The sequence below is a fragment of the Coregonus clupeaformis genome, chromosome 8 (genome assembly GCF_020615455.1).
Source record: "Coregonus clupeaformis isolate EN_2021a chromosome 8, ASM2061545v1, whole genome shotgun sequence".
In the NCBI taxonomy this organism is placed as follows: domain Eukaryota; kingdom Metazoa; phylum Chordata; class Actinopteri; order Salmoniformes; family Salmonidae; genus Coregonus; species Coregonus clupeaformis.
In genome coordinates this window covers 50,843,549-50,977,608 of record NC_059199.1, presented here as the reverse complement: position 1 = coordinate 50,977,608, position 134,060 = coordinate 50,843,549, and the positions used below count along the sequence as shown (strand labels likewise).

Below are 134,060 nucleotides of genomic sequence, written 5' to 3'. Positions count from 1 at the left end.
TCATTCCTTCAATTCTGACCAGTTTCCCAGTCCCTGCTGATGAAAAACATGGTGTTCTTGGGGTGACGAGAGGTGTTGGGTTTGCGCCAGACATAGCGTTTTCCTTGATGGCCAAAAAGCTCAATTTTAGTCTCATCTGACCAGAGTACCTTCTTCTATATGTGTTGGAAGTCTCCCACATGCCTTTTGGCGAACACCAAACGTGTTTGCTTATTTTTTTCTTTAAGCAATGGCTTTTTTCTGGCCACTCTTCCATAAAGCCCAGCTCTGTGGAGTGTACGGCTTAAAGTGGTCCTATGGACATATACTCCAATCTCCGCTATGGAGCTTTGCAGCTCCTTCAGGGTTATCTTTGGTCTCTTTGTTGCCTCTCTGATTAATGCCATCCTTGCCTGGTCTGTGAGTTTTGGTGGGCGGCCCTCTCTTGGCAGGTTTGTTGTGCTGCCATATTCTTTCCATTTTTGAATAATGGATTTAATGGTGCTCCGTGGGATGTTCAAAGTGTCTGATATTTTTTTATAACCCAACCCTGATCTGTACTTCTCCACAACTTTGTCCCTGACCTGTTTGGAGAGCTCCTTGGTCTTCATGGTGCCCCTTGCTTAGTGGTGTTGCAGACTCTGGGGCCTTTCAGAACAGGTGTATATATACTGAGATCATGTGACAGATCATGTGACACTTTGATTGCACACAGGTGGACTTTATTTAACTAATTATGTGACTTCTGAAGGTAATTGGTTGCACCAGATCTTATTTAGGGGCTTCATAGCAAAGGGGGTGAATTCAGATGCACGCACCACTTTTCCGTTATTAATTTTTTCACATTTTTTCAAGCAAGTCCTTTTTTTCATTTAACTTCACCAATTTGGACTACTTTGTGTATGTTCATTACATGAAATCCAAATAAAAATCCATTTAAATTACAGGTTGTAATGCAACAAAATAGGAAAAACGCCAAGGGGGATGAATACTTTTGCAAGGCACTGTACCTCTTAGGCCTATCATAACTACACTTTCAGGTTTAGGCACATAATTCAAGGGATGCATTGAAGGGGAATTTATGTAGGTCTTACAAATTCCAACATTTGAAATTAGAATTTGTGTTTTAAAACCAGTTAAAGGGATTTTGGGTGACATAAAAAAATAAAAGAAAAAGAAAAAGGGACAATCATATGTACTATTTGTGTCCAGTAGGTGGCAATATAGGACCAAAAGAGAGTCAACTATAGATATGTGTTGTTCAGAGCTATCCAGAGCAGTGGTTCCCAATCTTTTTTGGTTACCGTACCACCTACTGAATTTTGCTCTGCCTAGAGTACCCCTGAAGTACCCCCTCATGTGCATTTTACCAGTAACCCTATGGACTCATTAGTCTTTTCAAGTACCCCCTGTGGATAGGCCAAATACCCCCAGGGGTCCTAGTACCCCTGGTTGGGAACCACTGATCTAAAGGACATAATATTAGATCCTATGAGATTTAAATGACATTCAAATGTAGAAGATGGGCTATTTAAAATGCCTCTGAAAATATAATGCAGTCATAATATATAATGGAATGGTACAAATATCATGTTCGTTAAAAAATATAATCTTAATTTTAAGCACGCAATTTACATTATGACAACAAGTCTCAGTCTATCTGCTAATATTCAATGTAATGCATGTCATCTAGGCATTAAAATAACATAAGATCACAAAGTAGAAATGGCATTCATTATGGTATGAATGATTTCTCAGAGTTCTTACTTTTGACTGAACAAACAGCAAGCATCCTTTTTTTAACAGATAGAAAACTCAATTTGGCCCTGTTTCAATTCTGGCTAATCGGCTTTCAGACAAACTCCATTCTCTGAGCTAATCTCCACCTCCCACCAGCCTTACTGGAAAACATGGAACAAAGGTAAGACTCTTTCTTTTAAAATCACATTATGGAGCAAAAAGCCTCTTGTAATCCTCTGTTTTCTGTCTGTCTTAGTAGTGTTGCTGTTCCCATATTATTCAAAGCCAATATTTAATGCATAATAATAATACTAATCTGTCATTCTATTAAAGAACCAATGGAACAAAGCCAAACCAGTGAGTTTCCATCAAATCAATGACTACCAACATTAGTCATACAGTATGTGACAGGCCTATGTGGCATGATCAATTGATATACTCAATCTACTTGCATTACAAAAACACACAAATGCTACAGTCAGAGATTCAACTGGCAACAACACCCTCCTCACATTATTTTACTGAACTGTAACACTTTACTTAAAGCCCACAGGTAAAATGCATTATGATGTTGTTATAATGCATTATAATGCCTTATACTTGATTGTAACAAGTTATAAAGCATTATACCTATACAAAGTGTTGCAGACTAAACTTGTCAGGGATGAGACAGACACACAGGTTAGTTTCCCCTTCACCTTAATTCACACCCAGAGCAATCAGCTCCCCAATTACTGGCTAGTTAGTGAGAGCTGGCCCCAATCAGAGCCCTCTTCACCCAACCAATCAGAACTCAGGACACTGAGTCCAAGCTCAGAGGTTAAACCCACACTTCCTCACTTTAGTTTATTTCTCTTCTCACACTGAGATAGTCCAGTAGATAAGCTCAAACATAGATCATTTTGGTATAGAAGTGCGAAAATTATACAAGATTGCACATTTTCATGCTTCTATACCAAAGTGAACAATATGGTCTTCTTTTGGGCTTATCTACAGGACTTAGAGTAGGAAATACTGAATTACTGACAAAGTACTTCTGTTAGTATGCTGTGCTTTAGTATTTGTATTTATTATAGATCCCCATTAGCTGCTGCCAAGGCAGCATTTACTCTTCCTGGGGTCCAGCAAAATTAAGGCAGTTATATACAATTTTAAAAACAGCATTGCAGCATTGAAGGTCACCAAGAACACAGTGGCCTCCATCATTCTTAAATGGAAGAAGTTTGGAACCACCAAGACTCTTCCAAGAGCTGGCCGCCCTGCCAAACTGAGCAATCGGGGGAGAAGGGACTTGGTCAGGGAGGTGACCAAGAACCCGATGGTCACTCTGACAGAGCTCCAGAGTTCCTCTGTGGAGATGGGAGAATCTTCCAGAAGGACAACCATCTCTGCACCACTCCACTGATCAGGCATTTATGTTAGAGTGGCCAGATGGAAGCCACTCCTCAGTAAAAGGCACATGACAGCACGCTTTGTGCTTGCCAAAAGGCACCTAAAGGACTCTCAGACCATGAGAAACAAGATCCTCTGTTCTGATGAAACCAAGATTGAACTCTTTGGCCTGAATGCCAAACGTCATGTCTGGAGGAAACCACCATGCTTCCCTACGGTGAAGCATGGTGGTGAAAGTATCATGCTGTGGGGATGTTTTTCAGCGGTAGGGACTGGGAGACTAGTCAGGATCGAGGCAAAGATGAACGGAGCAAAGTACAGAGATATCCTTAGTGAAACCCTGCTCCAGAGCGCTCAGGACCTCAGACTGGGGTGACGGTTCACCTTCCAACAGGACAACGACCCTAAGCACATAGCCAAGACAACGCAGGAGTGGCTTCGGGACAAGTGTCTGAATGTCCTTGAGTGGCCCAGCCAGAGCCCGGACTTGAACCTGATCGAACATCTCTGGAGAGACCTGAAAATAGCTGTGCAGCGATGCTCCCCATCCAACCTAACAGAGCTTGAGAGGATCTGCAGAGAAGAATTGGAGAAACTCCCCAAATACAGGTGTGCCAAGCTTGTAGCGTCATACCCAAGAAGACTCAAGGCTGTAATAGCTGCCAAAGGTGCTTCAACAAAGTACTGAGTAAAGGGTCTGAATACTTAAGTAAACTTAATATTTCAATGTTGTTGTTTTTTTAAATTTACAAAAATGTATAAAAACCTGTTTTTGCTTTGTCATTATGGGGTATTGTGTGTAGATTGATGAGGGGAAAAAACTATTCAATACATTTTTGAATAAGGCTGTAACGTAACAAAATGTGGAAAAAGTCAAGGGGTCGGAATACTTTCCGAATGCACTGTATTATCCAGATACTTACTGTTAACACTTGGTGGTCTATAGCAGCTTCCCACAAAAAACATCTTTAGGTGAGGCATGTGAACCTGTAGCCATATTACTTCAACAGCATTTGACATGAGATCCTCTCTAAGCTTTACAGGAATATGACACTCAACATAAACGGCAACACCTCCACCATTGGCATTCCTGTCTCTTCTGAAGAGATTGAAACCATGTATTGCTACCACTGTATCATGAAATGTATTATCTGAGTGAGTTTCAGAGATAGTTAGTAAATTAAGGTCATTCGTTACTAGCAAGTTATAGATTTCATGAACCTTGTTTCTTAGGCTAGTAACATGGATATGCTTTACTTCACTTTATGGATGTTTGGACAAAATGAAGACAGAAGGCTAATACATGTTCAAATTGGTGTAAACATTATTTTTCTGTAAACCAAATTACCACCAACATGTTCTGTAGATTTAATTTGATTGCTTCAAGTCCTAAATACCCCCATCAGAGCCCACTGTTGCATTTATACCCTGGTCACAGACAGCGCTATCAATTCTATCAAGTCTATCAAATATCAAGCCTATTGTGAAATCAGTCAAAATGTATTTTATGAATCAGTGAAAACTCATATATGAGTCAGTCCATGCTCTTATGGGACAGTAGCCATGGCAGTGGATGGACAGGGGATGAACAGGACTGCCAGTCTCAGCTTTATTGTATGTCTGTCACTGTCTCATGGGCCCATTGTGTTCAACTGGTCAGTCAGGCAGGCAGCAGGCAGATCCCAAGGATGTCAGAGCCTAGCCATCCTCCCATCCTCCTAGCCTCCCCTTCTCTCCCCTTCTCTCCCATTCTCTCCCCTTCTCTCCCCTTCTCCCTGTGAGCCTATCCCATTGTTCTTTCTGCCTTTCAAACAGACACCTTGAATGCTACAACGATCAAGCAAAATAATCAACTGGCCTTTTGTTTTTGCAGCAGTTTCAATAGGAGCAAATAAACATATTGTAATGAAGCCTTATCATATTCATTTCAGACGTTCAGGGTGCAGAGTGATGTGATTTGTCTGCCAGTGTCGTCCAAGCCTCTCTCTCTTTCTCTCTCTCTGTCTCTCTCGCTCTCTCTCTCTGCCGCGACAAGGAGGAGGTTTGAAGCAATCTGTCTACTGACCAGCACATTCTAATGCTCAATCGTTTTTTTTCCCTCTCTCATGACATCGCCTAAGGATGTGTGACTATGAGAATCGTATGGCACTGGTTGCTCTGTAACATTGCAGGGACACTGTGGGAATGTTGTAGGAATGTTGGGGGCTTGTAAGCTGGCAGGAAGGAGGGGTAGGGGGATACTGCCATGCCATGGCATCCTCTGTGCCTTTCGTTTTGTTCCAGGCCAAATCATCCCCTGAAAGGCTCTCATCGCTTTCATTGTGTGGCTGAGAGAGAGGAAGCCATACTGGCCAACAGGAGGATGAGCATCTTACCAGCCATGACAGACAGGTGTCAGACTAGCCAATGTAATGACAGCCTTTTCCAAGTCATATGATCGACAGGCAGACTGGCCAATAGGACGTGATGTTACTGAAAGACAGGTGTCAAACTGTATGATGGATTAGCATCCAGGCATCTTTCTGACCTGTCCGTAATATGTATCAGTCTACTGTCAACCAGTCTAAATACAGATGAAGCGGATGTAATGAAATTGTAATGAAATTATGATTGGGATAGATGACACTCAGGCGGAATTCAGTCAACTGCAGATAGTGTTTTTCCGGATAGTGTTTTCAGATCCTGGTTTTTGGTGTCTCACCTACTCAGAATACTGCCCTGTGAGAGTGAAAACCCGGGGTGTAAATTGCTGTATTAGCCAACCTATGGTGGTGTGTGTGTGTGTGAGGTGTGTTTGTGTGAGAGAGAGGTGTCAATGAGAGAGAGGAGGGGTGATGACCCTGTAAAAGGCCTTATTTAAATGAGGCGCTCCGCTAGGGAGATTACACCGTCAGGTGTGTAGGACACGCTCCGCTCACGGAGAGAGAAACCAGAGGAATGGAAGATAAAGAGAGAGAGAGAGAGAGAGAGAGAGAGAGGAAGATGGAGAGAGGGAGAGACAGACCAGACTAGGAAAATAAGATAAAGATGAGAAAACTGAGGGAAATTACCAGCTAGCGTACCTTTAGCCTAGCGCTATCACCACACCACAGAGCTGGAGGTGAGAGATAGAACAGAATGGTAGTAAAAAAACTAATGCTGGGTAAAGAAGAACGACCCTTCACAATATTATACACAGAGAGCAGGGCTAAGCATCCGTATCTGTCGGCAACACCACGGCAACCAGGCTCACCTTAAATAGGTGTTTTTCTTTACTGTCAGCTTTTGTGGAGCTTGGTGTGGGTAAAAAAAAAAAAAACAGCTTTGTGGGATCAAATGAGCTACCCTGGACTATATTACATCATCAACAGAGGGATATCACTTAATGTAGGTTACAGCTCTCTGCAGGTAACAACACAATGTAATATACCTGTGTGTGAAAATGTGCATGGAGAACAATAGTTCAGAGACCTTTAACAACTACACCTTTAACGACTACACTTACAAAATGTTAGGGTAAGCAGACAATTATGATTTTGGTTCGATTAATTATTAAAATAAGTTTACATGGGCCTGCTCTGCTTAGTGTGTGGGATTTATTATGTGCAGAAAATGTACCTCAAATGGAATTAACCAATATCTGTCTTGAAGACTACCCTGGCATGAGTTACCAGTATATGGTCTGTCATCATGAATAAATACAGAACTATATGGTTTTTACAAGCCTTTCCCTCTTACAGTATAGTTTTAGTATTAATAGTTTTAGTATTAGTATAGTATACTATTGTATTAGTAAAGTATAGTATAGTATAGTATAGTATAGTATAGTATAGTATAGTATAGTATTGGTAATGTGTAGTATAGTATTAGTACAGTACAGTATAGTATTAGTATAGTATAGTATAGTATAGTATAGTATTAGTATAGTATAGTATTGGTAAAGTTTAGTATTAAAGTATAGTTTAGTATTAGTATTAGTATTAGTATTAGTATTAGTATTAGTATAGTATAGTAAAGTAAAGTAAAGTAAAGTATTAATATTAGTATAGTATGGTATGGTCGATGCTCCTGGCCACTCCCACTATAGATTCTGGCATGACATGTGGTAACACAGTGCATAACTCAAGCCAGAGTTAGCTGCCTAGGCCAGGGTTGACAGGACAGCCTTCACTAATCAGTTAATATAATAATAGTTTGTGACTGCAGCCCTACCTGGATCACCGATTCTCAGCCTTGCGGCTGGTCTCGGCGGTGGACTCTCATGCTCCCACTAATTCAGTGATGAATCGGAGCAATTGTGTATTTTACGACCAATTGAATGAGCTCTGGTGGTGCAGCCGGGAGCAGCGCGAGGCAGCTGGAACTCTACAGGAGCGGTATGGGGAGCAGGCAGGAGCAGCAGGGGGAACAAATGGCTCATAAACAAGCCCTCCTTGACAGATCAGCCAATTCATGGAAATGTAGGAACAACCATTAACTTCACTTGTAAAATTAGAGATGACCTTTAAGTATGTGCAGAGAGAGCCGAACTGGAGTGCAGATATGGGCTCTGGCTCTGGCTAGAAGGAGATTACTATAGATTTCTTCAGCTTTTTTCAAAGGAGCTCGCTGTTTTATCTGCATCACTGCATGGTGGTGAAAAAGTTCTGTTGCACTTTGGAGGGCACTGAAGTATCAGTCTTTCCAATACTGTAGTCTAAAAGGGTGGGTTAAGGTAGAGTAGACACAGTGACAAACATATTGGAAACTGGAATGATGTTTACTCTCAGTACACATCAAATCACATTCAAGTGTAAGTCTAAAGCTGTTTTGGTTCTTTTAAGTGAAGTTAAAACTCTGAAGATAAAGTCAAGTCTGTTTGTAGTGGCAATGGTGGTGTGTCTGTTGTGCGTGCGTGCATGCGGGCTTGCGTGTGTGTGTGTGCGAGCATGTATTACATCATGTTTTTCAGGAAGAGTAGCTGCTGCTTTTGCAACAGCTAATGGGGATCCTGTGGCCTTCTATAACTATCTCCACCTCAACCACTTAATGTGAATACCTGCCTCTCTAATCAGACTGGAAATATATGCCTCAGGGACCCACTAAACATCTCTACACACACTCCTCATACCTCATACTGCAGCCCACCTCATGAACTTTGGAAAGCACCATCCCCCATTTCAGCACCTGACCAAACAGCAACTGACATATATGCACCTGACCAATCAGCAACTGATGAATCAGCACCTGACCAATCACAGCGTGATGAAGCAAGGCTGTAAAACAAGCAGCCAGGAACCAATTATATAGAATGTGCTCCATGCATCCATCTGACATTGGAGAGATTTATAATGAGAAAGTTGTCAGTTTCCTTCACTCTCTCAATATTTTCTCCGTCTCTCTCTCTCTCGCTCTCTCTCGCGCGCGCACACTCTCGCACGCACAAACACACACACCAGCTTCATCAGATTTGCACCAAATTAGTCAAATGACTTGTGTGGAGTGTTTGGGATGGGAAGGAGGTGAAAACAGCAATAACCCACACCCTGAGCGATTGAATTATGTGCGAGGTTGAAGGGTTTTTATGCCAGGGGTGTGATGTGGACCCCCTTCTCTTCGAGAGTCAATCAGAAAGCCTATTTTTAGAGGTTGTGAGTGGGCGCGGCGCTGTCGGGGCAGCAGATGGTATTTGGGAGGGTGTGTGTGTCTGTGTGTGTGTGAGACGGGGGCAATTTACAGCAAACAGATCCGTTATCACAGACAGGTCATGGAGAGATGCTAGAACACCACGTTGCTGTGGCAATTTAATAACAGCTCTCAGGCAAATGGCTGGCAGGAGGAAGACTAAAGTGAGACAGAGTAACCTCGTCATGACTCTGAGACTCTGCACACACACACCGGCTAGTATATTTTATTTTATTTCATTTCACCTTTATTTAACCAGGTAAGCCAGTTGAGAACAAGTTCTCATTTACAACTGCGACCTGGCCAAGATAAAGCAAAGCAGTGCGATAAAAACAACAACACAGAGTTACATATGGGGTAAAACAAAACATAAAGTCAAAAATACAACAGAAAATATATATACAGTGTGTGCAAATGTAGCAAGTTATGGAGGTAAGGTAATAAATAGGCTATAGTGCAAAATAATTACAATTAGTATTAACACTGGAATGATAGATGTGCAAATAGAGATACTGGGGTGCAAATTAGCAAAATAAATAACAATATGGGGATGAGGTAGTTGGGTGGGCTAATTTCAGATGGGCTGTGTACAGGTGCAGTGATCGGTAAGGTGCTCTGACAACTGATGCTTAAAGTTAGTGAGGGAGATAAGAGTCTCCAGCTTCAGAGAGTTTTGCAATTCGTTCCAGTCATTGGCAGCAGAGAACTGGAAGGAATGGCGGCCAAAGGAGGTGTTGGCTTTGGGGATGACCAGTGAGATATACCTGCTGGAGTGCATACTACGGGTGGGTGTTGCTATGGTGACCAATGAGCTAAGATAAGGTGGGGATTTGCCTAGCAGTGATTTATAGATGGCCTGGAGCCAGTGGGTTTTAGATGGCCTGGAGCCAGTGGGTTTTAGATGGCCTGGAGCCAGTGGGTTTTAGATGGCCTGGAGCCAGTGGGTTTTAGATGGCCTGGAGCCAGTGGGTTTTAGATGGCCTGGAGCCAGTGGGTTTTAGATGGCCTGGAGCCAGTGGGTTTTAGATGGCCTGGAGCCAGTGGGTTTGGCGACTAATATATAGTGAGGACCAGCCAACAAGAGCGTACAGGTCACAGTGGTGGGTAGTATATGGGGCTTTGGTGACAAAACGGATGGCACTGTGATAGACTACATCCAATTTGCTGAGTAGAGTGTTGGAGGCTATTTTGTAAATGACATCGCCAAAGTCAAGGATCGGTAGGATAGTCCGTTTTACGAGGGCATGTTTGGCAGCATGAGTGAAGGAGGCTTTGTTGTGAAATATGAAGCCGATTCTAGATTTAACTTTGGATTGGAGATTCTTAATGTGAGTCTGGAAGGAGAGTTTACAGTCTAACCAGACACCTAGGTATTTGTAGTTGTCCACATACTCTAGGACAGACCCGTTGAGAGTAGTGATTCTAGTCGAGTGGGCGGGTGCCACCAGCGTTCGATTGAAGACCATGCATTTAGTTTTACTAGTGTTTAAGAGCAGTTGGAGGCTACTGAAGGAGTGTTGTATGGCATTGAAGCTCGTTTGGAGGTTTGTTAACACAGACACACATGTATAGCTGCATTATAGCAGCATACTCTAGTTCCCTTAAACTAGTCATATGTCAACTAGGGAACTTGGACAGATAGGGATAGCTATAGGCAATGAGGCATTGTAAGACTCTGAGATGCACAGAAACAAGTATAAGGCTGCATCAAGGCAACACAGGTTCTAGAACTATGTGAACTAATGAATTTGGATAGTTTCGGATAGTTAACTACAGGAACAGACCATGGGCCTTTGCAAGGACATAAGGATGTAACCTTTAAAGTATGTGACCAAAAGTGCTGCATAACCTGAAACAAAGATAAATTATATAAAGAATGATAGTAAAAAGCTTTGGAGCACCTTAAATGAAATTTTGGCCAAAACGGAAAACTCGGCTCCATCATTCGTTGATTCAGATGGCTCATTTATCACAAAACCCACTGATATTGACGACTACTTTAAGGATTTTTTCATTGGTAAGATTAGCAAATTTAGGCATGACATGCCAACAACAAATTCTGAGCCTACACATCCATGCATAACTGACCAAATTATGAAAGACAAACATTGTAATTTTGAATTCCGTAAAGTGAGTGGAAGAGGTAAAAAAAAGTATTGTTGTCTATCAGCAATGACAAGCCACCTGGGTCTGACAACTTGGATGGACAATTACTGAGGATGATAGCGGACAATATTGCCACTCCTATTTGCCATCTCTTCAATCTAAGCCTACAGGAAAGTATGTGCCCTCAGGCCTGGAGGGAAGCAAAAGTAATTCCTCTACTCAAGATTAGCAAAGCACCCTTTGCTGGCTCAAAACAGCCGACCAAGCAGCCTGTTACCAACCCTTAATAAACTTGGTGTTTGACCAGATACAATGCTATTTCACAGTAAACAAATTAACAACAGATTTTCAGCATGCTTAGAGGGAAGGGCATTTAATATGTATGGCACTTACACAAATGACTGATGATTGGCTGAGAGAAATATATAATACAAATATTGTAGGAGCTGTTTTGTTATTCAGTGCAGCTTTTGACATTATTATAATCTGCTGCTGGAAAAACATATGTGTTATGGCTTTACATCCCCTGCTATTTTGTTACCTGTCTAACAGAACACAGAGCGTGTTCTTTAAAGGAAGTCTCTCCATCATAATCCATAGTCAGCCATTCCCCAGGTCAGCTTTCTAGGCCCCTTACTTTTTTCAATCTTTACTATTGACCTGCGACTGGCTCTGAGTAAAGCCTGTGTGTCTATGTATGCTGATGACTCTATACACGTCAGCTACCACAGCAAGTGAAATCACTGCAACACTTAACAAAGAGCTGCAGTCAGTTTCAGACTGGGTGGCAAGAAATAAGTTAGTCCTAAATATTTCAAAAACTAAAAGCATTGTATTTGGGACAAATCATTCACTAAACCCTAAACCTCAACTAAATCTTGTAATGAATAATGTGGAAATTGAGCAAATTGAGGAGACTAAACTGCTTGGAGTAACCCTGGATTGTAAACTGTCATGGTCAAAACATATTGATGCAGCAGTAGCTAAGATGGGGAGAAATCTGTCCATGATAAAGCGCTGCTCTGCCTTCTTAACAGCACTATCAACAAGGCAGGTCCTACAGGCCCTAATTTTGTCGCACCTGGACTACTGTCCAGTCGTGTGGTCAGGTGCTACAAAGAGGGACTTAGGAAAATTACAATTGGCCCAGAAAAGGGCAGCACTTCTGGCCCTTAAATGTACACGGAGAGTAACATTAATAATAGGCTCAAAGTCTAGGAGAGATTGACTTCATCACTACTTGTATTTGTGAGAAGTATTGACATGTTGAGTGCACCAAGCTTTCTGTTTAAACTACTAGCACACAGCTCAGACACCCATGCATACCCCACAAGACATGCCACCAGAAGTCTCTAAACAATCCCCAAGTCAAGAACCGACTATGGGAGGCGCACAGTACTACATAGAGCCATGGCTACATGGAACTCTATTCCACATCATGTAACTCATGCAAGCAGTAAAACCTGATTAAAAAAAACATACAAATACACCTTATGGAACAGCGTGGACTGTGAAGAGACAAATACACAGGCACAGACACACGCATACACACACGATAACCTCACACTGTACACACACGTACACATGGATTTTGTATTGTAGATATGTGGTAGTAGAGTATGGGCCTGAGGGCACACACTTAATGTGTTGTGAAGGTATTGTAATGTTTTTAAGGAAGAGTAGTTGCTGCCTTTAATTTTTTATTTTTTTTAACCTTTATTTAACCAGGTAAGCCAGTTGAGAACAAGTTCTCATTTACAACTGCGACCTGGCCAAGATAAAGCAAAGCAGTGTGATAAAAACAACAACACAGAGTTACATATGGGGTAAACAAAACATACTCAAAAATACAACAGAAAATATATTCAGTGTGTGCGAATGTAGTAAGTTATGGAGGTAAGGCAATAAATAAATAGGCCATAGTGCAAAAATAGTTACAATTTTGTAATTAACACTGGAATGATAGATGTGCAAAAGATGATGTGCAAATAGAGATACTGGGGTGCAAATTAGCTAAATAAATAACAATATGGGGATGAGGTAGTTGGGTGGGCTAATTTCAGAATGGCTGTGTACAGGTGCAGTGATCGGTAAGCTGCTCTGACAACTGATGCTAAAGTTAGTGAGGGAGATAAGAGTCTCCAGCTTCAGAGATTTTTGCAGTTCGTTCCAGTCATTGGCAGCAGAGAACTGGAAGGAATGGCGGCCAAAGTAGGTGTTGGCTTTGGGGATGACCAGTGAGATATACATGCTGGAGCGCAGACTACGGGTGGGTGTTGCTATGGTGACCAGTGAGCTAAGATAAGACGGGGATTTGCCTAGCAGTGATTTATAGATGACCTGGAGCCAGTGGGTTTGGCGACGAATATGTAGTGAGGGCCAGCCAACAAGATCGTACAGGTCACAATGGTGGGTAGTATATGGGGCTTTGGTGACAAAACGGATGACACTGTGATAGACTACATCCAATTTGCTGAGTAGATTGTTGGAGGCTATTTTGTAAATGACATCACCGAAGTCAAGGATCAGTAGGATAGTCAAGTTTTACGAGGGCATGTTTGGCAGCATGAGTGAAGGAGGCTTTGTTGCGAAATATGAAGCTGATTCTAGATCTAACTTTTGATTGGAGATGCTTAATGTGAGTCTGGAAGGAGAGTTTACAGTCTAACCAGACACCTAGGTATTTGTAGTTGTCCACATACTCTAGATCAGACCCGCCGAGAGTAGTGATTCTAGTTGGGTGGGCGGGTGCAAGCAGCGTTCGGTTGAAGAGCATGCATTTAGTTTTACTAGTGATTAAGAGCAGTTGGAGACTACGGAAGGAGTGTTGTATGGCGTTGAAGCTCGTTTGGAGGTTTGTTAACACAGTGTCCAATGAAGGGCCAGATGTATACAAAATGGTGTCGTCCGCATAGAGGTGGATCCGAGCGTCACCAGCAGCAAGAGCGACATCATTGATATACACAGAGAATAGAGTCGGCCCGAGAATTGAACCCTGTGGCACCCCCATAGACACAGCCAGAGGTCCAGACAACAGGCCCTCCGATTTGACACATTGAACTCTATCTGAGAAGTAGTTGGTGAACCAGGCGAGGCAGTCATTAGAGAAACCAAGGCTATTTAGTCTGCCAATAAGAATGCGGTGTTTGATAGAGTCGAAAGCCTTGGCCAGGTCGATGAAGACGGCTGCGCAGTACTGTCCTTTATCGATCGCGGTTATAATATTGTTTAGGACCTTGAGCGTGGCTGAGGTGCACCCATGACCAGCTCGGAAACCGGATTGCATAGCAGAGATGATACGGTGGGATTCGAAATGGTCGGTGATCTGTTTGTTAACTTGGCTTTCAAATACTTTCAAAAGGCAGGGCAGGATGGCTATAGGTCTGTAACAGTTTGGATCTAGAGTGTCACCCCTTTGAAGAGGGGGATGACCGCAGCAGCTTTCCAATCTCTGGGGATCTCAGACGTTACGAAAGAGAGGTTGAACAGTCTAGTAATAGGGGTTGCGACAATTTCGGCGGCTAATTTTAGAAAGAAAGGGTCCAGATTGTCTAGCCCAGCTGATTTGTAGGGGTCCAGAGTTTTCAGCTCTTTCAGAACATCAGCTGTCTGAATTTGTGTAAAGGAGAAGCGGGGCAATTTGCAGCGGAGGGTGCAGAGCTGGTGGCCGGGGTAGTGGTAGCCAGGTGGAAAGCATGGCCAGCAGTAGCAAAATGCTTGTTGAAATTCTCGATTATTGTAGATTTATCGGTGGTGACAGTGTTTCCTAGCCTCAGTGCAGTGGGCAGTTGGGAGGAGGTGCTCTTATTTTCCATGGACTTTACAGTGTCCCAAAACGTTTTGGAGTTAGTGCTACAGGATGCACATTTCTGTTTGAAAAAGCTAGCCTTTGCTTTCCTAACTGATTGTGTATATTGGTTCCTGACTTCTCTGAAAAGTTGCATATCGCGGGTGCTGTTCGATGCTAATGCAGTATGCCACAGGATGTTTTTGTGCTGGTCAAGGGCAGTCAAGTCTGAGGAGAACCAGGGGCTATGTCTGTTCTTAGTTCTGATTTTTTTGAATGGGGCATGCTTATTTAAGATTGAGAGGAAAGCACTTTTAAAGAACAACCAGGCATCCTCTACTGACGGAATGAGGTCAATATCCATCCAGGATACCCGAGCCAGGTCAATTAGAAAGGCCTGCTCGCTAAAGTATTTTAGGGAGCGTTTGACAGTGATGAGGGGTGGTTGTTTGACCGCGGACCCATTACGGACGCAGGCAATAAGGCAGTGATTGCTGAGATCCTGGTTGAAGACAGCGGAGGTGTATTTAGAGGGTACATTTGTCAGGATGATATCTATGAGGGTGCCCACATTTACAGATTTAGGGTTGTACCTGATAAGTTCGTTGATAATTTGTGTGAGATTGAGGGCATCTAGTTTAGATTGTTGGTTGGCCGGGGTGTTAAGCATATCTCAGTTTAGGTCACCAAGCAGTACGAACTCTGAGGATAGATGGGGGGCAATCAGTTCACATATGGTGTCCAGAGCACAGCTCGGGGCTGAGGGGGGTCTGTAGCATGTGGCAACAGTGAGAGACTTGTTTCTGGAAAGGTGGATTTTTAGAAGTAGAAGCTCAAACTGTTTGGGCACAGACCTGGATAGCACGATAGAGCTCTGCAGGCTATCTCTACAGTAGATTGCAACCCCACCCCCTTTGGCAGTTCCATCGAGACGGAAAATGTTGTAGTTGGGGATGGACATTTCTGAATTTTTGGTGGCCTTCCTAAGCCAGGAATTCAGACACTGCTAGAACATCAGGGTTGGCGGAGTGTGCTAACGCAGTGAATAACTCAAACTTAGGGAGGAGGCTTCGGATGTTAACGTGCAAGAAACCAAGGCTTTTACGGTAACAGAAGTCAACAAATGATAACGCCTGGGACTCTTAACCTCTACATCACCAGAGGAACAGAGGAGGAGTAGAATAAGGATACGGCTAAAGGCTTTTAGTACTGGTCTTCTAGTGTGTTGGGTACAGAGAAAAAAAGGGGCAGATTTCCGGGCATTATGTACAGACAAGGATATGGAAGGATATGAGTACAGTGGATGTAAACCTAAGCGTTGGGTAACGATGAAAGAGATAGCAAACTCTGGAGGCACAGATTGAGTCGGTCGCCGCGTGTATGGGGGGTGGGACAAAGGAGCTATCTAAGGCAGGTTGAGCTGGGCTGGGGGATCTACAGTGAAATAGTACAATAAGAAATAACCAAAACAGCAATAAACAAGGCATATTGACATGGGAGAGAGGCGTAAAGCAATCACAGGTGTTATTCGAGAGAGCTAAGACAACAGCTGGTAATGGCGACAAAGTTTGGGCTGAGGCTAAACATAAACAGGATGCGGTACCGTATAAAGTAACAGTCCAGCAGGCATCAGCTGTAGAGCCGAGTTATCATAAGGTCCGGTGAACAGCAATAGGAGAGTTCAGAGGTAGTTTGGGGGCTGCTATAGCACTAGCGAGCAAGAGGCCACGGCTAGCGTGTGCTAGCGGGCCGGGGCTAGCAGATGGATCTTCGTGGTCGACGTCGTAACGGGAAGCTTGTTGAAACCACATCAGACGATTTCGTCAGCAGACCAGTCGTGTTGGATCGGCGTGGCTCCGTGTCAACACTAGGAGGTCCCGTCCGGTTGACAGAGAGGTAGATAGCCGGGAGATGGGCCTGGCTCGAGGCTAGCACAGGGCTGATTGGCCTTGGCAGCAGCTAATGGGGATCCATAATACTGTATATACAATTACAAAACTTAACTGTTGAAAGCAGTTTGGGGAATTGACATGTGTCTGTTATTGAGAGGATATAGAGAAGAAATATTGAGAGTCAGACAGAGGGAAAATAGAGAGAGAGAAATGTAGAGTAAGATAAGGAGAGCAGAGACAGAAAGAGAGGAGTATCAATCTGCTGATAGAAATCATATTTTGCTGCTGTGTAGGCGCAGAGGGCATTGGCACTCACTCACTTTGAGCTCTAGCATGATAACTCAGGAGCTTTCTTTTCTCAGCACAATTTAACAGTACACAAACGAGCAGGTATTTACATACAAATAACATTATGAAACTGTTATTACACACTAATAACAGTGCAGGACAGAATGAAGGCTTGTTTGTTTCTTTGGGATTCATTGCTGCTTTCTTGCTGAGGGAAGCTAAAGCATTGGGGCAGGAGAAGAGAAAAGGAGAGGAAGTGGAGAGGTGTCATAAGTCATGCTGCTGTCCTTGGTGGAGTGAGAAAGATGCCGTTTGGTGGTGTGGCGCGCTGCACAGTGTCATCTCTGAGGTGGCTGTTTTATGTCCCTGCAGGAGATAGTGTTTCCTGAATGACAAAAACCGACACACGGACACAGACACACACACACACACACACACATACACACACACACACACACACACACACACACACACACACACACACACACACACACACACACACACACACACACACTCACACTCCAGCCTGCTGCATTTATCAATCAGCTTCCTGAAGGCCATCTGCTGTGTGTGTGTGTGTCTGTGTGTGCGTGTGTGTGTGTGTGTGTGTGTGTGTGTGTGTGTGTGTGTGTGTGTGTGTGTGTGTGTGTGTGTGTGTGTGTGTGTGTGTGTGTGTGTGTGTGTGTGTGTGTGTCCGGGCGGGCGTGTGTGTGTGTGGGTGCGGACAGTACGTTTTCTACAGTATAGATAGACAACAATAGAAATAGACATAGAACAGATGCTTTGACTCTGGGCCTCCTGTGGTGAAGGAATAATGTCCCTCTTACAGAGGTAGTTCAGATACATTTGAATATTAATTTTACTTACCTTGAAAGTCAGCAAACACAATTTGTGTTTGTACTTAGCTACAACCACCTCTGGATACTCGTTGGCTATGAATTATCAGGATTACAGATCTATTACTTAGGTCAATTTCTTTCCTGCTGCTTTTGTCGTGACAAATATAATTGCCTAAAAGGCTTAAAAGAGTGTACCTGCTACAACAGACCACCATACATATGTATCCTATTATCTGCTTCATCTGGATATACTGTAGGGCCTATCACTGGACAAGGCAGCAAGTCAATGTGGCCCTGGGAGACATACACACGCACACGCACACACACACACAGGTATGTGTGTAGATGGTGCTGTGTGGCCTGTTTGTGTCTGTGTGAATTACACCAGCCATAAAGCTGTAATAGGAAGACTATCAGTAGCCTGTATCTGGACGGCCTTGTACCTCACGGTATTTACCTTTTTATGTGGCCGTAAATTTGAAAGAACCGTTTTCCTGATGCCAAATCAAATCAAATCAAATCTTATTGGTACCATACACATATTTAGCGTATTTAGGTGTCACTCCATTAGTACCTTTACCATTGTAAAAAATATTGATATAAAAATCAGAGCGGACATTGTTCGGCACCACCAAGACTGTGTTAGTATCAAGCTGTAACGATTCCGGCAGTCTGAGTCGGTTCCGTCTGTGTATTAGTTTTTCTGCTCGGGATCTCCAGTTTCCCGAGGGTTCTGGAACGCTCCCTGCCTGGTTGCCGGGCTACGTTGCTAGGCGGGAGCTCTCCTGATTTCCACACCTGCATTCCATCAGCAATCTGCACACCTGGCCCTGATCATCACCTTCATAAGCTCTGACCTGACATCCATTCCCTGCCGGATCGTTAGCCATGAACAGTATGTTTGTCCGTGTATCAGCCTTGGAACTTCTAGCGTTAGTTTTGTTGTTTTGCACCTTTTTGACTTGCTGTATACTTACCTCCGTTTTGTTCTATCTGCAGTCACTCACCCGAACCTTCACCCAACCTCTGCCTGATGGTCGGCGGCTGCCGAGCCATTACTGGACCTACCACTGCACCCTCAACAACCCATCCACGCCACCCGCTCTGTTCCCTGGATTATTCAGCCTCACTCGTGGATCTATTAAATAAACACTCACCTTTGTTTCAACTTACCTTGTCCTGGTCTGCTTCTGGGTTCTGGCTTAGTAAACCGTGACAGAACGATCCGGCCAGTAATGAACCCAGCGGACCTGGACTCTGTTCGCCATGCCATTACCCATCAGGAGAAGATGTTGGGTCATCATAGCACGGTACTACAGGAGATCGCGTTGTCAGTTCGGAACCTTTCTACCGGTCTGACGGAGGTCCAGAACCAGCGCAAGTTTCCGGTGGAGGATCCACTACCGGTTTCACCCATCTCGCCTGCCGCTTCTGGAGCCGTGTCCTTCCGTGAGCCCAAGGTTCCGACGCCGGATAAATATGAGGGGGAGCTGGGAAGATGCCGTTCCTTCCTTATGCAGTGTGGGTTAGTGTTCGATCTACAGCCCTACTCTTATGCCACAGACAAGGCTAGGATAGCCTTTGTGATTGAGTTGCTGCGTGGTCGAGCGCTGGAGTGGGCTTCAGCCGTTTGGGAACGACAGGATCCCTGCATGGCTTCATACCAGGGGTTCACGGCCGAGATGAGGAAGCTCTTCGACCATTCCGTCCGAGGGAGGGACGCAGCTAGGCGCCTGTTTTCGCTTCGCCAAGGAACTCGCAGCGTGGCCGACTTCGTGATCGAGTTCAAGACGTTGGCTGTGGAGAGTGGGTGGAATGAGGAGTCTCTGCAAGCGGCCTTTTACCAGGGTCTGTCGGAGCAGCTCAAGGATGAGTTGATCTCCTATCCGGAGCCTAGTGACCTGGACAGCTTGGTAGCCTTGTCTATTCGGGTGGATAATCGAGTCCGAGAGCGAAGGAGGGAGAAGCAATGGGTCCCGTCCAACCGATCAGCTTCTCAGGTTCCAGTCGGGTCAGGGATTGGACCAGAATACGTCGATCATCGTCCACCACACAGGATTAGTGGAGAGGTCCTGTCTCCCGATTCTGAACCCATGCAAGTGGGGCGGCACGGGTTAACCAAGGAGGAGCGCCAACACAGACGTAGGACTAACTGTTGCCTCTACTGTGGTGGTTCGGGACATTACCTCGCCACTTGTTCCCGGCGGTCGTCAAACTGCGCGGCTCGCTAAAGTTGGGAGGACTTTTAGCGAGCCAGTTTCGACCTCTCAATACCTCTGTCAGACCCCGTTTCCCGGCTACCCTTATGAACAGGAATCAGAGCTTAGCGATTAACGCTTTTATCGATTCAGGTGCCGATGGAAGCTTTCTTGATGCCGAGTTGGTGGAACAGCTGGGGCTTTCCAAGGAGCAATTGCCGGAAGCCATTGAAGCTACCACTCTGGACGGCAGTAGTCTGGCACGTATCACGATGAGGACTGAACCGGTTAAGATGCTGTTGTCGGGGAATCATTCTGAGATGATTTCATTCTTCATTCTGCCGTCTTCCCATGTTCCTCTGGTCCTTGGATACCCCTGGCTGAAGGAACACAATCCCACGTTCGATTGGGTGACGGGCAAGGTAACGAGTTGGAGCCTTGATTGTCATGCTAACTGTCTCAAGACTGCCTGTCCCCATTCGGTTCCCAGTCAGGTGATTGAGGCTAAACCCCCAGATTTGTCCCTGGTTCCCGAGACATATCACGATTTGGAGGAAGTGTTCAGTAAGCAGAAGGCTCTGTCACTCCCTCCCCACCGACCATATGATTGTGCCATCAACCTGTTCCCTGGAGCTGTCTACCCCAAGGGAAGGTTATACAGTATCTCCCGACCTGAACGTGAGGCTTTGGAGACCTACATCAAGGAGTCCCTAGCTGCTGGTCTCGTTCGTCCCTCGTCATCACCCCTGGGGGGCAGGATTCTTCTTTGTGGGTAAGAAGGATGGCTCTCTTCGACCGTGTATTGATTATCGGGGTTGAATGACATCACGGTCAAGAACAAGTATCCCCTGCCCTTGATGAGTTCTGCCTTCGACTCCTTACAGGGTGCTACGGTGTTCACCAAGCTAGACCTACGCAATGCGTATCACATGGTCCGGATCAGAGAGGGGGACGAGTGGTTGACGGGTTTCAATACACCGATGGGTCACTTCGAGTATCAGGTGATGCCGTTTGGACTGACCAATGCTCCAGCGGTATTCCAGAGTATGGTGAACAGCGTCCTGAGAGATATGATCGGTCTCTTTGTGTTTGTTTACCTGGATGACATTCTGATCTTCTCGAAGGAACCTTCCGACCACGTCCAGCATGTCCGGCAGGTTCTGCAGCGATTGTTGGAGAATCGCCTGTTCGTGAAGGCCGAGAAGTGCGAGTTCCACGCCCACACGACATCCTTTCTCGGGTACATCATCTCCAGGGGAGAGATTAGGATGGACCAGGAGAAGGTTAGAGCGGTTCTGGAATGGGCCCAGCCCGGTACGAGATTGCAGCTCCAGAGATTTTTGGGGTTTGCGAATTTCTACCGCAGATTCATCCGGGATTACAGCCGTGTGGCCGCTCCGTTAACTGCCTTGACTTCCAGTATCAGGACCTTCAAGTGGAATCCGGAGGCGGATCGAGCGTTTCTGGATTTGAAGAGGCGATTCACCAACGCACCGATTCTCTCTCAACCGGACACGGCCCGTCAGTTCGTCGTTGAAGTGGACGCGTCTGATGTGGGAGTTGGCGCCATCCTGTCGCAGTGATGCTCCACGGACAGTAAACTCCATCCCTGCGCCTACTACTCTCGTCGCCTTTCGCCTGCGGAGAGGAACTACGATGTGGGTAACCGGGAGCTTCTCGCGGTGAAACTTGCCTTGGAGGAGTGGCGCCACTGGTTGGAGGGGGCGGAGCAACCGTTTATTGTCTGGACTGACCACAAGAATCTTGCTTACGTGCAATCGGCTAGACGTCTCAACTCCCCGTCAGGCCAGGTGGGCGTTGTTTTCGGACGATTCAATTTTTTCCCTGACGTTCCGACCTGGATCTAAGAACGGCAAGGCGGACGCCTTGTCCCGGATGTTCTCCAAGACGGAAGAGAGTGGGTCCAAGACCGAGACAATTCTCCCCCGGAACTGCGTCGTGGGAGCAGTTATGTGGAAGATTGAGGAGGAGGTGATGGCGGCCCTTCGGACGCAGCCCGGTCCCGGTAACGGTCCACCCGGTCGGTTGTTTGTGCCTGAGTCGGTTCGTCCTGCTGTCCTCAAATGGTCCCACGCCAGCAAGATGGCTTGTCACCCTGGCGTGGCTCGGACGATGGCGTTTCTTCGCAGACGTTTTGGTGGCCTGCCATGGCCGAGGATACTCGGGGTTTTGTAGCTGCCTGTCCAGTGTGTGCGCAGAATAAGAGTACCAATCGGCCCAGCTCTGGACTACTTCACCCCCTTCCTATTCCCCGGCGACCATGGTCGCATCTGGCCCTGGACTTTGTCACTGGGTTGCCCGCTTCTGAGGGGAACACGGTCGTTCTGACTATCGTGGACAGATTCAGCAAGTTCGCCCACTTTGTGCCAATTGCCAAGCTTCCCTCTGCCTCGGAGACGTCCGAGATCCTGGTTAGGGGAGGTTTTCAGGGTCCACGGTTTGCCCAGTGATATCGTTTCCGACCGTGGCCCTCAGTTTACCTCTGCTGTCTGGAAGTCCTTCTGTTTGGCCATTGGAGCTACAGTCAGTTTCACATCTGGTTTTCACCCCCAATCTAATGGTCAGGCGGAGAGAGCCAACCAGAAGATGGAATCCACGCTACGCTGCCTTGTCTCTTCCAACCCCACCTCCTGGGTCTCTCAGTTGCCTTGGGTTGAGTATGCCCACAATACTCTCCCTACATCTGCCACTGGGATGTCTCCCTTCCAGTGCCTGTATGGCTACCAACCTCCCTTGTTCCCTTCTCAGGAGAAGGAGCTCTCAGTGCCCTCTGTTCAGGCCCATATTCGTCGTTGCCACCGGACCTGGCATCGGGCCAGAAAGGCACTCCTTAGAGTTTCGGACCGGTATCAGCTCCAGGCGAATCGTCGCCGGATCCCCGCTCCCACCTATACCATCGGAGATAGGGTCTGGTTGGCCACACGGGATCTTCCTTTACGGACTGAGTCTAGGAAGTTGTTACCGAAGTTCATTGGTCCGTTTGTGGTGGAGAAGGTGATCAATCCGGTGGCAGTTCGACTCAAACTACCGAGGACGCTCAGAGTCCATCCCACCTTTCATGTCTCCTGCCTCAAGCCTGTTTTCCTCAGTCCTCTGTTGCCCCTCCGCCTCCTCCTCCTCCTCCTCGGATGATCGGAGGTGGTCCTGCCTACACGGTGCGACGCATCATGGATTCCAGACGGCGGGGCCGGGGTTTCCAGTATCTCGTGGACTGGGAGGGGTATGGTCCTGAAGAGAGGAGTTGGATTCCGCGGCGACAGATCCTAGATGCTGACCTCATTCGTGACTTCTACCGCCTCCATCCTGGCGCTCCGGGGAGTCCGCCCGGTGGCGTTCGCCGGAGGGGGGTACTGTAACGATTCCGGCAGTCTGAGTCGGTTCCGTCTGTGTATTAGTTTTTCTGCTCGGGATCTCCAGTTTCCCGAGGGTTCTGGAACGCTCCCTGCCTGGTTGCCGGGCTACGTTGCTAGGCGGGAGCTCTCCTGATTTCCACACCTGCATTCCATCAGCAATCTGCACACCTGGCCCTGATCATCACCTTCATAAGCTCTGACCTGACATCCATTCCCTGCCGGATCGGTTAGCCATGAACAGTATGTTTGTCCGTGTATCAGCGTTGGAACTTCTAGCGTTAGTTTTGTTGTTTTGCACCTTTTTGACTTGCTGTATACTTACCTCCGTTTTGTTCTATCTGCAGTCACTCACCCGGAACCTTCACCCAACCTCTGCCTGATGGTCGGCGGCTGCCGAGCCATTACTGGACCTACCACTGCACCCTCAACAACCCATCCACGCCACCCGCTCTGTTCCCTGGATTATTCAGCCTCACTCGTGGATCTATTAAATAAACACTCACCTTTGTTTCAACTTACCTTGTCCTGGTCTGCTTCTGGGTTCTGGCTTAGTAAACCGTGACACAAGCACAACTCTAAATACAGGGTAATATAACTAAGATAGATAAAAATGTATTTTGTCGTCCTTTCTTAGGAATTTTGCAGGCATTGTGAAATGTTGAACTAACATTCTTATTAGTCTTTTGTCAACATAAACTGGATCTTACACAACAATTACACAAAAGACAGAAACTATTTTCACAACAGACAGAAACGAACTCTAAATAGATGAGAATTATAACCCTGTCTTCTTCTTCTTCCTCTGTGTTCTAATCTAACAGCTCCTTGTTCTAGCTGTCACAACAACCAGGTATCAGAATGAACAAGTCTGTGTGTGTGTGTGTGTGTGTGCCTGCGTTGAGTGAAAGTTCAGTTCTGCTTTCGTCTGACTTATGTCCCAGGGTACTGTACACTCAGTCTCTCTCATTTCTGATTTACACCGACCTGTGTGTGTGTGAGAGAGCCATTAATGTGGCTGTGTGAAGAGGGAGACTTGATGGTGTCAGGAACCTTTTCAGGAGTTCCTCTCATAATGAGTGTCTTCATCCACACACACACACACACACACACACACACACACACACACACACACACTAAGCAATAAAGTGGGAGAAAGCCTCTGTCATAACATGGTAAGCCTGGAAAAGGTTACCCAAGCACCTCTTCCATACTGAGATGATATCTTAGGAATTATCCTCTGCAATTAAAACTGAGAAAGAGAGGAAAAGAGAGAGAGAGACAGAGAGAAGGAAAGAGAGAGAGAGAGAGAGAGAGAGAGAGAGAGAGAGAGAGAGAGAGCAGAGGAAGATAGAGAGAAATAGATGGAATGAAGGAAGGACGGAAGGAAGTAATAAAGGAAGGAAGGAAGGAGGAAGGAAGGAAGGAAGGAAGGAAGGGAGGAAGGAAGGAAGGAAGGAAGGAAGGAAGGAAGGAAGGAAGGAAGGGAGGGAGGAAGGAAGGAAGGAAGGAAGGAAGGAAGGAAGGAAGGAAGGAAGGAAGGAAGGAAGGAAGGAAGGAAGGAAGGAAGGAAGGAAGGAAGGAAGGAAGGAAGGAAGGAAGGAAGGAAGGAAGGAAGGAAGGAAAGAGACAGAGACAGAGAGCAAGAGCAAGAGCGAGAGCAAGAGCAAGAGCAAGAGCGAGAGAGCAGAGGGAAATATTCAAATCTCCTTGTAAATGTCACAGAGCCACTTAAGTGAATCTTTACTGTAATATCTCCAGAGCAAACTGACTGGATATTACTCATACTGCTGGGGTGGAGTGTGTATGCAGAGGCGTCATGCCCATAGGGGGCACAGGGCTATGTGCCCCTTCAGATTTGTCCTGTTACATATATATATATATATATATATATATATATATATATATATATATATATATATATATATATATATATATATATAACAGTGGGGAGAACAAGTATTTGATACACTGTCGATTTTGCAGGTTTTCCTACTTACAAAGCATGTAGAGGTCTGTAATTTTTATCATAGGTACACTTCAACTGTGAGAGACGGAATCTAAAACAAAAATCCAGAAAATCACATAGTATGATTTTTAAGTAATTAATTTGCATTTTATTGCATGACAGAAGTATTTGATCACCTACCAACCAGTAAGAATACTGGCTCTCACAGACCTGTTAGTTTTTCTTTAAGAAGCCCTCCTGTTCTCCACTCATTACATATATTAACTGCACCTGTTTGAACTCGTTACCTGTATAAAAGACCCCTGTCCACACATTCAATCAAACAGACTCCAACCTCTCAACAATGGCCAAGACCCGAGAGCTGTGTAAGGACATCAGGGATAAAATTGTAGACCTGCACAAGGCTGGGATGGGCTACAGGACAATGGGCAAGCAGCTTGGTGAGAAGGCAACAACTGTTGGCGCAATTATTAGAAAATGGAAGAAGTTCAAGATGACGGTCAATCACCCTCGGTCTGGGGCTCCATGCAAGATCTCACCTCGTGGGGCATCAATGATCATGAGGAAGGTGAGGGATCAGCCCAGAACTACACGGCAGGACCTGGTCAATGACCTGAAGAGAGCTGGGACCACAGTCTCAAAGAAAACCATTAGTAACACACTACGCTGTCATGGATTAAAATCCTGCAGCGCACGCAAGGTCCCCCTGCTCAAGCCAGCGCATGTCCAGGCCCGTCTGAAGTTTGCCAATGACCATCTGGATGATCCAGAGGAGGAATGGAGAAGGTCCTGTGGTCTGATGAGCTACAAATAGAGCTTTTTGGTCAAAACTCCACTCACCGTGTTTGGAGGAAGAAGAAGGATGAGTACAACCCCAAGAACACCATCCCAACCATGAAGCATGGAGGTGGAAGCATAATTATTTGGGGATGCTTTTCTACAAAGGGGACAGGACGACTGCACCGTATTGAGGGGAGGATGGATGGGGCCATGTATTGCGAGATCTTGGCCAACAACCTCCTTCCCTCAGTAAGAGCATTGAAGATGGGTCGTGGCTGGGTCTTCCAGCATGACAACGACCCGAAACACACAGCCAGGGCAACTAAGGAGTGGCTCCGTAAGAAGCATCTCAAGGTCCTGGAGAAGCCTAGTCAGTCTACAGACCTGAACCCAATAGAAAATCTTTGGAGGGAGCTGAAAGTCTGTATTGCCCAGCGACAGCCCCGAAACCTGAAGGATCTGGAGAAGGTCTGTATGGAGGAGTGGGCCAAAATCCCTGCTGCAGTGTGTGCAAACCTGGTCAAGACCTACAGGAAACGTATGATCTCTGTAATTGCAAAGGTTTCTGTACCAAATATTACGTTCTGCTTTTCTGATGTATCAAATACTTATGGCATGCAATAAAATGCAAATTAATTACTTAAAAATCATACTATGTGATTTTCTGGATTTTTGTTTTAGATTCCGTCTCTCACAGTTGAAGTGTACCTATGATAAAAATTACAGACCTCTACATGCTTTGTAAGTAGGAAAACCTGCAAAATCGGCAGTGTATCAAATACTTGTTCTCCCACTGTATATATATATATATATATATATATATATATATATACATATATATATATATATATATACAGTTGAAGTCGGAAGTTTACATACACTTAGGTTGGAGTCATTAAAACTCGTTTTCTTCCACTCCACACATTTCTTGTTAACAAACTATAGTTTTGGCAAGTCAGTTAGGACATCTACTTTGTGCATGACACAAGTAATTTTTCCAACAATTGTTTACAGACAGATTATTTCATTTATAATTCACTGTATCACAATTCCAGTGGGTCAGAAGTTTACATACACTAAGTTGACTGTGCCTTTAAACAGCTTGGAAAATTAAAAAAAAAGTATGTAATGGCTTTAGAAGCTTCTGATAGGCTAATTGATATCATTTGAGTCAATTGGAGGTGTACCTGTGGATGTATTTCAAGGCCTACCTTCAAACTCAGTGTATCTTTGCTTGACATCATGGGAAAGTCAAAAGAAATCAGCCAAGACCTCAGAAAAATAATTGTAGACCTCCACAAGTCTGGTTCATCCTTGGGAGCAATTTCCAAATGCCTGAAGGTACCACGTTCATCTGTACAAACAATAGTACGCAAGTATAAACACCATGGGACCACGCAGCCGTCATACCGCTCAGGAAGGGGACGCGTTCTGTCTCCTAGAGATGAACGTAGTTTGGAGCGAAAAGTGCAAATCAATCACAGAACAACAGCAATGGATCTTGTGAAGATGCTGGAGGAAACAGGTACAAAAGTATCTATATCCACAGTAAAACGAGTCCTATATCGACATAACCTGAAAGGCCGCTCAGCAAGGAAGAGCAAGGAAGCCACAGCAAGGAAGCCACTGCTCCAAAACCGCCATGAAAAAGCCAGACTACGGTTTGCAACTTCACATGGGGACAAAGATCATACTTTTTGGAGAAATGTCCTCTGGTCTGATGAAACAAAAATAGAACTGTTTGGCCATAATGACCATCGTTATGTTTGGAGGAAAAAGGGGGTTTGCTTGCAAGCCGAAGAACACCATCCCAAACGTGAAGCATGGGGGTGGTAGCATCATGCTGTGGGGGTGCTTTGCTGCAGGAGGGACTGGTGCACTTCACAAAATGGATGCTACCAAATACTAATTGAGTGTATGTAAACTTCTGACCGACTGGAATTGTGATGAAATAAATAAAAGCTGAAATAAATAATTCTCTCTACTATTATTTTGACATTTCACATTCTTAAAATAAAGTGTTGACCCTAACTGACCTAAGACTGGGAATTTTTACTAGGATTAAATGTCAGGAATTGTGAAAAACTGAGTTTAAATGTATTTGGCTAAGGTGTATGTAAACTTCTGAATTCAACTGTATATATATATATATATATATATATATATATATATATATATATACAGTGCCTTCGGAAAGAATTCAGACCCCTTGACTTTTTCCACATTTTGTTACGTTACAGCCTTATTCTAAAATTGATTAAATTGTTTTCCCCCCTCATCAATCTACACACAATGCCCCACAATGACAAAGCAAAAACAGATTTTTAGACATTTTTGCTAATTTGTTCGAAATAAAAAACTGAAATATCACATTTACATAAGTATTCAGACCCTTTACTCAGTATTATGTTGAAGCACCTTTGGCAGCGATTACAGCCTCAAGTCTTCTTGGGTATGACACTATAAGCTTGGCTCACTTGTATTTGGGGAGTTTCTGCCATTCTTCTCTGCAGATCCTCTCAAGCTCTGTCAGATTGGATGGGGAGCGTCGCTGCACAGTTATTTTTAGGTCTCTCCAGAGATGTTCGATCGGGTTCAAGTCCGGGCTCTGGCTGGGCCACTCAAGGACATTCAGAGACTTGTCCCGAAGCCACTCCTGCATTGTCTTGGTTGTTGTCCTGTTGGAAGGTGAACCTTCACTCCAGTCTGAGGTCCTGAGCGCTCTGGAGCAGGTTTTCATTAAGGATCTCTCTGTCCTTTGCTCCGTTCACCTTTCCCTCTATCCTGACTAGTCTCCCAGTCCCTGCCACTGAAAATGATCCCCACAGCATGATGCTGCCACCACCATGGTTCACCGTAGGGATGGTGCCAGGTTTCCTCCAGATGTGACGCTTGGCATTCAGGCCAAAGAGTTCAATCTTGGTTTCATCAAACCAGAGAATCTTGTTTCTCATGGTCTGAGAGTCTTTAGGTGCCTCCAAGCGTGCTGTCATGTGCCTTTTACTGAGGAGTGGCTTCCGTCTGGCTACTCTGGCCTGATTGGTGGAGTGCTGCAGAGATGGTTGTCCTTCTGGAAGGTTCTCCCATCTACACAGAGGAACTCTGTCAGAGTGACCATCGGGTTCTTGGTCACTTCCCTGACCAAGGCCCTTCTCCCCCGATTGCTCAGTTTGGCCAGGCGGCCAGCTCTAAGAAGAGTCTTGGTGGTTCCAAACTTCTTCCATTTAAGAATGATGGAGGCCACTGTGTTTTTGGGGACCTTCAATGCTGCAGACATTTTTTGGTAGCCTTTTTTTGCTCATCGGACAATTCCTTCGACCTCATGGCTTGGTTTTTGCTCTGACATGCTCTGTCAACTTTCGGACCTTATGTAGACAGGTGGGTGCCTTTCCAAATCATGTCCAATCAATTGAATTTACCACAGGTGGACTCCAATCAAGTTGTAGAAACATCTCAAGGATGATCAATGGAAACAGGATGCACTTGAGCTCAATTTCGAGTCTCATAGCAAAGGGTCTGAATACTTATTAAAATAAGGTATTTGTGTTTTTATTTTTAATACATTTGCAAACATTTCCAGAAACCTGTTTTCGCTTTGTCATTATGGGGTATTGTGTGTAGATTGCTGATAATTTTTATTTATTTCATCCATTTTAGAATAAGTTTGTAATGTAACAAAATGTGGACAAAGTCAAAGGATCTGAATACTTTCCAAAAGTTTGGACACATCTACTCATTCAAGGGTTTTTCTTTATTTTTACTATTTTCTACATTGTAGAATAATAGTGAAGACATCAAAACTATGAAATAACATATATGGAATCATGTAGTAACCAAAAAAGTGTTAAACAAATCAAAATATATTTATATTTGAGATTCTTCAAAGTAGCCACCCTTTGCCTTGATGACAGCTTTGCACACTCTTGGCATTCTCTCAACCAGCTTCATGAGGTAGTCACCTGGAAAGCATTTCAATTAACTTAAAAGTTAACTTGTGGAATTTATTTCATTCTTTATGCATTTTAGCCAATCAGTTGTGTTGTGACAAAGTGGGGGGGTATACAGAAGATAGTCCTATTTGGTAAAATACCAAGTCCATATTATGGCAAGAACAGCTCAAATATGCAAAGAGAAACGACAGTCCATCATTACTTTAAGACATGAAGGTCAGTCAATACAGAACATTTCAAGAACTTTGAACGTTTCTTCAAGTGCAGTCGCAAAAACCATCAAGCGCTATGAAGAAACTGACTCCAATGAGGACCGCGACAGGAATGGAAGACCCAGAGTTAACTCTGTTGCAGAGGATAAGTTCATTAGAGTTACCAGCATCAGAAATTGCAGCCCAAATAAATGCTTCACAGAGTACAAGTAACAGACACATCTCAACATCAACTGTTCAGCGGAGACTGCGTGAATCAGGCCTTCATGGTCGAATTGCTGCAAAGAAACCACTACTAAAGGACACCAATAAGAAGAAGAGACCTGCTTGGGCCAAGAAACACGAGCAATGGACATTACACCGGTGGAAATCTGTCCTTTGGTCTGGAGTCCAAATAGGAGATTTTTGGTTCCAACAGCCGTATCTTTGTGAGACGCGGTGTGGGTGAACGGATGATCTCTGTATGTGTATTTCCCACCAGAAAGCATGGAGGAGGAGGTGTTATGGTGTGGGGGTGCTTTGCTGGTGATACTGTCTGTGATTTATTTATAATTCAAGGCACACTTAACCAGCATTGCTACCACAGCATTCTACAGCGATAAGCCATCCCATCTGTTTTTCAATAGGACAATGACCCAACATACCTCCAGGCTGTGTAAGGGCCATTTGACCAAGAAGGAGAGTGATGGAGTGCTGTGTTAGATGACCTGGCCTCCACAATCACCCGACCTCAACCCAATTGAGATGGTTTGGGATGAGTCGGACCTCAAAGTGAAGGAAAAGCAGCTCAGCATATGTGGGAACTCCTTCAAGACGATTGGAAAAGCATTCCAGGTGAAGCTGATTGAGAGAATGCCAAGAGTGTGCAAAGCTGTCATCAAGGCAATGGGTGGCTATTTGAATATTCTCAAATATAAAATATACTTTGATTTGTTTAACACTTTTTTGTTCACTACATGATTCCATATGTGTTATTTCATAGTTCTGATGTCTTCACTATTATTCTACAATGTAGAAAATATTAAAAATAAAGAAAAACCCTTGAATGAGTAGGTGTGTCCAAACTTTTGACTGGTAATGTATGAAGACACTCATTATGAGAGGATATATACATATTTAATGTATTTATTTGTTGTTTCTCTGAATACTACTAGCCATCTAGCAATTTTTTTTAGCTAGCCCAGATATGTTCCCAATCTCCCAACCTTATAACTAGCTACAGTATCAAGAAGCCATTTCAGGCTAGCAATCAAGTTAGACTAGCTAGTTTGTCTATATCTTAGCTGGCATGCCTGCTGGCAAGGTTGGTAGACTTTAGAAAAGTAAGCAATACCTAAATGTGCTGAGTAAGACTTACATTCCTTTCCATCTGTTACCCAGATTTGAGCAAAGATGCAGAGAAGCATAGTTTATTTAAATACGAACCACCAGTCAGGAGAATACAAACAGCTCAAGAGGTATATCTTTTTTTGTGTTTGAGGCCCAGGAGGCTAACGCTGGGAGAACAGAGATCTGCCTGATTAAGGTCTGACATGTCATACATCTATAAACATACTTGGCTAACTGGAGAGGAGAAGCACTGCCAGTTTGTTCACTTTTTACTGCTAAGCTAAGAAACATTTCACTCAGTTGTTTCTGCAAGAAGTGTATTAATCTACAGTAGAGAATGACAGGCAAAAGTCTAAAACCTGAAATATTACTTCTATGTTGCAGCATTTTGTTATAAATCAGCACTATCTGCTAAGGCAGCACATCAACTTAAGTCAATATAGTATAGACTGTCTGCATCTGTCTCAGAAATACACCAATTACTTTAAAAGCACTGCAAATGACCTAGACCCATTTTGGCATAGCAAAACATTTAAAAAATAGTATTTTCATTTTGGGAAGGTTCAAGTTCAGTTTGGGACAGTTGAAATTGCACTTTGGGACAGTACCAGGATGGTGAGGAAAAAAGTTAGTTGCCAGCCCTGCGGGGATGATTTCTGTATTTTCAAAGTTACATATCTTAATTGCTGACAAGCAAAACATTTTGGAACTATGTCAACAATGGACTAATGAAACAAATAACCAAAATATCGTTTTTGGGTGGAGTTTTCCTTTAAGCAGCCCTGTAATCTATAACAGCTGGTGTTGTTGAACACATCTCCTTGTCCCTGTGTATGGCCTCAACAAGATCACATAGTTTCACTTCGAAATTCTACTTACTATGCATGAATGTCTATTTTTGCCGCATTAATTCCACGTTGTTACAGGGTTAATTTTAGGTATTATTTCCGAGGGGTTAAGGTTAGGGCTATGGTTTGGGGAAGGCTTAAAACAACAAAATAAAAAACAATCCATCAACTATCACCAAGTTTTGTCACGGCTTGATAGAACCATTTTGAACTGCGGTGGCGCAGTGGTCTAAGCAGCGCCCTCTTACTCTGAGCATCACGAGTTTGTGCCCAGTTTGTGCGCAATTGTTTTTTTTTGTGAGCGCAAAGGAAGCATATATCGACGTTCTCAAAAGCTCTACCAACTGAGCTACATCCCTGCCGGCCATTCCCTCCCTTACCCTGGACGACGCTGGGCCAATTGTGCGCCGCCCTATGGGTCTCCCGGTCGCGGCCGGCTACGACAGAGCCTGGATTCGAACCAGGATCTCTAGTGGCACAGCGATGCAGTGCCTTAGACCACTGCGCCACTCGAGAGACACACACCCATCCATACACTGGACAAACAAAGAAACATTAACACGAGTGCTTTTTCCATTCTTCTCTTTTCTTCTTTGTTGTTCTAGACAGCTGGCTGTTGAACACATCTCCCCCTCGTTATGTAGCCTATCTGTATAGGGACCATTAAGACCTGTTTAATATGCTGCGACCATAGATAGGGATGTAGACGGGAGATTGGCGGGGCACACACACACACACAGATTGGCGGGGCACGGGGCGACCGAGCGGGCCACTCTGTCATTAACGTGCCCATCGCTGTTATTACAGACCTAATGACATCTCTCTCAGACCGCATGCTGGGAAAACGGCGGCGGGAGGCCCGGCTCTATCGTCTGCGGGCGCAAACCACCAGCCGCCCCCTCCAATCAAAGAACATCAATTATAACCTGTATTTTCCTTTTTCTGAACGAGGGACACACTCTCTCTCTTTTCCTCCCCCCAAAAAGAGAGACACAGACCCTTCAGATAATGTCTTTCACGGTTCAGCGGCTGTACAGGGGTTCCCTTCTGCCTCCCTTGAAATGGGAAAATTAATAGTTAATCTTTTAAACAAATTGGCATTACGCCCCTCGATGCGTTAATGTCTGGATGCTGCTACTCGCCTTGACATAGGGGCGGGGGGTGTGGACGGGGGATGGGGGAGGCAGGGATTTGTGAGGCAATGAGATATAAAGATCCATCAGACAGCGTTTCATTTTTCAACCCTTTTGTATATGAATGTTACACAGAGGGGCGAGATAGAGAGGGAGAGCAGTGTGTCTGTATGGAGGATTGTGAAGATATGCATGAGTGTGTGTGGAGAACAGCCTCTTACTAGTGCTGGCCCATGACCGCAGTTTAAATGGGAGTTAAGAGTCCTTTATGTTAATAAATAATATAGAGCAACATATTATGACACAGGAACACAGAGAAGGAGTCACCCTGCTGTCTCTAGCCCCACTACTGTAGGCTAGGATCTATGATGAATCCTAAATGTTAACCTATTTTATACTTTTGATGAAGTAGTGCAATGATCAAACATTCAGAGTTTAATGGTTGCAATTTCATTTCCATTTTTATGACTGCAGTTGTCCCAATACTTTGTGTAAGGAGGGTTCTTTTTATGTTGACAACAATTCTTAAAGATGAAAAATAATTGAATTAATGTCATAGGGACAAAAGCAATATTATTACCATAATATATTTGTGTAATTGAAGTTTATTGGCACTTTACATTTACAAAGTATCTAAATACAAACATGTTTTTAAACTGGTGATACAAGACCGTGGTGTTCACATGCCGTACAGCAAATAGAGTTTCAATTCAATGGTGATGAGAGATTGTATAAGAAATACTCGACACCACTGAATACTTCACATCCAGTGTATGTAAACAGGGCATTGAGAATATAGCATGATCCCAGATCTGTTTGTGCTGTGTAGCCAACTCTAATGATCCTCGTTTGTGACAGCACAAACAGATCTGGGAGCAGGCTACTGAGGATAGTGTGAACACCATACTGTATAATGATTAGTGTATGAAAATAGATCTGAGGGAAAATGTTTGGTTGGTCAGGTTCATAAGCAGGTTCATATCCTTTAACAGTCTGACTGGTCTGGTCCAACCAGACACTTCCTCTGTGTTTTATATTTGATTTCATCTCTGCTGCAAAATACCGCTGCGGTCGGATGCCCCTGAAAACATAACTCTATCACCGAATGAAAACCTTGTCAGTCAGAATACATTGACGTGCTGTTTCATGAAGATCTTATATACAAACCATAGAAATACAATCTAAAATATATAACCTAGAATATATTCTAGATTGTATATTTCTATGATAAAACCTACATGTCAGCGACATCATCTCCAGTTACCATAGTGAGCGTGAGGCTTCAGGTCTGTCCTTTTCAAAAATATATACTATGACTTTAATTCCCTCTAAAATATTCCACAGAACATTCTTTACCAAATACATTCTCTACTCTAAAATATACTGTTCCTCTGGCTACAAAACTAACGTGGGTAGTACCTCTGTGCTCTGTCCCATATCTTACTGAGGAGAAAAGATGAGTTAGCCTGGTCTCAGATCTGTTTGTGCCATCTTGTTTGTGTAGTCATTAGCTGCAAGACAGCACAAACAGATCGGGGACCTGGCTAGAGATGAGCAGTAATGTCAGTAGAACTGAGACACTACAGACTGTCCTGTTACCTACAGATCTTTGAAGTGAAATTGATTAAACTGACCGACCGCTGACCACTAACATTTGATCACTGTGCTCAAGATAAGATCACACTGTTGTTTTTGTTTCAGTTGGGAATTTCAGTTGGGATTTCGTGCTCTGTCGTTTCCTCTTTGACTGAATCGTCCTCTTCGTCCTCCTCACGTTCCTCGTCTTCCTCCTGAAACATAAAACAACATATAATATGGTCAACACATAATATTCAGGCACAGTATTTTCCTCACCTGGGTCCCCAAAATGGGTCTCTGGAAGGTAAAAAATATAAATGCCTTTAGACCACAATTGGACAAATCACATCCTAACTAACAACCACAAATTCGATTTTTAGAAAGGTCTGTCACAATACCAACAGGAATAAGTAGTTAGTGTTGTTAGGTTAGTGTTGTGCTGTTGTTAGTTAGTGGCATTGTTCAGCAGCCACTTCCTCTTAGAACAAAGAGCTGTAGTCAGGGTGGGCACAGGGAAGGCAGGACTTGACACCCAGCTGATTCAGAAGGGAAGGCAGGACTTGACACCCAGCTGATTCAGATGGGAAGGCAGGACTTGACACCCAGCTGATTCAAAAGGGAAAGCAGGACTTGACACCCAGCTGATTCAAAAGGGAAGGCAGGACTTGACACCCAGCTGATTCAGAAGGAAAGGCAGGACTTGACACCCAGCTGATTCAGAAGGGAAGGCAGGACTTGACACCCAGCTGATTCAGAAGGAAAGGCAAATTGAAAGTGACGGTGGCGACAGCCGCAACAGTGACTAAATGACTCTGACAGATGCAATTATCTCCTTCTCTAGAGGTTAATATACATACAGAGTTTGAAAATGTAATGACTGCTTTAAGGAGCGTGTGTGTACGTGCAGCTGGACAGACCTATATGAGGTGTAGGTCTAGTGTAGATTCTTGGTGTGGATGTGAAGGCGTGCTGATTCTTCTAACAATGTGTATGGTGTGTAGATGTGGTTCTGTTTCCTCTCACAGTATCCTTATAGTCTCCTCTATATCTAACTACATAGCAGAATGGCTATGGTACATTCCTCAGTGCTCGAAACACCAGTGTAGACTCCCAATTATGGCTGTGACGGTCATAGAATTTTGGATGACGGTTCTTGGTCAGTCAATTGACTGCGGTCACCATAATAATCTTTAGAATAGCAAAAAAATATATACAGTACTGGTCAAAAGTTTGGACACACCTACTCATTCAAGGGTTTTTCTTAATTTTTTTTTACTATTTTCTACATTGTATAATAATAGTGAAGACATCAAAACTATGAAATAACACATATGGAATCATGTACTAACCAAAACAGTGTTAAACAAATCAAAATATATTTTATATTTGAGATTCTTCAAAGTAGCCACTCTTTGCCTTGATGACAGCTTTGTACACTCTTGGCATTCTCTCAACCAGCTTCATGAGGTAGTCACCTGGAACGCATTTCAATTAACAGGTGTGCCTTGTTAAAAGTTAATTTGTGGAATTTCTTTCCTTCTTAATGCGTTTGAGCCAATTAGTTGTGTTGTGACAAGGTAGGGGTGGTATACAGAAGATAGCCCTATTTGGTAAAAGACCAAGTCCATATTATGTCAAGAACAGCTCAAATAAGCAAAGAGAAACGACAGTCCATCATTACTTTCAGACATGAAGATCAGTCAATCCGGAAAATGTAAAGAACTTTGAAAGTTTCTTCGAGTGCAGTCGCAAAAACCATCAAGCGCTATGATGAAACTGGCTCTCATGAGGACCTGCAAAGAAACCACTTCTAAAGGACACCAATAATAAGAAGAGACTTGCTTGGGCAAAGAAACACGAGCAATGGACATTAGACCGGTGGAAATCTGTCCTTTGGTCTGATGAGTCACAATGTGAGATTTTTGGTTCCAACCGCCGTGTCTTTGTGAGACGCAGAGTAGGTGAACGGATGATCTCCGCATGTGTGGTTCCCACCATGAAGCATGGAGGAGGAGATGTGATGGTGTGGGGGTGCTTTGCTGGTGACACTGTCAGTGATTTATTTAGAATTCAAGGCACACTTAACCAGCATGATTACCACAGCATTCTGCAGCGATAAGCCATCCCATCTGGTTTTGTGGGACTATCATTTGTTTTTCAACAGGACAATGACCCAAAACACACCTCCAGGCTGTGTAAGGGCTATTTGACCAAGGATGATGGAGTGCTGGGTCAGATGACCTGGCCACCACAATCACCCAACCTCAACCCAATTGAGATGGTTTGGGATACGTTGGATGACAGAGTGAAGGAAAAGCAGCCAACAAGTGCTCAGCATATGTGGGAACTCCTTCAAGACTGTTGGAAAAGCATTCCTCATGAAGCTGGTTGAGAGAATGCCAAGAGTGTGCAAAGCTGTCATCAAAGCAAAGGGTGGCTACTTTGAAGAATCTCAAATATAAAATACTTTTTTGGTTACTACATGATTCCATATGTGTGTCCAAACTTTTGACCGGTACTGTATATAAATATATATTTTTAAAGATGCACATTTTCCTCTCTACTCAGTTCCTGACTGCATGTGCTGCTGCTGCAGGGAGGGGGGCATTACCTATGCAACTGAAGACATTTGCTAAAACACCTGGCTTGTTTCAGCAAGGAGCAACACAGTTGGACTCAACCTCACAAATGCGTCGCCGTCCCGACTTCAGTCAGCTGTTCGTTCCACAAAAAACACGGTTATGACGGTTCTTTTATTTTCATGACTAACCGTCGGTTACACAGTTATAAAGTAATTGTGCCAGCCCTACTCCCTATGGTAATTATTATAACACAGGAGCAAATCTCCCAAACCTCCCAAGTGCACTTCAACAGCAGCTAATTGGGCTAATTTAGTATCTAAAAATCTACCTCCCACCGGTGAAAAATGCCTTACTCTTTCCTGAACTCAGGATACTTCTCTACCTCCCTCCTTCGCCCGGCCCCCGCCCGTGGGCCGATATAAATATATCGTTGCCGGGGACGACATGTCATGAATCCCGTTCGTCGTACGTATCGGGCCGTGCCATCCACCAAATCTCTCGGACAAGCCTGCCACCATTCACTATCACATCCCCAGCCAGATCTTAAATGGGGAGACAGGAGGCGAGGAGGGGCCAGGCTGGCCGATAGCTAGCGCATGCTAGCAGTCTCATAAACAGCCAGAGTTGGGGCTAAGCGGAGCTCCTTAAGTACTATAAATAGACTGACTGGCTGATTTTACTGTACACTACTACACTGCTGCCTGGTCATGTTTTCTGTTAGCAGCTCCAGCAAACACTTAAATACCTCATTTGTCCAGTACAGAAAGTATAGGGAGAGAGAGAGAGGCCTGGAGTATGACGGCACTACACAATATACAGTGAAGAAGCTAAAGAGAGAGGCCTGGAGTATGACAGCACTACACAATATACAGTGAAGAAGCTAAAGAGGGAGGCCTGGAGTATGACGGCACTACACAATATACAGTGAAGAAGCTAAAGAGGGAGGCCAGGAGTATGACGGCACTACACAATATACAGTGAAGGAGCTAATACTACACAAGTAAAACGTGTTCAGAGAGGGATGGGAGCATTTTCAGTATTTTTACTAGTGTGAAATACTGTACAGAACATGTCTAAATAATTACATGAATAAAAACATGGAAACGTGCTGATATGATCATTACTGCACTGCTGTGGAATTAATTAGAGAAGCCATTGAATTGGAGGACATGAACAATGACAAGTAACTAACAACTACTCTATGCTGTGATGTACCCTTTCCATTACGCCAACAACCATAGGAGTTAGCAAGACAGCACAAATAGATCTGGCACCAAGCTAGGAGAAACCCTGGGCCTGTTCCTCCACAGAAACAGAAGAATGAGATAGTGGGACCCGCCTTGCGTCAGGGCCTTGACAGACAGAGTGATATTTGCTCTGTGAGGAGTGGAGAGGAGAGGAGAGGCAGAGAGCCACCAGAAAGAGGTCTTCCCTCAGAGGGCCTGGAGAAAGGGAGAGATCGGTGGAGGAAGAGGGGATAAGAGGGAGAGAGAGAGAAACTGACAGGCTCTGGCATTCTGGGATATCTCCATCACTCCCCTCTGGGAGAGAGGTAGGGGGAGAAGGGGATGCAGGGGAAGAGTGAAAGAAAGAGACAGAAAAGGAGAGGGAGAGAGAGACTGTTCCGCCCACACGTACTCTATCTCCATGGGTCCCCAGCCCTCTGGCACCAGCAGCATATACATGTATGATAATGAAATGCCACATTTTTTATTCTAATTGAGTTGGGTGTTCTTAAAGGGCATGCAGAGCCTGTCGTCTACCGCTCTCCTGCTTTCTCACACACTGCTGCTGCTGCTCTCAACATGCACGTCTGGAAGGAAGGAGAGGGGTGGAGAGAGGAGAGAGAGATGGAGACTACTCCCCCCACACAGGAGGAGGAGAGGGGGAGGAGGAGGAGAGTGAGGAGAGGAGAGAAGTGAACCCTAGGTGGCAACAAAGACCCATGGAGCTGCTAATGTGCTTGAGGCTGAGACCCCCACTGCCTGGTAAGAAGAACACAATCGCTCCAAAAGACAAGTGAAACAACCCCCTCCTCCCTCCATCCATCCCTCCCGCCCACACACCCCATGCAGGAAACTTCATAAAGCGGGGATAAAACATAATGCTGTAAAATAAAATGTAAATGTCCAACGCCACATGTCTCGTTCTTTAATGAGCTTTAGCATCGGTCCTTTATCAAGCGGGCGCAGTCCTCAAAAGAATTAGCAGCTAATTAGTAGGACTTCCTTTTTGCTTTGATTGTATTTACTAGTGTGGTTGTCTGCGGTGCACTGTGTGCGTTTGGTGGAGGAAGCGGTGCTATGGTACTGGGTTTCTTTGATAGGTGCTGCTGGGTGGTTCTAAGGGGTTTACAGCATCCCTGCAAGGTATTGATGGTCCTAGCACCACATGAAAAAACCCACGGTGTGAAAAACATTAAAGCATACAAATAACTAATGATTAAAACACCTCATATGACCCAAACTATTGTCCAACAGAGAGCGTACAAAGACAGACACTGGTGTGAAGCCTTGCGTGTATTCATACAGTCATCAAACACTCTCCTTTTACAAAGACTATATTTTAGTCCTTTTGAAAGGGACAGATGAATTCTAATGGCACAAAACTAATTGATTAAGCCAATGAAGAGTGTTCTGTCTGTGTGTGTGAGTGAGTTAGGAAGAAAGACTGAGAGAGAAATAGTGTATGTGTGTGTGTTAGTGTATAAGCATGAAATGTGTGTATGAACTTCTTTGTATGTGTGTGTGAGTGTGTGAGTGCATGTACTGTATGTGTGTGTGTGTGTATGTGTGTCAGTGTATGAGCATGAATGTGTGTATGAACGTGTGTGTGTGTGTGTGTGTGTGTATGAGCGTGGGAGTTTATGAGCATGAGAGTGTGTGTGTGTGTGTATGAATGTGTACACTGGTGTGATTTAAAGCCTCTGTTGACATTCAGGAGAGGACACAATAGCATTGGTTGGGTCATAAACAGTGGTTCATTTGCCCGTTCAGACTGTGCGTTACATTGAACCACCTCTCACCCATACACACCGCCTCTTCTCCTCTACCTCGCTCTTCTCTTCTCCGGTCCTGTTCTCCCTCTCTTTTTCTTCCCCTCTTCTCTCTTCCCTACTCCTCTCCCTCTCCTCGTCTTCCTCTGCGTCCCTACACCCCACCGCCTAGCCAAACCAGTCACCAGAAAGCAGCACAATTAAATTTCATGACTGGGCATATTTGTGATTCCCATTTCGTTTATTACAAAGGGCATTCATTAATCTCCCTTCTTTTCCGAGAAGCGGATTTCCATTTTAGTGAGGCGTGACAGATACTGAGGTGAGCCTACCAGGCCAGGCTTAATTTAATCAGAGGTAAAATGCACAAGCGGGAGGTTTTTTATCCTCTGTTTGATAAGAGTTGATGCTCACAGGGAAAATATATGGTGGTGGTGGCGGCGTGTGTGTGTGTGAGTGTGTGTGTGAGGGGGAGAAGAGAAGGAATTTCTCTCAGTTTCCAATTTGAACCATTTAAAATGTGGCACTAAATCATAAATAAAGGCTAAAGTCAAAGTGCTTGGTAGGAATCTGTGGGCCAAATTGGACCAAGTGCCCCCTCCATTATCTCTGAGTAATGGAAAGGAGACACAAAGAAATCAGGAACAAATAAAAACAACAGAAACCTCAGAGAAGCTGGAAATTAGGGACCAGAGGACAAGTCAATGGAAAGCCTGGCAGGTTGAGGGATTGCTGACTGGTGAATGTGGCTATTAGTGCTGAGCGATTAACCGACATTTCGGTTATTTTGTCTTTTTAGATAACTCATTGACCTACGTCTGTTTATTTGAATTGCTTTTCGTTCTGTTTTTTTTTTTTCTGTGAGCTCGATGTGCAGTTTCTGTAGAGATAAATCCAATCAAGCCTTAACAGTGTGAGATGTAGTAGGACGTTGTAGTTTCCAACAGGCCACTATTCTACATAGTTAAACAAGTACACAGAAAACAAGTAAATTAACTAAAATGACCATAATCCATTGCGCGTCGGAGCAGACACAGAGACTGAGAGAAAAGAGAACACAATATCTAGAGGGATAGAAAGCAGTTGCTTTGCGAGCCTGAAAATACATGATATCAGTGATTGATAGTTGGTATTCAGCAGTCATAAAGTATGCCCTATTTATTTTGAAGAACTACTAAAATAGTGATTTTGTCAGACAGCACAGGCAGGAGCTCTATAGAGATGAGATGATGACTTGGAATGAAATAACGAAGTAATCAAATAAAACAAATATTCTATTAAAGTAAAGTAATGTGAATAAATGATGGTTAAGAAGTGATATGCAGTAATGGGCAGTCACTACCTTCATAGGACTTTTATTAATCGTTTTATTCTGTGTTGTTACAGCATTCAACCCACATAATGTATAGTGCATGTAATGTCAAAAAATGTATCGAAACCTAAATCGAAAACCGTGATTATTCGAAACTGAACCAACCTCAAAAAAAGTATCACTCAGCACTAATGACTATGGAGGACTGGAAGGAGCACTGGGCTGAATCCCAAGAATCTATTATTGACAGTGCACTTGTTGACAGGAAATTACTGCTGTAAGTGGTGAACAAGTGCACACTTCAGGAGTAATAATTCATTATTGGGACATACACCTAGAGAGGTACTATATGGTGATTAAACTATAGGACACTACACTAGAGAGGTACTGTACTGCTGACTGGTCATCTGACTACACTAGAGATGTACTGTACTGCTGACTGGTCCGCTGACTACACTAGAGATGTACTGTACTGCTGACTGGTCATCTGACTACACTAGAGATGTACTGTACTGCTGACTGGTCAGCTGACTACACTAGAGATGTACTGTACTGCTGACTGGTCATCTAACTACAGGAGACTAGAGAGGTACTGTAATGCTGCCTGGTCATCCAACTACAGGAAGCTACAGTAATGAGTCATTGCCACAGAATTATTGGGGTGCCACTTCCTTATAGGCTACCTCTCGGTGCTCATCATAAATGCTTCCCCACATCGTGTGAGACGGGTGCTCATCATAATGGTTCCTCTCGTGTGATGGAAGACGGGTGATCATCAAGGTTCCACAGGAATGGAGACTTCAGGAAGGTACATCTAGTCTATGAAGCCTCTTCAGGAAAGTATAGTCTCTCTCTCTCTATGAATACTATTATATTATCAACGAGAGTATAGTCTCTCTCTCTCTCGGAAAACTATTATATTATCAACAAGAGAGTATAGTCTCTCTCTCTCTCAATTCAATTCCATTTAAGGGCTTTATTGGCATGGGAAACATATGTTAACATTGCCAAAGCAAGTGAAGTAGATAGTAAACAAAAGTGAAATAAAAAATAAATATTAACAGTAAACATTACAGTTCTAAAAGAATAAAGACATTTCAAATGTCATATTATGTATAAATACAGTGTTGTAACAATGTACAAATAGTTAAAGTACAAATGGGAAAATAAATAAACAAAAATATGGGTTGTTTTTAGAATGGTGTTTGTTGTTCACTGGTTGCCCTTTTCTTGTGGCAACAGGTCACACATGTCTCTCTCTCTATATATATGAAGACTATTATATAATCAACAGGAGAGTATAGTCAATTCAATTCAATTTCAATTCAATTCAATTCAATTTAAGGGCTTTATTTGCATGGGAAATGTATGTTAACATTGCCAAAGCAAGTGAAGTAGATAGTAAACAAAAGTGAAATAAACAATAAATATTAACAGTAAACATTACACTCAGAATTTCCAAAAGAATAAAGACCTTTCAAATGCCACTATTATATAATCAACAAGAGAGTCCAGTCTCTCTCTCTCTCTCTCTCTCTCTCTCTCTCTCTCTCTCTCTCTCTCTCTCTCTCTCTCTCTCTCTCTCTCTCCTCTCTCCCTCTCTCCCTCTCTCCCTCTCTCCCTCCCTCCCGCTCTCTCCCTCCCTCCCTCCCTCCCTCCCTCCCTCCCTCCCTATGAAGACTAATATATTATCAACAGGACAGTATAGTCTCTCTCTCACTCTCTCTCTCTCTCTATGAAGACTATTATATTATGAACAAGAGAGTATAGTCTCTCTCTATAGGACTCTATAGGACTACAGGAAAAAAAAAGAGGACTGAGCACGCCCCCATTCTCATCGACGGGGCTGTAGTGGAACAGGTTGAGAGCTTCAAGTTCCTTGGTGTTCACATCACCAACGAACTATCATGGTCCAAACACACCAAGACAGTCGTGAAGAGGGCACGACAAAGCCTATTCCCCCTCAGGAGACTGAAAAGATTTGGCATGGGTCCTCAGATCCTCAAAAAATTCTACAGCTGCACCATCGAGAGCATCCTGACTGGTTGCATCACCGCCTGGTATGGCAATTGCTTGGCCTCCGACCGCAAGGCACTACAGAGGGTAGTGCGTACGGCCCAGTACATCACTGGGGCCAAGCTTCCTGCCATCCAGGTACCTCTATACCAGGCGGTGTCAGAGGAAGGCCCTCAAAATTGTCAAAGACTCCAGCCACCCTAGTCATAGACTGCTCTCTCTGCTACCGCATGGCAAGCGGTACCGGAGTGCCAAGTCTAGGTCCAAAAGACTTCTCAACAGCTTCTACCCCCAAGCCATAAGACTCCTGAACAGCTAATCATGGCTACCCGGACTATTTGCACTGCCCCACCACCCCATCCTTTTACGCTGCTGCTACTCTGTTAATTATTTATGCATAGTCACTTTAACTCTACCCACATGTACATATTACTTCAACTACCTCAACTAGCCGGTGCCCCCGCACATTGACTCTGCACCGGTACCCCCCTGTATATATAGCCTCCCTACTGTTATTTTATTTTACTTCTGCTCTTTTTTTCTCAACACTTTTTTTGTTGTTGTTTTATTTTTACTTTTTTGTTAAAAATAAATGCACTGTTGGTTAAGGGCTGTAAGTAAGCATTTCGCTGTAATGTCTGCACCTGTTGTATTCGGCGCATGTGGCCAATAACATTTGATTTGATTTGATTTGATATCTAATCTATTATATTATCAACAGGAGTGTACAGTCTCTCTCTCTCTCTCTCTCTCTCTCTCTCTCTCTCTCTCGACTACTATTATATTATCATCAGGAGAACATAGTCTCTTTCTCTCTCTCTCTCTATGAAGAATATTATATTATGAACAGGAGAGTATAGTCTCTCTTTCTCCCTATGAAGACGATATTATACACAGGAGAGTATAGTCTCTCTCTATATAGTCTATTATATTATCAACAGGAGTGTACAGTCTCTCTCTCTCTATGAAGACTATTATATTATCAACAGGAGAGTATAGTCTCTTTCTCTCGCTCTCTCTCTGTCTCTCCCTATGACGACTATTATATTATCAACAGGAGAGTATAGTCTCTCTCTCTCTCCCTATGAAGACTATTATATTATCAACAGGAGAGTAGTCGCTCTCTCTCTCTCTCTCTCTCTCTCTCTCTCTGAAGACTATTATATTATCAACAGGAGAGTATAGTCTCTCTCTCTCTCCCTATGAAGACTATTCTAGTAAAACAGGAGTATAGTCTCTCTATATATAGTCTATTATATTGTCAACAGGAGTGTACAGTCTCTCTCTCTCTCTATCTTTCTCTCTCTATGAATACTATTATATTCTCAACAGGAGAGTATTGTCTCTCTCTCCCTATGAAGACAATTATATTATCAACAGGAGAGTATAGTCTCTCTCTCTCTCTCTCTCCCTATGAAGACTATTATATTATCAAGAGGAGAGTACAGTCCTCTCTCTCTCTCTCTCTCTCTCTCTCTCTCTATGAATACTATTATATTATCAACAGGAGAGTACAGAGGTGTCCTCTCACCCAGGAAATGTTTTAGGTTGAGGAAGTGGGTCACAACCGTGCGTAAGGGTCTACCTTCAGACGCAGTTTATATTAATAGTATTTTTTCTGGCACTGGAGCTTTTTGAGTTTTGCTATTGGTCTCTTTCTTTGGTCAATCATCCTCGGTCTGGGGCTCCATGCAAGATCTCACCTCGTGGGGCATCAATGATCATGAGGAAGGTGAGGGATCAGCCCAGAACTACACGGCAGGACCTGGTCAATGACCTGAAGAGAGCTGGGACCACAGTCTCAATGAAAACCATTAGTAACACACTACGCCGTCATGGATTAAAATCCTGCAGCGCACGCAAGGTCCCCCTGCTCAAGCCAGCTCATGTCCAGACCCGTCTGAAGTTTGCCAATGACCATCTGGATGATCCAGAGGAGGAATGGGAGAAGGTCATGTGGTCTGATGAGACAAAAATAGAGCTTTTTGGTCTAAACTCCACTCACCGTGTTTGGAGGTAGAAGAAGAATGAGTACAACCCCAAGAACACCATCCCAACCGTGAAGCATGGTGGTGGAAACATCATTCTTTGGGGATGCTTTTCTGCAAAGGGGACAGGACGACTGCACCGTATTGAGGGGAGGATGGATGGGGCCATGTATCGCGAGATCTTGGCCAACAACCTCCTTCCCTCAGTAAGAGCATTGAAGATGGGTCATGGCTGGGTCTTCCAGCATGACAACGACCCGAAACAAACAGCCAGGGCAACTAAGGAGTGGCTCCGTAAGAAGCATCTCAAGGTCCTGGAGTGGCCTAGCCAGTCTCCAGACCTGAACCCAATAGAAAATCTTTGGAGGGAGCTGAAAGTCCGTATTGCCCAGCGACAGCCCCGAAACCTGAAGGATCTGGAGAAGGTCTGTATGGAGGAGTGGGCCAAAATCCCTGCTGCAGTGTGTGCAAACCTGGTCAAGACCTACAGGAAATGTATGATCTCTGTAATTGCAAACGAAGGTTTCTGTACCAAATATTAAGTTCTGCTTTTCTGATGTATCAAATACTTATGTCATGCAATAAAATGCAAATGAATTACTTAAAAATCATACAATGTGATTTTCTGGATTTTTGTTTTAGATTCTGTCTCTCACAGTTGAAGTGTACCTATGATAAAATTACAGACCTCTACATGCTTTGTAAGTAGGAAAACCTGCAAAATCGTCAGTGTATCAAATACTTGTTCTCCCCACTGTAGTACTTGGTGGCAAAACCCTTGTTGGCAATCACAGAGGTCAGACGTTTCTTGTAGTTGGCCACCAGGTTTGCATACATCTCAGGAGGGATTTTGTCCCACTCCACTTTGCAGATCTTCTCCAAGTCATTAAGGTTTGGAGCCTGACGTTTGGCAACTCGAACCTTCAGCTCCCTCCACATATTTTCTATGGGATTAAGGTCTGGAGACTGGCTAGGCCACTCCAGGACCTTCATGTGCTTCTTCTTGAGCCACTCTTTTCTTGCCTTGGCCGTGTGTTTTGGTTCATGCTGGAATATCCACCCACGACCCATTTTCATTGCCCTGGCTGAGGGAAGGAGGTTCTGACCCAAGATTTGACGGTGCATGGCCCCGTCCATCGTTCCTTTGATGTGGTGAAGTTGTCCTGTCCCCTTAGCAGAAAAACACCCCCAAAGCATAATGTTTCCACCTCCATGTTTGACGGTGGGGATAGTGTTCTTGGGGTCATAGGCAGCATTCCTCCTCCTCCAAACACGGCGAGTTGAGTTGATGCCAAAGAGCTCCATTTTGGTCTCATCTGACCACAACACTTTCACCCAGTTCTCCTCTGAATCATTCAGATGTTCATTGGCAAACTTCAGACGGGCCTGTATAGGTGCTTTCTTGAGCAGGGGGACCTTGCGGGCGCTGCAGGATTTCCGTCCTTCATGGCGTAGTGTGTTACCAATTGTTTTCTTGGTGACTATGGTCCCAGCTGCCTTGAGATCATTGACAAGATCCTCCCGTGTAGTTCTGGGCTGATTCCTCACCATTCTCATGATCATTGCAACTCCACGAGGTGAGATCTTGCATGGAGCCCCAGGCCGAGGGAGATTGACAGTTCTTTTGTGTTTCTTCCATTTGCGAATAATCGCACCAACTGTTGTCACCTTCTCACCAAGCTGCTTGGCAATGGTCTTGTAGCCCATTCCAGCCTTGTGTAGGTCTACAATCTTGTCCCTGAAATCCTTGGAGAGCTCTTTGGTCTTGGCCATGGTGGAGAGTTTGGAATCTGATTGATTGCTTCTGTGGACAGGTGTCTTTTATACAGGTAACAAGCTGAGATTAGGAGCACTCCCTTTAAGAGTGTGCTCCTAATCTCAGCTCGTTACCTGTATAAAAGGCACCTGGGAGCCAGAAATCTTTCTGATTGAGAGGGGGTCAAATACTTATTTCCCTCATTAAAATGCAAATCAATTTATAACATTTTTGACATTCGCTTTTCTGGATTTTTTTGTTGTTATTCTGTCTCTCACTGTTCAAATAAACCTACCATTAAATTATAGACTGATCATTTCTTTGTCAGTGGGCAAACGTACAAAATCAGCAGGGGATCAAATACTTTTTTCCCTCACTGTAAGTTCCAAAGGAATAGAGACATTTCAAATGTCATATTATGGTAATATGCAGTGTTGTAACGATGTGCAAATAGTTAAAGTTGAAAATATAGAAACATAAATATCGGTTGAATTTACAATGGTGTTTGTTCTTCACTGGTTGCCCTTTTCTTGTGGCAACAGGTCACACATCTTGCTGCTGTGATGGCACACTGTGGTAATTGGATTTGTTTTCAAATTCTTAGTGGGAATATGTAATCTGATGTGTGTCTCTAATATGGTCATACATTTGGCAGGAGGTTAGGAAGTGCAGCTCAGTTTCCACCTCATTTTGTGGGCAGTGTGCACATAGCCTGTCTTCTCTTGAGAGCCAGGTCTGCCTACGGCAGCCTTTCTCAATAGCAAGGCTATGCTCACTGAGTCTGTACATAGTCAAAGCTTTCCTTAAGTTTGGGTCAGTCACAGTAGTCAGGTATTCTGCCACAATGTTCTCTCTGTTTAGAGCCAAATAGCATTCTCGTTTGCTTGTTTATTTTTGTTAATTCTTTCCAAGTAATGATCTTTTAGTTTTCTCATGATTCGGTTGGGTCTAATTGTGTTGCTGTCCAGGGGCTCTGTGGGGTATGTTATTGTTTGTGAACAGAGCCCCAGGGCCAGCTTGCTTAGGGGACTCTTCTCCAAGTTCATCTCTCTGTAGGTGATGGCTTTGTTATGGAAGTTTTGGGAGTCGCTTCCTTTTAGGTGGTTGTAGAATTTAACGGCTCTTTTCTGGATTTTGATAATTAGTGGGTATCGGCCTAATTCTTATCTGCATGCATTATTTGGTGTTTTACGTTGTACACTGGGGATATTTTTGCAGAATTCTGCATGCAGAGTCTCGATTTGGTGTTTGTCCCATTTTGTGAATTCTTGGTTGGTGAGCGGACCCCAGACCTCACAACCATAAAGGGCAATTGGTTCTACAACTGATTCAAGTATTTTTAGCCAGATCCTAATTGGTATGTCGAATTTTATGTTCCTTTTGATGGCATAGAAGGCCCTTCTTGCCTTGTCTCTCAGATCGTTCACAGCTTTGTGGAAGTTAACTGTGGCGCTTTATCGCACTGCTTTGCTTTATCTTGGCCAGGTCACAGTTGTAAATGAGAACTTGTTCTCAACTGGCTTACCTGGTTAAATAAAGGTTAAATAAAAATACAAATAAAAAAGGCAGAGGAATGTATAGTTTTTTGTGTGCTCTAGGGCAACAGTGTCTAGATGGAATTCGTATTTGTGGTCCTGGCAACTGGACCTTTTTTGGAACACCATTATTTTAGTCTTACTGAGATTTACTGTCAGGGCCCAAGTCTAACAGAATCTGTGCAGAAGATCTAGGTGCTGCTGTAGGCCCTCCTTGGTTGGGGACAGAAGCACCAGATCATCAGCAAACAGTAGATATTTGACTTCAGATTCCAGTAGTGTCATGACTTCCTCCGAAGCTCCACCTCTCCTTGTTCGGGCAGGCTTCGGCGTTCGTCGTCACCGGCCTTCTAGCCACTGCCGCTCCTCATCTCATCATTCCATTTGTTTTGTCTTGTTTATTACACACACCTGGTTCATATCCCCTCATCAGTACCTGTATAAGTGTTCCCTCTGCCCCCTTGTCTTTGTGTGTGATTGTTTATTGTGGAGGATAGAGAAGCTCGATGGAGCTCTGTGTATTTTGTATCACCGGGATATTTCTCTGTGTGCCTTGTATTTCCAGTGCGCCTATTATGCGCACTAGAGAGTTTTGATGCATTTCTGCGTAACTCTGTAATTGCGGAATAAAGCCTGTTATTCTGTGATTTACCCTCCTGCGCCTGACTCCTTCGACATCACCTCATCGCAAGTAGGGTGAGGGCGGGTGCTGACGACTGTTCAATTGCCCTCGCCAATTCATTGATATACTGTATATGTTGAAGAGCGTGGGGCTCAAGCTGCACCCCTGTCTCACCCAATGGCTCTGTGGAAAGAAATGTTTGTGTTTTTTTGCCAATTTTAACAGCACACTTGTTGTTTGTGTACATGGATTTCATAATGTTGTATGTTTTCCCCCAACACCGCTTTCCATCAATTTGTATAGCAGACCCTCATGCCAAATTGAGTCAAACGCTTTTTTGAAATCAACAAAGCATGAAAAGACTGCCTTGGGTTTTTATGTTTATCAATTAAGGTGTGCAGGGTGAATACGTGGTCTGTCGTACGGTAATTTAGTAAAAAGCCAATTTGACATTTTCTCAGTATATTGTTTTCACTGAGGAAATGTAAGAGTCTGCTGTTAATGATAATGCAGAGGATTTTCCCAAGGTTGCTGTTGACGCATATACCACGGTAGTTATTAGGATCAAATTTGTCTCCACTTTTGTGGATTGGGGTGATCAGTCCAGAGCTGAAGATGATGTTAAAGAGTTTAAGTATAGCCACTTGGAATTTGTGGTCTGTATATTTTATCATTTCATTTAGGATACCATCAACACCACAGGCCTTTTTGGGTTGGAGGGTTTGTATTTTGTCCTGTAGTTCATTCAATGTAATTGGAGAATCCAGTGGATTCTGGTAGTCTTTAATAGCTGATTCTAAGATTTGCATTTGATCACATATATGTTTTTGCTGTTTGTTCTTTGTTATAGAGCCAAAAAGATTGGATAAGTTATTGTTTTTTTGTGGTACTTTCTACCCCTTTTTCTCCTTAATTTTGTGATATCCAATTTGTAGTTACAGTCTTGTCCCATCGCTGCAACTCCCGTACAGACTCGGGAGAGGCGAAGGTCGAGAGCCATGAGTCCTCCGAAACACGACCCCGCCAAGCCGCACTGCTTCTTGACATACTGCTCGCTTAACCCGGAAGCCAGCCGCACCAATGTGTCGGAGGAAACACTGTATAGCTGGCGACCGAAGTCAGCGTGCATGTGCCCGGCTGCCACAAGGAGTCGCTAGAGCGCAATGGGACAAGGACATCCCAGCCGGCCAAATCCTCCCCTAACCCAGACGACGCTGGGCCAATTGTGCGCCGCCTCATGGGTCTCCCGGTCGCGGTCGGCTGCGACACAGCCCGGGATCGAATCCGGATCTGTAGTGACGCCTCTAGCACTGTGACGCCTTAGACAGCTGCGCCCCTCTGGAGGCCCTCGAGAAGTGGTTTATCCATACATATCCGTTTTGGAAAAATCACTCTTTCTGTTGTTGTTTGTTTATTGTCCCAAGTTTCCTAGAAGTGGTTAGATTCTATGGATTCTTGAATTACATTGAGCTGATTTCTGACGTGCTGTCCTCCTTTTTCCATGGTGTATTTATGTATTGTTTTAGTGAGTCACCATAGTGATGGTGTAGGTTCAGGGTTTCTGGGTCTCTATGTTTTTGGTTGGATAGCTTTCTCAATTTCTTTCTTAGGTTTTAGCATTCTTAATTTTCTTAGGTTGTCTGCTTGACATTTTTAGATTTGATAGGGAAGCTGAAAGGTCAAATATACTGTTTATGTTTTCTACTGCCAAGATTACACCTTCACTATTACAGTGTAACGTTTTGTCCAGGATCTAAAAAGGTTTGAATTTGTTGTTGCCTAATAGTTTTTTGGTAGATTTATACACTACTTTCCTTCCATCTATAGCATTTCTTAATATTATGCAATTCCTTTGGCTTTGATGCCTCATGATTGAGTATTGCTCTGTTCAAGTAGACTGTGATTTTGCTGTGATCTGATATGGGTGTTAGTGGGCTGACTGTGAAAGCTCACTCTCGGGGTTGAGGTCAGCGATAAAGTAATCTACAGTACTACTGCCAAGGGATGAGCTGTAGGTGTACCTACCATAGGAGTCCCCTCGAAGCCTACCATTGACTATGTACAGACCCAGCGTGCGACAGAGCTGCAGGAGTTGTGACCCGTTTTTGTTGGTTGTTTTGTCATAGTTGTGTCTAGGGGGGCATATTTGGGAGGGAATGCTGTCACCTCCGGGTAGGTGTTTGTCCCCCTGTGTTCTAAGAGTGTCAGGTTCTTGTCCAGTTCTGGCATTTAGGTCGCCACGGACTAGTACATGTCCCTGTGCCTGGAAATGGTTGATCTCCCTCTCTAGAATGGAGAAGCTGTCATCGTTAAAGTATGGGGATTCTATTGGGGGGATATACAGTTGAAGTCGGAAGTATACATACACTTAGGTTGGAGTCACTAAAACTCGTTTTTTCAACCACTACACAAATTTCTTGTTAACAAACTATAGTTTTGGCAAATCGGTTAGGACATCTACTTTGTGCATGACACAAGTAATTTTTCCAACAATTGTTTACAGACAGATTATTTCATTTATAATTCACTGTATCACAATTCCAGTGGGTCAGAAATGTACATACACTAAGTTGACTGTGCCTTTAAACAGCTTGGAAAATTCCAGAAAATTATGTCATGGCTTTAGAAGCTTCTGATAGGCTAATTGACATAATTTGAGTCAATTGGAGGTGTACCTGTGGATGTACTTCAAGGCCTACCTTCAAACTCAGTGCCTCTTTGCTTGACATCATGGGAAAATCAAAAGAAATCAGCCGAGACCTCAGAATTTTATTTTTAGACCTCCACAAGTCTGGTTCATCCTTCGGAGCAATTTCCAAACGCCTGAAGGTACCACATTCATCTGTACAAACAATAGTACACAAGTATAAACACCATGGGACCACGCAGCCGTCATACCGCTCAGGAAGGAGACGCGTTCTGTCTCCTAGAGATGAACGTACTTTGGTGCGAAAAGTGCAAATCATTCCCAGAATAACAGCATAGGACCTTGTGAAGATGCTGGAGGAAACAGGTACAAAAGTATCTATATCCACAGTAAAACGAGTCCTATATCGACATAACCTGAAAGGCCGCTCAGCAAGGAAGAAGCCACTGCTCCAAAACCGCCATAAAAAAGCCAGACTACTGTTTGCAACTGCACATGGGGACAAAGATCGTACTTTTTGGAGAAATGTCCTCTGGTCTGATGAAACAAAAATAGAACTGTTTGGCCATAATGACCATCGTTATATTTGGAGGAAAAAGGGGGTGCTTGCCAGCCGAAGAACACCATCCCAACCATGAAGCACGGGGGTGGCAGCATCATGCTGTGGGGGTGCTTTGCTGCAGGACTGGTGCACTTCACAAAATAGATGGCATCATTAGGAAGGAAAATTATGTGGATATATTGAAGCAACATCTCAAGACATCAGTCAGGAAGTTAAAGCTTGGTCGCAAATGGGTCTTCCAAATGGACAATGACCCCAAGCCTACTTCCAAAGTTGTTGCAAAATGGCTTAAGGACAACAAAGTCAAGGTATTGGAGTGGCCATCACAAAGCCCTGACCTCAATCCTATAGAAAATATGTGGGCAGAACTGAAAAAGTATGTGCGAGCAAGGAGGCATACAATCCTGACTCAGTTACACCAGCTCTGTCAGGAGGAATGGGCCAAAATTCTCCCAACTTATTGTGGGAAGCTTGTGGAAGGCTACCCGAAATGTTTGACCCAAGTTAAACAATTTAAAGGCAATGCTACCAAATAATAATTGAGTGTATGTAAACTTCTGACCCACTGGGAATGTGATTAAATAAATAAAAGCTGAAATAAATCATTCTCTCTACTATTATTCTGACATTTCACATTCTTAAAATAAAGTGGTGATCCTAACTGACCTAAGACAGGGAATTTTTACTAGGATTAAATGTCAGGAATTGTGAAAAACTGAGTTTAAATGTATTTGGCTAAGGTGTATGTAAACTTCCGATTTCAACCGTAGGTAGCACACAAGGACACTTTTCACTGTTGAGATAATGTCCTTATTAATTTCTAGCCAGATGTACAATGTTCCTGTTTTGACTAATTTAATAGTGTGTGTTAGGTCTGCTCTATACTCTCTATGAAGACTATTATATTATCAACAGGAGAGTATAGTCGTTCTCTCTCTCTATGAAAACTATTATATTATCAACAGGATAGTATAGTCTCTCTCTACCTCTTTAGACTATTGTCATGACTCTCCCTGGGTGAGGATCAAAGGCCTCACATCTGCTTGGCAAATGGCCGACAACAACCACACCCTCCTACCCACAGGGGGCTGTGCCGGTCTTGACACCTTAATACTGCCATAAATTAGAGAGGAGAATCTATCTCTGGCACTAGTATGGTGAAAGGGATGCCTTTGTTTCAGATACTTTTTGCCGCCCAAAAACTTAAACATCCAACAATGAACATTGGGACAATATATTTCAACATCCAAACGTTGGGAATGATGAGAAATGGAATATGGAAAATTAATGTCTATTTTGAGATGTCATTAAAAATGGTATAAAGGCGTTATAAGGAAAACATTGTGACTTGAAGAGCTTTTACACTGTGGATATCAGGCTTACATCCTTTACCTTGGGTAGAAAATATCAAGGAGGAAGACAATGTTTTCGTGAAGATAGGAATGTGATTTTAGCTTTCTAACAAAATCATAGTGATGATAATACTTTTGCCTCGTAACTAGCCACGCCCGAGGAAGCTCAGAGAGCGTGTCAGTATGACGGAAACATCCCTCTTTACCAGAGTGCATAAAAGATTGAGATAAGAATGATCAGATCAGACTAGACGGACCTCAAGCTGCAGCTTTTGTCCATTTTGGTCCCGACCCTAAAAATCAACATGAGGTGAAGACGACAAAGTTGCCTCCACTAACAATCAATGTTACGGCTGAGTAGCTGTTCTAAGTACTGTAACTAAGAAGGTGAATTTAAGTGGGACCATCATGTTACTCTCTTCAAGCCATCGTCTACTACACTGCTCTCATCACCCCACAGGGGATCATCGACACGGCTGATTAGCCGTCCTCAGAAGACCACTTCCAGAACGTGGGAAAGTAAACAGACAACTAAGAGGAAGGACATTGTGACCTCTTGTGGACAATCTGAGCCTTACATCTAAAAGGCCATCCGAAAGAGAAGGCACAATCCACCCCTTCCCACGAAGGCCTGGGTCCAACAGAGATACACGACGAAGACCTCCAACACGTAAATACATGCTTTGCTTTTCCTCCCAAACGGGCAGCAGTTCGGGGGAAAGTATTAGGATTACTGTGAGCATAGGTCCATGTGTATCCAAGTGTTTTCTCTCTCTCTAACTCGCCATCTTTTGTAACAAGTGTCATATTGTGTTAGTCCACCTAGGGACCTGTTTTCATTGTATTAAGTTTCTAATCCCTACCTATACCGTGTACGTGTTTGTATCTTGTGTTATCATTTTTAATTAGTTAGTAAATAAATAATTAAATCAATTTGTGTTGTACGGAATGATCAGTAAGACCCGGGTTCGTGCAGACTTAAAGAGCCTACGACTTTCAGAATGAGACTGATATGAGGTAAATGATTAATAAATTACTGTTAAATGATAAGAGATATCTAGATATCTTTAGAGTTAATTCGGGAAATGGTAACTTGTTTTAACAACTTTTCTCGAGGTGCCCCAAATTCCTAATGAGTTAATTGTAACATGATTAATTTCATCTAGTAACAATTAAACATAGTAGGTAATTATTCATTAAATAATAGTCATCACAATAATGAAAGTCACGTCACAATTATAATATAAACAGGAAGGTACAGTTTCTCTCTCTATGAAGACTATTATATTATAAACATGAGTTCTCTCTCTCTCTCTCTCTCTCTCTCTCTCTCTCTCTCTCTCTCTCTCTCAGTTAGCCCTGGCCAAAGGACCTTAGTTGCACCAACATCTCAATTAGCTGGAGCCATGTGTGAGTGCATAGAGAGAAAACTCCCTCCATACTCAATGTCACCTTTACATTGCTGATAAGGTAGCTTTATTAATAATGCATTGTCTGTCTGGAGAGGTACATATGCTGAAGAGGGAGCGAGAGAGAGAGGGAGAGAGAGATGCTAGGGAGGGAGGGAGAGAGAGAGAGGGGCTAGCTACTTTCCCGCAGTCTTCCTGTCATCTGGAGTGCCCATACAATGTTTGCTCCTACTTTACCTTTGCGTAGCCTGGTCAAATGTTTTAGCCACAAAATTGTTCAGCAGTTGAGTTGTGTTTGATTTTCACTTGCATATAAATCTAGCCAATTTTGAAAAAGGCCATTATCAAAAGAATAACTAAACAACATTTTGTTCTAATAAAACAGCATTGCAAAGAGGTTAGACGCTGTATCAGCAGGTCTCAGAGAGTGGTGGCATGTCCAATCTTCTGTGTCTGAGTGTCTGCTGCTCCCACAGTCTGTATTACAGAGAGTATACATCCAGTATGTAGTGGAGGTGGTCCTGGGAGCGGAGTATACATGCAGTAAGTAGTGGAGGTGGTCCTGGGAGCTGAGTATACATCCAGTATGTAGTGGAGGTGGTCCTGGGGGCTGAGTATACATCCAGTATGTAGTGGAGGTGGTCCTGGGGGCTGAGTATACATCCAGTATGTAGTGGAGGTGGTCCTGGGGGCTGAGTGGCCACCACGCAACACGGTTATTATGTAGTCTCAGAACATCTCAGGGAGTGGTGGCATAGTCCCACTTTCTTCCCATCTTCATGGTCTGCTCTAGTCTGAGTGTGTTAGACATGTAACCTAGCCTACAGTAGGGGGTCCTAGTGAAGTGGCCACCATGCAACAGGGTTATTATGCCGTCTCAGCACATATCAGATAGTGGTGGCGTCTGAGAGTCTATTACTTCATGGCCATCCAGCATGTACTGTACTGTAGGAGGTCCCTGTAGTGAAGTGGCCACCATGTAACAGGGTTATTAAACTTGGCTCCTGAGTAATGGTCCTATAGAGGTGGTCAATGGGGACCCCAGCAGAACAGCAATCACAGATCACACAACGCTGTTTACTCTCTGCAAATTGGCCCCTGAGAGGGGCGGCCGGGGGCCCGTGGGCGGCGGGCTAGTTAAAGTGATGGAGGTGACTTCTGATCATTGATTTTCTCTCCGTCTTCAGTTCAGCTTCTATCCCAGCCTACCCGGCCACCACTGGGCCGCAGACCATTGCTACTGCAGGTCCCACGGTCGAGTTTAACCGTCCCCTCTCACCTTTAAATCATATCAACTTTGGTTAAACCTGGGCTGATTATCATGCTTTAGCCACTTGGCTGGATTGAGAACGAGTGGCTTGTTGAGGCTGATTGATCTGGTCAGTATTTAAGGCATGCAGATGCCCTTACAGAGGGAAAAGAGAGAATAGTGTAGGGATCATGCACTAGTATAGGGGCTTCTGGTTTTCACCTGTGCTAGACCAAGGTAATAGATTGACATTCAAACTGAGGGAGAAAGGATTCTCAATAGAAAGATCAATAGAACACTAACAGATTTTTTTTTTGGGGGGGATATAAAACCTGATCTGATGTTAGTTGGTGAAAAATTGTCCCTCCATCTCCTCCCATCTCTCATATCAGACGTCATTCCCTCCCATGAGTAATGATCCCCATCTTTCCTTCAGTTTGTGACACCTCATTAAGTTAATTAGGCTAACTTAATTAGCTACTTTCACAGGTCAAGCTGTGAAGCCTCCTGATTGATGGGTCTGTGTGTAAAAGGTAATCATCCTCCGAATTGGGTAGAACATCAAAACAACACCCAAACGCATATTAACTGCAACCCTGTAAACAATTACAAAACACTTAGGGTGGGTCCCAAATGGTACCCTATTCTAATAGTTCACTATTTTTGGACCAGGGCACGCATAGAGAATAGGGTGGCATTTTGATTGACTAATAAACTGCATCGAAAAGCACATTAACTGCAACCCCGGTAAACAACGTCAAAACACTAGACTAGGCCCGATCATATAACTGCTCATATCATCCAATGAAACGCAAACACAGTAACGCACACACACGAAACCACCAACGTTGATTTCTTAAACACACAAGTAGTGTTAAACTTCAAAATCACGCTAGGAACTAGGAACTTCACAAAAAAAGTGCCTTTTTGCACTTGGTCGTTTCTTGGCCTTGAAAGAACGGAAGAAAAAACAACATAACTCTTTCACGGACAGTAATTGCAAGAGTTTGAAGTCTTTTGATGACAAGAAAAGTCTAAAGTGTATCTAAAGAAGCTCTGCCCACACACTAACCCACCCTCCATCCGCTGCAAAGCATTTAAACTGCTTTAACTGCTGCCTGGGCAACTTAAAGCTGCTGGCATTTCAAAGCCCACAACCCCCTCTCCTCTCCACATCTCCAGGCCCGATACATTACAGAAGTGTCTAACGAGAGAGCAGGCAGGCAGGCGGGTAGAGCTGCAGCCACGGACACGATGCAGAGTGTAAAATAAAGCTTTAAACAAGCCCCTCTCGGCACCACGGCGGCCAAGTAACGGGCTCTGGAATTAAAGGCCATCCGTATATGACGGATGACTGTCAGTTTATTAATGGGATCTATTGGGCCAGTACCTGGGGTGACAGGGGGAGGCAGGGATTTAGGGATGTGGCCTTGGTCAGGCCACAGGTTTATCTAAGCCAGGCAGGCAGGGAGAAACAGAGCCTCCGTAATGAACTCCTGGCTGTCTAATAAATAATTTTATTGCCCTGGCCTAGCAACACGCACGCACGCTCACACACACAATCACACACACACACATAAATGTGTGCGACTGCTGACACCAACGAGCACATTCCTACACACAACCGTAAATTGACAGACTGTTCTTTTTTCTCCACTCCTAGTTTCAAGACGCGGGGAAAGACAATTCATAATACAAAACCATGTAATAATACAAACAGAGACATTACAGTATTAATGAAGAGAGACAAACACTCTGATACACAGAGAGAGGATGGATGGAAGTTAAAGAGGATGACTACATGTGGGGTCCACAATATCATGGACCAAACTCATCAAGTGAAATCTTGCTACTACTTCAACCCAATGTTTGGATGTTTGGATCAGGCTAACAGTTCACAGGCTTATCTGTGTGCTTTATTCAAAAGACAGTGAAGACATGAACAGGGTGCAATGCACTGTCAAACAAATATTTGTTGTTTGAACTAAAAAAAGACAAGTTAAAAAGTTGCATCAACTATTTCAAGCTTAATCAACTTAAAATATTGTGTAACCTCAACTTACATCCAATTTACTTTGACTCACTGGCTGGCTCCTGTGTCCCTACTCCCAACCTACCTACTGTCTCTCCTTCAGGTGCATTCTTCCTTCCTTAATTAAGCTCCTTCCACTCAGCTACCAGTCAATCAGGGCGGGACAGATAACGAGTCAAATTCCACTTTGCAGCACGTTCTGATCATCTAGCTAGAGCTCCGTCTTCCTCCCCCACTGTCAGACCAACAGGCTGTCCCAGCTGTGTGTGACCGACTGACCCACCCCCACTGGCTCCTCTCCTCTCCTCTCACAGGTAAATCACAGTCAAGACATTTGGTCAGGTATGATTCAGCTGCACTTAAAGTTGGCATTTAAAGCAACATTCCTTTCCCACAGGCACAAGCGATTCACAGCACGCAGCAGTGGCTTGGCATTTACAAGCTGCATATTATAGAATAACTTTCCTTAAATACTGCTCTCATCTCCCAGAATACAAAGTCGAGGCAATTATCTCATACACTCACTTCCGCCCATTACTGACTTAAAACCTGAAAACATTTATCAAAAATAGGAAATTGTGGCATTCGTACAAACAAGCTGAATGTACAGTACCAGTCAAAAGTTTGGACACACCTACTCATTCAAGGGTTTTTCATTATTTTTACTAGTTTCTACATTGTAGAATAATAGTGAAGACATCAAAACTATGAAATAACACATATGGAATCATGTAGTAACCAAAGAAGTATATTTTATATTTGAGATTCTTCAAATAGCCACCCTTTGCCTTGATGACAGCTTTTCACACTATTGGCATTCTCTCATCCAGCTTCACCTGAAATGCTTTTCCAACAGTCTTGAAGGAGTTCCCACATATGCTGAGCACTTGTTGGCTGCTTTTCCTTCACTCTGCCGTCCAACTCATCCAAAACCATCTCAATTGGGTTGAGGTCAGGGGATTGTGGAGGCCAGGTCATCTGATGCAGCACTCCATCACTCACCTTCTTGGTAAAATAGCCCTTACACAGCCTGGAGGTGTGTTGGGTCATTGTCCTGTTAAAAAAACAAATTATAGTCCCACTAAGCCCAAACCAGATGGGATGGCGTATCGCTGCAGAATGCTGTGGTAGCCATGCTGGTTAAGTGTGCCTTGAATTATGAATAAATTATAAATAAATCACAGACAGTGTCACCAGCAAAGCACCCCCACACCATAACACCTCCTCCTCCATGCTTTATGGTGGGAACTAGACATGCGGAGATCATCCGTTCACCTACACCGCATCTCACAAACCAAAAAAAATCAAAAATCTCAAATTTGGACTCCAGACCAAAGGAGAAATTTCCACCGGTCTAATGTCCATTGCTCGTGTTTCTTGGCCCAAGCAGGTCTCTTCTTCTTATTGGTGTCCTTAGTAGTGGTTTCTTTGCAGCAATTCGACCATGAAGGCCTGATTCACACAGTCCCCTCTGAACAGTTGATGTTGAGATGTGTCTGTGACTTGAACTCCGTGAAGCATTTATTTGGGCTGCAATTTCTGAGGCTGGTAACTCTAATTAACTTATCCTCTGCAGCAGAGATAACTCTGGATCTTCCATTCCAGTGGCGGTCCTCATGACAGCCAGTTTCATCATAGCGCTTGATGGTTTTTGCGACTGCACTTGAAGAAACCTTCAAAGTTCTTGAAATGTTCCCTATTGACTGACCTTCATGTCTTAAAGTAATGATGGACAGTCGTTTCTCTTTGCTTATTTGAGCTGTTCCACCTGCTAATGTAAATGCATTCCAGGTGACTACCTCATGAAGCTGGTTGAGAGAATGCCTAGAGTATGCAAAGCTGTCATCAAGGCAAATGGTGGCTATTTGAAGAATCTCAAATATAAAATATATTTTGATTTGTTTAACACTTTTTTTGGTTACTACATGATTCCATATGTGTTATTTCATAGTGTTGATGTCTTCACTATTGTTCTACAATGTAGAAAATAGTATAAATAAAGGAAAACCCTTGAATGAGTAGGTGTGTCCAAACTTTTGACTGGTACTGTATGTAATGATTGTGAGATGTTTTGACAAACACTTACCGTACACTGTTGCTCAGACTTGGATTCTCATTAATACTCAATTAAACAAATGGAAATTGCTAAAAGTTTGACTCTTCAGCTATAGTCGATATAGTTTGGTTTTAGAAAAAAAATAAACATTGACATTTTAGTCATTTATCAGACGCTCTTATCCAGAGCGACTTAAAGGAGTATTTAGAGTTAAGTGCCTTGCTCAAAAGGACAGACAGATGTTTCACCTAGTCCGTTTAGGGATTCGTACCAGCGTCCTTTCGGTTACTAGCCCAACGGTCTTAATCGCTAGGCTACCTGCCGCTCAAATCTATTCAGTAACAAGAAACAGCCACATTACATTATATATCCATCAACATTGCTAAGATAAAAGGCTATCTCAGTAGTATTGTAGCAACAGAGAGGCCCTTTGCTCCACTAGGACCTAATGGAATAAGTCAACTAAGTCAGTGTGGACTAGTTCAGCAGTTGGACTGAGGGAGACAGACACTTGTTAACTGCTGTAGATCTAGAGAGACAACGCTGTCTGCTGAAGAGGAGCAGAGTAAAAGTCCCCTCTACTAACTCCACTACTGTCTGCTGAAGAGGAGCAGAGTAAAAGTCCCCTCTACTAACTCCACTACTGTCTGCTGAAGAGGAGCAGAGTAAAAGTACCCTCTACTAACTCCACTACTCAACCCTGCTCACGTAGCTCTCCTCCCGTCACTACAGACATGTTGTCTGCTTTGGGGCACAGAGGTAGTCTCCACCACCAGGGTTTATACAGTGATGTAGAGAGGTGGGAGGGAGGGAAGTGGAGGACGGGGGAGGATGGGGAATGAGGGGACAAGATACTCCGGGAGATGAAACGTGTGTGTAACGAGAAAGAGGGCAGGTCTGTGTGTGTTTGTTCCATTCCGTCAGTGTGTTTGTTGCAATGTGTTTGTTTTTATGTGTTTATGTGTGTTTGTTCCAATGTGCGTTTGGTGTGTGTGTTGCACGGGGGTGATTAAAGAGGATTGGGTCTGGTCCTGGGGGTCTCTGGGGGACTCTTTGCTCTCTCTCTCTCAGCAGGCTGCCAGCAGCAGCACATTTAAAAAGCAAAGACTTGTGCCCCCCTTCCCTTTCCATCCCTTTCCCTTCTTTTCCAGCTTTCACCACTTAAATGCTCCTTTCCATTGTGTTCGTGTGTGTTTCTTCCAGTGAGTGTGTGTCCCCTCCTAAAGCCTCTGTTCAGACCAACACACTCCACACAAAATAACAGCAGGATAGTGCTCAGAGTCTTTCTTCACCCCCTTTGACTAACACTAGGCCTATTTACACCAGTGCAGTAGACACAGGCAGTATATTATGGTCTGTAATGCTCTCAACATGGCTCTTTATTATCAGAGTTCAGCTCTACGTATGAAAATGTTTTTCATTTCTATATATGCTTACATGCTTTGTAAAAATAATTTGGGTTATATTAATGTGTATTATCTCTTCGTGAAACAGCATGGCACTCTGATTGAACTACACAGCTACGAGAACAATTTACAGTCCGCTATCTAACATTTTAACTGAGCTTTAACCTTTACATTTTGCCTGTAATTTATTGTATCATTCCCAGCATGCAGCGTTTTCAGTATGGCTCAGGCTTTTATGTTTCTCTTCCTCCTTCTGCAACATCAATTAACCCACATTTTCCACGCACACAGAGCCAATAGGAATGTCCTTTCCCGGAGAAATTGAAATGCGCTTTACATTGATCAACTTAATTAGGTTCACAAGCTGCTGCACGCTACCCTTGATTACAATGTAATTCAATAAAAAAAACATTATTTCTAATGCAAACGGAGGAAAAAATGAAAAAGCGCTTCTGGTGGGACTTGCCATTTTCAGTTAGGGACATTTCAAATGAAAATGGATGGAAATGTAGCAGTACCTCTTCAGGAGGTATCTATGAGGAGACTGGTATTGGTGGCGGCCATTTTGGCTCGCTGTCAGGTTTGGTTTCAAGGTAAAAAAGACACAGAGACGCGTGCTTCTGCTGCAGATGCTGGAGCTGTCATGTCATACTAACTACACCCTGTCGCTCACAGAGATAGCCCAGCCCTGTGCTGAATGGATCCAGGAAGCAGATCGGGAAATTTAAGCGAAGCCATGGCTGTTGTCCATGCTCGACTCTTACCACTTCAAACACGCTTCTTTCCCTTTGATCCTTAATACCCATATAACTATAGATTTCCTTGTAAGAATTGTTGTAGGTTAATATTCAGCTGTTTAACTGCTGCTTCAATAATGTGATGCCAAAAAATGTCATCACCACCACCCAGTGTGCCTACTCATGCCAACCACGCACACACACACACACACACACACACATACATACACACACCTTGGAGGAGGATGTGTCACACTCCTGGCAGATCCAGCCGTATCCTGTCTGCTTGGGAGACTTCTTCAGTGGAGGGTCCAGACAGCCAAAGTGGTAGCACAGACAACACTCATCACACCTACAGGAGAGAGGAGAGGTGGGGCAGGTGTTACATACAGTGGAACACACATGCAGGCACGTACAAACACAAACACGCACACACACAGAGTTCCAATATAACTGAGTATTCATCAATGGAAGCTTCTCTAACATCAGATATGTACAGTGCAGTATCCCTCAGCGCAGTTGCCTTGGGCCGTTAATCTTCTCTATTTTTACAAATGATTTGCCACTTGTCTTACAAGAAGCTAAAATGACTATGTACGCTGATGATTTCACACTCTACCCCAGTGGTTCCCAACCAGGGGTACTAGGACCCCTGGAGGTACTTGGCCTATCCACAGGGGGTACTTGAGAAGACTGTAAAATGTATATGAGGGGGTAGTTCAGGGGTAAAATTCAGTTGGTGGTACAGTAACTGAAAATATTTGGGAACTACTGCTCTACACATCAGCCAGTGAGCTCAATGAGACTCTTAGCAAGAGTTACAGTCAGTGTCAGAATGGGTAATTAACAGTAAACTGGACTTAAACGTATCGAAAACCAAAATAATTGTATTTAGTTCAAAGCATTCTCTTAAACCTCAACTGGAGTTGTGCATGAAGGGTGTGACCATTGAACAAGTTGAAGAAGCTGAGCTCCTAGGAGTAACATTGGATGGTCAGTTATCATGGTCAAGTCATATTGACAAAGTTGTTGTGAAGATGGGGAGAGGTATGTCTTATTTATTTATTACATTTTTTACCCCCTTTTTCTCCCCAATTTCGTGATATCCAATTGCCATCCAATTACGATCTTGTCTCATCGCTGCAACTCCCCAACGGGCTCAGGAGAGGCGAAGGTCGAGTCATGCATCCTCCGAAACAGGACCCGCCAAACCGCGCTTCTTAACACCCGCCCGCTTAACCCGGAAGCCAGCTGCACCAATGTGTCGGAGGAAACACTGTTCAACTGACGACCGAAGTCAGCCTGCAGGCGCCCGGCCCGCCACAAGGAGTCACTAGAGTGCGATGAGCCAAGTAAAGCCCCCCTGGCCAAACCCTCCTCTAACCCGGACGAAGCTGGTCCAATTGTGCGCCGCCTGGGATTGAACCTGTGTCTGTAGTGACGTGAGGCCCCAAGAGGTATGTCTTTTTTTTTTAAATACAAATAAATCTGAATTTTTGACACAAAGATCAACATTGCTAGTTGTTCATGCTTTGATCTTGTCCCATCTTGATTACTGTCCAGTAATAGGTGGAACAAAGAAAGACCTAGTAAAGCTGCAGTTGGCTCAAAACAAAGCAGCAAGCTTTGCCCTTAACTGCACACACAGAACTAACATGAACAACATGCATGGTAGTCTTTCATGGTTGAGGAGAAATTGACTACTTCTCTTCAAGTCTTTTTAAGAAACCTTTGTGTGTTGAAAATGCCTAACCACTTGTATAATCTATTTGCATACACTTCAAACAGACATGCATACCCCACCAGACACGCCACTATGGGTTTCTTCACTGTACCCAAACCAAAAACAGATTTAATGCGTCGCTCATAGAGCCATGTCATCGTGGAATGCTCTGCCACCAGAGTTTACTCAGGCAAAAAACAATTTAGCTTTAAAACACAGATAAAAAACATATTGTATCACAGCGCCTCTCCTCTTTCTAAAGATCTAATTTAACTGTACTGTATATAAGAATATGAATATGTATCTTGGTGTCTTTCCTATATATAACTCTTATTACACTTTTTATTTTTAATGTAATATCTTATGTTGTTCTTGTCTATAACTGTTCTGTACTTTGTCATGTATTTGTATGTTTTATGTGGACCTACAGTGGGGAAAAAAAGTATTTAGTCAGCCATCAATTGTGCAAGTTCTCCCACTTAAAAAGATGAGAGAGGCCTGTAATTTTAATCATAGGTACACGTCAACTATGACAGACAAATTGAGAATTTCTTTTCCAGAAAATCACATTGTAGGATTTTTTATGAATTTATTTGCAAATTATGGTGGAAAATAAGTATTTGGTCACCTACAAACAAGCAAGATTTTTGGCTCTCACAGACCTGTAACAACTTCTTTAAGAGGCTCCTCTGTCCTCCACTTGTTATCAGTATAAAAGACACCTGTCCACAACCTCAAACAGTCACACTCCAAACTCCACTAAGGCCAAGACCAAAGAGCTGTCAAAGGACACCAGAAACAAAATTGTAGACCTGCACCGGGCTGGGAAGACTGAATCTGCAATAGGTAAGCAGCTTGGTTTGAAGAAATCAACTGTGGGAGCAATTATTAGGAAATGGAAGACATACAAGACCACTGATAATCTCCCTCGATCTGGGGCTCCACGCAAGATCTCACCCCGTGGGGTCAAAATGATCACAAGAACGGTGAGCAAAAATCCCAGAACCACACGGGGGACCTAGTGAATGACCTGCAGAGAGCTGGGACCAAAGTAACAAAGCCTACCATCAGTAACACACTACGCCGCTAGGGACTCAAATCCTGCAGTGCCAGACGTGTCCCCCTGCTTAAGCCAGTACATGTCCAGGCCCGTCTGAAGTTTGCTAGAGTGCATTTGGATGATCCAGAAGAGGATTGGGAGAATGTCATATGGTCAGATGAAACCAAAATAGAACTTTTTGGTAAAAACTCAACTCGTCGTGTTTGGAGGACAAAGAATGCTGAGTTGCATCCAAAGAACACCATACCTACTGTGAAGCATGGGGGTGGAAACATCATGCTTTGGGGCTGTTTTTCTGCAAAGGGACCAGGACGACTGATCCGTGTAAAGGAAAGAATGAATGGGGCCATGTATCGTGAGATTTTGAGTGAAAACCTCCTTCCATCAGCAAGGGCATTGAAGATGAAACGTGGCTGGCTCTTTCAGCATGACAATGATCCCAAACACACCGCCCGGGCAACGAAGGAGTGGCTTCGTAAGAAGCATTTCAAGGTCCTGAAGTGGCCTAGCCAGTCTCCAGATCTAATATCTCCAGAAATACTTATTTCCCTCATTAAAATGCAAATCAATTTATAACATTTTTGACATGCGTTTTTCTGGATTTTGTTGTTGTTATTCTGTCTCTCGCTGTTCAAATAAACCTACCATTAAAATTATAGACTGATCATGTCTTTGTCAGTGGGCAAACGTACAAAATCAGCAGGGGATCAAATACTTTTTTCCCTCACTGTAGCTGCTGCTGAGTAGCTGTTGCATATGCAGTAGCTAATGGGGATCCTAATAAACTAAACTAAACTAAACACACTAAGAATGACAGATGATGACAGGGCAGGTAGTTGTCAGGGAGCAGATGCTAATGACATCAAAACACACTGTTATTACTCCTTCCCTTGACCTTACACAGGTGTCATACTATGAGCATAGCTTGGCTAGCCAGATAGCTGTATCATTACACAAGCCTGTTAACCATCCTTAAATGTTACTACCACGGTGTCCTTGGGTTAGACAACAGGGTTTCACAATCTTACAATACAGCCAGTAAAAAACAAAATATGAATATTGACTATCGCACATATCAATATGGTTTTTAGATAATGGTTTTGGTCATTAGTCCATATCTCACAGTACTGTAGTGGGAAGAAATTGATCATTCATCATATCAATATTCTGAATATAATAAATACAGTAAAGATTGTAAAGTAGGTGTGTGTGTGTGTTCTGTATATGTGTGTGTACCTGAGGGAGTCTTTCTGTGTTGGAAATGAGACTACTAAAACTAAAACATTTAGCATTTATGATATTCCATTGGTTGAGCCTGAATGCCCTTCAGTCCAACTCTCCCCTCCCCCTTCTCTCCCTCCCTCCATCCTCTCCTTCCAGTCCATGATTAACTAATTATGTCCTAATCAATGTGGGAGATTCCGATTCTTCAATGGAAATCTGATCAACCAGATTGCAGCCCAGGGAGGTCAATCTGTTCTCTCGCCCCATGTCTATAACGGGAGGAGGAGAGGGGGAGAGAAGGAAGGAAGGGAGGGAGAAGGAGAAACACATAGGATGAAGACCAAGATCGATGCCTGTAGCTCAAATTTCTGAGCAAATGTCTCATGGAAATCTATGCATGATTTAGGCTACGTGAAAGTCCAATAGACATGATTGTATTTTAAGTTTAGGATAGAGAGACTGTAACACAACAACATAGAGAACCAGAGAGAACAGCACTCAGGTCCTGAGAGAAAAACATAGCCAGACTGGTATTTAAGTCCCAGTGAAGTTGTGATGACGACAGGTGAAGTTGCGGAGGGTTGAATCCAGCACCTCCTGTTAGAGGAGCCCTTTTCACAGCAACAACTACGAGGAACCCCTATTCTAATTAAACAACCTATTATAAATAAAGGCCCTAGTCTACATCACACACTAATGAGGAAGCATCCCCATCATATGGACATCGCCCCTTGACCCTGTCACACAGGACTGTAGGTGACTGTTGTAAGTGTTGTTGTAAGAAGAACACATATCGCCACAGCAGAGCCACTGTGTTTCTAGAGCACTTCTCCACATACAGACAAGACTACTTCCATTCCCACAGGATCAAACACCACTGGGGATCGTTCTAAGCTAAGCCTCCCAGCCTAATCTATCAGTTACACCTCCCTGTCAATTTACTGAGCAGGGGTTTATTGTGAAATCTATGGGTGATCAATCACCTCTCCTACAAATTGCTTCTGTTTCATGTAGTCGGACCAGAAGGCAATAGAGAAGTTTGATGTGAATATCTGAATATGAATATAGATGTACATACAGTGCCTTCGGAAAGTATTCATAAAAAAACGTTGAAAATCCCTTTGAGCATGGTGAAGTTATTAACTACACTTTGGATGGTGTACAGTGCATTCGGAAAGAATTCAGACCCCTTCCCTTTCTCCACATTTTGTTATGTTACAGCCTTATTCTAAAATGGATGAAATAAAACATTTTCCTCATCAATCTACACACAATACCCCATAATGACAAAGTGAAAACAGGTTTTTATACATTTTTGCAAATGTATAAAAATACAAAAAACAGAAATACCTTATTTACATAAGATTCAGACCCTTTGCTATGAGACTCAAAATTGAGTTCAGGTGCCTCCTGTTTCCATTGATCATCCTTGAGATGTTTCTACAACTTGATTGGAGTCCACCTGTGGTAAATTCAATAGATTGGACATGATTTGGAATGGCACACACTTGTCTATATAAGTTCCCACAGTTGACAGTGCATGTTAGAGCAAAAACCAAGCCATGAGGTCGAAGGAATTGTCCGTAGAGCTCCGAGACAGGATTGTGTCGAGGCAGAGATCTGGGGAAGGGTACCAAAAAAATTCTGCAGCATTGAAGGTCCCCAAGAACACAGTGGCCTCCATCATTCTTAAATGGAAGAAGTTTGGAACCACCAAGACTCTTCCAAGAGCTGGCCGCCCGGCCAAACTGAGCAATAGGGGAAGATGTGCCTTGGTCAGGGAGGTGACCAAGAACCCGATGGTCAGTCTGACAGAGCTCTGGAGTTCCTCTGTGGAGATAGGATAACTTTTCAGAAGGACAACCATCTCTGCAGCACTCCACCAATCAGGCCTACGTTAGAGTGGCCAGACAGAAGCCACTCCTCAGTAAAAGGCACATGACAGCCCGCTTGATGTTTGCCAAAAGGCACTTAAAGACTCTCAGACCATGAGAAACAAGATTCTCTGGTCTGATGAAACCAATATTTAACTCTTTGGCCTGAATGCCAAGCGTCACTTCTAGAGGAAACCTGGCACCATCCCTATGGTGAAGCATGGTGGTGGCAGCATCATGCTGTGGGCATGTCTTTCAGCGGCAGGGAGTGGGAGACTAGTCAGGATCTAGGGAAAGATGAACGGAGCAAAGTACAGAGAGATCCTTTATGAAAACCTGCTCCAGAGCGCTCAGGACCCTGGGGTGAAGGATCACCTTACAAGAGGACAACGACCATAAGCACACAGTCAAGACAACGCAGGAGTGGCTTCGGGACAAGTCTCTGAATGTCCTTGAGTGTCCCAGCCAGAGCTCAGACTTTAACCCGATCGAACATCTCTGGAGAGACCTGAAAATAGCTGAGCAGCGACGCTCCTCATCCAACCTTACAGAGCTTGATAGGATCTGCAGAGAAGAATGGGAGAAACTTCCCAAATACAGGTGTGCCAAGCTTGTAGCGTCATACCCAAGAAGACTTGAGGCTATAATCGCTGCCAAAGGTGCTTCAACAAAGTACTGAGTAAAGGGTCTGAAAACTTATGTAAATGTTATAGTTGTTTATTTTTAATAAATTAGCAAACATTTCTAAAATCCTATTTTTGCTTTGTCATTATGGGGTATTGGGTATAGATTGATGAGGAAAAAAACAATTGAATCAATTTTAGAATAAAGCTGTAACCTAACAAAATGTGGAAATATTCAAGGGGTCTGAATACTTTCCGAAGGCACTGTATGTACCCAGTTTGACAAAAAATGCTACTGCTAATAACGGAAAGAAGCTAAGTCTGATGAAAGACTGCACGCTGTAGTGTGCAAAAGCAAGTATTGCTCAATAAAGTCTACCAACTACCCTTTGTGGGAAGTCAGTAGCACAAGTAATAAGATACTAGCGTAGCAGCCATAACATGAAGCCTTAAAACTAAAAAGTTAATGCATCTAAATTCCCTTTGCCTTCATTGATACATACAGTAAATAAAAAAATACATTACAACTGGAAGATAAAATGTAAAACATCCAACTCAAACACCGCTTCCCGGAAAACGTAGCCAAAGGCCGTCTTTTTGCTACTACGGCGTTCACATCATGTAAAATATGTTATCTTTCATAACCCTAAGGTATTAAGCATTAAACAACCACGTCCATATATCAATGTGATTACCAATTCATTCCACGGCAGGCACATATTTTACATACTAGTTTTGTCTGTATACGTCTATTCCCTCTCCCTCTCCTCTGTCCCTATCTCCTCCATATATTCACTCTGACAGGGCAATTTAGAAACGAGTTGCCGTCGGCACAGACTGTCAGCTCAGAACAGACTCTCTCACATGATCTGAAGTTAAAGGAGAAAACATCAGAAGAAACCAATAACCACTGCTTTTCTCACATCCTATTAAACCTATACAGCGATAAACATTTCTCCACCATACCATGAGTCGTTAGTGGAATAGCTAATGGGTGTTAAAGTCAGTTCAGTTCATCATCTTCTTTAACTAATGAAGTGTAAATAATTGAGTTTAGGCTCTGGAATTAAGTACATTGACATCATATGCATGAACCCAGAGAGAGTGTGACTGGTGATAGGGAATATGCAGTAGGGTAGGTGTCAGGGTTGAGAATGTGGTGTGGATGACACATCTTCTATTTGCACATCAATACCTGCTTTCAAGGCCTTATTGCATGTTTTTAGTCCAGGACCAAGTTTATTCTGTGTCAGCCCTAAACCTGTTAAATTGACTAAAACCAATTTGAGTAACAGTTTAATTGGTAGATAATTGGCATCTTACAAAGTTGTAGAAGCAGAGCCGAACAGCTGGTGCACATCAGCAGGGAACCTGCAGAGGTAGGTGGCCCACACACATGCACAGACACACACCACACTCACACTAGATGAGCTGAGCAGGCATATCCATCTAGGAAACAAGGGGGACTTAAAGCACCCTCTGGCCTCCTCAGTGAAAAGAAGACAAATGACCACAAGTGTGTCTGCAGCGCTAATGAGCTATCCTCCGATTGTTGCACACAACCACCAATTGATTGACCATGAATCTCCATCTCTACAGCGCCAAGAGAGAGGAGACACACACACACACACACACACACACACACACGTACCCCACACACCCACAAACAACACACTTGAAACACCTCCCAACTCACAGGAGGCTTCTTGTTTTTATTAGGCGAGTGTGTGTGTGTGTGTGTTTGTGTGTGTGTGTGTGTGTGTGTGTGTGCACGACACTTTGCCCCGTTTACTTCTTTTAATTACTTTACCTTAATGAACCTATTGTACTGTTTGTTGTGTATCTCGGGGAGCATCTTTGAATTAAACCACTGCTCATTGATGCAGACCCAGCCGGCTGGCTGCTGGCTGGTGAGGAGATTATTATTAGTTAATTGGAATTCAAAATGACGAGACCTGCGTTTTGCAATAAGTTCAAGAGGAAGTAACCTTTCCTTTCTGTTCTTCTGCATCGCTTTCTGTTTTCCACTTCTTCTTTCAATTTGAGTCAGGATCTTTTATTAAATGCATTTATATCTAGGAGTATTTCTTTATTTTTAACATTTTACGACATACAAAAATTCTATGTTCTTTTCACAATTCATACGTTTTATCTCAGCAATTACAATAGGTATGATAACAGTTATCTATGGTGTCCCTCAAGGATCAGTTTTAGGCCCACTACTTTTTCATTGTATATGCTACCACTTGTTTTCCACTTCTTCCTCACTGAGCTCATATAAATTATTAGTGCTGCAGGCCAGTCATTGGCTAGCTGGTCTGAGAGCTAGGTGATGAAGTTGCCCCACCATCCCACCCTTCTCTTCACTGACTGTGTCCGTTGTACGTGGTCGCTCAACCTCTATCTGCTCTGAACACTGCCCTTATAGACTCAGCCACAGCAAGGTCCTTGATGTTATCAAACCAATTTGTCTCCGCTTTAATCATTGGGAAAATTGAGCCGCTCGCTCATCTCCCCTCCTCCATTTCTCCCTCCTCCCTATCCACTGGAAGGAGACAGAATCAAATCCCTAATAAGAGCGGTTATTGATTGATGTAATCTTATTGGGTGTGAGGTGGGCAATTGATTGGTTTTGTCTGCTACACATGTTGCTCTCGGCGGGCGACTCGTATCCCCTTTCATCTGGTGTTCAATCTCTGACAGGAGTTCTTAGGGGCCCTCCTCTTTGCCACATGTACCCAATTGTCATACTTGAGTAAAAGTAAAGATACCTTAATAGAAAGTTACTCAAGTAAAAGTGAAAGTCTACTTGAGTAAAAGTCTAAAAGTATTTGGTTCTAAATATACTTCAGTATAAAAAGTAAATGTAATAGCTAAAATGTACTTAAGTATCAAAAGTAAAAGTATAAATCATTTCAAATTCCTTATATTAAGCAAAGCAGACGGCACCATTTTCTTGTTTCTAAAATTTACAAATAGCCAGGGGTACACTCCAACACTCAGATATCATTTACAAATGTGTATTTAGTGAGTCAGCCAGATCAGAGGCAGTAGGGCTGACCACGTGTTCTCTTGATAAGTGTGTGAATTGGACCATTTTCCTGTCCTGCTAAGCATTCACCATGTAACGAGTACTTTTGCGTGTCAGGGAAAATGTACAGAGTAAAAAGTACATAATTTCCTTTAGGAATGTAGTGAAGTAAAAGTAAAAGTAGTCAAAAATAGAAATAGTAAAGTACAGACACCCCAAAAAACTACTTCAGTAGTACTTTATAGTATTTTTACTTAAGTACTTTACACCACTGCTCCCCTGTACCCTCTCCCCCCCCTCCATCTCCCTCTCTCCCCCCTCCCTCAGTCTCCTTCTCTCCCTCTCTATCAGTGGGATGACAAGCAGGTGGCTTAGCTGTGGTTTGATCAGCTCTCATCACAGGTCTCTCAACTTTACATCACATTTCCCTTCTTCAAAGGGTGTGCTCTGGAGCGTGTGGCCCCTACAGGGGTCCTCCTAGACTTGTTCCCCCTCACCCACAGGCGATCACGGCCGATGCCTCACACACAGACACAACCAAATGAAATCAAAGGGTATTTTAGCGAGATTATACGGATATGACACAAGAAAAGGGATTCACAGGGTTTAAAGTTAAAAGGATGTGTTCAAGTCAGAAGTCAGTACATGGGCTAGCGTGAAGATGTAGCCTCGATCAATGTTCATTTAAATTAATCATTTCAGGGTTTTTTTTAACCATAGAGACGTTGGGAGGGAGTCAGATCTAATTGATTCCCAAGGTACTGAAGCCATGTGTTATAATTGGATATTAAAAGGAATCAGAGCAATTAGTTGTTTAACTGTAGGCAAGTACTACTGCTTAAAGCATCTGCAAACCTTAACTCAACTGAGGTAAGACCATTGGGTTGCAGCTGGGATCCAAAAATATAAGTACTTAATCTACAGTATAGGTAAATGTACACACAGGTACATGGTCATACAATTATTTGAGAAAAAGTAATACACTGATGCACTTTAAGCACTAACAGTAAATATACTGAACAAAAACATAAACGTAACATGCAACAATTTCAATTATTTTACTGAGTTACAGTTTATATAAGGAAATATGTCAATTCAAATAAATTCATTAGGCCCTAATCTATGGATTTCAAATGAATGGGCAGGTCCTGGGCTGGCGTGGTTACACGTGGTCTGCAGTTGTCAGGTCGGTTTGACATACTGCCAAATTCTCTAAAATGACGTTGGAGGTGGCTCATGGTAAAGAAATGAACATTTAATTCTCTGGCTACAGCTCTGGTGGACATCCCCACAGTCAGCATGCCAGTTGCACGCTCCCTCAAAACTTGAGACATCTGTGGCATTATGTTGAGTGACAAAACTGCACATTTTAGAGTGGCCTTTTATTGTCCCTCAGCACAAGGTGCACCTGTGTAATGACCATGCTGTTTAATCATCTTCTTGATATGCCACACCTGTCAGGTGGATGGAGTATCTTGGCAAATGAGAAATGCTCACTAACAGGGATGTAAACAAATTTGTGCACACATTTCTTTTGTAATATGGAACATTTCTGGGATCTTTTATTTTAGCTCATGAAACACTTTAAATGTTGTGTTTATATTTTGGTTCAGTATACATGTAGGGGTTCTACTCTGGGGAGAGTGATACTAGTAGTTATGGTACAGCTGCTGGACAACCAAAGTGCATCATAACAAGTTGTGTATTATAAATCAGATAAATGGGAAAATATTAATTTGCTAAATGTTTGTTAGTGGTAATTAAATGTTGTTTACTTGTTTGGGGATTGATCTGCATGCAGTATTTTGATTAGACTCTTTGTGGATTAACTAAATGGAAAACAACGTGGCGGTGGTTGGCCTGGAATATCACACTCCAAGATGAAGAGCATCATCATCATCATGGTCCTCATCACCAACAACAACAACAACATTTTCATCAACAACATCCTTATCATCAAAACCATCACTGTTGTCAAACACATTGACAAAGTCTTCCTTTGGTTAAAATAATGTCAAACAGGGCAGCGCACAATTGGCCCAGCGTCGTCCGGGTTTGGCCGGTGTAGGCCGTCATTGTAAATAAGAATTTGTTCTTAACTGACTTGCCTAGTTAAATAAAGGTAAAAATAAAAAATAAAAAAATACAATAAAAACAGAAAACAAATAACCCCATGATGACAACACATCAAATCCGGGCCGGTGATCCTTTGATACGTGATTTCTTTACAATGTCTTTGTTGCACCACATGCAAAGAGAAAGAGTAGTCCATGTATGGAGTCAAGGCTTCTTTTCTTCACGGGCCAGAGCAGGCCGTGCTGTGGGGCGCCGAAGCCCGCAGAGTGTCTGAAACAACCGCGATGAATTTATCACACTAGGGCAGTGCAATTACCTGGAGGGTGTTCACGTGACGGGAGATCAATGCGCCACAAAGCGCTCAGCCATCGACTCCCGCGTCCCACCCCATGACAAAGTAGTTCTGTGAATTCTCTGTATAGAAACGGAGGTAGTGGATTATCGGACTTCTCCTATAGCCTCCGACTTTTTGATTTAGTGTCGGGGTTGTGGGACGGTGCTGAGACATTATTAAAGAGGCATTGTTTCACAAGGTGGGCAGGAGGAAGTAATGAATGCGGCGAGACAGAGAGAGACCATTGCCAGAAATTTACAAGCTCGTTAGGACACAACTCACTCACTACAAGGAGACAGGACACTATAGTGAAATGGGGTAGCCACAAGCTGCCTACACCTGGGTTCAAATACTTTGCCTAGAACAATGGAACCAATACAACAGTCACAAAAGTGCAAACCCTGCACTCGAGGCAGACTAAAGCAAACGCTGAAAGTAAATGGAAGACTTCAAACAGTTTTGAACCCAGGTCTGGAGCTGCCTGGGACTGAGCATTCACCTACGTGGCAATGAGGCTGCTGTTCCACTAGTCCACCAACAGGGGGCCTCAGCGGGCCGAGCTCAGCCAGACAGAGCCAGGCAGAGTGTGTGTGCGTGTGTGAACTGGAGCAGTAGCACCAGCAGGTCTGTGGCCTCTGCTTTGCAGGTAGAGCCTCACCCCTCTAGCCTCTGACTGACCTAACTAGGGCCCCAGCCTGCTCACTGGGGGCTTCTCTGTGCTGTCACCCCCGGCCTTATGTTCTGTTACAGGAACGGAAGATACAGTCTATGACACACACACACAACACACACACACACTCCTTAACAGTGTACATCTGTCTGTGCTCTGGGGCAAACCCCACACTAATTAGGATATAAGACGCCTCTGGGGGTTAGGTGATTCATCTTAGTGTGTAGTCACTGAGACAGGTGGGGAGGAAAAATAAGTGAATAAAAAAGGAGAGAAGGATAAGAGGAGGAAGGACGTGCAACCAGGAAGTGAGCGGACACACACACACACACACTGCGACGGTGGAATCAGTGGGATAAGAGAGGGGAAGGAAGAAGCTAGCTGGCTGGCTGGCTGGGGAGTAATAGACTGGAGCTGCTTGGCTACTCTACACACACAGCAACAGCCCAGCCCAGCCCAGCCTGACATGCCTTTTCTCTTCTCTTTTAAAGGTGGAGGAGAGGGAAAAAAGGAGTGAAGTCAGCAAAAACAAAATGCTGCCATTAAATCATCTTGGTGGATCCTGTGTCAGGACGGTAATGGGAAACGCACTCATCATCCCAAAGGTTACTGCTCTTCCAAAACCTCCCTCCAAACCTCCCTCCGCCTTTCTCTCCATCCTTCCCCTCTCTCCCTCCCTCACCCAGTCCCTGTCTCAAACTCACTCATCCCTATGGTCAGAACACAGCTGTAGCATCCCTCCCTCACTCACTCCCTCCGCCTAGGCCTGCTCCCCCTGTGTCTCTGTGGACCCTGGGCTAAGAGGGGCTGAGAGAGGGATGCAGGGAGAATGAGGGATTGGGGCAGTTACAGTTCTCCACGCTGTCCTGATTCCATCTCTCTGAGTCTCAACCTCAACGTGACACTGTTGCCTGTCTGTCTGCCAGCCTGTTTGTCTTTCGACTGGGCCCAACACTGAGTACTTCTCCTCCAGTCCTGGGTTCAACTACCATTTGAAATCTTTCAAATACTTTCAGCGTTTGCTCTAGCCTTCCTAGACTGCCAGATGGTGAGGGTTTGCACTTTTGTGACTATTCTATTGGTTCATTAAGCCAGGCAAGCTCAATCAAGCCCAGCTAAACTATTTGAAATCATTTCAAATAGTGTTTGAATCCAGGTCTGGGCTCAACATGGAGTGTCTCTCTGACTGTATTTCCTGTTGTTGCTGCCTATCAGTCTGGTGCCAGACACATTGAAAGCTTTTGTTATGCTGTTAACCAGATTGTCCACGAAAGCCTCTCTATTCTATGTCTGCCTCTCTCTCTCTGGCTCTCTCTCTTTCCCTTTCTACCGGTATCTGGCACTGTGTGAGAGGGAGAAAGAGAGAAGAGACAGTGGTGAATCGGTGCAGGAGAGACCAACTTTGTGACAAAGAGAGAGAAAGAGAGGGAGAGAAAGAAAAACAGACAGAGGGAAAGACCATTTTCCTCCTCACCAGCTCTACTGGCCTGTTAAGGGTCAGCTGCTGGCGGCAGACGAGGGGGCACTTCCTCCGTGATAAATCAGAGATGACAGAGGGCGTTAGAAGCACAAACGGAACGCTGTCCGCCGTCACACCTTTACAACAATTACACAGAACAAAAATATAAATGCAACAATTTCAAAGATTTTACTGAGTTACAGTTCATATTAGGAAATCAGTCAATTGAAATAAATTCATTAGGCCCTAATCTATGGATTTCACATGACTGGGAATGTTGGTCACAGATACCCTAAAAAAAAGGTAGGGGCGTGGATCAGAAAACCAGTCAGTATCTGGTGTGACCACCATTTGCCTCATGCAGAGCTACACATCTCCTTCGCATAGAGTTGATCAGGTTGTTGATTGTGGCCTGTGGAATGTTGTCCCACTCTTCTTTAATGGGTATGTGAAGTTGCTGGATATTGGTGTAAACTGGAACATGCTGTCGTACACGTCGATCTAGAGCATCCCAAACATGCTCAATGGGTGACATGTCTAGTGAGTATGCAGGCCATGGAAGAACTGGGACATTTTCAGCTTCCAGGAATTGTGTACAGATCCTTGTGACATGGGGCCGTGCATTATCATGCTGAAACATGAGGTGATGGCGGCAGATGAATGGCAAAACAATGGGCCTCAGGATCTCATCACGGTATCTCTGTGCATTCAAATTGCCATCGATAAAATGCAATTGTGTTCATTGTCCGTAGCTTATGCCTGCCCATACCATAACCTCACTGCCACCATGGGACACTTTATTCACAACGTTAATTTCAGCAAACCGCTCGCCCACACAACGCCTTACACGCTGTCTGCCATCTGCCCGGTTCAGTTGAAACTGGGATTCATCTGTGAAGGTCACACTTCTCCAGCATGCCAGTGGCCATCAAAGGTGAGCATTTTCCCACTGAACTCGGTTACGACGCCGAACTGAGGTCAGGTCAAGAACCTGGTGAGGACGACGAGCACGCAGATGAGCTTCCTTGAGACGGTTTCTGACAGTTTGTGCAGAAATTCTTTGGTTGTGCAAACCCACAGTTTCATCATCTGTCCGGGTGGCTGGTCTCAGACGATCCCACAGGTGAAGAAGCCAGATATGGAGGTCCTGGGCTGGTGTGGTTACACATGGTCTACAGTGTTGAGGCCGGTTGGACATTCTGTCAAATTCTCTAAAACGACCTTGGAGGCGGCTTATGGTAGAGAAATTAACATTAAACTCTCTGGCAACAGCTCTGGTGGACATTCCTGCAGTCAGCATGCCAATTGCTGTGTTGTGTTGTGTGACAAAACTGCACATTTTAGAGTGGCCTTTTATTGTCCTCAGCATACACTGCCACACCTGTCAGGTGGATGGATTATCTTGGCAAAGGAGAAATGCTCACTAACAGGGATGTAAACAAATTAGTGGACCAAATTTGAGAGAAATAAGCTTTTTGTGCGTATGGAACATTTCTGGGATCTTTTAGTTCAGCTCAAGAAACATGGGACCAACACTTTACATATTGCGTTAATATTTTTTGTTCAGTTTAATTAGCTGTCTAACTCTCATTTATCACTATGGCGATAAGGTGAAAAAGTCAAGAGTTTATTAAAGCTCTGCTGTAATGCTGAGAGCTATAGGGGCCGGGAGGCCGGGATACTTCACATACACACATATCATGAGAGCAGCAACATTCTTACTCTATATATCACAGTTACTTATACCCAATGTGGTAATATCACAACATGTTAGAAATAATCACATATAGGCATGTATGTAAACAAATAATACTAATCACATATAGGTATGTGTGTAAACAAATAATACTAATCACATATAGGCATGTGTGTAAACAAATAATACTAATCACATATAGGCATGTGTGTAAACAAATAATAGAATAAAGGCATGTATTGTAAACAAATATATTAACAATGAATACGTTTAGCAAGGAGTCCTTTAAGGTTCCTACTCAATAGTGAGTTTAACTAATTTTCTTCACAACACGGTAATAACAAAAGGCATATTATGATATAAAATCAAGTATGAAGGCACAAATAAAAGACACAAAAAAGCTTGGCCTTATCAATAAATACTGTACACACCGATCACACAACACAGCTAAAAGGTGTTTGTTCACATATTCTAAACTGTTGGAACACATTACAAATTCTCAGGTTACAAGTACATTTACTGTAGACTACTGTAGCCCTAATGGCTCAGATACAGAGTTGGCCATAGCCTAGCCCTAGGGCTAATGGTTAGATACAGAGCCATGCATGGTTGGCTGGAGTAGGGTTAGTAATAGGGTTAGCTGTAGTCGGGTTGGCTGGTTAGCTGTCGTAGGGTTAGCTGGTTAGCTGTAGTAGGGTTAGCTGGTTAGCTGGAGTAGGGTTAGCTGTAGTAAGGTTAGCTGATTAGCTGTAGTAGGGTTAGCTGCAGTAGTATTAGCTAGAGTAGCGTTAGCTGTATCTCATGGACAGTCCTCTAAATTTGTTGTGGAGGAGGTGGCAGAAGAGGATGAGGAGGATGTGGGAGAAGGAGGATTTATTTCCTCAGCAGATTTTCCAGTGGACCTAAGCATTATGTGAGGTTTGGCAGCTCCCAGTGGCATGCATATAGGGTCCCCAGACAGACGGGGGGAAGAGAAGAGGAGTGACATAGAGGGTCCTGGGATGGGGGGGATGAGCGGAGGAGTGACATGTGAGGGCAAACTGTGACACTTCTGTCAAGGACCCTGACAGACAGACGGACCATATGGCAGCAGCTCAGTTGTCAGCACTCACTATGGGGCACTGGGGAGACGCACGCACGCACGCACACACACACACACACACACACACACACACACACACACACACACACACACACACACACACACACACACACACACACACACACACACACACACACACACACACACACACACACACACACACACACACACACACACACACACACACACACACACACACACACACACACACACACACACACACACACACACACACACACACACACACACACACACACACACACACACGCACACACACAGAGCAGGGTTGCTTTTAAAGAAGTGTCAGTTAAACTGTCACTTTAAAATATTAAAGAGAGGAAGGAAGGGAGACTAAGATGCCTAATCACCTACTGTACACACACACTGACATTAGAAGTTACAATAACCATTCATATAAATGTTGCTATAATTAATATGTTAAATCTTAGGCTGCTGTAGGGCCTATCTAAGCGGCTACTTACTTCTCAAAAGCCAGAAAGGGCAATCATTCTACTAAAAACGACTACTTCTCCAAGGTCTACTAGTCCTCTACTCTAGAAAGTTCTACCCGACGACAACACTAGAAGAAGATTATGAAAGCCTAAGTTCAAGTGCATCTCCAATTAAAGGCCTTTACTGAGGAAAACACCATGTGATTGGACCACAAATGACTGGAGTCAATACAACTGATTGGATGTGGTGATAAGATGCTCAGAGAGGTCAAAGGAGTGAAGTGCCATCATAGAATGGATGAGAGTGCGAGAGAGAGCGAGGAAATCACTCCTTAGTCCAGTTAGGCCATAGTCCTTATAGATGGGCCCTTAGAGTTGACAATGACGATCACAAAGGGCCTGTCCAGTAATACCAACATGTCCTTTCTTACAAGAATGACCAGTTCAGTAATACTGAACCTCCCAAAACTTAATTAGCTCATTTTAACAAGTATTTTAGAATTCCTCAAAGTTAATTTCCATTTCTGCCACTCTCCCTCAATTTTTAATTGGACGGCCAGTAGGTCGTCCAATTTGGGTCACGAAGAGGACCGTGGTGGTAAGGTCAAAGATGGCCATCTGATCCCACACCGCCGCCGTCATTCTTCTGTGTAATTAAGTCCCTCTCTGTCTCTAAGCCAAACGTCTGCTTCTCTCTCTCTCTCTCGTCTGTCCAGCTGTGTCTAGGTGTGGGGAGGTGAGGAGAGGTGTCTGCCCCGGCTCTCACAACCTGTGCAATGCAAAGATAGAAAGAGTCAGGGCAGGCAGCACACCTCACAGCCCCCGACCTTCTTAACCTAGAAAACACTGACAGAACCACACATTATTAGCTTAACCTTACAAACACTGATAACTAATACAGCTCACAGAAAGAACCCTACGGAGAAATAAAGTGAATGTATCATACGGTTTCAGTTGAAATGAGCCTATAACCACGTTTCCATCCAACCATTTCATGGCAAATGAATTACCTGACGCATGAAAAAAGTCCAGACTGGGCTGATGGAAACATTAAATGCTGGTACAACTTTATAAATGGCGACAGACAATTTGTTTGTTCAACATGGTGGGATCTAATTGTGTCGTTAAAATTAATTATGCGAAAAAGGGTGGTGGGAACGCCTTTATGCGCAAATATTGATATAATACCATCATATCGAAGTAAACTTGGAGTCACGCGATTATATGTTGTGTGGTCCTCCCACTACGACTCGGAAAGCATGCAGTTTATTAGGCTACAGATGAAATAAGTTATGATGAACTTCACAGGGTGGTGAAAGTGCAAGGTGATGAGCTTGATGCTACTTTACAATAAATATCCAGGGTCTTATTCTGGTGACATGATGATCGATGCTTGGCTGCAGTTTGACAAATACAAATAATATCACTCTTATCCATAATAATCTCATAATGTAGGTAGCCTACCCACACTGTATCTGTGAGCTGTTGGCTAGAACGCATGTTATATAATGCAACAGTTTTTCTTGCAAAACCATCAGTAGAGTTGAAAATGCGATGGAAACCCATTAAACTTGTATTTTTCATTCGCTTCATGGGAATTTAACGGCAAAAGCTATTTTTATGTGCACTACGTCATCATGCACAGCCTTTTATCCGCAAAAATAAATACACTCTGATAAATCATTCAGTCTACAGTGTGTTAATGCTGACTGTTGTAATTCACACACACACTACTGAGGGATCTAGTAAGTTACGGCCCTGTTTAAGCAGCGTGAGACAGCTGAACCTCTGATGGGAGACCAGGGCAGATCAGGCTGTTCATTACATTGTGATGAAGTGTGTAAATGCAGGTGGCAGTTCAAAAGAGGTGTTCTATAGAGCTGCTGGCCTCAGCCCCGCTCACCAGCCCCCCTCGCTCAGCCTACGCAAGGCAGCCAAGGCCTAATGAAGACTGAACTTTAATCATCAGGAGGATACAGGTCCTCACACACACACAAACACACACATTCACAGGTGCGAACACACACACACAAGCATGGCACCCTTCCACCCTCTCTCCTCATCTCCACACACACACACACACACACACACACACACACACACACACACACACACACACACACACACACCCCTCCCCTCCCTTCACACACACTGTGACCCACCTGACGAGGTTCTCGTTGTCCCCGGGTCCTTTGCAGGAGGTACAGTCGGTCCTGGTGTCGTCTGCTTTAGGTGTCTTCTTCTGCATCGCAGACTGACGCTGACGCCGTTCACGTAGAACCGGTTCCTATGGAAACACACAGACTGATTAGACCCGACACTGCCATGTGTGTGATAGTGTGTGTGTGTGTGTGAAAGAGTGTGTGGTAATGGGGTAGAAGAGGCGGGGTGTTAAGGAATAGAGAAATATGCAGGTGAATAGAGTGAACAGATTAGTACTGTATGTAGCACATGGGATGTGTATGTATTAGATGTGTGTGTAATAGGGAGGTTAGGAGCTGTAGGAATGTTTAGTAACAAAGTAGAACAGTGATATACATGCACCTCAAACCTCTCTTCTTCACAGATGGACACCCTCTTCCTCTTCTGCCCTCTAGTTCTCTGTGGAATACAGATCAATGTGTTTCATTGCAGTCACTCTTAACTAAGCTAGAATTCTGTGGTAATTTATTTGCTAATTGATTGATCTGTGTGAATTGATGAGAGATAATTGACCCGAGCTGTGGTCAGTCTCATGAGCCTTATGAAAGTTTATCAGCTAGCCATGCAAAGGCACAAGGTCACAGCTTGGTCACTTGGGGAAAATGTCAATATTTCTCTACTTCGAGTTGTTGAGTGGTCAGGCAAATCATTAGTTCTTGGTATTTTGTCTGGGAGAATCTGTCAAAATAATAATTTGACTTAAGTAGAGATATGCTCCACAAAGTATTGGCAGCATCCAAAAAATCTAACATTATTTGTTGCTCGCTTGTTGTCCAAAAGATTCAGGAGCCAGTGGAAGTTTGTTTATGACGTCGTCTGCTCCCTCAGCTGTTTGTCAAACAAAGACAATCCACTGTGCTCTCTGCCTTTTGCAACAATACCACAGAAAGCATAAACTGTTTTCCAAAGACATATTTTTAATTTGTCTGTCCTGAATGTAATCCTCTACTGCCCAGTGAGGCTGGTCTTTTATTTTACCTCTGGCCATACAAGACAAGAGAGCCACACAGTGCTGTCTCTGGACTAGGTCCTATTCATAGCTAGAGTAACACTGCCTGTCAACTGCACGAGAGAAAGAGAGTGAGAAAGAGAGAAGGGAGCAGGAGAGAGAGAAAGAGAGGCAGAGAGAGAGAGAGAGGAGAGAAAGAGCTATGGAGATATGGCTGCTCCCTCCCTCCCTCCCTCCATCTCTTCATGGATCCCACTTATCTACAGCCACCATACCCTGATCCTCTTCCGATACACCACCCCAGCCCTGCCTCCCCTCCCTCCTCCCCATCCTCCCTCCCAGCTCCCCGAAGGAACACAACAGATAGTCATCAGAGGGGAGAAAAACACTCATGTCCTCTTTCATTTTTTATTTTCCCCTGCCTTTTGTTTTTAGACTGTCAATAACCAACCCCCTCCACACCTGGAAGGAGAGAGCCTTAGGAACACTCTTCCTCTGTGGCCACTCACTGCCTGGCAGCCAAGCAAGACTCAGAGAACACCTTAGCGTCTGGCTGGCTGTCGCCCTCTCAGATAACACAAAAACAACCTGTTCTTCCTTTTCAAATAGAAAACAAATCAACACAAAAAACAACCATAAATGTCTTCTTCTCCTTCTGGAGGTTTGCTCTCTGTATCTGTTCTGTCAGAGAGACGGAGGGAAGGGAGAGAAAGTGGGAGGAAGGAGGGGAGGGGGTGGTGTAGAGTGGAGCAGCAGCAGTATCGGCGGCTGTGCTGTGTCGGGAGGTCTGGGTTAATGTGTTTTTCTGTTAGCTCGCATAAAGCGGCGTGCCCAGAAGTACGCTGGGCTGAGGACCCTGCTGCTGGAAGTACTCTGGGATTAAGCTGGCTTTTTCTCACCGCGTCCGCTTTAGTCGAGAAGCTTCAATGCTGCATTTATCTTCAAATGCAAGGAGTGCGATGGCAGCCACTGAATAGGCCCTGCTTTGCATTTTTAATGCTTTTACCAGGGCACCCCGGCGCTGGCACCGCTTTAAAGCCCTGTTTCAATTAATCAGGACTGGCTAATCGACCTCCCGCTGGCCCCTGCATGGGGATGAGTGTGTGTGTGTGTGTGTGTACAGCGCGCATGTGTGTGTGTGCAGAGCCACAGAGGTAAGATGGCCCGTTGCCACTCTGTGATGCAGCTCAGCCTCCTCTGGCCCTTGTTCAGGGCCTGCTGACTGAGTACACTGCCAACTGCAGGGTAGTGCCCTTCTAACTCAACATGTGCCCTCAATGTCACAGAGTATGGAGGAGATGTGTAGGACATCCTACACACAGCCAGACAGTCACACTCCAGAATGTATCACCACTTATTTAGCCATATACTTCTTAAAAATAAAATAATTTGGGGGTAGATCAGATGTAATACTGCATATAGATTGTAGCTTCCATCAATGTAATATATATACAGTACCAGTCAAACAAAACTTTTAAATAACACATATGGAATAATATATTTTAGATTTTAGATTCTTAAAATAGCCACCCTTTGCCTTGATGACAGCTTTCCACAGTCTTGGCATTCTCTCAACCAGCTTCACCTTGAATGCTTTTCCAACAGTCTTGAAGGAGTTCCTACATATGCTGAGCACTTGTTGGCAGCTTTTCCTTCACTCTGCCGTCCGACTCATCCCAAACCATCTCAATTGGGTTGAGGTCGGGGGATTGTGGAAGCCAGGTCATCTGATGCAGCACTCCATCACTCTCCTTCTTGGTAAAATAGCCCTTACACAGCCTAGAGGTGTGTTGGGTCATTGTCCTGTTGAAAAACAAATGATAGTCCCACTAAGCCCAAACTAGATGGGATGTCGTATCGCTGCAGAATGCTGTGGTAGCCATGCTGGTTAAGTGTGCCTTGAATTCTAAATATATCACAGACAGTGTCACCAGCAAAGCCCCCCTCACCATAACATCTCCTCCATGCTTTACGGTGGGAACTACACATGCAGCGACCATCCGTTCACCCACACCGCATCTCACAAAGACACGTTGGTTTGAACCTACATTCTCCAATTTGGATAATTTCCACCGGTCTAATGTCCATTGCTTGTGTTTCTTGGCCCAAGCTTCCTATTGGTGTCCTTTAGTAGTGGTTTCTTTATAGCAATTTGACCATGAAGGCCTGATTCACACAGTCCCCTCTGAACAGTTGATGTTGAGATGTGTCTGTTACTTGAACTCTGTGAAGCATTTATTTGGGCTGCAATTTCTGAGGCTGGTAACTCTAATGAACTTATCCTCTGCAGCAGAGGTAACTCTGGGTCTTCCATTCCTGTGGCAGTCCTCATAAGAGCCAGTTTCATCATAGCGCTTGATGGTTTTTGTGACTGCACTTGAAGAAACTTTCAAAGTTCTTGAAATGTTCTGTATTGACTGACCTTCATGTCTTAAAGTAATGGTGGACTGTCGTTTCTCTTTGCTTATTTGAGCTGTTCTTGCCATAATATGGACTTGGTCTTTTACCAAATAGGGCTATCTTCTGTATACCCCACTACCTTGTCACAACACAACTGATTGGCTCAAACGCATTAAGAAGGAAAGAAATTCCACAAATTAACTTTTAAGAAGGCACACCTGTTAACTGAAATGCATTCCAGGTGACTACCTCATGAAGCTGGTTGAGAGAATATCAAGAGTGTGCAAAGCTGTCATCAAGGCAAAGGGTGGCTATTTGAAGAATCTCAAATATAAAATATATTTTGATTTGTTTACTACATATGTTTTATTTCATAGTTCTACAATGTAAAACATTTTAAAAATGCAGAAAAACCCTTGAATGAATAGGTGTGTCCAAACTTTTGACTGGTATATATATATGTACATATACATACATGCATACATACCTTTCTAAAATATATTTTCCATTATTATTTTCCCCGAACCCTACCACCCCTCCCCTAATCAAATCAAATCAAATCAAATGTTATTGGTCACATACACATATTTAGCAGATGTTATTGCGGGTGTAGCGAAATGCTTGTGTTTCTAGCTCCAACAGTGCAGTATTATCTAACAATTCACAACAATACACACCAATCTAAAAGTAAAAGGATGGAATTAAGAAATATATAAATTTTAGGACAAGCAATGTCTGAGTGGCATTGACTAAAATACAGTAGAATAATAATACAGTAAATACATATGAGATGAGTAAAGCAGTATGTAAACATTATTAAAGTGACTAACGTTCCATTATTAAAGTGGCCAGTGATTCCATGTCTATGTATATAGGGCAGCAGCCTCTAAGATGCAGGGTTGCGTAACTGGAGTAAACTAATTGGAGTAAACTAAGTTATCTTTTGTTTGTTTTTAATCCCATTCTTCAGCTACCATCAACCCCTCCCATCTATCTCTGACAACCATCCAGTTTGATTTCTATTTTGCCAAATATTTTTAACTGTGCTGTTTCACAAAAGTTCTGAACCTATTTACATTTTACGGACACAGTATATTTGTTTTTTGCCATATACTTTGTCTTTTCATCACTCATCGATTCATTACATCTTAGAATCATCAGTTCTGGACCCACACTGTACCGCATTTTCAAGGAAGCTTGGTCTTTGCTTCTTCTTCTTCTAATATAATATACTGACAATATCTCACATTTTTAGGCCTATATCTCCTAAACGAATTGTTCCAGACCAAAACCATCCTACATTTTCAAGGTTTGCTTCTTCTTCTAGAATATTCTGTGTGACAGTGTGTGTAAAGGGGTGGTGATTAAACGTGGCTCTGCTCTAACACCCCTCCATGATTACACAGGAACATCCTGTATGAACATATGCCATTAGTCTAGTGAGAATTATGAGAATTAAGTTACTACATCTAGTTACTACTGGATCCTCCGCTCTGTTAACTTCTCTAATCCTGCATGTTGCTGTGAAATGATTCATGGCTGTTAAAGATTTCACATTTTCACATTTTAGTCATTTAGCAGACGCTCTTATCCAGAGCGACTTACAGTTAGTGAGTGCATACATTATATATATATATATTTTTTTTTCATACTGGCCCCCCGTGGGAAACGAACCCACAACCCTGGCGTTGCAAACGCCATGCTCTACCAACTGAGCTACACCCCTGCCGGCCATTCCCTCCCCTACCCTGGACGACGCTGGGCCAATTGTGCGCCGCCCCATGGGTCTCCCGGTCGCGGCCGGCTACGACAGAGCCTGGATTTGAACCAGGATCTCTAGTGCAACAAAGATGCAACGCAATGATGTACAAGTCGTGTACAAGTGATCTTTCCCTGGCCTTTCATAGAGTCAACCACTATAGAGACCAAATAGTTAAATAAACTCATACTCTGGGCCCTTTGTGTGGTGGTGCCACCCGCCTGAACGTCGCACGCAGGAGAAGTGGCTTCAAAAGGGAGCGAGGAAGGGAGAGAGGGAGGGATGGAGGGAGGTAGGGAAGGAGGATGAAGTGAAGGAGCCAACTGGCTGTGATTCTAGCATCTAGCAGTTAGCATTTATAATGATAAGTGTTCCATCTGCCGAGTGGTGGTGGAGGAGCCAAAGGCGACAGATGGAATTGTTTTCACAATCTGTTTAAATATGTTGTTCTCCTTTAAAAAAAAAAAAACACACAACCCGGCTCCATCACTCACTCGCTTGCTAGTGTCAAAACAACAAGGAGATGTTTGATTTCCCCTTTTGTTAATATTCCAACTTCATTTTATATGAAATCACTCACCCCAATCCTCTGTAGATTGGAAGTAGTTCAGGCGGACCTGAACCAACGAGCCAGCGGGGGGTGTTTGGGGCTGAATACCAGAGGAAGTATGTGTTTGGATCCACCCCCTCTAGTTTCCTGGCATGTCCACTAGTAATCCTGTTTAGTACAGCAGCGTATCCTGTTTAGTACAGCAGCGTATCCTGTTTAGTACAGCAGCGTATCCTGTTTAGTACAGCAGCGTATCCTGTTTAGTACAGCAGTGTATCCTGTTTAGTACAGCAGCATATCCTGTTTAGTACAGCAGCGTATCCTGTTTAGTACAACAGCGTATCCTGTTTAGTACAGCAGCGTGACCTGTGTGTGCTGAATGGCCAGCCATTAGTTCTGTGAGTCAGGCCTGTTATATCCTATATCTGTTGGGCTCTGTTAGTCTGGCCTGGTATATCTGTTGGGCTCTGGTTAGTCTGGCCTGATATATCTGTTGAGCTTTGTTAGTCTGGCCTGGTATATCGGTTGGGCTCTGTTAGTCTGGCCTGGTATATCTGTTGGGCTCTGGTTAGTCTGGCCTGGTATATCTGTTGGGCTCTGGTTAGTCTGGCCTGGTATATCTGTTGGGCTCTGGTTAGTCTGGCCTGGTATATCTGTTGGGCTCTGGTTAGTCTGGCCTGGTATATCTGTTGGGCTCTGGTTAGTCTGGCCTGGTATATCTGTTGGGCTCTGTTAGTCAGGCCTGGTATATCCTACAGTGCCTTCGGAAAATATTCAGACCCCTTGACTTTTTCCACATTTTGTTACGTTACAGCCTCATTCTAAAACGGATTAAATGTATTTTTTTCCTCAGCAATCTACACACAATACCCCATAATGACAAAGTGAAAACAGGTTTTTAGAAATGTTTGCAACAACCCCCAGAAGCCACTCCTCAGTAAAAGGCACATGACAGCCCGCTTGGAGTTTGCCAGATTCTCTGGTCTGATGAAACCAAGATTGAACTCTTTGGCCTGAATGCCAAGCGTCACGTCTGAAGGAAACCTGGCACCATCCCTACGGTGGTGGCAGCATCATGCTGTGGGGGTGATTTTCAGCGGCATGGACTGGGAGACTAGTCAGGATCGAGGCAAAGATGAACGGAGCAAAGTACAGAGAGATCCTTGATGAAAACCTGCTCCAAGCGCTCAGGACCTCACACTGGGGCAAAGGTTCACCTTCCAACAGGACAATGACCCTAAGCACACAGCCAAGAGAACGCAGGAGTTGTTTCGGAACAAGTCTAAATACAGGTGTGCCAAGCTTGTAGCGTCATACTAAATAAGACTCAAGGCTGTAATCGCTGCCAAAGGTGCTTCAACAAAGTACTGAGTAAAGGGTCTGAATACTTATGTAAATGTGATATTTCCGGGTTTTTTTTAATCTGTTTTTGCTTTGTCATTATGGGGTATTGTGTGTAGATTGATGAGGGAAAAAACCAATTTAATCAATTTTAGAATAAGGCTGTAACCTAAAAAAATGTGGAAAAAGTCAAGGGGTCTGAATACTTTCCAAAAATACATTAAACATTTTGAATTTTTATTCCACTTTGACATTAGTTTTTTTGTGTAGATAATTGACCAAAAATTACAATTAAATCCATTTTAGTCCCACTTTGTAATGCAACAACATGGAAAAAGTCACGTTTCTGATGGCACTGTAAATAATAGTTACGAAGTGTGTGTTAATACATACCGTGCCCCTCACATCTCGTTTCTTGGGCTCCGGGGACAAATTGAATTTGATTGGTCCTTTAATCTGTCTCCGAGACCTCTTGGTGCCGTCGGGCAGTGTCTCCATGGCGATGTCGGCATCATCGCTACTGGCCTGGTCACACTCTGAACATTGCCTGAGTAGAGAGAGAGAGGTAGAGAGAGAGCGGTAGAGGTAGAGAGAGAAGATCTTTCAGGGTCCAGAAACTGTTCTGTCCTCTATGCAGGGGTATTGATTTTACTATCTGTGAACATCTTAAGCATGGAAAACAGGTTTCGGATATCTTTCTCTCTTACTATCAATGTCTGATCTAGATGTTGCTGATTATGTTGGAGAGAAAACAAACAAAACACTGACACTAAGGCTTTGGTCTGTAATGTCTGTCTTTGTTGAAATCTATGAAAATAATATCTGCTTGGTTTGAAAAAATACTGTTTTCCCAAAGTACTGAAATCTGAGCCTGGAGGTCTGACACTGAATTTGAATTTGAAGAAAGGGGTTTATGCTGACCCAGGCAAAGCATAAGACTGTGACATGGGTGTCTATCACTCTTATAAGTTAGATAAATGTAATATCTGTCTTAAAGGTTAATATCAGTATTATAGGTTAAGGCAAAGTAAACTTGTGGATCATCTGTGTGTTTCTGATTCTGACTGAGAAGCCCTGTCTGCACCTTTCTTTCTGCCTCTGTGAATTTCCTGGGGTGCAGATCGTGGTAATTAGGTACGACTTGGCCTCGGCTACACAAAATTGTATCTCTCCAAACACTTTCTAATTTCTGCCCTCCGGAGCAGAACGCAACCACGCTCTCTTATTCATCGATTAAATGAATTACTCCCAATCACAGGCATGAAGAACGTGCAGGTTGAGGTGCCACAAAAACAAACAATACACAAACACACGTACAGCGCCTTGCAAAAGTATTCATCCCCCTTGGCGGTTTTCCTATTTTGTTGCATTACAACCTGTAATTTAAATTGATTTTTATTTTTATTTCATGTAATGGACATACACAAAATAGTCCAAATTGGTGAAGTGAAATAAACTTGTTTCAGAAAATGCTAAAAAAATAAATAACAGAAAAGTGGTGCTTGCATATGTATTCACCCCCTTTGCTATGAAGCCCCTAAATAAGATCTGGTGCAACCAATTACCTTCAGAAGTCACATAATTAGTTAAATAAAGTCCACCTGTGTGCAATCTAAGTGTCACATGATCTGTCACATGATCTCAGTGTATATATACACCTGTTCTGAAAGGCCCCAGAATCTGCAACACCACTAAGCAAGGGGCACCACCAAGCAAGCGGCACCATGAAGACCAATGAGCTCTCCAAACAGGTCAGGGACAAAGTTGTGGAAAAGTACAGATCAGGGTTGGGTTATAAAAAAATATCAGAAACTTGAACATCCCACGGAGCACCATTAAATCCATTATCAAAAAAATTGAAAGAATATGGCACCACAACAAACCTGCCAAGAGAGGGCCGTCCACCAAAACTCACGGACCAGCCAAGGAGGGCATTAATCAGAGAGGCAACAAAGAAACCAAAGATAACGTTGAAGGAGCTGCAAAGCTCCACAACAGAGATTGGAGTATCTGTCCATAGGACCACTTTAAGCTGTACACTCCACAGAGCTGGGCTTCACGGAAGAGTGGCCAGAAAAAAGCCATTGCTTAAAGAAAAAAATAAGCAAACACGTTTGGTGTTCGCCAAAGGCATGTGGGAGACTCCCCAAACATATGGAAGAAAGTACTCTGGTCAGATGAGACTAAAATTGAGCTTTTTGGACATCAAGGAAAACACAATTTCTGGCGCAAACCCAACACCTCTCATCACCCCGAGAACACCATCCCCACAGTGAAGCATGCTGGTGGGAGCATCATGCTGTGGGGATGTTTTTCATCAGCAGGGACTGGGAAACTGGTCAGAATTGAAGGAATGATGGATGGCTCTAAATACAGGGAAATTCTTGAGGGAACTTGAATAGTTATGCACGCTCAAGTTTTCTGTTTCTTTGTCTTATTTCTTGATTGTTTTTACAAAAAAAATAAATGTTGCATCTTCAAAGTGGTAGGCATGTTGTGTAAATCAAATAATACAAACACCCCCAAAAATCCATTTGAATTCCAGGTTGTAAGGCAACAAAATAGGAAAAATGCCAAGGGGGTGAATACTTTCGCAAGCCACTGTACATATGCACACACATGCACGCACACACACACTACAATCCCCCATCCTCCTTCACTTAGAATAGGAAGTAAAAAGGAGATGACTAACTGTGGAAGTACCTCACCAAGTGACAGAGACGTAATACTATTGAAACTATTGAGACAGATACACAAAAGAGCTCCTCTATTTATCTATCCAGATAAGGACATCTACCTCTTCTGTTTGAAGTGGGACATTTCCACCATCTCTGCATTCTCCATCTGATAAATCTACTGCCACTGAGTATGCTAAAATGTCACACTTTATACAAATAAATAAATTGTGGACACAAATCTATCTTCTACTCCAAGTTATTATAAAACAGGTTCTTTGGATCATGGATGCTGATTGGTTGATATGCAGGACAACAACTCCCGCAAAATACCGTGACGTGTTAATCTCATAATTCCACTGTCCCGCAGCCCAGGCAGGAAATTCACTCAAAATACAGTGAGGGAAAAAAGTATTTGATCCCCTGCTAATTTTGTACGTTTGCCCACTGACAAAGACATGATCAGTCTATAATTTTAATGGTAGGTTTATTTGAACAGTGATAGACAGAATAACAACAAAAAAATCCAGAAAAACGCATTTCAAAAATGTTATAAATTGATTTGCATTTTAATGAGGGAAATAAGTATTTGACCCCTCTTTAAAACATGACTTAGTACTTGGTGGCAAAACCCTTGTTGGCAATCACAGAGGTCAGACGTTTCTTGTAGTTGGCCACCAGGTTTGCACACATCTCAGGAGGGATTTTGTCCCACTCCTCTTTGCAGATCTTCTCCAAGTCATTAAGGTTTCGAGGCTGATGTTTGGCAACTCTAACCTTCAGCTCCCTCCACAGATTTTCTATGGGATTAAGGTCTGGAGACTGGCTAGGCAACTCCAGGACCTTAATGTGCTTCTTCTTGAGCCACTCCTTTGTTGCTTTGGCCATGTGTTTTGGGTCATTGTCATGCTGGAATACCCATCCACAAGCTATTTTCAATGCCCTGGCTGAGGGAAGGAGGTTCTCACCCAAGATTTGACGGAACATGGCCCCGTCCATTGTCCCTTTGATGCAGTGAAGTTGTCCTGTCCCCTTAGCAGAAAAACACCCCCAAAGCATAATGTTTCCACCTCCATGTTTGACGGTGGGGATGGTGTTCTTGGGGTCATAGGCAGCATTCCTCCTCCTCCAAACACGGCGAGTTGACTTGATGCCAAAGAGCTCCATTTTGGTCTCATCTGACCACAACACTTTCACCCAGTTCTTCTCTGAATCATTCAGATGTTCATTGGCAAACTTCAGATGGGCATGTATATGTGCTTTCTTGAGCAGGGGGACCTTGCGGGCGCTGCAGGATTTCAGTCCTTCACGGCGTAGTGTGTTACGAATTGTTTTCTTGGTGACTATGGTCCCAGCTGCCTTGAGATCATTGACAAGATCCTCCCGTGTAGTTCTGGGCCTCACTGTTCTCATAATCATTGCAACTCCACGAGGTGAGATCTTGCATGGAACCCCAGGCCAAGGGAGATTGACAGTTATTTTGTGTTTCTTCCATTTGCGAATAATCGCACCAACTGTTGTCACCTTCTCACCAAGCTGCTTGGTGATGGTCTTGTAGCCCATTCCAGCCTTGTGTAGGTCTACAATCTTGTCCCTGACATCCTTGGAGAGCTCTTTGGTCTTGGAATCTGATTGATTGATTGCTTCTGTGGACAGGTGTCTTTTATACAGGTAACAAGCTGAGATTAGGAGCACTCCCTTTAAGAGTGTGCTCCTAATCTCAGTTTGTTACCTGTATAAAAGACACCTGGGGACCTGAAATCTTTCTGATTGAGAGAGGGGTCAAATACTTATTTCACTCATTAAAATGCAAATCAATTTATAACATTTTTGAAATGCGTTTTTCTGGATTTTTTTGTTGTTATTCTGTCTCTCACTGTTCAAATAAACCTACCATTAAAATTATAGACTGATAATTTCTTTGTCAGTGGGCAAACGTACAAAATCAGCAGGGGATCAAATACTTTTTTCCCTCACTGTATATCTCGGGGAAAAAAGCGTCTACACATTATTTTTCCATGCTACAATTTGGTTTGCAACAGATGGGGGTTGTATAAACCTACCTGTCTGCTTTTACAACCTGTGCAACAATGTATCATTTTACAAATGCTATCTCTCCCGTGCCAGTAGGCTAGCTAGCCCAAGAATGAACATGAAACTAATAATTCACCATGGAAACTGTGTCACGGATTCTGCCGAGGCTGCCCCTCCTCCTTGCTCGGGCAGGTTTCGTCGTTCGTCGTCACCGGAGTACTAGCTGCTGCCGATCTATGTTATATGTTTCTATGTTCTACCTGTTGTGTCAGATTGTTTCACACCTGTTGCCCATCTTGTAATTACTCCGCCCCTATTTAACCCTGTGGCTCCCATTGTGTTCTGTGCGTGTTTGTTGTTTGTTCGCTGATGTCGTTGGTGAGCGGGTTTATTCCTCCCTGCGTGGAGGCTTCTTGTTTCTTTACGTGTATTAGTAAAGATACGTTTTTTCATTGAGTTCTGTGTCCTGCGCCTGACTTCAGTCAACCGCATACACTGACATCGTGACAAACTGTTAATTCATTAACCAGTGCAGTATGGTCTATGTAGACCTATTGGATATTTATTAAATCATTATTTATTGATGTTCTTGTCTCTCATCATCATTTAATATCTGCTAGCTAACTACATGCCAATGATTTGTTTAGCATAGCAACGTCGAATTAGTAGCTAGAATGATTAGAATTAACGACTGCGTCAAAACATGAGAAAATAACTAACGACCAGCCTGCTTGGGTAGCAACTTCAGAATGCAAAAATGAATTTACATTTCATTAATATTTGTATAAATATGTTGGCAACCGTTTTATAAACGCAATAAGGCATGAGAACCCGGGGATTATCGTGTGATAACTCCTGACTAAGGGCTGTTCTTAGACCCGAGGCATTTTTTATACAACAATGTTATAATGTCATAGCAGATTTACAGTACAGTGTCATTGCGATGGGTTGTGTGTTTGTGCATGTGTGTGTGCTATGGACAGCACTTGGTCCGACTCTTGTACCACTGAGTCCTCTGGCATCCATTCACTAGTTATACCTCATTCACTCTCTCTTTCTTCCCCATCTACCTCCCCTAGTCTCTCTGTGTGTGTGTGGTTCTCCCAGTCTCTCTCTTTCTTCCCCTTCTACCTCCCCCTGTCTCTCTGTGTGTGTGTGTGGTTCTCCCAGTCTCTCTCTTTCTTCCCCATCTACCTCCCCCTGTCTCTGTGTGTGTGTGTGTGGTTCTCCCAGTCTCTCTCTTTCTTCCCCATCTACCTCCCCCTGTCTCTGTGTGTGTGTGTGTGGTTCTCCCAGTCTCTCTCTTTCTTCCCCATCTACCTCCCCCTGTCTCTGTGTGTGTGTGTGTGGTTCTCCCAGTCTCTCTCTTTCTTCCCCCATCTACCTCCCCCTGTCTCTGTGTGTGTGTGTGTGGTTCTCCCAGTCTCTCTCTTTCTTCCCCATCTACCTCCCCCTGTCTCTCTGTGTGTGTGTGTGGTTCTCCCAGTCTCTCTCTTTCTTCCCCCTCTACCTCCCCCCTGTCTCTCTGTGTGTGTGTGTGGTTCTCCCAGTCTCTCTCTTTCTTCCCCATCTACCTCCCCCTGTCTCTGTGTGTGTGTGTGTGGTTCTCCCAGTCTCTCTCTTTCTTCCCCATCTACCTCCCCCTGTCTCTCTCTCTCCTGTCTACCTCCCCCAGTCTCTTTCTCTCCCGTCTACCTCCCCTAGCCTACCTCTCTCTCTCTGTGTGTGTGTGTGTGTGTGTGTGTGTGTGGTTCTCCCTGCCTCCCTCTCACCAGTAGCTGTTCTTGGTCTTCTTGGGCATGCGTGTGAGTGGAGGTTCCAGACAGCCCAGGTGGTAGTACAGTTTGCAGGTGTCACACAGCAGCAGGAGATGCTGGTCCTGGTTCTTCTTACAGATCCCACAGCTAAACAGGAACACCAACACACACACACACACAGGAAATACTTCAAAACTCTAAGAATTTAGTTCTCGGATAAAGTTCATATAAAGAAAACATGCAGTGTGAGGCATGATAATACATACTCCTTAGGAATAGTGATGGTCGTACAGTGTTGGAGTGCCCCAGGGTTGAATACTGGGACCTCTCTGTTTGCCGCATATAAGGCTTTGTGCTTGTTTGTAATGCCTGTTGTTTGAATGTTTTTGTGTTTGTTTATTTACCTGTAGAGGACAGCTGGTAGGTTGGAGGACTTCCCAGGAGCTCCTCCCTCCTTCTTGCTGGGCTTCCTCTCTTTAGGTGCTTTCAGGACCGACGGGGAGTTCAGTTTCTGTCAAGGAGAGAGACACACATTGAACATACTGTAGGTGTAGAAGAGACTTCAGAGACAAGCAGTGAAATACAAACAGGTCACAGGTGTCCACAGAGAGGAGAGAGAGAGGGGGAGAGAAAGAGAGGGGGAGAGAGAAAGAGAGAGGGGGGAGAGGGGGGAGAGAGAGACAGAGAGAGGGGGGAGAGAGAGACAGAGAGAGAGAGACAGAGAGAGAAAGAAAGATAAATATTGAGGGAACCTGTTGTTGGTCAGTAGACAAATAGACAGACAGACAGAGGCGGATGTGGGTTTATTTCTCCCCAGCATCTCGTTGGCTACATGGTGGCTGCTGTCTGTCGCAGGTTAATTAGAAAACGTATTTGCTAGGGAGAGACTGGGGAGCTGGTGGGACACTAAACAGACTGGCTTCTCACTGGGGCAGCTCTAATCTGAGCACGCTCAGTACGCCGTTGCTTACGGCTCCCAGGGATCGGTCCTGTGGGGGGGCCTAAGAAAGAGGCACCAGGGCCACAGGACCCGATGGTGCGTGTGTGTGTGTCTGTGTGTGTTTGCCTGGGGTGTGTGATCTACTAATTGTGGACCACAGTCCCCTTCTGCATTAGCTCAGTGAGTAGGAAATCCCTCCCCTACTGACAGAGAGAAGTCCCCTGTCAGTTAAAGCTAATTTCAGAGAGATGGGTGTGTGAAGGTATCTGATAAAATAAGAATCAGAGACAGGAAGGCAGGACCAGCCCAGCCTCAGGCCATCTGGCTGGTTCATACTGGGTGCCAGACAGGCTCTGAGGCCGTGAGGGACCGAGTGGCGAACACACACACAGCATACACACAAACGGCACCCTGGGAAGAGTCAGCTGACTGGCACGCCTTCCAGGAAGGGTCTCGGTATGTGACACATACGTGCACAGCATTTCAAATGAGATGCTTTACCTCAGTGCCAAATTGAACACAGCCAGGTAATATTAATGGTAAAAACGCTGTGACCGGTCCTTTTAAGTTTCACAATGTCTGGCTAAAAATGTCTCATGTTCACTTTTAGAGAGTACCTCTCTCCTCTCCCTGAGACGTCCCCAACAATGACAACACTGACTCAGTGTATAGGATGAGGGATGGGGCTGCGGTTGGGGACATCAATAATTTCAGGTAATGTACGGGGGAGGGATGACAAATAGGAAATGAAAAGGTATCAGATAGATGACACAATGCAACGCGGGGACGTGACTGATGTAGCTACTTAAACCTTTCTACGTTTCTAATTACGTGATTTATGGAGGTCGTTGCAGATCAACGTCGTTCGTTCAGTCGTTCTTTCCCTCCAGTCTTTTCCCCTATCGCCAGGCAAACTTTTAATCAAGCATCATGCATTCAGTTAGCCGCTTAAGTAGATGGATTTCTAAAGGGCTGATTACATATGCAGTCCCAGGTGCCACGGGCAAATGTATGTTGTATTATCTAGGCCTACCTGCAAATCTTAGAGAGACTGGGTGTAACCAGGGGGGTGTCTGTTTGTGTTTGTGTGTGAGAGAGAGGTTTTGTGTGTTGTGTGTGTGTGCTTGTCTTGCTATAGCATCTTGTTAGAGCTCCAGCTCTCCACAGGCCTCTCCACCTCAGTTCCCATTCTCACCTCAACACAGCACAGCACAGCACAGCACACACACACACACACACACACACACACACACACACACACACACACACACACACACACACACACACACACACACACACACACACACACACACACACACACACACACACACACACACACACACACACACACACACACACACACACACACACACACACACACACACACACACAGCACAACACACACACACACCAAGAGCTGGGCTGCCTTTAAAGAAGTGTCAGTGTCAGCACCTTGAAACAGGCTCTGTTACCTTTAAGATTTCTGCAGAGCTGCATTTCGCACTCATTAAACGACCCATCACCCGTGGCGACGCATCTTAGTGATTTGGTTGCCATGGCAAGTGGGAACGTGGTAGAAAGCAAGCGGATAGCTTCTAACTTTACTTAGACTTTATGGCAAATGACAGGTCAATCAGTTACAGGAGCCTATTATGGGCTGCAGAATTACCCCCACGGTAACTCTGTTGGTTGCTACGGCGGGTTGCTATGGCTAATCTCAATCTTCCATCATCACCAGGTTGGGGTTTTATCCTCTGCCTTTGTAACCAACTTTTCTGTTCTGTTTCTGTAATGCGTAGGTGTGATGAAGCTGGAGTTTGGTTTAGTGGGAGTGTTGCCAACTCAGGACTAAACATAAAAAAGAAAGAAAGACAGGAAGAGGAGAGAGGAGGAGAATGTGGTGTGATATTAACATACCTGTCCTAGGATTCCTCCCAGCATGGTCCATATGGCATGACCCTCACTCCTCAGAACACCGTTGACATTCTGCAGGTCCTCCAGAGACTCACACAGCTACAGAGGGAGAGACATGTAGGGAGGGGGAGATAGAAAGAAAGGGAGAGAGAGAGAGAGAAACACTTCATATCGTCTACCACCTCCAAGTACTCCTCTACACACACACACAAAACCCACCCCAAGCACACGCCTTGTCAGGGGTTTTATAGCTGTATCAATAGCTAGACTTCTAATCTTAACGATCCTTCTCTCTCTATCCCCCTCTCCGTCTCTCTCACTCTCTTCAAGACCAGGGCTGCTTTTCTCTCTCATTCGCTCTCTCTCCTCCTCTCTTTCCGTGTCTCTCTCTCTCGCTCTCCGTGTAAAAGCATGTCAAGCAGTGCAATTAGCAACACACACTCCATTAATAACGCTTAATACACGTGGCAGAAAGACTGAACGCAACATTAACTCCTCTGACTTTTACTCCGCTGTTTTATTCCCTTCTTCATTGGGCCTGATGGAGCGAAGCTGCCCTGCGCCGCCACACCCAGGTCACATGGGGAAGGAGAGATGAAAGGAGAGAGAGAGAGATAGAGAGAGAGAGAGACCAAAACGGCAAGGGCCACAGAGAGATTGAGGGAGAAAGAGATGGATAGAGAGAGAGAGAGAGAGAGAGAGAGAGAGAGAGAGAGAGAGAGAGAGAGATGAGAGCTGGAGAGAGCTAGACGGAGGAGGAACAACTAGGCTCTTAAAATTGTATTTTTCACGGTACATAGTAAAACAGTGGTTAATGTGTTGTAGTGCAAAGCGATGTGGTTTATGAATGACACACCGTGTGTGTTTCTGAAGACTAGAGGCCACGCAGTACAAAGAGATAGCACAGCTTTAGTGTGAGGACTCAGAGAAAGGAATGCTACTGGAGAATCACTGGTAAACCCCTTGTGAGTGGTTGATAACAGTGTGGATTAACATTTTGTCCACTATCTTCCTGGCTGCGTCTACTACCACAGAGCAGTCAAGCAAGCATTTTATTCGGTAACTTTGCGGCTTGTACCAAATCAAATCACATTTTATTGGTCGCATACACATATTTAGCAGATGTTATTGCGGATGTAGCGAAATGCTTGTGTTCCTAGCTCCAACACTACTAACCTTGTTGTAGTCAACAAGCAGCTTCTTCATGTTCTTCTAACAGTGTGTGTGTTTTCTACCATCACTAACCTTGTTGTAGTCGACGTGCAGCTTCTCCTGCTCACTCTCCAGCTTGTCTTTCAGATTCTTCTGTTCAGAGATATTGTCCTGGATTTGGATCATCCTCATGTTCCTCTCTGCATAGCAATAAGGACACCAATCAATAAACCACCATCACAATCTATTCACACATCAATAGGACCGATCACAATCTATCTCCATCTATATACAGGAAAAGGCAGACGAGAAACAGGGTGTGCCGATCTGATGGGAGATAGCCGGGGGGTGGGGGATGTGGTTCAAGGTTACACACGTGTGAGCGCACATGTATTCTCACACTCGCAAACACACACATACAAAAACGGTCGAGCACACACACACATCTGGCAATGGCATCATCATTCATTTTGGGGGACAAAACATCTTTATCCAAGGCTGCATGCGGAGAGCCTATATAACTATGGCACAGACTCTCAAAGAGAGTTTATATTCTGGAAGCATCTGACTTTAGCAACAACATTGACTATAATGGTGTATTATGTTGGTAATGTAAGTCTATGTAGCCATCAGTCAGATGGTTTTTGTTTCCCTACTCACCCAGGTAATAGTTGACGAAGTCTGCAGTGAGGGCGGGCTGCTTGTGTTTCCTGCGTCCATCCACACTTGCGCTGATGTCTGACGTGTCTACGGGGAAGATGTCCGTGCTGAAGAAGAAAGGGATTTGAACCGTCAACCCTCTGGTTGCTGGTCCACCTCTCTAACCTCTAAGCCCCTCCCTGACAAGGGGAAAAAGTTGCTGGTCTCGCGCTACATTTGGGCTGCACCTCAAACCTTGGTTGGTCTGAACACAGTCTTTTTCCTACAGACGTGAACTCCTACCTGATGCCCATGAGCTCGGCCTTCCTCATGAGCTTCCTGATAGCAGAGGCGCTGGAGGTCAGGGGTCGTGGAAGCTTCTCCCGGGGGACCCAGGCCTGGGGCCGGGTGTTACGGGACAGCTCTGCCCTGGCCCGGTACTGCTGCAGCCGGGTGGTGATACGGGCCTGCCAGGGGTTCAACACAACACAAAGAAACACACACTTCATTATCTAATGACAGCTTGGCTCTGTCCCAAATGGCACCCTATCCCCTATATGGGCCCTGGTCAAAAGTAGTGCATTATATTGGGAATAGGATGCCATTTTGGACGCAGCCATTACAACTTACAACCTCCCCAGGTTGTTCTTGCGGTGTTCTCCTTCAACTCACTTGGTAAAATAAAAAGGTAAATCATGGAGAACTAACTGTCGAAGACTGAATCTTGTACATAGTACAATGAACTATGTCGCAAACACTGACAAGCATTTCTATTCATGTCCAAAGACAACATTCTGCAGTCCTAACAGCGCCGAAACAGTGTGAATCTGAGCCAGTCTTGACCTCTCACCTGTGCCTCGGGGGCCAGCTGCTTCTCTTTGTCCTGTAGAGACGCCTTACAGTAGGACTGGAGCGCCAGGTAGTTCTTCCTCTTCCACTTCCTGTCATAGCGGTCCGCATGCTGCTTACAGTACGCAAAGAAGGGATCGGCTATGTCCTGGGGAAACACACACACGTGTTCATATCATGATCGACTACAGGTGAACATAGCTCCTTGTGCACTGCGTATGGCATGTCTTTCAGCACTCTTAAGTTAAGAGATCTGTTTTCCTGTGTGAAATACAGTCACTTATGTAATTCTAAATAATAGTAATGTTTCCATGTTATGTGAGATAAAAATAACAGCCATTCAGCGCTCTCATAGAGTGATGAACTGTGCTCACTGCTGAAGTAGAGTGCATCTTATTCCTAGAACAGAGTATGGCAATGGTGATTTTTCTCAGAAATGGTCTTCCAAATTCCAGGTAAGAAAACAGTGAAGACAATGAAAGCCTCTATTTCTTAACTATATTCCATATCCACAACAACCATACAGTCCACCTACAAGACCCTATGATATTTTCTTTCCCTCTCTCCCTCTTCCTCCGCAGTCATAGAGAGAAAAACATACTACAAAACCCCAGCCATTTCCCAGACAGGCAGGCAGCCCCTGGCTCCCCTAGAATCGTTTAGGCTTAAGGTGTTTCGGCGGATTTTATCAGAGGCTTCACCTGTTGATAGGGGCCCTTTGCCACAGCTCAATGGATTAAGTGGATAGCGGTGAGTAGGCACTTTCTGGGCCGGGTTTATCAGTACGCTGGCCGCCTTTGTGCCGCAGAAATAAGTGACGCGAGGTGAATACATCAGCTGCACTGCAGACAGATCCTGAATACTACCTATAACCAGAGCCTTATAGTGTCCTTATTATATAGACATTTTTTATTACATTCTCGATAGAAGGCTCTGCCTATAGCAGGAGGTTGGTGAGGGAGCCAACTGTTTTAAAAGACTAGTCGTTTGGGACCAGAGGATCTTACAGTAAATTAATATGTTACTGTCTTCTTGACAAACTGATCCCAGGTAATGAAGTGAATCAATTGATCTGATTAATTAAGGCTATTGATGAGAGGTCAGGAAACTGGGATCGGATGGATATCCTGCACTAAGAACCCCCCACCCCCCTATGTTGTTCAAATGCATTTCAGGGACTGTGAAAGAGCTATCACCATAAAAGGCTTTAAAAACAGACTGAAATTTAATAAAATCCCACTTCTGACACCATATGTGAGGAATATCACCCCCCCAAAAAGTACACAGGGTCACATGATTAATGTCCGGTCTTCTTCTCTCACCTCCTCTGCAGCGGCCTCGGAGAGAAGCCCCTCCCTTTGAGCACAGGTCACATGGAAGTAGGATCGGCACATGCCAGCATCACAGCTAATACACACGCCTGTCCGGGCAAACCGGGCATCCTCGCAGAAACTGCACTCCTGGACAAAGAGAAAGCAAAAACATAGGTCAGAAACTCCACTTATGAACAAAAGGTAAAAAGAAAATGGAGATCTCAGAAACTGCACTCAGGGACATAGGAAAACATAGAGGTTCAGAAACTTCAACATTGACTTCGCTCAGTTCTGCCAAAGGAACAAGGTGACCACTTGGAGAAACTTGCAAATGCTTTAATTATTCTCAAAATGTTTATGATAATACAAACATTTCCAGCAGTAATTTCTTTTCAGTGTGTAAAGGCCCTGAATCACTGCAGGAAGCCTTTTCAATTGTTTCTAAAAGTCATTCTCTTCATTAAAAGTGTATTCTACTGGCTTAGTGACCCTCAAAATGGTGTCAGCTAGAATGAATGTCAGAGTGACTGCACTCTGATGGATCACTGTGTTTAGTTGGATGTAAAGTGTTGGACAGTAACCAACCACACAAGTCACTTTATTACGGTCTTAAAGTGCTGCTCCTCATTAACCAGACTTATTAATCAACAGACAATGGGAGTCCAAAAATCTAAAACACATTCCTCAGTCTTCGACTCTGATAAAGCATTTTTGAAGTAATATAGATTGATTTTGTTTCACACGATTTACACTGTTTAACATAAATATTTTGATCGCATCATCAGCATCATCTTTATTCTATAAAACATTTTAAAACATTTAATTTGTACTTGCCTTGGCCCCATACTTGGAGTAGTTCATCTCTGTGAGAGTCACTGGTCGTAATTTATCAATGTCCCCAAACGCTACACCAGGGACGTAGAGCGCACAAACCACATGAACCCATCTAGAAAATACACATGAAAAGAAACAAAAGATACATCTGCAAAATGGCTATTTGAAGCACGTGCCTACTTAACCAATGAAAGCAGAGACCATTATACACATTGAGAGTATACTAAATAGAGATTGGGTAGTCCACATGAAGTAAACACAAGCTTTCTAATTGTCACAATTCAAGAGATTGAACAGGAACTTAAAAACGTACAATGTTACAAATTTGGAATTCGTAACATCATAAAAATTGCAGAAAACAATAATTGCAGGATGTAACATATAATACAAAATTGATGACGTTGTACACAATTGTGCACAATTTACGGGGACCTGTTTTGGCTCGTGAGGGCTACTTTCAAAAACTACTGGCTGAAATTATACAAAACCTTTATAACGCATCTTTAAAGTAAAGATTATCCCATTTTTTATGTTATATTGTTTTTGTGCATCTCTGAGCGATGTTCTATTCCCTGGGTCATTTCATGTTTTCATGTGTATCTGAGCTATTGCCATTCAAGCAGGCAGAAATTCTGCCGGTATGACGTAGCATTGCGATAAAGCCACTCTCACTACACTGGAAGTTAATAGGAATACGACTTTTAGATCGTGAAAACATCTATCATACATGTCAGATTTCAATACTGGCCGATGTCATAACGCGGGAGGTTGTCTTCTCTCGAATGAGCCATTGATCATATTTTTGCGATATTCCTACCTTGAGAAATGTGTAATTTAAAAGAGGGTCTAACACATTTCTCCTATTTGTCTGCCTCTTCAGTCCAGGGTGTATTGTATGGTGTCATTGCGAATGACAGACTCCACTCTGTGAGGCACATCGATCTGCAGGATGAACATGGTGAGATTGTAGACTACTAAATTTATAGTGCAGTTTGTTTAGGCAATTTTACAGCCAACTACCTACTTCACATGCTGATATTGTCTTTGGTATTATTGTGTGTAGCTACGTTTGCTAGCTAGCCAGCCAGCCCATAGAGAGAGCATTGCATTGTGGGTTTTGTAGTCGACTTGAGCTGCAACAGATTTCCACAACAATTTTCACGTTGATACCAACCTTATTATATCGACAAAATGAAACATTTGTTCACAACAAATATTGTTCTCACATATTTTATAGTCATTAGTGGTTTTGGGGGGATTTTTCCTTTTAAGTTATACAAGTAAATGTGTGCTGACAAAGCTCTATTAAATTAGGCACTGCAAATGCGTCAAATGTAAACAATGCAAAATTGGAAAAGTTCAGTCAGATAATTAACAGACATTAATCACTTAAACACTTAAAAAGCTTTGAAATCTTCAGTAGTTGATTTCAGCAGCCCAAGCCACACTCTCTGACAGAGCATCCGTTTGGTGTGACACAATTTCAAATGCGGACTTTGGGGAAGAGAATCCAAAGTCCAATATAAAGATATCCAGCTCCAGCAAGCAAGCGAGCGCTCCACAGTTTAATTTGCTGTGTTTTTCATGCTCTAGTGAAGTAGTAAATTCGGGTGCAGGTTGGCTGAGGCGCACTATCAGCAATAGCTTGGCTGAGTCTCCACGCTTCACATAACACACTTTCTCTCTCTCTATCCCTCACTGTCTCTCCTCTCTTTTTCTTCACCCCATCTTCTTCTCCTTCCCTCACTTGCTTTCTTTCCCCTCTCTCCATTCCCTACCCTTCGCTCTTTTTCTTCTTCAACGCTGAATGTACGCATGGAGAGAGGCTTGCCTACAGTAAATTACCATTGACGGCCAACAACTTTTGTTGAAGTAGTTGAATTCCTAGAGTGTATGTGATTGATCCAATGTAATGTAAGGCTCCCAAATTAAATAATGTGAAAAATCATCAAAGCAGTGTGTCGAATCATGACCCACCTCCCAGCGTCAGTCTCTTTAAAGATCCCGTCCTGATTGGGGCAGAGCTCACAGCTGGGCGTGACTCCGTTCTTGCAGGCATCGCAGAACCACGGTTCCGTGGAGTTCTCCGAGGCGGAACTCATGATGGAGTCACTCTCCCCGTCCACTCCATAGCAACCTGGAAGACATGTAGAACGTCTATCAGTTGCATCATCAGAGGTTCTTTCCACAACGCTGACCAGTAGCTAACACTGGCTAACATATTCCATTAGCTTTTACATTTGCTGCTAACATTGTGAGGTTAGCTAGTAGTTAACAGTTCAAAACTTTACAGATTTGTATCTATTCTATCATGCAGTAGCTCTGACTATCAGAGTAAGGGTTGCAGAATCCATTACATTGTCTAACAACAAGTTGGTGGATCCTCTTAAAAGGTGCGAAGGCTGTGTCACACCTAGGACCGAGAAGACCAGGGAACAGTGCCCTGACAAGCAAACAAATTGATGTCAACTTGCTGTTTACTTGTTTCCCCTCAAATCTCCAGAAAGCTTTACACTTTCTCTAAAACCTTTTGCTCCAGCTTTCTAAATGGGGAACATTTGATCATATTATCGAGGCCTAAGACTAGAGAAGCGAGAGAAGCCACAAGCAAAGCATGTTAATGTTGTGTTCTTACATTTCCAGGCTTGCCAAAACAATTACTTTAGTTGATACGGTTTCTATGGCTGCTATTACACTGGCCGAACGTGCTCCGCACTACCAATGAGGGCAGCAATCAGCCTCTCTGCCTTCCATTGGAGAGATAACACACTGGCTCCTAATTCAGTCAAACCAGCCTCCAGGCTCTCTGAGCTATGGGAGAGACTCACAAACCAAAAGCTAAATGCTCTGTATGCTCGTCACTCTGGACCACGCTGGGGAATCAGTCGAGTCTGACGACCCACCGGCGGCAATCATCGAGAAGCCACACCAGACGGCAATGTTTATTCAGTTGTATGTTGTTTGTATGTTTTTTTTTCTCTCAGCGCGTAATGTCCTCTATAGGTGCTCTCTGATTGGGTCCATTTGTTCTGCATCACCGTGAATAGACAGGCTCGAGTGGATTGAAAGCGATGTTCGTCAGTGTAGAAAATAGGGGGGTTATATAGTGTACTGCTGTATCCTGCAGGTTTATTTACGACCAGGTCAGAATTACATTAATCAAGTCAGGATTACATCAATCAAGCACTGATTATTTAATATGGCAATTAGTACACAGCTGGAGCTTCACCCTGACCTCCAAACCCTGATATCTGCCTCACATTTAACTACAACAAACAAACAAAAAAACATTTCCTTCCTTCCTTCCTTCTCAATTCTTCCCCCCCGTAGTATGTGGGTAAGGGCAAGAGGCTAAGTCCCCAGGTGCTCCAATATAGCTCAAGGTTTATTTTCTTAAATAAAATATATAACTGAAAATACTGTTGGCAACAGTTGGGTGCTTAATAGTGATTGGTGCTTTGAATCAAGGAAACCCGGAGCTGTGAACGATCACCATGCTGGTTTTACCGACTTACGGCTGAACCGTCGCCGCAAATCTCCGATGTTCCTTTTGAACCGAGATACAACGCTGGGAGCACTAAGCCATGGGGTGCTGGCTAATGTGAGCTAAGCTGACCAAAAGTGATGACTACGGGATAGCTTCATAATCCTCCAAGTGAAGATTATCCTTGTCAGAAATGACGAGCTTGGCAGTTAAAAAGGGTATGGGGGTAGGGGTAGGGTGTCGACTAAATCAAGAGAAGAAGTACTTTTAACTGTATCAAGATTTAATAGTGAAAGAAAGGTCTCTCTGGGTATATTGTGTTAACATATACAAGTGTGAATATAAGTGTGTGTGTGTGTGTGTGTGTGTGTGTGTATGGTTCTGAATCTCCATATGTTCTAATATGAAGATGAGGGAGGAAGTGTTGGAGTGTTTTTCTTCTTCCCAGGATCAAAGGAAAAGTAATGGGCACACCTCATATTGGTGAGAGAGCAATCAGTTATTTTGACAGTGCATAGATGGGTTCCCATTTTCAAGTTGGCAGCGATGTCACACTAATCATCTCTGTAAGGTTCTCAACACAGCCAACATAATGTCCATCTCTGCCTCCTCCTGAGAGGAAGGTAGAGAGAGTATACACACACACACACACACACACACACACACACACCTGTCAGAGCTACGCCATTAAAGGGTAATTCAGTTCATTATTATCTATGCTGCTTCAGTGCTACCTGTTCCATCATTACATCCATCATTACATCCCATTTAGATTTCAAATGCAAATGATTTCAGATGGAAGTGGAACAAATCAATATTCCTCATGTCTATTACCCCATCCCCAAATATCTCAAGTTCAATAGTCAATATTTTGAGAAATGTACATAACTGCAGTGTTCTCTTCCTACATGCAGTTCAATACAGTGTTAATCAATTCAATAAACCATTAGGCTAGGTAAAAACAGGTTTGAAAATATAAGCTTTTTGTGATTTAACTCATGTGGTTTTACTCACATTTACTCTAATCTCTATCTCTAGTTGAATCTATTCATCTCACTCTGTGGCTGCCTGTCAAAATATTTATTCCCCCCCCAAAAAGAGAAAAACTCCAGCATGTTCAAGATGGATGCTCTTAGATTAGTTCAATTCAATTCAATTTCTCCATGAATGGTAACACTTTTCATTCCAAGATTAAGTGGACCTATTCAAAAGCACTCATATAAGCAGAGCTGGTGTGCAAAATGGGGCATCACAGAGACAACACACACACACAGCTCAGATCTCACTGAATAACACATTTTCAAGACAGATGTGTGTATGTGTTTTCAGAAGGATGGTTTTCAGATCTTCCTTTAAATCAGCGGCACTGAATTAAAACTCCATACTAAGATGGAGGGCGATCTCTCAAAACATCACTTTAGTCTGCTCCTTTTTAAAAACAATGGAATCATTCCCATGGCCAGTAAACCATAGAATAAATCATTTACTTGTTATAAGGGGGAGAAAATCCACAAGGCTAAACCTGTTTTGAAAGGAAGACAGAGAGAGAGAGGGAGAGGTAATTCAATAATAAGTATAATTAAATGTTCTCATCTGACAATGGATTACAACACCATTTCTAAAATGAAAGCTAACTGTCAATAAGCAGCTTCACAATGCCTTGCTTTCCTCTATGGGTGCTGGGGTCCCATTCATTCATTCACCTGCACTTCTCCTCCTCTTGGATTGAATTCATCTGAAGACACTGGATATAACACAATATCAGCTTAATATTTTTTGGTTCGCTTAAAGGCCCACTCTGTGATATTTACTATGAATTTGAGAGTGGTTAGGCCAAATTTCTCCAGCCTCATTATAGAAAATCAAGTGGCAGGGCTGGCGTTTGGTTATTTGTTATATTAAGGCGTGGGCCTTTAAATGCATTTCAGGGGTTTCGGGAGCTGCCCTTGTAGCATTAATGTTTCTGCAGTTAGTTGAAACAGCATGAGGGAAAACATGGTTTTTAACCTTGAGCTGAGCTAGGCCCTTAACCCACATTTATGTGATAATTACCCTGGTGTATAACAGGATAATACGGAGGATATACAGAAGGATGAGGCCATAAGTCTGCTAAGCACTAAATTACCCTCATCTAAAACTGCTATCGCCTTACCAAGGCTGCCTTCAAATGGCACTACTAAGAGGACTGCGTGACAGAGGAACGACAAGAGCAGGTATTGACAAATGACTATGATTAGGCTACTAGGCTTATACTTCAAACAGTACAAAGGGTAGACTCTTTACAGTTCTGCGACAGACTAAACTATGTCATTTAAATGGACCACCGGTTGAATGTAATGCACAATATAGGGAATGAGGGGCCATTTCAGACGCAGTCATACACTGAAGCATACTTACAGTAAAGAAAGGATAGAAGGAAACGGTATATGATTAGTGCCTGTACGATATCTGTAGCTGATTTATAGTACAAAGGCCCCAAGGACACTGTCAGAGTGTCAGAGAGAGAGAACCTTCATCATCTACTGGGGATTCAGTCAACTGTCTTTCTGCAGTTATTACAGTATGACACAGTTACAGTCACAAATGGGCATTGTAGGGACTCTTAAAAACTCTAGCTGTGATTTCTAGGCCTGGGCTCAGTACACTCCACTCACCAGTGTTTAGCCCAAGGATGTAAAACACACTAAAAGTTTGTTTTAAATGAGAAAGAAAATTCTCATACTTTTTAATTAGTTTGAACTGCTAAATGTGATGTCCATTGCAGCGACAACAAAAAACATCCCTCCCAAACATATTTTTTTCTACTGAATATGCATTTAAACAAATAAGCCCAAACAGCGGAGCCTAAATGAATTAAGCACATTTGAGAAGATAATTAACTTTACGGTCCAGAACTCGTTAGGGAGTGAAATCAATAGTACAGGGGTTTAATTGGAATGAGAACGCGTCCCAAATGGCACCCTATTCCTTATTAGTGCACTACTTTTGCCCAGAGCCCTATGTAGGGAATAGGGTGCCATTTGGGACTCAACCTAGGCCTATTAATGACAATGTCATTTTCTTTATTAGGGGAGAGCATTTTAACAGCCGTGCTGCTTTAAAATGACACTGGATACCATTACACTGCTGAAACGGTAAAACTGCAAGACAAAAAATTAAATAAATTATAAAGGGACATAAAAACAACAAACAAGTGACTGTCTTTGCTACTGAAAAGCTATAATTAGCATTTAGGCTTCAGTCCAGAACACATAAAGCAGATCGAGAGAGAGAAAGAGTGTCGGAGTTACTTTAATGGCGGCACAGTTAATGATGTCTGTCATCATTCAACACACACACAGAAACACACGCTAGCCCATGCTAATCAAAAGCAGCTAGTCTGCATAGTACAGGGCTGTGATAGAAACAGGCTCTGTCTGTCCGAACAACTGGCTCTCTGGGCCTCTGCTCAGCGCTCACCAAGGCTTTTGATCTCTCTCCCTCTCTCTGCACTGGACTTCCTACATCTTCTCCTTTCATTTTTCATCCATCATTCTTTCCTCTGGTCCGAGGAGGAGAGGAGAGGAGGAGAGTGTCTGTCTGAACGAGGGAATGTGCAGTCCTCCTCCGAAGAGAACAAAGAGTTCTGGAGTGAAGCAGAGAGACGAGACGAAGTGGTCGGACAACTCACCCGAGCTGCATATAATGACAGCTCATCTCCTCCTTACGATCCCTCCCTTGTTCTCTCTCTCTCTCTCTTTCCTGTTACCATCCCTTGTTCTCCCGCTTCACCCTCACGCTCTTGTTTTTTTTTAAAGAGCACTCCTCTACAGCCCAGAGAAAGGAGGATGAAGGATAACCCAGCACCTTTTGACCCAAAGAAACCATGAGCTATACGTGAGCTAGTTGGAGCCAAAAAGGCTAACAGAACAATCCCATAGAATCTCAAGAGGAACAACTGAACAAGCTAGGTCACAGTTAGAAGTTAGTGACAGCAGCAGCAGCCTCTGCCTTGCTTTAGCGTACTCTCCTCCTCCCACTACAGTTGAAACTCCTGATGTGGCTAAACACCAGTTCACTTTCCTCTCTTCTCCTCAGGTTGGGTGGGGCACTGGGCACAGAATCTGTTTCCCATTTCATGCCAGCACCATCTCATGCATATGACAGGTTCTGCATTGTCGCATGGGTAGGTACGCACGTGTGTGTGTGTGGGGGGTGGGTGGGGTCACCTTTCCAAGCTGCTGCGCAGACAGCCGTGTGGGCCAACACTCTCCTGAACCAATCAACCCCCCTCTCCCTCAGGGCGCCTGGCACCGTGGCGCAGCTGGCACTCAAGGGTGGCAGGCGGCTGGCGAGGGAGGGCCTTGTGTGCGTGTCTAAGAAGTGGCTGGCGAGGGAGGGGCAGTGTTCAGTATGGAACAGATGTCTGTTCAGTCGGGGGCGGCCACGACACTCCTACCTGCCTGCCCCTCTCCACCGCGGGAGGGGAAAATGCCATGCTGAGGCAAATGAAGGAGAAAGAGAGAGTTCCTCCCTGTCACTATCTTGCTCTTCTACAGTCCTCCAACTTGTATGCATGTCTTTCTGTGCATTTTCTACAGTCCTCCAACTTGTATGCATGTCTTTCTGTGCATTTTCTACAGTCCTCCAACTTGTATGCATGTCTTTCTGTGCATTTTCTACAGTCCTCCAACTTGTATGCATGTCTTTCTGTGCATTTTCTACAGTCCTCCAACTTGTATGCATGTCTTACTGTGCATTTTCTACAGTCCTCCCACTCCCTCTTTCCATCCCCTTCCACTCGTTCACTCTCTACGTCTCTCCATCTCTCTCCTTCCTCTCTTGCATTTGTGTAGTCTCCCCCTCCCCTCTCTCCCCCTTACAAAATGCGCATCCTCTCTCTCACTTCGTTGTAATAGAAAGAAAATGAAAGATTGTAATACAAGCCCCTTCCGACTCAATTCATTTTGTAATAGCCAGAGAAAGTCTGGTTGGTAAATGAAATGCATTCTTTCCCAACTGTAATTGAGCAAGACATTAGGAATAAATGGACAGAATAAATATAGGGAGGACACAAATAATTGGATGCTGCATGTTACTACGAGAAAAACATTTGTAGCTTGGGCCTTTTCTTATGGAGCACAAATTGTTCTGTGGCCCTGTAGTAAAGTAGAACAGGAATATGCATTGTTTGACCAGGCACCTTTAATACATTACTACAATACAGATAATAGGCACGAAGATTAATACTTGAGCTGTTGATCAATGATATCAACAAAGCAACTTCATCAAAAGCCAAACTAGTTGGTTTATTTTAAACCTATGAAGTAGCAGGTACAGTAAATTACTAGAAACATTTTACAAGACCAGATAGCCTGAGAAAAGTCACTTATTCCACCTTGTAAAACAACACAACCTATGAACTGGCCTCAAAGTGCCCCTTCTGCATGTTCTGTTCTGGTCTCTCCCTGACTCCACACCACTCAGCATGGTCCCCTCTGTTCTGCTCTGGTCTCTCCAGTCCCTGACTCCACACCACTCAGCATGGTCCCCTCTGTTTTGCTCTGGTCTCTCCAGTCCCTGACTCCACACCACTCAGCATGGTCCCCTCTGTTCTGTTCTGGTCTCTCCAGTCCCTGACTCCACACCACTCAGCATGGTCCCCTCTGTTTTGCTCTGGTCTCTCCAGTCCCTGACTCCACACCACTCAGCATGGTCCCCTCTGTTCTGCTCTGGTCTCTCCAGTCCCTGACTCCACACCACTCAGCATGGTCCCCTCTGTTTTGCTCTGGTCTCTCCAGTCCCTGACTCCACACCACTCAGCATGGTCCCCTCTGTTCTGCTCTGGTCTCTCCAGTCCCTGACTCCACACCACTCAGCATGGTCCCCTCTGTTCTGCTCTGGTCTCTCCAGTCCCTGACTCCACACCACTAAGCATGGTCCCCTCTGTTCTGCTCTGGTCTCTCCAGTCCTTGACTCCACACCACTCAGCATGGTCCCCTCTGCTCTGGTCTCTCCAGTCCCTGACTCCACACCACTCAGCATGGTCCCCTCTGTTCTGCTCTGGTCTCTCCAGTCCCTGACTCCACACCACTCAGCATGGTCCCCTCTGTTCTGCTCTGGTCTCTCCAGTCCCTGACTCCACACCACTCAGAATGGTCCCCTCTTTTCTGCTCTGGTCTCTCCAGTCCCTAACTCCACACCACTCAGCATGGTCCCCTCTGTTCTGCTCTGGTCTCTCCAGTCCCTGACTCCACACCACTCAGCATGGTCCCCTCTGTTCTGCTCTGGTCTCTCCCTGACTCCACACCACTCAGCATGGTCCCCTCTGTTCTGCTCTGGTCTCTCCAGTCCCTGACTCCACACCACTCAGCATGGTCCCCTCTGCTCTGGTCTCTCCAGTCCCTGACTCCACACCACTCAGCATGGTCCCCTCTGTTCTGCTCTGGTCTCTCCAGTCCCTGACTCCACACCACTCAGCATGGTCCCCTCTGTTCTGCTCTGGTCTCTCCAGTCCCTGACTCCACACCACTCAGCATGGTCCCCTCTGCTCTGGTCTCTCCAGTCCCTGACTCCACACCACTCAGCATGGTCCCCTCTGTTCTGCTCTGGTCTCTCCAGTCCCTGACTCCACACCACTCAGCATGGTCCCCTCTGTTCTGCTCTGGTCTCTCCAGTCCCTGACTCCACACCACTCAGCATGGTCCCCTCTGTTCTGCTCTGCCTCTTCTCATGGAGATTAGACAGGTCTCAGAGGAACACAATATTAACACAGGGAGGGAGAGATAAGTATGTGTGTGAGTGTGTGAGTGCTAGAGATAGAGATAGAGAGAGGGAAGGAGATAAACGTAGCACCAGCTCCTAGTGTCCTACAGTATTTATGCTCATACACCATTGGTGATTAGGCCTGTGCTCCTCTCCCAGGATTCATGAGTGGTGTGTGTGCATACTGTGTCTCCCTAAGAACGTGTGAGTGTTGCTCGAAGGACTGACTTGCAACACTGCACTTGAAAGACCCTGGCTGTTTCAAGGTTACCCTCTGATTTAGTGCTGCCAATGGCCATGGTGTGTGCGTGCATGCGCACGTACATTCTGTTTCTAGGTGCTTTAAATCAGTCAAACATTGTAAATAAATAAATAAAGTGGTCGTAATTGAAAATTATCGCTGTCACATTGATCAGTGGTGTGCATGGGCGGCGTTACCACGCCTGTCCAGAGGAGAAGGCCACATCTAAGAGACCATTTAAGGAGCCATTGATTTTGTCTCCAACCAGTCAGAGGAAGACATAATGAGCTAATAATGCTAGATGATGAGGAAGAGGGTTAGTCTGTTAGTTCCCCAGGCCAGGGCAGTATGGGGAGAATGCACTTCTGGTTTGCTGGTTTCCCTGTTTATGTTAAGGTGTTGGGTGGACGGTGAAGGGGGGATTATTTTGTGTTTGTTTCTGGTATATGGAACTTGCAACCAAAACTTCTGAAACCCCAGCCTAGCACCCAAACACTGCCTCATTTTTAAATCTCTTCCTTGACAAAATTAGCTTTTCTTCTGACCCAAACCTGAACAGCTAGCAAGGTAGTCCTAGCCTTTCTAAATGTTTCTGACCTGTGCTTACCATAAAATAAGAAAAGGCTACCTCCAGGCAAAAACCTGACCTAACGTAAAATCAACATCTGATTTTAGTTGCTATTTAGTTATGTGTCCACAAACATGTATTTTACTTGAAATAAACCAACCCTTAAAATCCTGTCGTTGATTTGTGGTTGAAATCTGGTTGAAATGAGCTTACTTTGAACACTTTTAGCATTTTCAAGTATGTTGAAAAGATACAACAGATGACGTTGAAGCAACCTTGGTTCAAAGTATTTTTGCCTGGTGGGTCTGTTATATACAGTAACCTTTATCTCTCTGGTGCTGCTTACCTTCGTGTACGGTCACGCCACAGTTGTCACACTGGATGATCTCGTCAGCATCCTCGCTGTTGTCTCCCAGACACACACAGCAGATCAGGATGTGTTCCATCCTCTGGGCCGCCGCGCTCCAGGTCTGGGCACGCTCCAGCAAGGCATCCTGGGTAGACAGGAAGTGGGAGACACAGTAAAGGTACAGTAAAACCATTATAAATGCACCCTTATACACTATATTGTGTTGGGCTGTTTTTAACTAGGTTAAATGTCTATATCTCAAAAAGGTATTTTTATCTCCGTGTTTGAATGTTATCCACGGTTACGTGTGATTCTAATATGCTTGTATGCACCGGACCCAAAAAATTAAGTTCCCAGCCTCTACAAACAAAGGTCCTCCAAGTCGTAAGTCTAAAGCCTCTCACAATCCCCCCTCTCCTTTGACCACAGATCGTTATTGATAGATAGCAGTAGGCTAAATCCCATTCACACTGATGGACTCCAAGCTAAGTCGATTAGCCTAACATAGAGCTGTAGCTCTCTAGCAGTCTCTGTGGTTCTCTCACTCTGATACCATCCAATCTCCTCATAGGATTATATGATAACTCTGTGGCGCATAGTAACATAGTGCTGGGCTGGCTAACACACTGGATCCAATGAAGGGATCAGAGAGTTATGGCTACATGATATGCCTAAATGCTGAGGGCCTTCGGCAGTTTGCTAACAACAAAGAGTTACAAGGACAAAGTTGTTTTTACCTCATTGCTCTTTCCCTGTGACATGCTGTCATTGGTCAGCTCCTCGTCAAACACACTGCTGTTCTTCACTTTCCTCTTGGGTTTCTTCACCTCTTTATCACTGTCGCTACTGCTCCCTTCTTCATTCTCATCTTCATCACCACCATCGTCATCCTCGTTGTCATCATCATCGCTACCGCTCCCGCCGTCGTCATCCTCCTCCTCCTCCTCCTCTCCCTCGCTCCCTCCTTTCTGGGCAGCCGCCGTCTTGGCCTTCTTCTTGCCGGCGGCGGGCCTCCAGTCGTTGTCGTCTTCGCTGTCGTAGTCGTCCATCTCGTTGAGCTCTTCCATGGTGGTGAAGTCCAGCATGGGTCGGTTACGACGCAGGTTCCACTTCTTGGGCTCTTGTGTGGCGGCCGTTGTTGAGCCTCCGTCCTGTGCATTACCACTACCTGGATCAAATTTCAAAGGCTTTTATTGGTCACGTTTATAAAAACATAATTTTAAAACATTTATATAAAAAACATTTATAAAAAGCCTACCTGTCCCACTCCCGCTTCCTCCACTCCCAGCCTCTGTGTCCGAGGCCTTCTCTTCTCTCCTCCGTTGGCCCCTGGGCGCCCCTGAAGGAGCAGGGTCTTTAGTGGTGGTGGTGCTAATGTCAGAGGACGGCTGCTGTTCCTTGGTCTTCTCCTCTTCCTCGGTGGGGGTGTCGTCACCTGTCAGCTCCTTGGTCTGTTCTTCATCGATGCCGTCCGTTGCAGAGCCGATGTTGTCCGAGTCACTGTCATTGTCAGAGTCCTCAGCAGCGCTCTCCTCCTTGGACCCCTCCGCCTCCTCATCACTCCCAATGGCACTACCCTCTGACCCTAGAACAGGGGAGAGGAGGACAGAGCGCATGTTCAACATGGAGTATGAATGAAAGCATGTCTGCTGTCATAATCTCTCTTTTTATGTAATTTTTTTTGTATTCAGACACCTTAAATAAAGATTAACATGACTTGAAGTTCTGATCAAATCATGTTGAAAAGTGATAACAGCAAAGTTGAAATCAGTTCTCTAACGTTATATCATGTAGCCTAATCTGCAAGGCAGATTTACAATCGGATTAACAAAAGCTGTTGGATTTCAAGGCCTCAGTTGACAGGTCCAGCATCCAACACCACAGAGCCCAGGAGGCTCACAGTACTGTAGAATCTCATTATCAGCTGCTGGCCACAGAGTGTGTGTGTATGTGTGTGTGTGTTTCAGATAGGGTGGATGGAGACCTCAGGGCCGACAGAGCGATAAATCCAGCCCAGGCAGACAGTGGCAGGCCGAGATCGCCTCAACAGCCACAGCCTGTCTCTAGATCACGCAGGGAGTCAGTGCGAAACACACCGCTCTACAAGGTCACTACCAGACACAGACAAGCAGGGTGATGAGGTCTTCATCTATACCTCGGGATGCCTGCACCTGATAGTGGGGCGGCACTGGCACACACTGTACAGAGAGTCTTGGTGGAGAAAGTATGCTAAAAACTGTTGAAAATATCACAGCTGCACATTGAAGTGTCATTCAAGTATGAAAGATGTATGCACTCACTAACTGTAAGTCGCTCTGGATAAGAGCATCTGCTAAAATGACTAAAATGTAAAAAATTCAAAGCTATTCAAGCCACAGCTAAATAGAGCCTAGTCTGCAATAGAAACCACTGCCTTGCTTTTGGGGACATTTCAAGTTGGTTTGAAGATAGGCCTAATTCTGAGTTCCATCTTTCTACTCTCCAGTTCTATCTGAGCTGACAGATGAAGATGTGAATCGCAACATAACAGGAAAGAACTGCATATGTGGTGGAAGAAAATGTGTAATTTAAAGGAGTGGATGGAAGAGGACCCTCACTGCTGTTGGTTACCTGAGGCATCTGCGTCTCCCACTTCGAAATCGCTGTCATCTGAGCTGTCATAATCTAAAGCGTCCAGCAGAGAGGCAGCCAGAGGCTTCACCTGCCTGTGCTTCGACCCACGGTCCACTGGGGAGAGGAGAGGAGAGGAGGAGTAGAGCAGAGAGGAGATTCAGTGCCATGGAAGAAAAGCATTTAATGTACTGAACGTTGCAAATATAAATTCAAATCATGATTACAAATAGCTCACAACAAACAAAATCCAAAATGAATTTCATTTTGCTGCACATTTTCATCAGCCATTGGCTGCATTGCTTTGTTGTTATTTTGGACTGATCAAAATACATTTGGCAGTATTTGATAATGGTCTGGGGATCAGACAATATAGCATGCGCAAGCATCGGTGGTGTTGATAATCATAGCAACGCACATCTCGGTCTGAGGTAGTTGAGACAAGAGTGCATGTTGTAATGCAGGGAATGTAAAACACAGCTAGCTAGTCATGCAGGGATATGGCTAGCTAGCTTTCTCCATTCAACTATTAAGGGGACAATGCTAGCTAGCTAACTAGCTGGCTAATTATCTAGCTAGCCTGTTAGCTACTAGCTAGCTTACAGAACACATGTTTTGACAGATAATGCAAAAACATAGCTACAACTGTTACAATGTAGCTAGCTAGCTAATTGGATAACGTTATTGATTATGAGCTGGCTAGTTAGCTACGTTAGCGAGATAAACAGCCGTCAACTGTCAGGCTAGCTAGCCGGCTAATTAGCTATCTAGCTAGCAATGACTCGAACCGCTAGTATGTTCATTCCATTCTCTTCGGAAAATAATGTTTATTTTTTCTTTGCTGCATAAAGCATGGTACTTTCTTCTGTCAAATGTGCATTATATTGAAAATAACACTCACTTTATCCGTTTTCTCGTTTTTACTTGATTGAACAATGGCACAAAGAACACCTCCTCAAAACATGTTCTGCGCCACACGTTTGCCACAAGAAGTGGTGACGTTCAGCACAAAGTGATGTTGTAACCATGGTAATCGGTGAATCGTCTTTGATGATGAAGAAGGTACATGTAAATTCTCGAGGATGGAGTATGATGAGATAACACAAATAAGATGTTTTTTTAAATGGCATTTGACACAGATACGGACATAAGATTATTTACATTTACATTTAAGTCATTTAGCAGACGCTCTTATCCAGAGCGACTTACAAATTAGTGCATTCAATTTAGGATAGCCAGTGGGACAACCACATCTTGATCACTGTAGGTACACTTCTTCAAACAAGCAGCTGTGAGCAAAGTCAGTGCAATCAGGGACAACTACATCTCAATCACAACCCTCAATAGTCAATAAATAATATGTATAACATTGTAGGCAGTATTTTCTTTGATAGGATGAAATATACCTCAGAATCCCAGTGATGTTATGGTAAACCAAAGTGATGAGTCCTGTCAATATTTCAAATTGGCACTAGAATTCTGTCTGACACATCTACAGATGTAGGATCTTAATTTGATCCAGTTTGCTACAGCAGGAAAATCATCCTGCCGCAACAGGACATGTTATTTATTATGTGAATTATATTTAATGGACATTTTTAAACCTCAAATACAATACAAGCTTAAGTTATCCTGCAACAGGGTGATCAAATTAAGATCCTACATCTGTAGAGATGGAATTATTTGGTCAAAACCAGATCTGATAGAACAAAAACACCAACAAATCTTTATCTGGGTTGAGCAGAATGTTGTGGGAAAAAAGATTTAAACTCTCATGTCCCCTCATCTTCATTATCCTTATGAACATTCATATGAACTTCTGAATTATTATTTTCTGAGTTGATATGAGTAGGTAGAGAAACACCTCTCTGAGAAAGTCTTCCTGAAGGTACCAGATGATTTTCCTTTTTTTGATTTACCCTATATGACTGTGCTGGTGATGGTGAGTTATATGCAGATTATGATGGATTTCATATTCACTTTAATTGTCTCAATCCACTCAAAGAGCAGGTCCTGCGAGTTCTGATGATACCATGGTTACTGGCCTTCCTTGCTTACACAACCTGTCCCCACCATAGGGAGATGTGGTTAGTCAATAGTGACAGCTGGTGATTGCCTTATCTCTCACTCTTTCATTCTCTCCACCTGAGTGTCTCTCTTATTGTCAACTGATGAGGGATATTGAATGATAAATCACTTGAGATGTAGGCCTATGTCACAGTTTCGGCCGAGGCTGCCTCTCTTCCTTGCTCGGGCAGGCTTCGGCGGTCGTCGTCCCCGGAGTACTAGCTGCCACCGTTGTATGTTTCGATGTTCGTTTGGTTTTGTCTTTATGTTGTACACCTGTTATCGTTTAGCGTTCATTAGTGTGTCCTATAAGTTCTCGTTTTGTTTGTCATGTGGCATGTGTGATTTCGCTTACTGTCTCTTTGACTGTGTTTCGTTCCTCCTCTGTTTTGGAGAAGTTTTCGCACTTGTTGTGCGCGAAATTATTTTGTGTGTGGTTTACGCCTGTGTGCGCAATCGCTGGCCTCTTGGCTCCTTTTGGATCATTTCGGAGTGTTTGTTCACTAAAGTCTGTTGGACTGAGCTTCTGCGTCCTGCGCTTGATTTCCTGCACCACATCTACACACAGCACCTTCTGACAGAATCACACAACATCATGGAATCAGCAGGAGGCGCAGCCGCACCTGAGTCACTGGAGGAGCGCGTCCGCGAGCAGAACGACCAGATCCTTCGGATCGGGACCGCCCTTCAGGACGTGATAAACACCCTGCAACGATGGGAGAACAGAGGGGCACCCGCAGCTCCACCTACCTTGCCCTCACCATCGGCCAGTCCGCCCATTCAAGCTCCGGAACCCGGGGGGATTCGGCTCTCGCTCCCGAGGGCGTATGAGGGCAACGCTGCCGGATGTCAGGGGTTCCTCCTGCAGGTGGAACTATACCTGGCCACCGTACATCCGGCGCCCTTGGGGCACGAGAGCGTCTCCGCCCTCATCTCCTGTCTCACCGGCAAAGCGTTGGAATGGGCCAACGCCGAGTGGAGGAGGATGGACGCCTCCACGATCACATACTCGGAGTTCTCCCGCCGCTTCAGGGCCGTGTTTGACCATCCACCTGAGGGGAAAGCGGCGGGGGAGCGTCTATTCTCCCTCCGGCAGGGGAGGAGGAGCGCCCAGGAGTTCGCGTTGGAATTCCGAACTCTAGCGGCGGATGCAGGGTGGAATGAGCGGGCCCTCATAGATCACTACCGTTGTAATCTACGGGAGGACGTCCGTCGTGAGCTGGCCTGCAGGGATACCAGCCTCACGTTCGACCAGTTGGTGGACATGTCCATCCGGCTGGACACCCTGCTGGCCACCCGCGGACGTCCCGAGTGGGGTTCGTCCATTCCACCCTCCAGCACCTCCGAGCCGAGCCCGATGGAGCTCGGGGCTGCTGGCGCTAGAGAGAGGAGGGGTCGGCGCACGAGGGGGGCCGTCCCTTGCACCAACTGTGGTCGTGGAGGACACACCGCGGCCAGGTGCTGGGGAGGGTCTCCTAGGGGAGAAGACGGCTGGCCCCGCACTGGGGAGTCCTTCCAGGTGAGTAGGCGTCCCACTTACCCAGAGCTCTCTGTTGTGCACTTCTGTATACCTGTGCGATTTCCACAGGTTGCACCTCATTCCCAGCATAAGGCGCTAGTAGATTCAGGCGCGGCTGGGAATTTTGTTGATCGTAAATTTTGTGTAGAATTAGGGATTCCCCTTCTTCCGGTTGACATCCCATTCCCTGTGCATGCCCTAGATAGCCGTCCGTTGGGATCGGGGTTAATCAGGGAGGTCACAGCGCCACTTAGGATGTGTACGCAGTGGGGTCATGAGGAGACGATCCAGCTATATCTGATCGACTCTCCTGCGTATCCGGTGGTGCTGGGAATTCCCTGGTTGAGTACCCATAATCCTTCCATTTCGTGGCAAGAGAGGGCTCTTATGGAGTGGTCTGCCCAGTGTGTGGGGCGATGTCTAGGTGTTTCCGTGGTGGCGACCTCGGTGGAGAGTCCAAACCAGGTGCCCGCACTGCACATTCCCCCTGAGTATGAGGATTTGGCGATCGTGTTCAGTAAATCGAGGGCGACGCAGTTGCCTCCTCATAGGCAGGGAGATTGTGCAATAGACCTCCAGGCAGGAGCAGCACTCCCACGGAGCCATGTGTATCCTCTGTCTCAGGAGGAGAAGAGAGCTATGGAGACTTACATAGACAAATCTCTGAGACAAGGAGGCCATCCACTTCCCCTGCGTCCTCTAGCTTCTTTTTTGTGAAGAAAAAGGATGGAGGATTACGCCCGTGCATTGATTACCGTAGTCTCAATCAGATCACGGTGAAATACAGTTATCCACTCCCTCTGATTGCGACTATGACGGAATCATTGCACGGGGCGCGTTTCTTCACAAAACTAGATCTCAGGAGCGCATACAACTTGGTGCGCATTAGAGGGGGCGATGAATGGAAGACAGCGTTTAGTACCACCTCAGGTCATTACGAGTATCTCGTCATGCCATACGGGTTGATGAACGCTCCTTCAGTCTTCCAATCCTTCGTGGATGAGATCTTCAGGGACATGCAGGGACAGGGGGTGGTCGTGTACATTGATCACATTCTTGTGTACTCTTCTACCCGAGCCGAGCATGTAGCCCTGGTGCGCCGAGTGTTGAGGAGGCTGTTGGAGCACGACCTGTATGTCAAGGCAGAGAAATGTCTGTTTTTCCAGGAGTCGATCTCCTTTTTGGGTTATCAGTTGTCTGCGTCAGTGGTGAGGATGGAGGTTGACCGGGTGTCAGCCGTGCGTAATTGGCAAACTCCAACCACTGTAAAAGAGGTGCAGCAGTTTTTGGGGTTTGCAAATTACTACCGGAGGTTTATCCGGGGTTTTGGACAGGTGGCAGCTCTCATAACGTCTCTGTTGAAGGGGGTTCCGGTGCGTTTGCAGTGGTCAGCCGAGGCGGACAGGGCTTTTGGGAAACTGAAGGACCTGTTTACTTCGGCTCCGGTGCTGGCGCATCCGGATCCCGCTTTACCATTTCAGGTCGAGGTTGACGCGTCCGAGGCCGGTATAGGGGCCATACTTTCGCAACGGTCCGGCACGCCACCTAAACTCCGCCCCTGTGCTTTTTACTCCAAAAAGCTCAGCCCGGCGGAGCGAAATTATGACGTAGGGGACAGGGAGCTGTTAGCCGTGGTACAGGCCCTAAAGGTGTGGAGGCATTGGCTTGAGGGGACTCAACACCCTTTTCTCATTTTGACTGACCACCGTAACCTGGAGTACATCCGGGCGGCTAGGAGACTGAACCCTCGCCAGGCGCGGTGGAACACGTTTTTAGCCCGGTTCGTATTTAAGATCACGTACATCCCTGGGTCCCAGAATGGTAAGGCAGACGCACTGTCTCGGCGGTATGACACGGAGGAGAGGTCCGTTGAGCCCACCCCCATCCTGCCGGAGTCTTGTCTGGTGGCACCGGTAGTGTGGGAGGTCGATGCTGAAATCGAGCGGGCGTTGCGTACCGACCCTAGTCCTCCACAGTTCCCGGAGGGTCGGACGTACGTTCCGCTCGAGGTTCGGGATCGATTAATTTATTGGGCTCACACGTCACCCTCCTCTGGACATCCTGGTATTGGCCGGACAGTGCACTGCCTTAGCGCTAAGTACTGGTGGCCAACGTTAGCCAGGGATGTGAGGGTTTATGTCTCCTCCTGCTCGGTGTGCGCCCAGTGTAAGGCGCCTAGACATCTGCCTAGGGGTAAGTTACAACCCCTGCCCGTTCCACAACGACCATGGTCTCACCTCTCGGTGGACTTTGTCACAGACCTTCCCCCCTCGCAGGGGAATACTACTATACTGGTCGTTGTGGATCGGTTCTCTAAGGCCTGTCGTCTGCTCCCAATGCCGGGTCTTCCCACTGCCCTACAGACCGCCGAAGCTCTATTCACCCACGTTTTCGGCACTACGGGGTACCCGAGGATATTGTGTCTGATCGAGGTCCCCAGTTCACCTCCAGAGTCTGGAGGGCGTTTATGGAGCGTTTGGGGGTCTCGGTGAGCCTGACTTCGGGTTACCATCCGGAGAGTAATGGGCAGGTGGAACGTGTTAACCAGGATGTGGGTAGGTTTCTTAGATCTTATTGCCAGGGCCGGCCGGAGGAGTGGGCGAGGTATGTGCCCTGGGCAGAAATGGCCCAGAACTCTCTCCGCCACTCCTCAACCAACCTAACCCCTTTCCAATGTGTGTTAGGTTACCAGCCGGTTCTGGCACCATGGCAGCAGAGCCAGATCGAGGCTCCTACGGTGGATGAGTGGATGCGGCGCTCGGAGGAGACGTGGAACGCTGCTCACGTCCACCTGCAGCGGGCCATCCGTCGTCAGAAAGCGAGCGCCGATCTCCACCGCAGTGAGGGGCCGGTGTACGCACCTGGTGATCGAGTCTGGCTCTCTACCAGAAACCTGCCCCTCCGCCTGCCCTGCCGGAAACTGGGTCGGCGGTTTGTGGGGCCGTTTAAAGTCCTGAGAAGGTTGAACGACGTGTGTTACAGGTTACAACTGCCTAGTGATTATCGTATTAACCCCTCGTTCCATGTGTCTCTTCTCAGGCCGGTGGTAGCTGGTCCACTCCAGGAAGATGAGATCAGAGAGACTCCTCCGCCCCCATTGGACATCGAGGGGTCTCCGGCGTACACCGTTCGGTCCATCTTGGACTCGAGACGTCGGATGGGGGGTCTCCAATATCTTGTGGAGTGGGAGGGGTACGGCCCGGAGGAACGGTGCTGGGTGCCGATGAGGGACATTTTGGACCCGTCTCTCCTGACGGAGTTTCATCATAGTCACCCGACGCTCCCTGCTCCGCATCCTCCTGGTCGTCCCTGAGGCCGGGGTCGGCGCACGGCTGGAGCCGCGCGTCAAGGGGGGGATACTGTCACGGTTTCGGCCGAGGCTGCCTCTCTTCCTTGCTCGGGCAGGCTTCGGCGGTCGTCGTCCCCGGAGTACTAGCTGCCACCGTTGTATGTTTCGATGTTCGTTTGGTTTTGTCTTTATGTTGTACACCTGTTATCGTTTAGCGTTCATTAGTGTGTCCTATAAGTTCTCGTTTTGTTTGTCATGTGGCATGTGTGATTTCGCTTACTGTCTCTTTGACTGTGTTTCGTTCCTCCTCTGTTTTGGAGACGTTTTCGCACTTGTTGTGCGCGTAATTATTTTGTGTGTGGTTTACGCCTGTGTGCGTAATCGCTGGCCTCTTGGCTCCTTTTGGATCATTTTGGAGTGTTTGTTCACTAAAGTCTGTTGGACTGAGCTTCTGCGTCCTGTGCTTGATTTCCTGCACCATATCTACACATAGCACCTTCTGACAGCCTATCACATAATTTCACAGACTACCGGTAGGCTAGTTCTGCTTTCCTAAATGGCACCCTGTTCCCTATAAACTGCACTACTTTTGACCAGAGCGCTGTGGGCCCTGGTCAAAAGTAATGCGGTACATAGGGAATAGGGTGCCATTTCAGACGCATCCTATGTCTATATTGAAAGATAATGATGTTATACATGTTGAGTTGAGTTGAGTGATTAATATCAAACATACATTACATTTTAAAGGTTTTCCTGCCTGCGGGTGGTGAGCTGTTTAATTTTAAAAAACAACATTGGTTATTTTCATTTCTATTAAAACATGACATTTCTGACAAGTTATCATGACCACACACACTGTAATAGCTACATTAATTTTAAATCCCATATAATTTAACTCTATGTCAGAAATGCTAATAGCATGTCCTATTTCAACCTGAGACATATTCTCGAAAAAGTTGTCTGAATAGCAAAAATGCCTGTTTTGGCTTGTTTGCAGACGGACATTTATTTCTATTGTCCTACTTTGACTTTGGCAGTTTAGCAAACAGGAGACGATTAAAATAAATGAGCCTAGATTGATCCTGACACACGCGAGGGGAAGACTGATGGGGGAGGCGAGCGGAAGGGATGATTACGACTGTCCTTGCCCGCCGATGACAAATGGCACTGTATCGTGCCTCAAAAGCCCTAGTTTGTTATCTATTGTCTGGCATCAAAACACTTCTGGGATATCATCATAGCCATCAGCGTCATCATCATCATCATCATTGACATCAACATTGTCACTTTTCTTCTTATTTCCACCCTGTTTTGTTTCATTCATACATCAGATGTGTATTTGTTGACTGAGAGAGAAGTGAAAAGGATTCACACTAAACTAGTCAAGGTCAATACAGTATGATTGATAATACAGACACACCCAGGCCAGAACAGACCTTTATTCTGACCTCGAAACAGAACCTAAAGATTGTGAGTCATTAAAATAGCATAGTCATCATATGAGCCATTTTGGCCTATTTATGTAGTTATTGTGTTGTGTAGTCTATAGTTTGTCTGTCTCTGTATGTCATAGGTCACTGGTCACATGACTATAGGCACACAGTTGACCAGAAATGCACATTGAGTGGCAGTTTTGTTTACCATGCTAACCGTTTTAATAATTAGTGGCGCCTACAGTAGGCCTAATTGATATCAGCCTGTATGTAACTTGCTTTCTTTTTTTTAACCTTTTTTAAATGTCATTTTTATGAACGCTGGAATTAACTATAGGGCTCTGTATTATTGAACAATTGTGGAAAAGTGTTTTAAGCCTACACTAGTGTGCTGTATGACAACATGCAAGGGTAGCCAACCTGCCTTCTGGAAAGTTACCCTCCTGCAGGATTTTGTTCCAACCCTAATGTAGGCCTAATATCATATCCAATTCTACTAAATGGTTGCTTATCAGGACCTGTATATAACATACATCATGGATATAAACATAAATATATTCAAAATAAAGACATAACGATATAAATGCCTTGTGATCATACCAAAGATAGATAAGATAGATAATATAGTATTTACCGTATAGGCACACATGGTAAAATGCAGCACTATCACATCCTTCTAAATGCATGGTATAAATGAGAGGTTGTCGTCTTCCTGCTGCAGGTGTTACTGTGCCTCTGTTGAAGATTTGAGACGTGGACCAATGCCATACTGGGAGAGCAACTGGACACTGGGTAGGAGGAGACATCTTGAAACTAGGGGTGTTTACACACATCCAAGAGGAAGGAAGGAAGACAAGGTAAGTATTGACTCTCAGGAAGCTTTGTTTCAAACAGATGAGGAGTTTTAACTGGAATTGTCGGCACTATATGTAGGCCTAGAGAATGAATCATATGGAAGCCTTGACTTTCTGGAAACTTTGTTTCAAACGGATGAGGGTAAGTTGAATTGTAGGCACGATATTCAGTCCTAGAAAGGAATCATATGGAAGCCTTGACTTTCTGGATGAGGAGAGGTAAGTGCAAATCTAGGCACTATACTGTATGTAGGTCTAGAGAAGAAAATACCAAGGCCAGAGCCATATACTGTAGATGGCTAATGGCAATATATGGCTCTGACAAAGGCAAGCATGTCATATTGAACATACTGTATATTTACGGCTTTAGAGAGGAGTCATAAATGTCTTATTGAACCCTGACCGTGACCCCATGCTGCAAGCTGTTCCGCGATACCTCATAAGTCAGTCAAACTACGATAAAAGACAATGCCATTACAAGGATTCTCACCAAGTCAGCACTCTGTAGGCTACATTTCTCTCTCTCTTAGAAAGGATCAACTGTATAAACATCACATAAATAGATAGATGAACCTCTTCGCCCCATCAGAAAGCAGAAATGGTGGAGGCTAGAGGTGGTTGATGTTGATAAACCAGGATAGAAAATGAGGTGTGAGGCAGAGTGTAGAGGGTGATTTAGGAGTGGATGAGGAGGAGGAGGAGGAGGCAGAGGCGTTCACAGACCTCTGAAAGGAAACATACACACACACACACACACACACACAGGCCCCTTACATCTGTGGAGCAGAGCAGAGTGCATTCCTGCTGGTATCTTGAGAAAGTGTCCCGCTGTAGATATCTGTCAAATCGATGAGCCAGAGCACAGAACCAATTACATTAAGAACAAGAATAACACAGGGTTTAGGAAATAAAAACATTACTATAAAGACACTGCGTGCCACAGAAGGTTTAAAACCTCATTTGAAGAGGAATAATTACAGTGAATTGTTATTTATGAAATCCTCCAGTAGTATGTAACTGAAATGCAGCCGTTGATACAACCCCCCACTACCACCTCAACGTTTTGCATTTAAATTGAAATATTTATCCATTCATACTTTGCAGATCATGTGACAACATGGTGTGTACCATTCATCTTTACCTCCCTGAGACTCTCTTTGCCTTTCTCTCTCTCTCTCTGTCTCTCTCCCCCCTCCCCCATAGCTTATATCTGCAAAGAAATGTTGGTGAATTTGATTACCAACACGGTGACTCGCTGTGGGAGGCGACAGGAGATGTTATCAAGCGTTATCTTAATGTTCCTCTCCTCACTGTGGACCGAGACAGATTAATTATCATTTCAAGTATTATTACAGGTTATTTTCACCTTGGGCAGGACTCAGTAAATCTAAACTATTGATGTGATTGATGCACACTGGCTCAATTATATGGAGTCTGTCAGGTGGCGACGGTGAAATGCGGTAGGCGAAGTCAAACGCAGGACACAGAGCTTACTGGAAACGTACTTTACTTGAAAGTAACCAGAGAAGAAAACCATCTCCATACAAGGAGGAAAACAACCCGCACACTAACACTGCCGAAGACGAATACAATAACACACAACACACAATGCACGACAGAGGGTTAAATAGGGGAAACAATACAACATAATGTGGAACAGGTGTACACAATCAGGACAAAACAAGTCAAACACCGAAACATAGATCGGTGGCAGCTAGTACTCCGGGGACGACGAACGCCGAAACCTGCCCGAGCAAGGAGGAGGAGCAGCCTCGGCTGATTCCGTGACAGTACCCCCCCCTTGACGCGCGGCTCCAGCCGTGCGCTGACCCCGGCCTCGGGGACGGCCAGGAGGACGCGGAGCAGGGCGAGTCGGATGACTCCGGTGGAAGTCCCTCAACATGGAGGGATCTAGAATGTCCCTCCTGGGGACCCAGCACCGTTCCTCCAGACCGTACCCCTCCCACTCCACGAGATACTGCAGGCCCCCCGTCCGACGCCTCGAATCCAAGATGGAACGGACTGAGTACGCCGGAGCCCCCTCGATGTCCAACGGGGGCGGAGGAGCTGTCACGATCGTCTGACGAATGAGACCAAAGCGCAGCGCGTTGAGTGAACATGACTTTATTAAATTAAAGTACTCAATGCCAAAACAACAAACAATGACGATACGTGAAGTCCACAGTGACAAAGACTGAATACGGAACAAAAACCCACAACCACAAGGTGAAAACACACAGTTTAAATATGGCTCCCAATCAGAGATAACGAGCCGACAGCTGACACTCGTTACCTCCGATTGGGAGTCATTTGAACAACCAAGGAAACCAAACCAAATACAACACAACCAAAACCAAACACAACCAAATGAACACACCCTGGCTCAAAATACACAGTCCCGGAGCCAGAGCGTGACAGGAGCCTCTCGTACCTCATTCTCCTGGAGTGGACCAGCCACCACCGGCCTGAGGAGAGACACATGGAACGAGGGGTTAATGCGATAATACCTGGGCAGTTGTAACCTATAACATACCTCGTTCAATCTCCTCAGGACTTTAAAGGGCCCCACAAACCGCCGACCCAGCTTCCGGCAGGGCAGGCAAAGGGGCAGGTTTCGGGTCGAGAGCCAGACCCGGTCTCCCGGTGCATACACCGGAGGCGATCGGCGCTCGCCTTTTGACGCCTGATGGCCCGCTGCAGATGGACGTGCGCAGCGTTCCAAGTTTCTTCCGAGCGCCGAAACCACTCGTCCACCGCAGGGGCTTCGGTCTGGCTCTGATGCCAAGGTGCCAGAACCGGCTGATACCCTAACACACACTGGAAAGGCGTAAGGTTAGTGGACGAATGGCGGAGGGAGTTTTGGGCTATCTCTGCCCAGGGAATATATCCCGACCACTCCTCTTGCCGGTCCTGGCAATATGACCTCAGAAACCTACCCACATCCTGGTTAACTCTCTCCACCTGCCCATTACTCTCGGGGTGAAATCCTGAGGTAAGGCTAATCGAGACCCCCAGACGTTCCATAAATGCCCTCCAGACTCTAGAGGTGAACTGGGGACCCCGATCAGACACTATATCCTCAGGCACCCCATAGTGCCGGAAGACGTGTGTAAACAGGGCCTCAGCAGTTTGTAGGGCAGTAGGGAGACCTGGCAGGGGAATGAGATGGCAGGCTTTAGGAAACTGATCCACAACGACCAAGATCGTAGTGTTCCCCTGGGAGGGGGGAAGGTCCGTGACAAAATCTACCGATAGGTGAGACCACAGCCGTTGTGGAACGGGTAGGGGTTGTAACTTCCCCCTGGGCAGGTGTCTAGGTGCCTTACACTGGGCGCACACCGAGCAGGAGGAAACATAAACCCTCACGTCCTTAGCTAAGGTTGGCCACCAGTACTTCTCACTAAGGCAGTGCACTGTCCGACCAATACCCGGATGACCAGAGGAGGGTGACGTGTGAGCCCAGTATATCAAACGGTCGCGAACCTCGAGCGGCACGTACCTCTGACCCTCTGGACACTGTGGAGGAGTAGGGTTGGAACGTAACGCCCGCTCGATTTCCGCATCCACCTCCCACACCACCTGTGCCACTAAGCAAGACTCCGGGAGTATGGGAGTGGGCTCAATGGACCTCTCCTCTGTGTCATATAGTCGGGACAGGGCGTCTGCCTTAGCGTTCTGGGACCCTGGTATATAGGTGAGCTTAAATACAAAACGGGAAAGAAACATTGACCACCTTGCCTGGCGAGGATTCAGCCTCCTCGCTGCCCGGATGTACTCCAGGTTACGATGGTCAGTCAGAATGAGAAAAGGGTGTTTAGCCACCTCAAGCCAATGTCTCCACACCTTCAGGGCTTGAACCACAGCCAGCAGCTCCCTATCCCCCACGTCATAATTGCGCTCCGCCGGACTGAGCTTCTTAGAATAGAAAGCACAGGGGCGGAGTTTAGGTGGCGTACCTGAGCGCTGAGACAGCACAGCACCGATCCCAGCCTCGGAAGCGCCCACCTCCACCTCCACCTGGAATGCCAAAGAGGGATCCGGATGCGCCAGCACTGGAGCCGAGGTAAACAGGTCCTTCAGACGTTTAAACGCCCTGTCCGCCTCAGCTGACCACTGCAGGCGCACCGGACCCCCCCTTAGCAGAGAGGTACTGGGAGCTGCTACCTGTGCAAAGCCCCAGATAAACCTCCGGTAGTAATTGGCAAAACCCAAGAAGCACTGCACCTCCTTTACCGTGGTGGGAGTCTGCCAATTACGCACGGCAGAAACACGGTCAATCTCCATCTCTACCCCTGATGCGGACAACCGATGTCCCAGAAAGGAGATGGACTCCTGGAAGAACAGACATTTCTCCGCCTTCGCATACAGGTCATGCTCCAACAGTCTACCAAGCACTCGACGCACCAGGGACACATGCTCGGCTCGTGTAGCGGAATATATTAGAATGTCATCAATATATACCACAACACCCTGTCCATGCAAGTCCCGGAAAATCTCGTCCACAAATGATTGGAAGACTGAAGGAGCATTCATTAACCCGTATGGCATGACGAGGTACTCATAGTGACCCGAGGTGGTACTTAATGCTGTCTTCCACTCATCTCCCTCCCTAATGCGCACCAGGTTGTACGCGCTCCTAAGATCCAATTTTGTGAAGAATCGCGCCCCGTGTAATGACTCCGTCATACTAGCAATCAGAGGGAGAGGATAGCTGTATTTGATGGTGATATGATTTAGACCACAGTAATCAATACACGGGCGTAAACCCCCATCCTTCTTCTTCACAAAAAAGAAACTTGAGGAAGCAGGGGAAGTAGACGGTCGTATGTAACCCTGTCTCAAAGATTCGGTGACCTAGGTTTCCATAGCGGCCGTCTCCTCCTGAGACAGAGGATACACGTGACTACGTGGAAGCGCAGCGCCTACCTGGAGGTCTATCGCACAATCCCCCTGTCGATGAGGTGGTAATTGAGTCGCCTTTTCTTACTGAAGGCGAGAGCCAAATCGGCATACTCAGGTGGAATATGCAAGGCGGGAACTTGGTTCGGGCTTTCCACCGTCGTTGCCCCTACGGAAACGCCTACACACCGCCCAGTACACTGATCAGACCATCCCTGGAGAGCTCTCTGCTGCCATGAAATGTTGGTGTCATGAGCTGTTAACCAGGGAAGCCCCAACACCACGGGAAACGCAGGAGAATCAATCAAATACAAACGTACTATCTCCTCATGACCCTCCTGCGTTTTCATCCGGAGAGGCGCCGTGACCTCCCTAATCAACCCAGACCCCAACGGGCGGCTATCTAGGGCATGAATGGGGAAGGGCACATCAACAGGTACGATAGGAATCCCTAACTTATAGGTGAACTGGCGATCAATGAAATTCCCAGCTGTGCCTGAATCTACTAGCGCCTTATGCTGGGAGTGAGGAGAAACCTCGGGAAACACCACTTTAATACACATATGATCAGCAGAGAGCTCTGGGTGAGTTGGGTGCCTACTCACCTGGAATTACTCATCAGTGCGTCGCCCACTGCTTCGATTCCTAGGAGACCCTCCCCAGCACCGACCAGCAGTGTGTCCTCTGCGGCCACAGTTGGTGCAGGGGACGGCCTCCCTCCTGGTCTCCCTCCTGGTCTCCCTAGCACCAGCACCCCCGAGCTCCATAGGGGTCGGCTCGGAAGTGCTGGGGGATGGAATGGACGGCCCCGAATCTGGACGTCCGTGGGTAGCCAACAGGGTATCCAGGCGAATCGACATGTCCACCAGTTGGTCAAAGCTGAGGTTGGTGTCCCTGCAGGCTAATTCCCGATGCACGTCCTCCCTCAGGCTGCATCTGTAGTGGTCGATGAGGGCCCTCTCATTCCATCCCGTGTTGGCTGCTAGCGTCCAGAAGTCCAGCGCGAATTCCTGCGCGCTCCTCCTCCCCTGTCTAAGGTGGAATAGACGCTCACCCGCCGCTTTACCCTCTGGGGGATGATCGAATACTGCCCGGAAGCGGCGGGTGAACTCTGCATAGCTGACCGTAGCGGCGTCTATCCAACCCCATTCGGCGTTGGCCCATTCCAGGCCTTGCCGGACAGACAGGAGATGAGGGCGGACACGCTCTCGTATCCCGAGGGCGCCGGGTGAATGGTTGCTAGGTAGAGTTCAACCTGGAGTAGGAAACCCTGACACCCGGCCGCGGTGCCATCATAAGCCCTCGGGAGCGAGAGCCGAATCCCACTGGACTCCGGAGATGGACCGATGGGTATGGCTGATGGTGGTGGTATCGCAGGATGAGGTGTGGGCAAACCTCCACTCTCCCATCGCCTCAAGGTGTCCATCACTCCTTGGATGGTGGTACCCAGGTGCTGGATCACAGCCTCTTAAATAGGGGAAACAATACAACATAATGGGGAACAGGTGTACACAATCAGGACAAAACAAGTCAAACACCGAAACATAGATCGGTGGCAGCTAGTACTCCGGGGACGACGAACGCCGAAACCTGCCCGAGCAAGGAGGAGGAGCAGCCTCGGCTGATTCCGTGACAGAGTCTCTCCTGCTTTTTGCAATTATTGTACATTTGTAAGTAGAAAAGTCACACAGTTCCAACTCTATCATCAAGTTCGATGATGACACGACAGTAGTAGGCCTGATTACCCCCTCCCGCCCATCACTAATGGACATTTATATTTATAATTGTCACAGTTGTAAATATGTATATATTATTGTAATTGTTTTATTTATTATTATTGTTTCATTCCCACCTGCACTGTGTGAATGAGCTCGGAGCTTAAGTATATCACTGTACTCTGCAACTACATCTACTGTGCATGTGACTACAAAAATCTATTCTAATCTAAAAAAAAAGTATAATGATAATGGTGATCTCACTCTCACAGCTGATTCAATGCAATTTACATTAATGGTATGATTTACAATTATTTATTTGTGGTTTTTGTGACTTGCATCATTCAGATGCCCAGTCCACATGGG

The 134,060-nt window shown here is 44.7% G+C and overlaps 1 protein-coding gene across 4 annotated transcripts; it reads right to left on the bottom strand.

Moving 5' to 3' along the window:
* Positions 1–34,043: 34,043 nt before the first annotated feature.
* LOC121571904 (PHD finger protein 14) lies at positions 34,044–118,908 on the bottom strand. 4 transcript variants are annotated; one of them, XM_041883690.2, is made up of 20 exons: positions 118,820–118,908; positions 117,919–118,035; positions 116,567–116,893; positions 116,046–116,476; positions 115,306–115,453; positions 105,900–106,059; positions 103,923–104,034; positions 103,098–103,235; positions 101,777–101,923; positions 101,230–101,405; positions 100,948–101,054; positions 100,381–100,487; positions 99,139–99,234; positions 96,686–96,792; positions 96,297–96,428; positions 90,209–90,362; positions 83,159–83,215; positions 82,777–82,901; positions 63,525–63,642; positions 34,044–35,246 (listed from the first exon to the last, which is right to left on the bottom strand). In XM_041883690.2, coding segments are annotated over exons 1-20 (2,853 nt in total). In that variant the 5' UTR covers positions 118,821–118,908; the 3' UTR covers positions 34,044–35,153. The 4 variants fall into 4 exon arrangements, with proteins under 4 accessions (XP_041739624.1, XP_041739625.1, XP_041739626.1 ...); XM_041883691.2 differs by having other exon boundaries at positions 101,230–101,393; XM_041883692.1 differs by lacking the exon at positions 34,044–35,246 and having other exon boundaries at positions 63,530–63,642; positions 83,157–83,215.
* Positions 118,909–134,060: the final 15,152 nt, after the last annotated feature.

What these genes read in the sequence shown, in the direction of transcription:
- LOC121571904 (XM_041883690.2), bottom strand. An exon ending in AAAGAGACTGACGCTGGGAG is followed by an intron (nt 104,035 to 105,899) that starts GTGGGTCATGAT and finishes TGTATTTTCTAG; the next exon opens with ATGGGTTCATGTGGTTTGTG. An exon ending in CCGAGGCCGCTGCAGAGGAG is followed by an intron (nt 101,924 to 103,097) that starts GTGAGAGAAGAA and finishes GTGTTTCCCCAG; the next exon opens with GACATAGCCGATCCCTTCTT.